Here is a 144,179-nt window from a genome sequence, read left to right as displayed (position 1 = left end):
ATAGTGACAGATGTAAGAGGATTTTATAGGTGTACAAAATAGATTTTTTCTGATATAGCGAGTTTTCGACAAAGGAGACTGCATCAGCTAAGGATACTAGTGAATCAGGAGGACTAGACTGGAAAGAGGGATGTACAAGGGTAGTGACTGCGTACAGGGACATGGTAATCCATATTGCTGCATAAGTAGATATGTCATCAACTGCCTACTGAAGCTGCAGATATTATTCATCTCTCTAATACAACATGGGAGGTTGTTTCAGAATCGGGTTCCTGCTACTGAGAAGGACTTTGGGAAAGTGGCTGAATAGTGGAGAGGGACAGAAAGGATTTTGCTCTGAAGGGCATTGGTATTTTTGCCATGTTGTTCAGAGAAGAGCGTTAAGGTCGATGACATATATGACTGACGGTGTTAATTAAGTATGGATATCTCTGCAGTTGTCTGCACGCAGCCAGGATAGCTGTGCATATGATGGTGAAATATGATCAAGGAGTCGAACATCACAGATATATCTGACGCAGGCAATCTTAACTAGTCCCAGTGCTGTGACCTTGGCCGAGAAAGGCCTTGCAGGATAATGTCTCTGTAATCAGCAACTGGAAGTACAAGTATTTGCACAAGTTTCTTTTTCAGATCAAGAGGGAAGAGCTCTTGATATTTTCATAGGGCACGGAGAAACACTGATTCCTTCTTCCACACCGCAATTAAATGCTATTATTACTCCTAGACTCTTCGCTAAAGGAGAGAAATTGATATTGGTCCTATTGAGGGTTAAAGACGGTAGAGATTCCCGATATTTCGGACTAATAAGCCGAGAATGTGCAACCAGTATCCCTTGAGTTTTTGATGGATTGAAATTTAACCCTATATCCTGCAGCCATTTTGACAGTACACACAATTCAGTACTGAAATTCTCTGTTGCTTTCTTCAGCTTTGTTGGTTTTGCACTTGGATACAACTGGAGGTCATCACCATACATGTGATATTCGCAGTAGGACAAAGCTAATAACACATCATTTACACAAAATGAAAAGAGTATAGGAGCTAATAGTGCCCCTGGAGGGGCACCTAATACTATATGCCTCCACTGCGACTTTATGGCGCATGGTGAGACATTAGATACAACATAGGCCAAGAGCTACACAGTATTTGGCTATCCCATATGTAACCACCTCATTGATTACAATTATCTAACCTTAATACTTACCAAGTTTTGATTGAAATTACATCTCATGACAACAAACAAAAAATTATGATGTCCTCACTTACATCAGTTATTATGAAATTATTAAGCACCTTAATCACTTACTTTTAAGCTGCCTGGTCTTCATCATACACGTAATGGATTTAATTTCCTGATTTTCTAGAACATGTATAAGACCTGTATATCCACAACTTCGTTTTCTAAATAAAATACGTATTTTCTCAGGTATCCTCAAATGTGTAGATTTTGTTCAAAATCAAAACAAAACATTGCAATGAATTCAGTTTCCTTAGCCCTCTAAGAAAACAAAGTGCTACAAGAAATTTTTGTCCACCTTGTGCCATCTTGATAGCAACTACCATTAGTTTGTTAAATTTAATATAGATATTTCCTTGAAATGTATCAAAATGATGTGTAACAAACCAGTCTATGGGGCTCTATATAAATAATTTTTTGTGAGGATAGCTACTTGCTGAGGATTTACAGCACAGTGGCAGTTTTTTATGACCGTTACCTGAGGGGTTGGAAGCGGTAAGTGGTCTTCTGTCGATAAGGACAGGGTTGCTTCTCCATACCCAGGTATTTCTGATTCGAAAGTATGTCATGGAGATAAGAGTCCATTCAGCAAGATGCAGCAGCTACAGCAAACTGTTTTATTAACATGATATTACATTCAAAACATGTCAGGGACAAATAAGTGTCTATGTTCTGCTAGTGCAGTTGGACGTCAAACCCTGTATCACGTGGAGCTTGGCAGTGGCAGCACACCAGATGCAATGAGAAGTGTGAGGGCTCAGCCCAGGTGGCAGCACTAGGCTTGCAGTCGCTCTGTCTGGCGCCACGTGAAAGCTGGCAGTCACAGCCATAGGTTATGGTAGTGTAACATTGCAGCCTGTGACCGAAGTGTTGAGGCACCGACTAGCTCCAAACACTATACCTTAAGATATGAGTGATAGTTTATACTGATGCCTTTTTTTAGTCTTTTGCTTCAACTTGTTTATCCTGGATTCTTCAGAGCTCTTGTGAAGAGACGCAATACAACAAGTTCTGCAGTGGTGTAGGACAATCAATGAAGTTACACAACAGTTAATAATTTAACTTTTGAAACTGTCGGTTTGTTGGCATTTATGGAAAGAAAAACACTCTCGTACTGTCATGAGGTCAGCAAACTTCGTGTAACATTTTGTGTGTGTAATGGGCCTTACTACGTCGCAAATCGTTCTAATGAATTAATTGAACTGCTTTACAGTGTTCCTAGGCAACATAATAAACAATTAAAACTAGACCTCGATATTTTGAATAAAGTTTCGGTTTGTCAAAATCAGCACTTGTCTCAAAATTAATTTCCAACTTCGTGCATTAAGTCCAAACGCATTTGCAACCATTATACGCGATTTACTGGACAGCTTGGTTACGCACTGGCGTGTAACGTATTTCAAATCGAGTGCACAGGTTTCAGTTTTCCCTAATGGGCTAAACGACTCTTTTGTAATAATGTGATGTGCCGGATTTACTCTCCCTTTGTGTTGTCGTTGTTGCTGTTTTTGTTGTGGTCTTCAGTCCATAGACTGGTTTGATGCAGCCCTCCATGGTCCTCTTTCCTGTGCAAGGTTCTTCATCTCCCAGTACCTACTGCAACCTACATCCTTCTGAATCTGTGTAGTGTATTCATTTCTTGGTCTCCCTCTGCGACTTTTACCCTCCACACTGCCCGCCAATACTAAATTGGTGATCCCTTGATGCTACAGAATATGCCCTACCAACCGATCCCTTCTTCTAGTCAAGTTGCGCCACAAATTTCTCTTCTCTCCAATTCTATTCAATCCCTCCTCATTATTATGTGATCTACCCATATAATCTTCAGCAATCTTCTGTAGCACCACATTTCGAAAACTTCTATTCTCTTCTTGTCTAGACTATTTATCGTCCATGTTTCACTTCCATACATAGCTACACTCAACACAAATACTTTCAGAAACGACTTCCTGACACTAAAATCTATACTCAATGTTAACAAATTTCTCTTCTTCAGAAATGCTTTCCTTGCCATTGCCAGTCGACATTTTATATCCTCTCTACTTCCACCATCATCAGTTATTTTGCTCCCCAAATAGCAAAACTCCTTTACTACTTCAAGTGTCTCATTTCCTAATCTAATTCGTTCAGCATCCTTTCAAGACACTGTCCATTCCGTTCAACTGCTCTTCCAAGTCCTTTGCTGTCTCTGACAGAATTACAATGTCATCAGCGAACCTCAAAGTTTTTATTTCTTCTCCATGGATTTTAATACCTACTCCGAATTTTTCTTTTGTTTCCTTTACTGCTTGCTCAATATACAGATTGAACAACATCGGGGAGAGGCTACAACCCTCTCTTACTCCCTTCCCAACCACTGCTTCCCTTTCATACCCCTCGACTCTTATAACTGCCATCTGGTTTCTGTACAAATTGTAAATAGCCTTTCGCTCCCTTTATTTTACCCCTGCCACCTTTAGAATTTGAAAGAGAGTATTCCAGTCAACATTGTCAAAAGCTTTCTCTAAGTCTACAAATGCTAGAAACGGAGGTTTGCCTTTCCTTAATCTTTCTTCTAAGATAAGTCGTAAGGTCAGTATTGCCTCACGTGTTCCAACATTTCTACAGAATCCAAACTGATCTTCCCCGAGGTCGGCTTCTACCAGTTTTCCATTCGTCTGTAAAGAATTCGTGTTAGTATTTTGCAGCTGTGGCTTATTAAACTGATAGTTCGGTAATTTTCACATCTGTCAACACCTGCTTTCTTTGGGATTGGAATTATTATATTTTTCTTGAAGTCTGTGGGCATTTCGCCGGTTTCATACATCTTACTCACCAGATGGTAGAGTTTTGTCAGGACTGGCTCTCCCAAGGCTGTCAGTTGTTCTAATGGAATGTTGCCTACTCTCGGGGCCTTGTTTCGACTTAGATCTTTCAGTGCTCTGTCAAACTCTTCAAGCAGTATCATATCTCCCATTTCATCTTCATCCTGTTCCATTTCCATAATATTGTCATCAAGAACATCGTCCTGTATAGACCCTCTATATACTCCTTCCACCTTTCTGCTTTCTCTTCTTTGCTTAGAACTGGGTTTCCATCTGAGCTCTTGATATTCATACAAGTGGTTCTCTTTTCTCCAAAGGTCTCTTTAATTTTCCTGTAGGCAGTATTTATCTTAACCCTATTGATATGCGCCTCTACATCCTTACATTTGTCCTCTAGTCATGCCTGCTTAGCCATTTTGCACTTCCTGTCGATCTCATTTTTGAGACGTTTTTATTCCTTTTTTCCTGCTTCATTTACTGCGTTTTTATATTCTCTCCTTTCATCAATTAAATTCAATATCTCTTCTGTTACCTAAGGATTTCTATTAGCTCTCGTGTTTTTACTTACATGACCCTCTGCTACCTTCACTATTTCGTCTTTCAAAGCTACCCATTCTTCTTCTACTGTATTTCTTTCCTCCATTCTTGTCAATCGTTCTCTAATGCTCTCCCTGACGCTCTCTACAACCTCTGGTTCTTTCAGTTTATCCAGGTCTCATTTCCTCAAATTCCCACCTTTTTGCAGTTTCTTCAGTTTAAGCTACAGTTCATAACCAATAGATTGTGGTCAGAGCCCACATCTGCCCCTGGAAAAGTCTTATAATTTAAAACCTGGTTCCTGAATCTCTGTCTTGCCATTATATAATGTATCTGATACCTTCAAGTATCTGCAGGCATCTTCCATATGTACAGCCTTCTTTCATGATTCTTGAACCAAGTGTTAGCTATGATTAAGTTAAGCTCTGTGCAAAATTCTACCAGGCGGCTTCCTCTTTCATTTCTTCCACCCAATCCATGTTCACCTACTACGTTTCCTTCTCTCTCTTTTACTGCTATCGATTTCCAGTCACCCATGACTATTAAATTTTCGTCTCCCTTCACTATCTGAATAATTTCTTTTATCTCGTCATACATTTCGTCAATCTCTTCGTCATCTGCAGAGCTAGTTGGCATATAAACTTGTACTATTGTGGTAGGCATGGGCTTCGTATCTATCTTGGCCACAATAATGCGTTCACTATGCTTTTTTTCAGTAGCTTACCCGCATTCCTATTTTCCTATTCATTATTAAACCTACTCCTGCATTACCCCTATTTGATTTTGTGTTTATAACCCTGTATTCACCTGACCAGATGTCTTGTTCCTCCTGCCACTGAACTTCACTAAGTCCCACTATATCTAACTTTAACCCATAAATTTCCCTTTTTAAATATTCTAACCTACCTGCCCGATTTAGAGATCTTACATTTCATGCTCTGATCCGTAGGACTCACAACATAGGTCAGCAAACTGTACACAAGCACTTTTTGCACTGTAAGTGATAACTCGTCTCAGAGTAAGAGCTAAACATAAATTCACACCTTTTTTATGCATACAAAATTCAAAACACCTTTATATTAAACAAATAAATGTGGCAATTTCCGATTCTGAATAAACTTAAAGAACTTGTACTTCATAATCAATAAAATTTTATCGCCTGAGAGAAATTATTAGTTGGCTAAAACGGATTCAGATTACAGTCAACTTGTGTCTGGATGGTAACATCACAAATCGACACTTGCTTGGAATGAACGAAATACCTATACTGAAAAATACTGTCTGTTGAGTAATTTACTGCCCCCCAATTTGTAATGTCGCGTTAAGATCGAAGACGTTACAGAATGAACAGGAGCTGTTATACCTTAGTTCAGCCATCCCAAGATTCATACCACAAGTTCTAACATACAGTTTACATCAAATTTTACATGAATAATTGTAAATGGGGGCCTAACGGAAATTACCCATTTAAATGAATCTCCAAAAGTTCGAATTTCACTTTCTGACACAATGCACTCCACACTCACTGCACAACACACACACAACACTTGACTGTTTGGTGAGAAGCCCTTTCAACTGACTTTCTGGATGCACCTCATACATGAGGACTGAGTCCAGACTTCTCACATTTCTTTAAATTACTAGCAAGTACTCAGCATGTTTTGCAATGCTTTGAAGAAAGAAATTGTTTGTGTTTCGATTCCTTTTATTGAAGGGATTTTTGTTACACAATATTTTTTGTTTTTCCATTTACTGTGCACACCAATAAATAAGAAGATTTTATGATTCATAAGTAGTCCACATATGGGTGTCCATATGAGAAGCATGGATTTGCCAATCTTAGTCCATACATTTTTCATTATTTTCCTTGTGCTTTACCGATGGTCATTGCAAATGTGAGGTGTACCAAAAACTCCAAACTTTTGAACTGGGATGTGTGGCAACAGTATATCTTCTCCTGTAAATAGACGAATTAAATTTTCATTTTCGATGATATTAAAAATCTTCTTCACTGTGTGCATGGTATCATTGCAAATTTGTGTGGGTTTATATTTCAGAGAAAAATAATAAGTACACTAATATTCAATTTTAAAAACGTGTGGGGCCTTGCCTGTTAAATCAAGTGAATTCAAGAATTCATTTGGATAACTGACAACTTCATCCTCACAATGTATTGATGGAACAATTATTGGCATTTCAAGACATGGATTTCAGAGTTCTTACAAATCATCAACCAATATGAACAATAATTCATGGCACTGATATTCTTATTAATTTGCTAATCTGTTTGATGATTTTTCAGTTTGATGTTGAAATCTGAGTCATCTTTTCTTTTCCAAACTAAATCGAATATTCCAGTCCATCATATAAGCTATGAGTTTCAGAGACACACTGAATGTCATCATTTCTGTGATGAAGAATTATAACTGGGCTAACTGTAACAACCCCGCTTCATCAGTTGTTGGTGCAATATACTGTCTTTCTTGTTCGCTGTCAGGCCTTTTGTTTGCTATAATTAAAACTCTGAAATCATCATCTGCCAATTATTCAAGGGCAGTTCTTGATAGTCAAATGAATTCGTTGTGATGATCGAATACAGTCTGTAAAGCAGCAACAATATCTCGTTTGGTGCCTGTATCGAATCGATAATGTTGGTCGGTTTCTTCATCATTGTTTCTCATTAAGTAAATTTGAAGAAATTTATGATCTGCGTTAGTAAGTTGTAGTAGTGAGCCTGCACAATGATAAATTTGCCCTTGTACTTAAAATGCTGTAATGTAATATTCGCACTCGATATTTGTTGCACCAAACGATGTCACTGAAACATGAATTGTACTTGTAAGTGTTTGCACTACATATTATATTAAAGACAGTGGAGTGTGTGGCCTGCGGCGCCCACACAGCATCAGAGGTGAACTTCTTCATGGCAGTCAACGTAGATCTGCAATTGAAATGTATTCTGGCACTGGTAGAGTAATGTCCCTACTAAAGTTTTTCTAGTTAGTTCCTTTCAAGTGCAAAGGAAGATGTTTACTTTTCTCTCAGTGTATTGTCATTTTCGCACAAATTTCATCATACTTTACACAAGCAGCACATCTATTTACTGATGGTGGAGCTTCTCGTTAAGCGTTTTTCGTATTACATATGTAAACAATGAGTATGAAGCAGGCAGGTTCTCAGTTTCAAAGTAAGATAAAACAGCGTTAGTTTCCAAAACTGTAATAAATTCGTCAGCTGAAGATATAATCTTCTTTTATTAGATTTATTTAATTATAAAATTTTAATTTGAGAAGTTTGTACCTGCAGCAGAAATGGGACGATAGACTGCCGAAGGTAAAACTAGATATTTCTGTCATCACACTCATGGCGTCAACAGAGACATGTATCAATGAATTTGAGAAAGCAAAAGGGTATCTTTCAAACGAGCGTAGTCCAGTGAGCGGAGCCACAATACCTTTCACAACGTAGGCCTATACAAAGGGTGCTTAGAAACAGCCTGAAAATCTTGTAAGGATGTTGCGGAGTAGGTTGTAAGTTGTGCTGAGAAATAAATGTTAAGTAAAAAATTCGGTACCTTGCGCTTTTCTGACTTAATTAACATTTGAAACGTCCCCTTTGAACAATTATACATGACTGTGCTTAAACTGACACACAATATTTTGTTAGCGCAACGCAATCTGACTTTCAAAATTCCCTACAAAAGAATGGCCCTGACTAACATTAAACTATACCTTTCACAAATCACTTACCTCACAAAAATCTTCGCTGCTCAAGCTACTGCAATACAGCGAGCGCCACTACTGCCAGCTAAATAAAAGATTCAAACTATGGAAGGCACTAACTACTGATAGGGATAGTTAGCAAATGAAAGATATTAATAGAGAACAAACAATGTATTTACCTTGATATCATCATATATAAATATAGCAGTTCATGACAAATTTCAAAACTCCGCCATCTCTCTCTCCACATCCACCACTGCTGGCGGCTCACCTCCAACTGCGCAACGCTACGCGCTGTTCACAGCCAGCTGCCTAACACTACAATGGCGAGTATTACAACAATGCAAAGCAGACACAGACTGCCCACAGCACAGCCAGTGATTTTCATACAGAGGTGGCGTTACCAATAAAAAAACCTAAACAGCCTACTTACACATTGAAGTTAGCCAGTTAGGCCATTGTGTGCTCAATTTCAAGTGGCTCTTCAGATACAATTAGAGTCAGTTGTTCTCATAGTCTGAATCACAGGTTTCCAAATGGTGGTACATGTACCACTGGTGGTACACAAGAACATTTCAGATGGGACACTTACAAGTGAACAAAACACATACTGATATACTCTCATGTCATGTAAGGGTCTACGGGTTGCATGCAGCTGTACGATACGTGACACGCGCTCGCCAGCCGACCTGTTTGGAATAATGACAATTTGCTTGGACAGTTCACGTGTGTCAGGCCGCAGTGCAACGCAGCAGTAAGCTACTGGCCGCCATCCGCAGTGCGCCGTATTTACTAGTGTAGCCTCGGGCGCGGATATGTCTCTTTTCTTAACTCAACATGGAGCCTTTCGTTACGACCGTAATTAGGATATCAGACACAGTGATGATGGGTGTTTTATAATCAGTCTTAGTTAATAAAACTGTTTAAACTTACTTCTCGGTGTTCGCGTATTGCAGTGCCACAAGGACCCACCGCTTACAAATCCTGACAATCATTTTGCGTAACTATCATCTGGAGCAAGAACTCAAACAACCCCGTTATAGAAGTGGTGTCAGAAGTGGGATAATTATGGAAAATCTACAGTCCTGAAAAGGTGCAGCAGAACGTGAACTTCGAGCAGCAGCAGCAGCATGAACATCTTCCGGCTATGCGGAGACATCCAATGCTGGAATTCAGGTTGGTCTACTCCAGTTTGGCTATAATACGAAAGGCAGTGATGGATTTTTATTTTACATTTGAGTGACTCATTGGCGTAAAATTAGACGAAATTTCGCAGTCCAGTCAGAGTAACGTTGTCGATCTACAAACCGTTATCAATGCACTGCAAGAAGAGATTCAGGAGTTAAAAGCAGATAGAAGCGAAAGTAGTAACATTCCGAAAGACTTGTCAAATGATAGTTCATGCAGTACAGGTACAACTACAATGAAGAATTTTTCATTATTGCCATCAGTACCTATGTTTAGCGGGAAACCCGAAGATGATATGAAAGTGTTTTTTCGTAAACTTGAAGGTGCCGCCCTGTTAGGATCCTGGACAGATTCCGATAAGGTAGTGGTCGCCAAATTAAGAATTCAGGGAGCAGCACAAGAGTTCATTAGCGCGGAGCCTACTTGCGTGAAAACAGAAGTTTACAATGAGTTTAGACCGATTGCTGTTCAGAGATTTAAACGTAAAAACGCGATCAGATTTTACAGAGAGCAGCTTTACATTTTGTGAACGCGACGAGACAAATCTATCGAGCAGTTTGCCAACAGAATTCGAAACGTCAACGCTCAAAAGTACGAGTTAGTAGAAGATGTTGTTCTAGACAGATCAGAGAGCCTTGGACATATTCATTCATGGGTTGCACGGAGAGGAAGTAAGCAAAGCTGTTAAATTGGAGCGATGTAAAACGTTTCAGGAAGCAGTAGAATCAGCTGTTGGTTTTGCTGAAGCACTAAGACGACCGAATAAGATACAGAAACAAGAACACAGAGTTTTCAACACAACAGTACAATGTTACAGATGCAATAATCTGGGTCACAAGCGTAAGGATTGTAAAGAGAATCGAATCTGCCATCATTGCGAGATGCAGGGTCATGTTTCGAGAGATTGTCACAACAAGAAGAAAGGTAATGCGAACAACAGACAATCTGCTAGATTTTTAAACAAGTACGGGGACGTACGTGCCACCACCCCATCCGCCCCTTGCCAGAGAGAATGATTCCTGTTAGTTCCAGTGAAAATCAGACCGAAAATGTCTCCATGATAGGTGCTGTATGTCGTGGGAGAAACATCTACTTATTGACACAGGAGCACAGGCCTCATTAATGTGGTGTTGCATAGATAAATGGGATAAATTGAAACAACCGTTATTAAAAGTGCGAGGGTTAAACGCAGGAAAGCTACGTAACAATGGAGAAGTTGACGTAGAATTAATTCTTGGCCAAGGCAAAGATGAAGGTGAAGATAAAGATAAATACACAGCAAGGGTTGAAGTGGTTTTAAATAACGAAACGCGTTATGATGGTGTACTTGGATTTGATTTCTTGTCTGATAACGAAGCATAGATATTTGTCGCAGAAAGAAAGATCAGACTAGGCCGCAGCAACTACAACCTAGGAAATCGATCTTCAAACCGTACTCAAAGGAGCAGCAATACTGACGTCGTGGGAATGGACCGCCCAAACGATGCATCAGTTCAAACCGTCCAAGTCGATGTTAAAATTGATCAGCTTCAGCCAATTCCCAAGGGAGCAGGAAGGACAATCTACGTTGAAGTTAAGTCACCCTGATGCAAGGAAGGAACTTTGTTATTAATTGAGCGATCCCAGAAAAGTGAGATACTGGATACAATGCTTTGTTCTGTTGCTAGAAGTGTAGGTGTCGCTACAATGGTGAGCCAGAATGTCGCAAAGTCCCGGTTACAATAACGAATATGAGCAATGAGGATGTTGTTTTGCCACGAGGAACGAAAGTTGCTGAAGTGTCGAACGTAGGTAAAAGTGACGTAATACAGATTCCAGATGAGGTAACAAATGCTGCAGTTATAAACACAGATTTTTGTAACAGTACCGCAAAATTACAACAAGGAGACGAAGTTAATAATGAACTGAAGCGCATGATTTGGAAGAAGATAGAACATTTAACAGCTCATGAACAGAAGATTTTAGCGCCTCTTTAGGTGGCGTATGCAGATTCATTCGGAGAACGTGAAAATTTTAGTTCAGCATCGTATTCATACAGGGAATGTAGCCCCAATCACACAGAAACCTTACCGAATACCATTTAGTCAAAGAGACATGGTTAAAGAACAATTAGAAGGCAGAATTAAAAAACTAAGAGGTCCTTCAGACTCACCGCGGTGTTTGCCTGTTGTAGTTGTAAAGGAGAAATCAATTTCTGAAGAACAACAGTTCTGTTTTTGTGTTAATTATCGATCTTTGAATGCTATGACCACACCTAACATTTACCCCTTACCAAATTTACTTGGGCAGATGTCGAATTTTTTCAGTATGTGATTTAACAAGTGGATATCACCAGTTAACAGCGCATCCAGATGATCAAGCAAAAACTTCATTTTTAACAGCAACAGGAGTATACAAATATCTTCGTATGCCGTTTGGACTTCTTAATGCTCAAGCTACATTTCAATACCTGATGGATTCAGTTTTACGAGGGCTCACTGCAACACAAGTGCTTGTTTACCTTGAGATGTAATAATTTTTGGTGAAAACATGAAGCAGCATACTGAGAGACTAGAGCTGTTTTTGAGCGTATAAGGAGCGCAAACCTGTCTTTATCAATTGATAAATGTCATTTTGCACAAAGTAAAATAACTATCTCGGTCATGTTATAACCAGTGAAGGTGTTCGACCTGATCCAAAATTAATTGAAGATGTAAAGAATTTTCCTGAACCACAGAATTTGAAAGAACTACAATCATTCTTGGGAATGTCAAATTTCTACTGACGATTTGTTGCTGGTTATGCGAATATAGCACATCCAGTGACATAGCTACTGAAGGAAGGAGCCACATTTAATTGGTCAACAGAATGCAAAAAGGCAATGGAAGAACTTAAAACTGCTCTAACCATAGCCCCAGTGTTAGTCTATCAGCATTTAAGTAAACCTTTTATTCTTTCAACACATGCATCAAATTTTGAAATGGGTGCAATCTTGTCTCAAGAAGTTGATGGTCATGAGCATCCAATCTCATTTGCTCGCAGACTATTAAATAAAGCAGAATGTACTTGTACTACTACTGAGAAGGAGCTTTGTGCTTTGGGTTTTGGTATAACACATAACAGATGTTTCTTAACAGGAAGGAAATTTACAGTTATTACAGATCATGCTGCACTTAAATGGTTATTGAGCTTAAAGGATCCAAGTTCCAGATTAACAAGATGGGCATTACGACTGAGTGAGTACCTATTTAAGGTTATTCACCGACCTGGTGAACAACATGTGAATGCTGATGCAATGAGTCGAAAAGTCAATGTTTGTGTTACAATAAGGCGAGAAGAAGAGTTAAAGGAAGCTCAAGAAGGAGATCCACAATGAAAATTATGGAAAAATGATCAACATTTTGGCAAAATAGATGGATTATTGTACAAAATCACTAGTAAAGGAAACCGCCTAGTTATTCCAGAAAGCATAAAAGAGCAAATCATGTGAGAACAACAAGATTCTTTATTATCAGGACATTGTGGTAAAAAAGAAACCAACATTAAAATAACTTAAATGTTTTGGTGGCCGAGCCACAGAATTGACATTTTCGAGTTTGCGTCACAATGTGATTCCTGTAACAGATGGAATAAAGTAGGAAAAAGTAGAGCACCATTGCCAGAACTGCCAGAAACAAGTGAACCATTTGAACGAGTAGGACTAGATGTTGTAGGACTGTTGCCTAGGAATAAAGATGGAAACAAATACGTATTGATAATGTTTAATCATTTCTCTAGATACCGTTTCAATTATACCAATACCTTGATCAGAGAACTGTGACTATAGCCTAAGTTTTTGTAAAAGAATTGATTCTTAAGTTTGGATCACCATTAAGTATAATTAGAGATCAAGGAACGAATTTTATGAGTGAATTACTTAAAGATACTTGTAAGCTGATGCAAATAACTCAGATTAGGACTACACCGCACACCCTGTAGGAAATGGAAGAGTCGAGCGAGTCCACAAAACAATTATTAAAATGGTTAGCCATTATGTGAGCAGCAAACACTACAATTGGGATTTGTGTTTACCGTACTTGGTAAGTTGTTACAATGCCAAAATGCACAGCTCAATTGGCCTAAGTCCAAATGAGATCGTCTATGGAAGAAGAATACATTCACCATTGGACTTTGCACGATCGACTGCCGGAATCAGCAATGAAACGTAAGGGATCTAGCACACAAGCTAAAGGAAGTATGGAGGGGAGACAAACAGGGAAATCATCGATCCTTTCTTCAGCAAGCAAGACAACACGACCACCAAGCGGCAGTGCCACAGTATCAAGTTGGAGATCTTGTGTATCTGAGCAAAGTGGTGTTAAAGAAGAGTCAAGTCAAAATGTTTAAGAAGTTTTGGAAAGGACCATATCTAATCTTGGAGGTATGTTTGCCACCCACTCTTAAGCTCCAACTGCCCTTTCGTTCGATTGTCGTTCATGTCAATCGTGTAAAGCCATTCCTGGGTAGATTTCCTGTAGTACTGCAAGACAACGAGGACCGACCGAGAGGCAGACCTGCTGTTCTCAAACCCAGGAACCGAGAATCGCGAGGTCGCAGTCCAGACTTCGAGGCCGAGGCATCGCCACATTCCGAGCAATCCTGTTCCAGACACCCCTAAGCAGTTCACACAATACGCAAAAAACTGGTGATTTCTCAAACTGGGGAACAATCAAGAATGGGGTGCTGCAAGGTTCGGTGTTGGGTCCTCTGCTGTTCTTAATATACACTCCTGGAAATGAAAAAAAGAACACATTGACACCGGTGTGTCAGACCCACCATACTTGCTCCGGACACTGCGAGAGGGCTGTACAAGCAATGATCACACGCACGGCACACCGGACACACCAGGAACCGCGGTGTTGGCCGTCGAATGGCGCTAGCTGCGCAGCATTTGTGCACCGCCGCCGCCAGTGTCAGCCAGTTTGCCGTGGCATACGGAGCTCCATCGCAGTCTTTAACAGTGGTAGCATGCCGCGACAGCGTGGACGTGAACCGTATGTGCAGTTGACGGACTTTGAGCGAGGGCGTATAGTGGGCATGTGGGAGGCCGGGTGGACGTACCGCCGAATTCCTCAACATGTGGGGCGTGAGGTCTCCACAGTACATCGATGTTGTCGCCAGTGGTCGGCGGAAGGTGCACGTGCCCGTCGACCTGGGACCGGACCGCAGCGACGCACGGATGCACGCCAAGACCGTAGGATCCTACGCAGTGCCGTAGGGGACCGCACCGCCACTTCCCAGCAAATTAGGGACACTGTTGCTCCTGGGGTATCGGCGAGGACCATTCGCAACCGTCTCCATGAAACTGGGCTATGGTCCCGCACACCGTTAGGCCGTCTTCCGCTCACGCCCCAACATCGTGCAGCCTGCCTCCAGTGGTGTCGCGACAGGCGTGAGTGGAGGGACGAATGGAGACGTGTCGTCTTCAGCGATGAGAGTCGCTTCTGCCTTGGTGCCAATGATGGTCGTATGCGTGTTTGGCGCCATGCAGGTGAGCGCCACAATCAGGACTGCATACGACCGAGCCACACAGGGCCAACACCCGGCATCATGGTGTGGGGAGCGATCTCCTACACTGGCCGTACACCACTGGTGATCGTCGAGGGGACACTGAATAGTGCACGGTACATCCAAACCGTCATCGAACCCATCGTTCTACCATTCCTAGACCTGCAAGGGAACTTGCTGTTCCAACAGGACAATGCACGTCCGCATGTATCCCGTGCCACTTAACGTGCTCTAGAAGGTGTAAGTCAACTACCCTGGCCAGCAAGATCTCCGGATCTGTCCCCCATTGAGCATGTTTGGGAGTGGATGAAGCGTCGTCTCACGCGGTCTGCACGTCCAGCACGAACGCTGGTCCAACTGAGGCGCCAGGTGGAAATGGCATGGCAAGCCGTTCCACAGGACTACATCCAGCATCTCTACGATCGTCTCCATGGGAGAATAGCAGCCTGCATTGCTGCGAAAGGTGGATATACACTGTACTAGTGCTGACGTTGTGCATGCTCTGTTGCCTGTGTCTATGTGCCTGTGGTTCTGTCAGTGTGATCATGTGATGTATCTGACCCCAGGAATGTGTCAATAAAGTTTCCCCTTTCCTGGGACAATGAATTCACGGTGTTCTTATTTCAATTTCCAGGAGTGTATATTAGTGACTTGCCATTCTATATCCATGAAGAGGCAAAGCTGGTACTCTTTGCCGATGATACAAGTATAGCTATCATACCCAACAGACAAGAATTAACTGGTGAAATTGTAAATGATGTTTTCCAGAAAATCATTAAGTGGCTCTCTGCAAATGGGCTCTCATTAACCTTTGACAAAACACAGTACATACAGTTCCACACAGTAAATGGAATGAGACCATTAATAATTATAGACTTCGATCAGAAATCGGTCGGTAACTAAGGTAGAATTTTCAAAATTTCAAGGTGTGTGCATTGATGAGTGGTTGTACTCGAAAAAACACACAGAAGATCTGCTGAAACGTTTGAGTTCTGATACTTATGCTATTTGGGTCATTGCAAATTTTAGCGATATACATCTCAGTAAATTATCTTACCACCACACCTATTTTCATTCTCTGCTTTCGTATGGCATCATATTCTGGGTAACTCATCATTGAGTAAAAGAGTGTTCATTACACAAAAGTGTGTAATCAGAATAATTGCTGGAGCTCATCCAAGATCATCCTGCAGACACTTATTTAAAGAGCTAGAATCTTTACTGTAGCCTCACAATATATATATTCACTTACAAAATTTGTTATTAACAATCTGAACGAATTCAAAAGTAATAGCAGTGTACATGGCTACATCACTAGGAGAAAGGATGATCTTCACTACTCAAGGTTAAATCTAACTTTGGCTCAGAAGGGGGTACATTATGCTACCACAAAAGTCTTTGGTCACTTACCTGGTAGCATCAAAAATCTGACAGATAGCCATATAGCATTGAAAAGGAAATTAAAAGAATTTCTTAATGGATATAGTGAATGGGTAATTTCCCCAACCCCCACAAAAAAACTAAGTGTCATGTAATATTTTGTGTTATGTAATATATTGTATAGACTCCTTTTATTAACCTGACACATTCCACATCATTACAAAGTGTCGTGTTCATGATCTATGGAACAAGTACTAATCTAATCTAATCTAACCTACAATCCATGTAAACGTGTGTAGTGTGAGTGCTATGTGCGTGTTTATTTCAGCCACATGCTTATGTGAATGTGTTGTGAAAATTTAGTATTGAAGCTATTGCATGAGTGAACAAGTGAAACTAAACCTTTTATTCCACAGGTTACCACAAGAAACTCATTTATTTTATGCTCATATACTCCAATTTCATTTTTGTTACGTTGATTATTAACTCTAGTATTTAGAACTAATTAACCATGTTCATTTTTATTCTAATGTTTGTTATGATAGCGTATTCTACTAATGCTGTAGTAATAGTACCACAGGTTACAGGTGTTTTGTTTGAACCACGATCAGACGTGGTAGTTTCAACAAGTAATGCAAAACTTGTCCTCAAGTACAATCAGAGTGAAATCCAACAACAGTTCAGTTATTTAAAGTAGCAAATTGATCTAATTCGTTTCCTTAAGGGTAACGTTACAACTTTGGAAATGGGTACATCTTGGCATAATAATTGGATCACAGCTAAAATGCAGGTAGAGTCTACATTTGCTAATTATGAACGATTTTACAACAAAATGGTTTAATGAGGTGTAAATGTGCCTGGTTTGATTTTGGAGGGAGTATCCTTCATACTGTATTTGGTACTTTAACTAATCGAGATCTACTGGAAGTTAAAGGCAAAATATTAGCTCTTTAACAACAGTCCAGTACAGATTCAACTAACCTCTCTAATGAAATTATCGTATTAAAGAATATGCAAACAACCATTACTAACCACACAGTTCTCATCGAACAGATTGTAAAGCAATTTATCTCACATTTCCTCGTAATTCGTAATGTAACGAACGCAAGTATCAAGAACTATTCCAAGGATTAAATGCTGTGAGTGCACACTTAGATTTAAACACTCTTTTGTTAAGGATTACTGATAGTTTATCAATTGCTAGAATTGATGCACTTAACTTAAGAAGAGCCTTAGAAAGTAGTTCAAATGATTGTTTGAGTAGTGTACTTCTACATCCAGAACAATTTTTACAGATTCTACTATCAATTGAAAGAAAGCTAAACGCAACCTTTACTATGATTTACCACGTTAACTCTTACAATTTATACTATTACTGTAAGTTAACCACCACACATTCTTTAATGCTTGAAGAGGAATTAACTGTTATTGTTTCTATGCCCATTACTGGATCAAGCATAATTTTGAAATGTATAAGATTCATACTTACCCTGTGAAATATAGACAGGCAGGTATTCATATAAAGTACATACTGAATGATTATCCACTTAATTTGTCTTTTGTCAACAGCATTTGTCATGTATGAAATCTACATCCTGAAGGATAGCTCCTCTGTACCCAACGTTACTGTGTCTGCAAATGATATACATGTTGCAATGCCTTCTGATGCCACAAATGGCTAAATACATTCACTACGCCCAGGAGGTCGTTTTGAGCCACCTATGGTTGCCCATTTTGTCTGGGGAGTGTGATGTAAGGGCCTAAGGGTTGCAAGCAGCCGTACAGTACGTAACACGCGCTCGCCAGCCGACCTGTCTGGAATGCTGACAATTTGTGTGGTCAGTACACGTGTGTCAGGCCGCAGTGCAATGCAGCAGTAAGCCACTGGCCACCGTCTGCAGCGCGCCGCGTATAACTAGTGTAGCCTCGGGCGCGAATATGTCTCTTTGGTTAGCTCACCATGGAGCCTTTCGATACGACCGTAATTAGGATATCAGACACAGTGATGATGGGTGCCCGTAGCGTGCATGTTTTATAATCAGCCTTAGTTAATAAAACTGTTTAAACTTACTTCTCGGTGTTCGTGTGTTGCCGTATCTCAAGGACTCACCGCTTACAAATCCTGACAAATATTTCGCCTAACTATCATCTGCGGCAACAACTCAAACAACTCCCTTATAATTACTTTGTATCTGTAGTAAAACAGTAGTGATAAAACTGATCCATAAACGTATTACACTATCATATGTTTAGTGGCCCCTCAAAGTTTTTTTGAAAAGTGTTTTCCCTAAGATTATACAAAATACACTACTTTCTTTTTGGATGGGAACAGAAACGGAACACTCTTCTTTTTTCAAAAAAATCCAATTTTTGGTGCCATTTGTTACTACTTACTTGCATGAAAGTGGTTACCCTGAGATGTTGTACATTAAAAGTAAAGGCAGAAACAGTGTTAAAGAAGACTTGAGAGTAAAGTTGAGCTCTGGCTGAAGATGATCATCAGAATCTAAATTTGGAAATTGACTTCTTACTAATTTTGAAATCTGATTTATCATCCATATTTGTTTTGATTCTGAATTCCTGTACCAACATACTCCTTCCCATTGATTGTTAACTTATCTCCATGAAATTTCACTTGTTTGTCAACGATATATTTAAAGGTACTGGCAGGTCTTAATACATTAACCGTGTCTTCACTATAGTTGTATGGTAGGATTTTTTCGCTTTTATTTATTTTTATAGCATCAGCCTCCTTTACTTTTGTGACAGAACCCTTAGCTTCCGCTATCTTTTTTCTGTTTTTTACCTCTTCTTCATATTTATTCAACACATTCTGCATTTCTGATTCACTTCACGTATAGTCTTGTTGAGGACTATCATATTGTTTAATTTGCAGTTTACTTCCAAATTCCTCTTGATGATGAAGGACATGATGGGCATAAGGAACAATTTTTTTCAACTTCTCTACTATCTTCAGTACCTTTCACTACATTATCGGCTAATGCTTCAGTTTCTCTTTTAACGTAGACTTAATGTAGGTAAAAAACATTATTAAATTTATTTTTAAACTTTTGTGTTTCTGTTATGACAATAAAAATTAATTAGATTTGTATTCTGCTTTTATACTAGAAAAAAACAGCAAATTACCTTTAGCTTTATTACTGGGCCATGAACAATTCGTTCAATTTTGACCATTTTTTCTAATTTTTGATACTGTACAGGATTTGGAAACTACTGTAACTAATGAAAATGATAATTTAATTGACTTCAATGGTGCTACTGTAACAGTTGTTTTAGAAATGTCTTAATAAACTTTTATCCTTAAAAAACAATGAACAACATCAAGAGCAATGAGTTTTACTCATTCCATGTGAATGAGAAAAGTAAAACTAATTTATACGTTACCAACTAAGATAGTGATATTAACATAAATTCAAGAGATGGATAGCTTCATCCTAAAATTGCTCCATATTTATAATTAAGGGGAAAGCCCTTTGATTTTATAGCCATAAATAAAGGAAATACTATTCTGTCTATAACTGGATATCCTTTTATTTCATCATCAGTTTTGCTACATATAACTTCATCTCTTACTGAGGAAGGAATTATGGAAGGACATATACTTAATAATGGTTAACTACAGAGTAGGAAAAATTATATGCTGCATCCACTTGGAATGCTTGGTGGATTTTTCAAAGATTATAAGGAAATTATGTGGGAGGGTGAGCTTACTGTAATTTTTAATAGGAGATTCTGCCCTTATGTTGGCTGATTACAATGATACAGAAATTGAAATGGAAGATACATTTCCAAATGAAGGCAAAATTGTAGTAGAATCTATATAAATTTGTGTGCCTATTGTTAAATATGAACCAACTTATGAGATTGGACATTGAGAATACGTACTAAAAAATCCTAAAGTTCCTATATCATTTTATGAACTTCAAACAGCTTTCTGGGCTAAGTGGGAAGAAAAATTTCGACGTAGATATCACAAAATAGAATAGTTCAGTAGAGTTTGATATACCATATTTCATATTTGTTGCATCTCAAACAAATTGTAAAAATAATTAGTTGCAGTTCCTGGACTCTTCATTATTCGATCGCATTAAGCTACAGAATATATAGCTTTAAAATGGAAGAAGCGAAGTTTTTCCTCAGGAGATGTGGAATATTAATCCACCAATTAATTTTCTGAAAGCATATGATGCATTTCTCGATTTGAAAAGAGTTACACTACTGAAAATGTATGTAGATATTAGTTCATAAAATTTCGAACATATTATCCAATTTATGTGACTAATATGACTCATAGAAAAAATATTGCTACAAGTTAGAGGAAAACAATGAAAAAATTCTAACTTTTAGTGAAAAAATTACTGCAGATACTCAAGGATATGTTGTTATCTACAGCAAAAAGAATTTAATGTATGATCCTCACCACAGAATATTAACCCAGAATTTTAATCTGAAAATTTTTTATATCCAGTTTTATTTATTGTTTTTTTTGGGTGCCTCTTCTTATACAAATTATGTTAGAACTTTGAATTTTTAAAATCGGTTAATATTTGGATGAAAATAGGTCTATCTCAGGAAATGAGATAAGGATAACTAGCAGTCATGAAATAATGTGCTGATGCTGCCAAGAGCCAATAGCTTAGCACATTGGGTGGATGGATACATATCATGAAAATATTGCTAGTGGCATTTCATGGTTTGAATCCTGCTTAATACTGAGTGATTTAAAAACTCCAGGCTAGTGTGGACCAGGATTTCCCCAAACAAGATGGGAGTTTTTAGTCTTAAATTTTCAACTAAAATTTAATTTAACAATTTTTATCTGTCATAGTAGAAGTTTGACATTTATTTTTTCCTTGACAAAGGTATTCAAGAATTTCATAAAGGTAAGTACTGAAAAGATGGATATCATAATATAGGTATCTTTATACCATATAAAACCAACAGTTCATAATAATCAAAGAATTATGGAAAGTGTAGAGCATATAAAAATATAATAAATGGAATCGATTTCCCTTATATTCTTAAACTCATTTTTTTTTAAAAGGGAACATAAGAAAAAAATAACACTGTCATTTCTCTTCTCTTAATTTTATGCATCTTTTATGATAAAAGTTGTATGTTTTTACAATTTTTTTAAGATTTGTATTTTGAATAATATTTATATGAAAAAGTGAGCTAGAAATTAATTGGATCGAGTTTACTTTTAAAAAAAATTAGTCCAAACCTACAATTTCCTTCTACTAACATGGACAGGGTGTTAAATGTTGAAATGAATCAAATATATTTTACCAATGCTATAAATCAGTTTTTGCTTTGCTATCCTGTTTGTGAATGTAGCGATTCCACTGGGAAGCGTGTTCAGTGCCCAATATATGTGGCTTCAGGAAATCGTTTAATTACTGGTAATTACACCAAAGTCAATTTCGACAGCTATTGTCCTGCAATACTGACAGGACTGCAGATTGATGCATGTTTCAGTGAAGTATGTGGTCAATGGAGCTGTGAGTTTCTAGAGAGATAGCCTGGACAGCAGATGATCTAAATTTCAGCACCAGAGTATCAACCATGTTGTGTGTGCAGTATCTCAATAGTGAAGTGCCATGATGAAAAAGTCAAAGTAAGAAGTTCTATCAAATGTGCCCAACAGCGCTAAAAGCTCTTGTAAAATACTAATTGACTCAAAAAATAATTTTTATTTAATTTTTTTGTCTACATTTGTATATTCTCTGTTTATCTGGTCTTTTGATTAATATTCCATAAGTTTTATAATTTATGTTGAATTTAGAAAATTTATGCTGGTAAAATACATTATGATGTATCCTAGGAGGTACATGCTGCACATACACTACCACAAAGACAGTTATAGCATTGTTCTGACATAGAACTAGTGTATTCTGTTTATTATGTTATGTAGTTACAGGGTGACAATTATTGAACGATATGAAATGAAATCGTCATAACTTCTGAACGGTTTGTGTTAGAGAATTCAAACTGAACGGTTGGCTGTGGGGCATTATGAGAATTAATATGCGCTGTATGGTTTGGTTTAGTGATTACGCCCGTTGTCATTTGGATGGATTTGTCAATAAGCAAAAGTGGCGCATTTGGGGGGGCTGAGAATCTGCGTTTCTCATTCGAGAATCCTCTTCACCCCAACAGGTGAACTGTGTGGTGTGCACAAAGTCCAGTCACGGAATTGTTGATGCAATATTCCTTGATGGTACGGTGAGTACCGAATGGTACATGAAGGATTTGGAACATGGTTTCTTTACCATTATCAATATTGACCATGATTTCGACAAGATGTGGTTCATGCTAGGCAGAGCTCGACTCCATCGGAGCAAGAGAGTGTTTGATGTCCTGGTAGAGCTTTTTGAGGACTGCATTCTGGCTGTAGGGACCCAGAGACCACTGGTATGAACCTCGATTAGGCGCCATATTCTCCAGATCTGAACACATGCAACTGAACACAAGCAACTCCATTTTGCAGAGCCATATTAAATCAAGGTGCACAGCAATAACCCCAAAACCATTGTTGAGCTGAGGAGGTCATCGACTGTATCAATGGTCTGACAAATCCCAATATCTGTAGTGATGTTAACATGTTGAATAATGTGTGTGCATTCCATAGTTTCTAACCATGTTTCTTTTTTAAAAAAAGTTCATTAGTTGTCACCCTGTAACTATTACCTTATTTAAAAGAAAACTAAACTCTGACTGGCCACCATATCATCCTCAACCCACAGGTGTCACTTGGTGCAGATTTGGAGGGGCATGTGGTCAGCACACCACTGTCAGCACACCACTCTCCTGGCCGTATGTCAGTTTACGAGCCCAGAGACACTACTTCTCAATCAAGCAGCTCCTCAGTTTGCCTCACAAGGGCTGAGTGCACCCCACTTGCCAACAGCACTCAGCAGACCAGATGGTCACCCATCCAAGTGCCATCCCAGCCTGACAGTGCTTAACTTTGGTGATCAGATGGATCTGTTATCACTGCGGCAAGGCAATCTACGTATGTCAAATTAATGTGGCAAGTTAGTAAGCTTATGTGGCAAATTAAGTGGAAGTGTAATGTTATGAGTACATAGGTGAGTTAATGGGCTGCCTAGAATTGGTAGGAGGTGATGTTGCCTGTGCTGCTGAAGATCAATTGGCAGGCCCACGACCAAGATCCGATGCGGTTCGTGTGGGTGATTCAGTGCAGTGAACAGCCACCAAAATACTTTTAAGTTTGGATGAGAATTTAACTGTCATAAGGTCTGAATGTGATCCACAGCTAAATTTGAGCTTTTTCCGACTGCATTGCGGGACTGAAAGCAGTACTTTTATCCCACAATTGTTAATTTGCAGAACTTCATACTGAGCTTCGAATTATTTTGAACTGGAGAACACTTCATGTACTGTGTTCACAAAATAGACTTCGTTTTTTGGGTGTCTTTAATGAGTGTTTAGTTTTGGGAGTTTGCTACCATTCTCGTGATACTCTCTACACAACTTTACTGCATTTAATAACATTATTTCTGTATGTGTTACAGGAGTTATTGAAGGACCACTTTCCATTTGTTTGAGGTTGTTTCTTGGACAAACATTACTGAACATAATTTTCTGGTATCGTCCACTCAATTTCGAACATAGAACACTTCATTATCATTTACATTTATTGTATGTATCTGTTTATTTTATCAGTTCGCAGTGCATAGACTGTTTGCAAGATCACATCTACAGGGTATTACCTGCAGTGAATTAGATGCAGGGCGTGAAAGTAGACATATGCGAGTCGAACCTATGACATTTGTGCACACCCAAACTGCATAAGGTACGAAAAACATCAGGTAAATTCGCAGTTGGTTTGCTCATATGTAATCCTGGTTAAAGAAGATTCTTCTCATCATAGTATCCATTAGGCAATATCGCAGCGTCCCGCTCTTGCGATCACTTGCTTTGTGGAGCGCTGTGCATTGTTTTGTGAACTGCTATTCAGTATGTGTTGTGGCAGAGTTGCGTCTACTGCAGCATCCATGAGTTTGTCATTCATTGATTGTTGTGGCTGATTGGTGACAGGCTGGATGTCGGCAGCTGAGTGTGAGGTGTTCATAGGAGATGGAGTTTCTGCATTGCATGTGTCAATGGGTGAGCCAAAAAATACGGGCTTCAGTCGATCCATGGAGACTGTAGTGGGAGTATCCGTAATATCGGCCTTGAATAACTTTTAATACCTGTCAAAGACTGTGTATCGTCAATCATGCACGGCTTGGAGTTGTTTCCGTGCCGTGTAGTGCTGAATAAAGATTCAGTCACACATTTCTAGGTGTTTGGACACAAAAAGACGACTACGTTGGCCCCCTATATGCAACAGGGCTGAATAGACGCATTTGTGCATATAGATTGGAGATGAAGTCCGACGCATCAGCATGGTCATTGGGTGTATTCTCGAGGAATGCGCCTAGTTATCGTACTGTTTGATCATATAGATCAGCTGCTGTGGCCTTGAGAAGTACGAAAGGAAACTCTTCCATCCAATAACACGAGTCGTGATATCTTAAGGCTGCCTTCAGTTGCCAGTTCAATCGTTCCACAACTCCATTAGCTGCAGGGCAGTAAGCTGTGGTGTGGATACGATTCGTGTCTAACAGAGTGGCAAGTGCTTCAAACAAATACGACTCAAATGGGTTGTCTTGATCTGTGGTGTATGAAGAGGCACGTCGAAAGCTGCAATCCGTCCTCCAAAAAACGTAGTTGCCACTGTTGACATTATGTTTAAATCGATGTACCTCAAATGATTGATTAAGTGGAATCATATGTCAAGTGGTAATTTGAAATGTCGAGTGAATTTATTCCTCTGGCAAGCAGTACGCTAAGCTACAAACAGATTGCAACCCTTGCACATACCTGGCCACACGAAAGCATGCTTCACAAGACTCACCTTGTCAAGGAGCCTCAAGATGTGCCAAGTCATATAGTGATGCCTTGGCTTGATGTCGTAACTGCAGAGGAACAAATGGTCGCGTATCTGCCTTTGAAACGTCATACTACACCTGTATGTTCACCAGTGTTAGTGCGAAAAGTTGGAGGCACAGACTGGTTGGTAATTCAATTCAATTTATTTCATCCATTTTATCATATATATGATATAGGAATTGTCATATAGAAAGAGAGAGAAAGAGAGAGAGCACATGATTTATATTTTTAACAATTAAGGGAAATAACATTTTCTTACTTACACTTCAACATTTTCTTGATTGCACTCTACGTATTTTGTCTTCTTTTTACATGCAAGTTGAAAAAGACGAAAGTTCATTACAGAAAAATCAAAAGATGGACACTGTCTATTTAGATAGCAAAGAAATTCATCAACATTATAGAAACTCTGACCTAATAGTAACCTCTTTAATTCTTTTTTAAATATATGTAAGTTTTGAATGTTTTTTATTTCTTTTGATATGGCTGTAAACATCATTTTGGGTAGATACATCACACTATTTTCGTACAGCGCTTTTGAATGTATCTTTCTATGGGAATCATGCCTGTTTCTGGTTTGATAGTTGTGTACTTCACTGTTTAGAGAAGAGAATTCTTGATTTGGCTCCAGAAAACATATTGATTCATAGATGAATAAAATAGGGATGGTCAAAATTTTCAACTCCTTAAAGAGTCCGTTACATGGATCTCTGTAGGCAACACCTTTCAGAATCCGAATAGCTCTCTTTTGGAGCATAAAAAACTTTTTGTGAAACCTGTGTTCCCTGAAAATATAATACCATATCATAAATTACTATGTATGTAAGAATAATAGGCACATAATAATGTTTCAAAAATGCAGTTTTAATTGCAGTTTTCTGTAAGTTTTCTGTAAGTTTGACAATGTTGACTGGAATACACTCTTTCAAATTCTAAAGGTGGCAGGGGTAAAATACAGGGAGCGAAGGGCTATTTACAATTTGTACAGAAACCAGATGGCAGTTATAAGAGTCGAGGGGCATGAAAGGCAAGCAGCAGTTGGGAAGGGAGTGAGACAGGGTTGTAGCCTCTCCCTGATGTTATTCAATCTGTATATTGAGCAAGCAGTAAAGGAAACAAAAGAAAAATTCGGAGTAGGTATTAAAATCCATGGAGAAGAAATAAAAACTTGGAGGTTCGCCGATGACATTGTAATTCTGTCAGAGACAGCAAAGGACTTAGAAGAGCAGTTGAGCGGAATGGACAGTGTCTTGAAAGGAGGATATAAGATGAACATCAACAAAAGCAAAACGAGGATAATGGAATGTAGTCGAATTAAGTCGGGAGATGCTGAGGGAATTAGATTAGGAAATGAGACATTTAAAGTAGTAAAAAGGTTTTACTATCTGGGGAGCAAAATAACTGATGATGGTCGAAGTAGAGAGGATATAAAATGTAGACTGGCAATGGCAAGGAAAGCGTTTCTGAAGAAGAGAAATTTGTTAACATCGAATATAGATTTAAGTGTCGTTTCTGAAAGTATTTGTATGGAGTGTAGCCATGTATGGAAGTGAAACAGGGACGATAACTAGCTTGGACAAGAAGAGAATAGAAGCTTTCGAAATGTGGTGCTACAGAAGAATGCTGAAGATTAGGTGGGTAGATCACATAACTAATGATGAAGTATTGAATAGAATTGGGGAGAAGAGGAGTATGTGGCACAACTTGACAAAAAGAAAGGACCGGTTAGTAGGACATGTTCTGAGGCATCAAGGGATCACAAATTTAGCATTAGAGGGCAGCGTGGAGGGTAAAAAACGTAGAGGGAGACCAAGAGATGAATACACTAAGCAGATTAAGAAGGATGTGGTTTGCTGTAAGTACTGGGAGATGAAGAAGCTTGCACAGAATAGCGTAGCATGGAGAGCTGCATCAAACCAGTCTCAGGACTGAAGACCACAACAGTTTTCTTAATATACAACAGTATTTACTACGTTTTCCATTCAATAGTTCAACACGTTTTCCCATCTTTAGTTATTGTCAGCTATACACATAAAAATTTTCTAAAAGAATTTTGTTCTAGTAGATTTTTCCCAATCTCTACTCTTATGTTACTTTTTACTTTGTTCCTAATATGACTAAAGTGGTTTTTTGTCATTTATAATTAAGTAATTGTCCTTGAACCATTCAGCTGCCCCATTCGTTGTTGAAGTTCTTTTTTCTTGTAGGTCAGCTTCACTACCTCCCTTGATAAAAAGGCTCATATCTGCAAAAAGTACTGATTCTGCTCTAGTTAGATGGTTAGGAAAATCGTTAATAAAAACTAAGAAGAGCAGAGGGCCTAGAACAGAACCCTGGGGTAAACCACAGTTAACTTTCTGATACACTGAGTAATATTTTGTGCCATTATGTATTATTTCAACACTTTGAAATCTGTTGCACAGATGTGATTGAAAGCAGCTAAATGCTTTTCCACGGACTCCATAGCAATACAGTTTCTCTAGCAAAATATCATGGCTGATGAGGTCAAATGCACATTCCACAGTTTAAGTCATCATTATCCATTCCAGTTAAAACCTGTTCCAAGGAGTGATATACAGCTCTTTCTGTAGCTCTGTTTTTCCTGAATCCATTCTGTGCATTGGTTAGAATTTTGCATTTACTTAGGAAACTGAACAGTCTCTCATGCATAATCCTCTGAATTACTTTAGCAAAATCTGACAATTAAGATGATGGTCTATAATTTTGTATGGTATGTGGACAGTCTTTTTTATAAAGAGGCTTTTTTAATGATTTTTAAGTGCAGAAGGGAATTTACCAGTTTTAAATCATGTATTACTATTATCAACTAATTCAATTATTATTTTGTTTGCACTATGTTTTATGACCTTATCAGGATTATCAATCCACAGGACATTTTATTTTTCAGCTTATTAATTGCATTTCTTACTTCTGAATGCATAACTGGGTACAAAAACATGGTCTTTTCATTTTTAGGAACTTTTGATTTGCTATTTTTTGAGTTCCGCAGGTTCTTGATAAGAGTTTGAGCAGTATCAATGTAATAGTCATTGAACATATTGGCAACACATACAGGGTCTTCAACAACTTCTCCTCCCTTTTTTATGATAAGATTATTGTTTCTCACTTTGGATTTACCATGGTCATTTTATGGTCTTCCAAACTGATTCGATTTTATTGCTGCCTTTTCTGATAGTTAAATCATTTTTCAGTTTTTTGCTGCATGTATAACTTTTCTGTAGGCTTTCCTGTAGCATCGGAGATACGTCTTTAATGCTGCATTATGCTTTGAATGCCAAGCCAGATTTCTAAGAGCATCTGCAGATTTCTTAATTCCGCAGTTAACCATGAATTAGAGTTAAGAGAGATTTTTACTTTTCTAAGGGGGAAAGTGACATCAAATCAGTATTTATTATCAGAGAAAAATCACTCACATTTTGAGTCTACAGCTTTGTTTGGGTCTCTGTCCCATTCAAAACTAAGCAACATTCCATGAAAACTCCAAAGGCTATTTTCATTCATGTATCTCGTTTCTGTGTAGTTTCCACTGCTATGTTTTTTCCTAACCATATTTTTTAGTAAGAACTTGACTGCCATGTGGTCAGAGAAACCAGTACCTGTTACTTCAACCTCATAACTACAGGTATCTTTTTTTACAAACACCTGGTCAGTTCTCTCACACCTATCTCCATACCTGGTGATATCGGTTACTGTGGCTTCTACATTATATGAGGTGAAGAGGTTTAGCAATTGATCCTTGTGTGCATAATCATTACTTCTAAAATTGACATTGAAATCACCCAGTAGAACTATTGATTTTGACGTAAGTCTCAATTCATCCATTAGATCCTCAACATTTTTTAAAAATAAGGGAATATTCCAAGAAGATGACCCATATATACAGACAATCACCAAACCAGTCAGTCAGTCGTTCTCTGACACAGTATTCAGATCCTTTTTCTATGCATATTACATTGCTTAACTTTACTTCTTTAGAATTAAGATTGTCTCTAACACCAATAAAGACATACACCTCCACTTCTGTACTTTGCTCTGCAAAAACTGCTTATGATTTTAAATTTGGGAATGACTGTTGTACACATTTGAGAGTTTTGTAACCAGTGTTCACTGACACATACAACAGATATTTGGTTAAAACTGCCACTTAACACGATTCCAAGTTCACCCGACTTATTACATAAACCTTGTACATTTTGATATAGGACTGAAAACCGATTGTGAGATGCAAAGTTAAATAAATTATTATCTATCTTAACGCTGCTTTCTTCAGACTCTTTGACACTAAAAAATCCTTGAGGTGATTTGGCTGCCTCACACTTCTTCTAATTGTTAGCCCAGAAATTATTGCTGCTGTTGGTTCTGATAAAGTGGTTTCTGAAGATGGTTGTGGTGTGGATGGGCTTCTGGTGTTGTTGCTAAGACTGCTATATCAGTTCCTGGAGTACTCATTGCTGATAGCATTGGTGGTGCTGCAGATGAAGCTGATTGTGATGTTTGTTGGGCTTCTGCTGTTGTTTCTGCTGTTACTGAACTAACTGGTAACTCAGAAATTATTGCTGCTGCTGTTGTTGGTTCTGATGAAGTGGTTACTGAAACTGGTTGAGGTGTTAGTTTGGCTTCTGCTGTTGTTGCTAAGACTGTTGTGGTGGTTCCCGAATAACTCATTGCTGACACTGCTGGTGATACTGTAGATAAAACTGGTTGTAGTCTTGGTTGGGAGTTTGCTGTTTGTGCTGTTACTGGACTGGTTACTGCTGCTGATGTTGGAGTACCCACTGTAGCAATGGTCTCTTTGTTCTTTTATTATCTAGCAATTGTACAATTTTGTATCCAAAGAGTGACTTTGCACTTGCATGAAAGTGCAAACCATGTTTAGTATAGTTTTCTATCTGCAATAAATTAACAGATAAGAAATGTGTGTTGTGGAATGCTTTACATATTTTTTTGTTACTGTCTGTTTGCCTTACCAATAACTTTCTATCAGGTCATGTATGTGTGGAATTCCAACGACAACTACTGATCCATTCTTGTTGCAACTCAGGATATCTTACAAGTTATTTGTGGCTTTAATTAATTCATCTTTATATACATCATTGGTACCCCCTGTTATTACAGTATATTGATTAGAATTATACGTTTTTGCATCTTTTATGTTTCTTGTTAATTCAGTCATTGGTGCACCTGGTTTTCCAGAAGCAGCATTTATTCCATGTTCAATACGTAAAATTTCCGCTAGGCCATGTCCATGACTGTCTGAATGTATATTCACTTTGAGTTTGGTACTTTGCGATTTTAGGCCTGTTGGTTTGTCTTTCTGCATATATATTGTTTACACTCATTTCTGTACGTATTTCATCGTAAGGTACACTGAATCGTTTATATGGCTTTGTAAGGACTAATGTTTTTTCACATTGTTTATGGTGCACAACCTTCTTTGGCTGCTTAAACTCATGACTGATTTCGTCAACAATCGTGTTTCAAATACCTGTGACGCTTCTCATGGCCTTTTTTTTAAGTACATGTAAATACCGCGCCAATCACGTTGAATAGACGTCACCGCACTTTCATTCATTTCAGCAGCGTACATTTCTACTGCAGATCGATGACCGTTACAAGTGCGTACTCCATATTCACAAAACGAGTTACGAAAGTTTGTAACACCGAAGCACTCTATGTGATACCATTTTTTGAAATATGGAACATATCCTTACTCCATTTTCAACTATTTCGCAACATAATACACACTTAACCGGCGCTACAAAACTAATTGTCACTGAGCGATTCATTAGCATTTCTGTACTGGAAGCCATCTTGAAAAATGCAAAATGCACGTAGCTATGGAATCTAGATCAAGATGTAACCATGCAAGGGCTTTTAGTCTGTCGTGGTTGTGAGAATTTCAGTGTGAGAGAATGTGTCCATTGGAGCATTCAATTCAATTCAATTCAATTTATTAGCGTCCTTGTGGTACATCATCAAAATGACATAGGACTTGTCAACAATTACATTACAATTTAAAATACAAGTACGTGAAAATTTATAATTGAATTACTTGTCACTTAGACATTGCAATTTTAATAGAACTAGAAGAACATTAACATAAAAATATACAAGTAGGATAACAATGTACAAAAAAAAAGCTCGTGATTCTCACAACAAAGATTATTTCCATTCTTGCATTAACACTGTTTTACACTTTCATAGAGACAGCAAGTATTTAAATGTGAGCAATTACTGATATTTATTATGTCAGGGAAATATTAACTGCACTTTTATTGTTAATGATTCATAAACTCTTCAGTACTATAAAAACTGTTGCTCAATAACATGTTTTTTAATCCTCTTTTAAATATGTGCAGTTTTGGTATTATTTTTAGTTCTTTGGGGAGAGCACTGTAGATGATTTTGGGTTCGTATAGTACACTTTTGTGATACATAGCTGTTTTATGAATTTCTCTGTGGAAATCATTCCTATTCCTTGTTTTGTAGTTGTGAAATTCTCTGCTTAATGTAGAAAATTCCTCGTGTTCTTTTAAAAAACATATGCTTTCATATATGTATAAGGATGATAGTGTCATGATTTTTAATTCTTTGAAAGCATGCCTACAAGAGTCTCTATATCCTATACCTTTTATTATTCTGACTGCCTTCTTTTGTAGTCTAAATGAATGTTTTGTTAGACTCTTGTTCCCCCAAAACTGTACACCATATCTTAATAAACTGTGCATGAATGAGTAATAAACACATAACACTGTCTTAGTACTACATGAGCTTTTAAGCATTCTAAGTACATAACATGTTTGACTTAATTTTTTGTTCAATGATATTACATGCTTTTCCAACCTTAAGTGTTCATCAAACCATATTCCCAAGAATTTAGTGTATGACGCTTGTTCAATCTTACACTTACCCAGTTCTACTGTAACGTTAGTTTTTATTTTACTTGTAATATGTCTGAAGTTGATCCACATTGTTTTTTTGGCATTCACAATGAGTCTGTTTTCATTAAACCATCTGTCTGCTTCATCTGTTGCTAATGTGACTTTTTCCTGTAAGTCAGCTTTACTATTTGCTTTAACAAACAAAATTGTATCGTCAGCAAACAGTACTTCCTCTGCTTCCGATAGTTGACTTGGTAGGTCATTGATAAATATTAAAAACAGTAATGGCCCTAATACAGATCCCTGGGGTACTCTGTACAAAACTCTCTCGAATCTTGATGAATATGTCCTATCTGCATGGCTTATCTCCACCTTCTGATACCTGTCCGACAGATATGATTCAAACCATTTGTGGGCAACTCCACGTATCCCATAGGCATATAACTTCCTAAGCAGTAACTTATGGTCAATGACATCAAAGGCCTTTGATAAGTCTAAAAACAATCCACAATTTAATTCCTTTCTATTTATGGAATTTAGAACAAGTTGCAAAAAATTGAAGATAGCTGTTTCAGTTGATTTATTTTTATGGAAACCATTTTGCACATTAACCTATATACTATTCTTCATAAGAAATTTGTATAGACTATGATACATTATCCTTTCTATTATTTTTGAGAAACCTGACAACATTGATAAAGGCCTGAAGTTACTAACATCATATTTATCACCGTTCTTGTAAAGTGGCTTTATAGTTGACATTTTAAGTTTTGATGGAAACACCCCTGTCTTAAAAGATTCATTTATAATTTCAGTGAGATGTGAGGCTATGTTTCTTGCACTTTGCTTAATGACTTTGTCAGGAATCCCATCACGCCCACATGACATTTTATTTTTTAGCTTGTTTATATCATTTAGTACCTCTGATTCAGTTACTGGATAAAGGAACATTGTCATGTCATTCATGGGGATTTTTACCTTGCTATTGGAACTGCATATAGTTTTAATTAAATTTATGGCTATATTTGTGAAATGTTTGTTAAATATGTTGGCAAAACTGAAGTGGGTCCTTAACATTTTTACCACCACTTTTAATGACAAAGCTGTTATCTTTTCTTTTGTGTCAACCTATATTTTTATTTATTACTTCCCAAGTTGACTTCATTTTGTTGTTACCTTTCTCAATATATGAATCATTATCAAGCTTCTTAACTGCAATTATTACTTTCTTGTACAGGCTTCTATAACATTTCACATGTGCTTTCAGTGCTGCATTCTTCCTGGCTGATTTATTTAACTTTCTGAGAGTATCTGATGACTTTCTAATCCCCTGTGTAACCCATGGTTTGGTTTTATGTTTAGTTTCAAGTCTTTTTATAGGAAAGGCAACATCGAAGCAGTGTTTGTAGCTTTCAAGGAAAGAGTCAAACTTTGTGTTGACATCACCACTTGATTCACTACCCCAGTTGTTATTTTCCAGAATGTAATTAAAAATTCTTATGCTGTCATCATTTATAAATCTCCTATCTCTGTAATTGTTATTGATAACAGGGTCCTTGTAAGATGTGATATTTAAACACAATTTGATACCCTTGTGATCCGAGAAACCAGTGTCAATTACTTCAGTGTTATATTCACACTTGTCCTTGTTTATAAATGCTTGATCTACACTCCTGGAAATGGAAAAAAGAACACATTGACACCGGTGTGTCAGACCCACCATACTTGCTCCGGACACTGCGAGAGGGCTGTACAAGCAATGATCACACGCACGGCACAGCGGACACACCAGGAACCGCGGTGTTGGCCGTCGAATGGCGCTAGCTGCGCAGCATTTGTGCACCGCCGCCGTCAGTGTCAGCCAGTTTGCCGTGGCATACAGAGCTCCATCGCAGTCTTTAACACTGGTAGCATGCCGCGACAGCGTGGACGTGAACCGTATGTGCAGTTGACGGACTTTGAGCGAGGGCTTATAGTGGGCATGCGGGAGGCCGGGTGGACGTACCGCCGAATTGCTCAACACGTGGGGCGTGAGGTCTCCACAGTACATCGATGTTGTCGCCAGTGGTCGGCGGAAGGTGCACGTGCCCGTCGACCTGGGACCGGACCGCAGCGACGCACGGATGCACGCCAAGACCGTAGGATCCTACGCAGTGCCGTAGGGGACCGCACCGCCACTTCCCAGCAAATTAGGGACACTGTTGTTCCTGGGGTATCGGCGAGGACCATTCGCAACCGTCTCCATGAAGCTGGGCTACGGTCCCGCACACCGTTAGGCCGTCTTCCGCTCACGCCCCAACATCGTGCAGCCCGCCTCCAGTGGTGTCGCGACAGGCGTGAATGGAGGGACGAATGGAGACGTGTCGTCTTCAGCGATGAGAGTCGCTTCTGCCTTGGTGCCAATGATGGTCGTATGCGTGTTTGGCGCCATGCAGGTGAGCGCCACAATCAGGACTGCATACGACCGAGCCACACAGGGCCAACACCCGGCATCATGGTGTGGGGAGCGATCTCCTACACTGGCCGTACACCACTGGTGATCGTCGAGGGGACACTGAATAGTGCACGGTACATCCAAACCGTCATCGAACCCATCGTTCTACCATTCCTAGACCGGCAAGGGAACTTGCTGTTCCAACAGGACAATGCACGTCCGCATGTATCCCGTGCTACCCAACGTGCTCTAGAAGGTGTAAGCCAACTACCCTGGCCAGCAAGATCTCCAGATCTGTCCCCCATTGAGCATGTTTGGGACTGGATGAAGCGTCGTCTCACGCGGTCTGCACGTCCAGCACGAACACTGGTCCAAGTGAGAAGCTAGGTGGAAATGGCATGGCAAGCCGTTCCACAGGACTACATCCAGCATCTCTACGATCGTCTCCATGGGAGAATAGCAGCCTGCATTGCTGCGAAAGGTGGATATACACTGTACTAGTGCCGACATTGTGCATGCTCTGTTGCCTGTGTCTATGTGCCTATGGTTCTGTCAGTGTGATTATGTGATGTATCTGACCCCAGGAATGTGTCAATAAAGTTTCCCCTTCCTGGGACAATGAATTCACGGTGTTCTTATTTCAATTTCCAGGAGTGTATTATAGTTTCAGACATATTTCCGGATCTGGTAACTTTATTTACAGTTGCCATCATATTATGACACAAAAACAGATTGCACAGGTGCTGTTGTTTACTACAATCATTCTTAAAAATTAACATTAAAATCACCAAGAACAATTACATTATGTTTAAGTTCATTCAATAGTTCCTCACGCTTTTCCATAAAAATGGCAAAGTTGCCCAATGGTGATCGGTACAAACACACAATAGTAATTTTTAATTTGGTTAGCTCACATATACTGTATTCAAAATCTTTTTCTATGCATTTTAGTTTACATTTAATTTCTTTTGATTCTACCCCTGTCCTAACATAAATACATGTCCCACCCCCTTTATGGTTGATTCTACAAAATTTGCTAATCATTTCAAAATTTGGAATAATTATGCTAGACGCTTGCATTTCTTTTACCCAGTGCTCACTTATGCATAGTACATTAATGTCTTTTAGATAGTCAGTTAGTAGAATTCTATTTCAGCTAATTTACTTTCTAGTCCCTGCACATTTTGGTATACAACTGTTAAAGTTTCATGTAGTGGATTTGCTGCACTGTTTACCTTTGTACTTTCTTGCTGCTGACACTGTAAATATTCTGCCTTTTCTTCTTCTTCGAATTGCGAAGATCCCATAAAAAACAGTCACTACACACAGCAGCTCTTCTTATCCTGAGGCTCTTCCTTTGAGATGTCTGCAGAGCAGCTGATGAGTTTCTGGATCTAGTAGAATGGTTCTTGGCTGTTGGTGTGGTTGCAGTCCTAGTTACAAGTGAGCATGAGGCATTAAGTGTGTCGAATGTGCTGACAGCTTCATCCTTGGAGGTTTCAGGTGCACATGAGTTTACACAAGGTTTGTAGGCTTTCTCATCTGAAGAAATTGTTTCCTCTTCAACTCTGCTGGATGTTCCTGACATTTCTGTTGGTACCCCATATTCTACCACTCCTTCAGATACTGGTACCAATATGTTAGGTATCTCTCCCATCTTAGACGTTTCCTGGCAAATTTCCATTTGCTCGGTTACTGCTATGGTTAGGATATCAAGCAATTTGTATTGATCATTGAGATTATTTATTGTTTTCATAATTTGAGCACAGACATACAGTTGTCCTGCTCTATTTAGATCTCCACTGTTTATGAAATGTTGTTTTCTGAAATCTAGCTGGACAAATGTTGAATTTGGGTAGCACTTTGTTATTTTGTGAAGCAGTCTGTTAGTTTTTTTGATTTCTTCGTTAACACGAGATTTCTTTAAAAAAAATCGTATGGAATGCTGGTTACCATCGCACGTGCATTTTTGAGCTTTTCGAGCGTCTCTCTTAGCGCTCGTCTTGCTGATAATACATCATTGCAGCGGACGTCTACTCCGCCCCCTAGGATTAGAACAATCATTTTTCTTTATCTTGATACTCAGATTTTCGCAGTTATTGACGATCTCTTTCAGTGGAGCATCAGGCTTTATTACGCTAGTAACACTGCATCCTGAGTTATATAGGGTTTCTGCCAGTCTTTTTCCGACACTGTCGGCAAGTATATATACAGTAAAAGCATTATTTGTTGTGCTCAACTCTTCCGAAGTTTTGCAGTCTATTATAAGATCTTCCTTCTTTTCACAGTCTCTCTGTATTATATTATTAACAGATTTTAGCGTTTTGAGCACATTATGGGCTGAGTTGTTAAGTTTTCGCTCGAGGTTTTTGTTAACAGTTGCTTGTATGTTAGGTGTAACGAACTTTCCGGAGGCTTGTTTACTTTCAGTTCTCACGACACTTACTTCTTCCACTCTCTCGCCACAAGATTTTATTTCGTCACATATTTCCAGAGCATTGTATCTGTCTTGTACAGCGATCTTTTTAGCTGCTTTTAATTCGTATTTTTTAAAATTTACACTCGTTTTAGGAAGAATAGATGTGCTGTAGATTTCGGAGTTTGTGTTAAGTGATGATACTCCATTCAATTCACATTCACGAAGCTTTGCTTTTAGGACTTTTATTGTTTTTGTTTAGCACTTTGCAATTCATACAACACGCTTTGTAACACATTAATTTCACGTCCGGTAGCGTAAGCGACTAACATAGCGTTAAATCCGTTACAACTTCCCTGATCACATTCACATGAAAACACAGTTTTTCAACTACATCCCACGTAAAGCTCACGATTGTATGTCGACCAGCCTTGTGCTGGTGAAAGGTTTTGGCTGAAAACAAATCTGCTCTATTTGTTGCAGTAGTACAGCATCTGATGCTGTAACCAAAATGTCTACCATCACAGCGAGGCAGCCCTGAGAGACTGTGTTAACAGCACAGTTTCACCAACGGCAGTTGTCACTTTTGCGAAAGCTGCTTCACTCTCGATGGTTCACAAGGTTTTATCCTTCGGTTTCGGAACACCTCTCAATAAGTCGTTTAATGGCACTGTCAACTGTGCGTGGTTATATACAAAATCGTGGTAGAAATTTATAATACCAACAAATTATCACGATTCCCAGACTGTGACTGTCCATCAGTATTTGGGTATTGCTTCCACCTCCTCTTGCTTTGGCTGGAATCATTGAGCATCAATGGTGTATCCAAGGAATTGCCCTTCAGTTACAATATGCACGTAGAAGGGTAATTAATCAGTCCCTGCAAACGAAGGAAGCTGAAAATTTGGCCCAAATGTATCACATGCTCTGATTTCGAAACCGAAATCGCCAAGATGATGGTTCAAAAAATGGCTCTGAGCACTATGGGACTTAACATCTGTGGTCATCAGTCCCCTAGAAATTAGAACTCCTTAAACGTAACTAACCTAAGGACATCACACACATCCATGCCCGAGGCAGGATTCGAACCTGCGACTGTAGCGGTCACGCGGTTCCAGACTGAAGCGCCTAGAACCGCACGGCCACACCGGCCGGCCGCCAAGATGATATCAGTATAAACATGACAGAAATCAAATTCACGCACAACTTCGTCCACGAAACGTCGGAACGTTTGTGTGGCATTGCATCTTATTCTCACGAACTTGAAGAGGCCAAATGCAGTAGTAACAGCAGTTTCGTCTGTGTCTTTGGGTGCGACAGGTTTCTGATCTCTCTCTCTCTCTCTCTCTCTCTCTCTCTCTCTCTCTCTCACACACACACACACACATACACACACACACACGTGCGCATCCCAGCTATTGCTTGATGGTCGACAAATTCCTTGTGCCGTCTTTCTTCACTACCCTTAACTCGTAAGGTGTTGTGTGGCAAGGCCGCTCGTGGAACAGAGGTCCTGGGGTAGTGAGTATATAGTGCAATGTGGTATGTTGTACAGGCATTAGCATAGGCTTATGACAGGTAAGTGCTCGAAACTACCTTAGAAGCTTTATGTATGATGATTCACTTCTGGTATTATGTACAGTAGTACCTGTGACACATCATAATGTTTCATGGTTGGTTTGTAGTAGTAGTAGTAGTAGTCGTAGTAAGGAGACAGTGATGCTAGAGGTCTGGTAAAAGACTAAAACGACAAGAAATTAGCCCTAAGAATGGGGTGCACGACGTCTGCCACTATGAACTGCCACTTGAACTTCGGTTGTAGACCTAGATTGAGAAACAAGGTCACCAAATAGTACGTTTGAATGGAAGATCCGTTAGCGGCTGCAAGATGGGAGACATGTTGCTGGATATACCGAGACCTCCACTCCCGCGTCAACGGAAAACTGCCGCTTCGTGTATTGTTCTACGATGAAGTAAACGATGAGTGCTGATGCGAGAGCCAGTCGCCATCATCACTGACTCCACACCATGTCTACCATCCCACACAGAGGACTGCATTTTCATGCTTCTGAACTAAACTTCTTATGGTGAAACAGATTTTTGTTGCTGATGGTAATCAAATGTCTCCCCTCGCCAAGTGATGGCACTGTGTATGTGTCGACAAGGGCAGCATGTTTGCAAAGTAGTTATTTGTGCCACAAGCTTGACAATTTGCACTTGCATAGATACGATGGTCGCTACAAGAATGTTGTCCATCTGTGGGCCAACAGCTCCGACACTGAAGTATGGTCTGCAATTTGAGAGTGTGCACCATTAATATTTTCTGCACACCAAGTGTTGGGGAATGAAGACTCCTACGCCATCTCTTGGTGTTCTGTTAAGTCTGTACATTGTGCTGCCTTCTGCAGCGGATATTTTTCAACTGTAACTGTAAACAGACGTGTGAAAATAAAGGTGTGTGTGTGAGCAGAAGTTTTACTGTGTCCTTGATTTCATTAGTGTGTAGCAACATTTTAGTTCCGAAACCCGGGAGGCCATGAAGAGATAGAGTGCTACTACACATTAAAGAGGACTCGACGCCGGCGGAGAAGGTTTTGAGCGACTTCAATCTCAAAATTAGGTCACGTCACGCCACGTTCATCTCACACAGATAAGTTGCGGCATTGCTCTGAAACTGTAGCAAAGGACACTGCGGGTCGATTGATTTGTATGTGATGGAAAATGGAAATGAGCGTTTGGCGTCAGTGGCCGGGAGGCCCCTCGCGGGGCAGGTCCGGCCGCCATATCGCAGGTCTTATTACATTCGGCGCCACATTGGGCGACCTGCACGCCGGATGGGGATGAAATGATGATGAACACAACACAACACCCAGTCCCTGAGCGGAGAAAATCTCCGACCCAGCCGGGAATCGAACCCGGGCCCAGAGGACGGCAATCCGTCACGCTGACCACTCAGCTACTGGGGCGGACTTGTATGTGATGTTACTTGGTGCATGTTTGTTGGTGGCAGAGCAATAGAGAGCAGTTGGCGTATTATTTGCAAAGCACAAAGGGGACTTGCTAATCTATTGGTAGACTGCAGCGCCATCTGTTAGCAACAGCGACCACTACTAAAGGTCGCGGAAGTTGAAAACTGCACGGCCGAGCCATCTGTTGATAACTACAAACATCACTAGGGGCCTGCTAGCGGTTCACACTACAGGACAGCGCCATCCCTTAGCGATAGCCTTGAACGCACTCTCACGACAGAAAGCAAAACCACTAACTCACCATGACAGAAGTAGTAGCTACGAACTTGGGGAGGCTGCGCTGGAAGCGGACGACTTTGCGATCGAATGCGACGCGTTTCGTCAGCCAAATAAACGCCTTCGATGGTTCTACAGCTGCAGAAGAAGTCGAACACTTCCAGGAACGCCTACAGGAAACATTAGAAGAGTTGACCCGACTCAACGATACAATACAGGACTTGCTGGATGACTCTGAATACGAAGCCGACACGGAAGCTTGTGAGGAATATGCTGATAAACGCAAACGCGCCCTCCGAAAGGCCTTCTAGGAGGAGCGCGCTCAGGAGACAGAAATGCGACGTCAGCGGCTCAACAACACGCCTGTATGGACATAAAATTGCCTACTATCAAACTGCACCCATTCCCAGGGGACATAGAAGCTTGGCCTCGATTTTGGGAGCAGATCACAGCTTCCATAGACGAGAATCCGATCGTGTCAACAATGAACAAGCATGTATTCCTCCGTGGTTACCTTGATGGGGAACCCAAGGACTTGGTCAATGGCATTGCTGTTACAGCTGATACATATGAGCAGACTAAGCAAATTTTGAAATCCAAATATGAAGATAAGAATAGAATTATCCAGAGTCACCTAGATTTCTTGGAGAATCTTAACACTTCGACTTCAGGCAGTCCAGAGGCTCTCAATTCCACCTACATTGAGTGCCATAAGCGCATCCAAGCACTACGAGCACTAGGAGAAAATGTGTACTCTTATGGGAGAGTGCTTGCATCCAAACTTCTTCGAGCCTTTCCTGAAGAAATTTGCAAAAGTTGGCTTGTGCATGCCCGAAGGCAAAAGATTGAAGAAGGGAACTTCACCCGCCTTATGGAGTTCTTAAATGAAGAGGTGGAAGGAGCTATCAACACATGCAAAATTCGTGGAGATATCGTTCCACACGAAAATTATGTACCAACAGCATCTGCCTTCCATGTAATGGTTAAAACGAAGAGGGACAAGAAGAAACAACAGAATTCAGAGCCCTTCTGTGTGTATTGCGGTGAAAGAGGGCACTGGGTCCAAGACTGCCAAAAGATTGCAAGCCTGCAGGCATGAATAGACGCCCTCAAGACAATGAACCGTTGCTTCCTATGCCCGAGACTTGGCCACAACAGAAACCAGTGTTTCAAACGGGGAAAAGCGTCCTGTGCGAAAAGTAAGGGGGAGTATCACATTTCCATCTGTAGTAGCCATACCACAACAGTAAATAAAATTGTAACTATGACTTCTAACTTCACATACCTGCAAACTGCTCGTGTGAGTATCACAGGACCAACTGGTAAGAGCAAACAGACACCTGCCATCCTGGACACAGGGAGTCAATCGAGTTTCATTCACCATTCACTGATCGAATCTTTCCAACTAAGTGTCATTGGAAGCACTACTCTGGAGATTACTACTTTCGAATCCACTTACAGTTGATCACTCTCAAGGAAGAATGTGCAGTTTAATATGATGGGGTGCTCCACTAGTTCCCACATATCAGTGACAGCCTTTGAAAGCACAAATAATTTTTCACAGCAACCAACAGTGCCACAAGATGTAGGAGATATGGCCTTGAGGGGTGGTACACCACTCGCAGATCCTAAAGGAGACACTGAAGATCTACCTATTGAGATCCTGATTGGAGCTCATTATTACTGGAGAATCGTACCTTGGGACAACCAATCAAGGTATCACCATCATTGGTTCTTCTCCCAACAATCTTCGGATATGTTCTCAGTGGAAACAGATCTAGCACCACCGTGAACAGAGCAACTGTCAACTTTATTCAGGGCAGCTGCAATGATATGTCTGATGAGTCAGTGCGCCGATTTTGGGACCTGGCGACAATCGGGATAGTAGAACATCAAGAGCGAGCATTAAAACCCATGGACCACCCTATTTATCAGGAATTCCGAGAGTCATACTGTGTGGAATATGGCCGCAGAGTTGTATCTCTGCCTCGAAAGAAGGATATGCCTCTCTCCTGCAACCGCACAACTGCTGAAGCCCACCTTCGCTCCTTACAAACCAAGCTCCGAGGGAATGAAGAGCTGAAGGTCATTTACCATGAGACCATGTCGAAATATGTTGAGAAGAACCAGGTAGAGGTAGCACCTGAGGACTGTACTGCTGGAAACACATTCTACCTGATAGTCACTCTTGATATCTGGTGGGGTGGTCCACCTTGGCTTTCAGAAGACAAGCAGTTCTGGCCGCTGGATATCTCAGCCCCACTTCCAACAATGCCAGAAGCCAAAACGAGAGCAAATATCACTGTGATCACCATCACTGAACCACTACTGGACATTGCAAAGTTTAGTTCATATTGGCGAGTACTGCATATAACTGCCTTTGTATTTCGATTTATCAGCACAACAAGGAACAAAAATAGAATCTCCGGCAGTTTTAGTGCTTTGGAATTACGAAACGCCCACACCTACTGGATCAGAAGAGTTCAAGAGGAACGATTCACTGGTGAACTGTCTGCACTGCATAAGGGAGAACAATTTCCCAAGGAATCAAAGACTGCTCGATACAATCCCTTTATATCGGATGGCATACTTTGTCTTGGTAGTAGGCTGCAATGTCACACTCAGAGAAGCATCCAATTATATTGGATGGTCGTCACAATTTCACTGAGCTTCTCATCAGACACACTCATGTAAGATTGCATCATCTCGGCGTGTGGATTGTGTTAGGGGAACTGTGAAAAGAATTTTGGATTCTGCGAGGACAACAAGCTGTTTGGTGAGTTCTTCACTCTTGCCTACCATGCAAGATAATACACAGTCGCTGGTATGAAGAGATGGAGGCCCCACTACCACTGGACAGAGTTCAGCCTTCAAGACAATTTGCCGTAACACGCATCGATTTTGCCGGACCATTATATGTCAAATCTGGACATCAAACGAAAAAGTCCTACATGGTCCTATTCACATGTGCAACAACACGGACATTTCATGTTCAACTTGCAACTGATATGTCCACTGATAGATTTTTATGGTCGTGCAATGGTTTGCAGGACGTTGGAGCCTACCAGTCACTGTCTACTCAGACAATGTTACAACATTCCATGCAGCCAACTCAGAACTGTCAGAGCTTTCCAAAACCATGCAGCATAATGACGTACAGCTCTACTGTGCCCACCATGGAATCACTTGGAAATTCATACCACCACATGCAGCTTGGTGGGGAGGCTGGTGGGAACGAATGGTAGGCTCAGTCAAGCGGTGCCTGAGGAAAGTTCTTGGTCGCTCCCAGGTGGGTGGAAAGAGCTTAAACAAGCAAAGAAACCGCAGTAAACTCACGACCCATCACTCAAGGAGAGAGCGACACTGCATTGACGCCAGCCCACTTTCTAAATGGTGGGAAATTAGTAACAATTCCATGTGGGCCAGAGCTAGCAACTAGAAGGGACATTGCTATGGAGTTCCGACTTAGACAAAAGGTCAATGACGACATCTGGCGCAGGTGGAAGACAGAATACCTCCTGCTGCTAAGACAATACCATGAGGTGAACGGATACCCTTCACAAAGGAAACCGAGAATTGGAGAGGTTGCTCTGCTCCAAGAAGACAGCAAACCACAGCACTTCTGGAAGAGGGGGATGTGGTAGAAGAAGTGTGGCATGGCAGAGACAGTAAAATACGGTGCATCATCCTTCGCCAGCCGGATGGTATGAAGATCTGTTGACCGGTCCAGCTGGTCATCCCCCTCAAGATGAGTTACAGAACACAGCATGTTGTTATCAATGGAGAGACGTCTACAGACGTTAAAGTAACCTCTGGCGTGCCACAGGGGAGTGTTATGGGACCATTGCTTTTCACAATATATGTAAATGACCTAGTAGATAGTGTCGGAAGTCCCATGCGGCTTTTCGCGGATGATGCTGTAGTATACAGAGAAGTTGCAGCATTAGAAAATTGTAGCGAAATGCAGGAAGATCTGCAGCGGATAGGCACTTGGTGCAGGGAGTGGCAACTGACCCTTAACATAGACAAATGTAATGTATTGCGAATACATAGAAAGAAGGATCCTTTATTGTATGATTATATGATAGGGGAACAAACACAGGTAGCAGTTACTTCTGTAAAATATCTGGGAGTATGCGTGCAGAACGATTTGAAGTGGAATGATCATATAAAATTAATTGTTGGTAAGGCGGGTACCAGGTTGAGATTCATTGGGAGAGTCCTTAGAAAATGTAGTCCATCAACAAAGGAGGTGGCTTACAAAACACTCGTTCGACCTATACTTGAGTATTGCTCATCAGTGTGGGATCCGTACCAGATCGGGTTGACGGAGGAGATAGAGAAGATCCAAAGAAGAGCGGCGCGTTTCGTCACAGGGTTATTTGGTAACCGTGATAGCGTTACGGAGATGTTTAACAAACTCAAGTGGCAGACTCTGCAAGAGAGGCGCTCTGCATCGCGGTGTAGCTTGCTCGCCAGGTTTCGAGAGGGTGCGTTTCTGGACGAGGTATCGAATATATTGCTTCCCCCTACTTATACCTCCCGAGGAGATCACGAACGTAAAATTAGAGAGATTCGAGCGCGCATGGAGGCTTTCAGACAGTCGTTCTTCCCGCGAACCATATGCGACTGGAACAGGAAAGGGAGGTAATGACAGTGGTACATAAAGTGCCCTCCGCCACACACCGTTGGGTGGCTTGCGGAGTATAAATGTAGATGTAGATGGACCAGGGTGGGGAAGATGTTGGGGAATGAAGACTCCTCCGCCATCTGTTGGTGTTCTGTTAAGTCTGTACATTGTGCTGCCCTCTGCAGCGGATATTTTTCAACTGTAACTGTAAACAGACGTGTGAAAATAAAGGTGTGTGTGAGCAGAAGTTTTACTGTGTCCTTGATTTCACTAGTGTGTAGCAACACCAAGTGGTAGGCATGACAGCAAGATGTTCCACAGTATATGATTGTTGATGGCATTGCTTGCGAGTGCCCACAAGTGATGAAGCAACTGCAAGGGAGAGTGATCTTGTAATACTCTGTACACAAAAATTTCTCAAGATTTGTCACCTCAGACTGCAACAGGCGGCTGGTTAGAGCATTCTTGATTGTTGTAAAAAATCATACGCTGTTGTGTTGGAAGTCAGATCTGGAAGCTGGAGAGATCTGTAGAGACTGAGTAAGAGTCCGTAACTGCTCTTTCCACCAACCTGTCGTCTTCTAAAGTTGTGTCCCCAGTGCTGAAGACAGCTCACTGGTCGTGGGACCTTCTTCGGTGGAGGCCGCTATTCTCTTATCTTATAGTTAAACCTGTGACTGTGCTTTTTTATGGGATGCCACTTGCCCAGTTTAGTCTGTATATGCAGAGGGCATGATCTTGAATTTAATTTAATTTTATTTGATCCTGTACGATTACATTGTGTACAGTAAATGTACGTGTAATTTTGGACAGCTCAAAGTAGTAACATTCATTATCACTTATTTTTCTGCCCCTTTAGCTTACATTTTTACATCATTGATAATGAATAACAATACATACAAATTTAATGGCATAAGTATTCTGCAACACTGTAAAACTCTTTTTCAATGAGACAGCCTTTAAGTTTCTTTGGAAAGTCATTGTCAAGTACACTATCTTGCAGGTTTTTAGGCAGACTTCTTAGTAGTCTGATACCAGAGTACTGGGGTCCTTTTTCTAGCATTGCTAGTCAGTGGGGAATGCTCCGTACTTCATTCTTCCTTCTTGTATTGTGGGTGTGTACACTAGCATTTATAATATAGTCCTCACTACCTTTTGTGATGAACATTATTTTTTGTATATACACAACGATGAAAAAGTTAAGATACCTAACTTCTTGAAACAGTTCTGCACATTTCAGAGGTTTTTTTCTTAAAATGATCCTAATTGCTTTTGTGAACACTCGTTTTGTCTCTTGTTTGTTTGAGTTTCCCCACACAGTCACTCTATACCGTAAGTATGGCTCGAAAAGACCTTGATACACTATACACAGAAGGTTCTTGTCTGAATACTGTGAAGCTGCATCATTAAGAATATGACAGAGCTCAGTTTCTTGCAGACATTAATAATATGTTTTTTTCCAGTTCAGTTCATTATCCACAAGAATACCTCAGATTCTGCATCTTCCAGCCTTGTTCCATCAACCTCTAAATCCATGTCTATAGCCTTCTCCTTGTTTTCAAACACTGCATACATAGTCTTTTTCAGATTTATAACCAGTTCATTTTCCAAGTTCCATATTTTTGTCACTATTCAGTACTGTCATGTCATCAGCATACAATATTTTCTTTTCTTCCTCTTCAACAGCTATATCATGAACAAACACATTAAATAACAATGGCCCCATTAAGGAACCCTGCGGCACTCCATTTTTGATGGGTTTGGTTTCTGATTGGTATGAGTTTCCTAATGATACATACTGCTTGCGGTTGCACAAGTATGATTTTATTCATTCACCTGGTTGCCCCCGAATGCCATAGTTGCCTAATTTTTGTATCAGCATTTCATGGCCAATGCTGTCAAATGCTTTTGAAAGATCCAGAAACATTGCAGTGTCACCATTTTTTCATCTAAGGACTGTAAAATGTATTCTGTTAGACTGGCAATTGTTGATTCTGTTGATTTACCCTTTCTGAAACCATGTTGTGAGGGTATGAGAATGTTATGTTTGCCCACATAATTAACCAGTCTGGTATACATAAGCATTTGTAAGATTTTCGAGAAACCTGATATGGTCTGTAGTAATTTGGGTCGTCCTTATCCCGTTTCTTGTACACTGGCACCACCTTCGTTATCTTCAGTTTTTCTGGAAAAATTCCATCTCTGAAAGAACAGTTTGCTATGTTCAGCAGTGGTGTTAGTATCTGCTCACTTACCAGCTTTATTACATGATTTGATATTTCATCATCACCAGCTGATTTCTTGGACTTCAGTTTCTGTACAGTTTTCCATAGTTCATCTTCTGTGACTGGTCTTAAGAACATGTAGTCATGATCTTTTTGGTACCTTAATGCTCTTCCATTTTTGACTATTTCTTTCCAATTTTAAGTTTTCTACTACACTGATATAGTTATTATTCAGTATGTTTGCTATTTCCATACCATCTGTGACCACTATGTTGTCTATTTTAATTGACCTAATACCTTCTTCTTTGTTTAACCCATCTTTTTCCATTCTTTCAGCATTAATGGCATTCCAAGCTGCCTTTGCCTTGTTTTTTGAGTTCGTTATGGTAGTGTCAATTGCTCTTGCTTCTCTTATTGCTTTTCTATACTTCTTTTTTCAACATTTTATAGTTTTCAGCTTGGCCCATCCACCTCATATCCTGCAGCTTCCTTCGCCGTTCTAGTATTTCACTGGTAATCCACTGGTTTGATCTTGCAGCCTTTCTAGTCTCTTTACTTTGGGAAATGCTATATTAAAATGGTATTTAATTGTTGAAATAAATGCATCATATTTTTCATTTACACTCTGGGCCTGTAGGGTTTCATTCCAGGTTTCCTTACTTAACATTGTTCTAAAAATGTTGATATTTTGTTCACTGATGATCCTAATTTCTTTGGTTGTTCATTTTGGTTCTGATACTATGTCATTACTTCTGCAAAGGCTGATTAGTTGTTCATGATGATCAGATATTTCTGTCTGAACTACATGTGACTCATAGTTACACATATTAGTAATTATGTTGTCAATAACTGTCTCACTTTGTGAAGTCACTCTTTTGGTGCAGTTATTGTTACTTACATGTTATGCTTTATTAACAATTCTTCAAAATCCTGTCTTATTTTTGTGTTTTTTCCCGTCAATATTGAAGTCTCCACATATAATAAGGTTTCTCTTCATATTCATTCTCAATAAGCTGGCAATTTTCTTCAGAAAGATGCTAATATTGCCACATGGTGATCGTACACACAAAACACTCTGTCACTACACCAGTAACTTCGAAGTCTTTTTCTCTAGCTATGGGCAATGTAGCAGCTTCACTGTTTACATTTTTTAGGAGAGTACCTGTTTTAATATATATACAAACGCCACCAACCTTATATTTAGATCTGTAGAAGTAACTAGCTAGTTTGTAGTCCTTTATTGCAACATTATCTATTTTACTTTCAGTTAGTCCATGTTCACTGATGTATAATATGTCTGGTTCTAATTTTTTGTTACCAAAGTATTGACTATTTTGATGAAGTACTTTTATGTAATTTTTCTTTTGTTGGTTTACATGTTGTGAGCTGTATTCTGAGGAAAATTCTTTAGCGTCGTCTTTTTTTGTATGGTGCTTATATTTTTCTTTTTCAGCTAGAGTGTATGATTTTTTCACCCCCTTCACGCCATATTAGTTTCCCTTGCGTCTAAAGATTTTGTAGACATCTGCAAACATTCTGCTGAATGTTACAGAGCCCAGTCTATTTAAATGCAAGCCATCCTTCACTAGTGAGTTTTCACATAGGAATTTGTTTCGGTGTATAAAAATTGACCCAAGACGATCACATTGTTCTTTGAGAGCAGTTTATTTTGGCGATATATTTTTCACTCACTGACCTTCTGTTTATAATTCCGCTAAGTATCAGCCCAGATCCTGCATACATATTTCTTGCAGAAAGAATCATGTTTCTTGTTTCGTTTGCCATTTCTTCCTCACTGCTGCTCCTTAACGAAATCGTTCCAACACGTATAAACACCACTTTATGTCTGGTTTCAGAATCCGGTTCTGTAGTAGCTTGTCTTGCATTTACTATATTTTTAAAATGTTTACTGAGGTGTTGGGTTCTAATTCCAGGTCGTACGTCGATCTTGCAATTGGAGACAGCGAAATTCTTCAGCAGCGAATAGCCAATAAGTGGTGGGCAGGAAATCGCGTATCTGTTAGAAATCGCAGTGACTGAGAAGTCACAGATATCACAGTAGCAACTTTACAGAATCTAACTGCGATTTCAGTCACAGTTAGCAGTCGCAAGTAGTATTTCACATTCAAAGACGTGAGCCATCTATTGGTCGAATTTAGCACTGCTTTCTGCGATTTCAGTGACAAGTCGCAACTAAGAGTCGCAAGTAGCAACTAAAAAGCGCGGTTAACAGTGGCATCTGTTGGCCGAAGTTCGTACTACGTCCATCTCTGCAGTACGCTATGGAGTCTAACTGCGATTTCCGTGACAAGTCGCAACTAAGAGTCGCAAGTAGCAACTAAAAAGCGCGGTTAACAGTGGCATCTGTTGGGCGAAGTTCGTACTACGTCCATATCTGCGGTACGCTATGGAGTCTAACTGCGATTTCCGTGACAAGTCGCAACTAAGAGTCGCAAGTAGCAACTAAAAAGCGCAGTTAGCACTGCCATCTGTTGAGCAAAGTTCATACTACGCTATTCGCTACCGAGTCAAACTGCGATTTCTGTGACAAATCGCAACTAAGAGTCGCAAGTAGCAACTAAAAAGCGCAGTTAACATACTTTTCCTAGTGTCATCTGTTGACCGACGTACGTACTTCGTTATGAGAGCCTTGTGCCTCACGAGATCGATGTGCTGTGTGTGCATATGAAGGGCTTATTTCAATAGTGGTACAAGTCCATTTTTGTTAATTTTGAGATATAGAGTCGTAAAGTTAAATGAGTGCTGAAAAATCTGCAGTTGAGATACCAGAAATATTCAAGCATATGGCTTCTTGCTAGAGATGAACCTTTATTTATGTTTGTTTGGATCACTAATTTCAGAAGCATTATAGACAGAAAAGTGTAGGTAATGGACTTGTACCACTATTGAAATAAGCCCTTCATATTATATGACGACATGCACATTCAGCATCAGTTATGGTTGGTCAAATACTGCTGTGACTCTGAATGTATTATATTAATAAGAAGCAACATTGCCTTTTTCTCCTGAAAATATCAAGTAACGTAACAAATGTGTTTGATTCTGCTTCCAATATGACAGTTTTGGTTAATACTCCACATGCCTACAGGACTTTGCAATGTTAACACAGCAGAACTCAGACATCTGTATAAGTGTAGAGAAATGAAAACAGTCATATGAATGCCTCACTTTTGTTCCGACACAGTTCAAGACTCGGGAGAAAAGTTTTACACCTGGTGTTCTATGTGGCAACTTCACACACAAGAACTTTTTGCCAACACTACTACCACCTACATAAGTAAGCTTTTCCTGTGTCACTTTCAAGTAATGCACTTAAGCTATTCCTGATTTAACTGGAAGATCTGTACTTCCCACTTTCATATCAACAGCCTCAAAATGCATATTGTAGACTTCGGGATATGTTACAGGTCAGTGTCACACCAAGATTGTGGAGAAAGGGGGGGGGGGCGGCACGTCGGTATCCAACAAGTGTTTACCAATAAATAAGTGGCGGAAAATTACGGGTATAGGACGGCTTAACATGTGGAAAATGAGATTTTTATTATTCACTCAATGTATTTAACATTTATTATTCCTTTAAAATCGCACAACTACTTCAATAAAACACTTTAATCAGTCACACACTTATTTCATAATTATTTCACTTTTAAACTGCAAATCCTCTAAGAGCTGTCTTGAATCTTCACGAGTCTCTCTCAACAGCCTTGATGTGGATAGATATGTACAGCAACCAGTAATCAGTCAGAACTGCGTCTGCAAAAACACAAGGATTATTAAACAATTTTTGCTGTCACTAATTACTAGCAATATAATTGACAGAGTAGATTGCTAATATTTGCTATATCACATTTGCTAATATTTGCTATATCACATTCGCAAGAACGATCTCACTGAGTAATTAAGTCCATCAAAACGCTTAGAAACTAACCTCTCGTCTGACGAAAACGGTCTAAAGACTGGCAATTTCTTCAGATCTGTTGACAATGATATTTTGAATTATCACTTTACTGAGTGACTGAAATGTAGTTCAGGTACCTATGAACATAACAATATGTTAGAATTCATTTTCTAAACGCGAACTATTACGGTACTGTGCGGCTACTTACATATTAATTACACTATTAATATTTTCACAGTTGTTTCTTTAATACAAAATTAAAGCCAACGGAAGAATAAACGTAAAACATACTTACCAATGACAGGTTTGTTGAGATGCAATTTTCTGTGTGGACAGATGTAACTTTTTCATACGGTGGTACGTCGCAGAAATCGCAGGAGTCACAGAAATCGCAGAAGTAGCAGAAGTCACAGAAATCGCAGAAGTAGCAGAAATCGCAGAAGTAGCAGAAGTCGCAGAAATCGCGGAAGTAGCAGAAGTAGCAGTGGCGGAGGGATACACGACCTATGTTCCTTAACTGCGACTCTTAACTGCGACAAATCACAGTTAAGAATAACAGATACTGAAAAGTAGCATTCACAGAAATCACTGATATCGGAAAATCGCAGTTTAGCCCATCACTCTGCCAATTATTAAAAACTCATTTTCCTTTTGTTGCATATCTGTCGCCTTGTTTTTCCTTCTGCTGTAAGTCATCGCCTTCCATTTATATTTATCTTCCGGTTTTTGGCTTCCTGAGTTTCCCGAGACATCAACGGGAACACTTGAAATGTTGTTTTTAAACTCCGATCGTTCACTCGTATTTTCGCGATCTTCATGCTTTTCCGTTTGATGGTTTTCACACACACACACACACACACACACACACACACACACAGGACCTCTTTTCTTGTATCAATGTATCGTTTTCTTTCTTGATGGTCAAAAGCTCGGTTTTTAATGCCTCAATGTCACTTTGTAGTAACTTTATAATTTCGTTTTTTGCATTAACTGCACTTACAAGATAGGCCGTTTCGTCTCGTAAACAATTGTGACATGTCCACGGAAAATCATCGCTGACGAATTTTAGATTTACTTTCGCGCACTTTTCGTGTTACCAGTAATTGCATTTGATACACAGAATAACCTTCATCACACGCTTTTCACATTCTCTACACGACGAACTGTTCGTTTTTTGACTTTTCAACGAGAGAGAAGCGTCACTACACTTTCCTATCGGCGCCATCTTAGTTATCTGTAATACTGACAATAATGGTAGGCGACACCTCTCATCAATGTATCCTGTTTGTCTATATTTTGAATAATCACTTTCTACATTGTCTTTCACAACACTTGACATAGTTTTCTTAATAGTACAATAACTTTTCTAACAACTTCTGATGTAGAGTACGACGAGTCCGTCCGAAACAGAGATGCATGTCCAACTGTGAAGAACGCCCGGAGCAGAGTTGCGTGACCAGACCTTACAGAATAACCGAAACAGTCTTACACATCTAATTCTGAAGAATGCCCGAAACAGTCTGACTAGCACAGCCAAAGTACTTTATCTCCGAGGCATGCCAAAGCGGCCTAAAGGTATCCAAAGTACTTTGGTTGTAATATCATTACTCTTATGTTTCTCAAAACTAGTGAAATTTAATAAACAAAAACGGTAGACTCGTAGGGTAACCATGAGAGATTGTCCAACTGAAAACTGGGTTAAATACAATGAAAAGTGTATAAATAATTAATAAGAGAAGTTAGGCATTTGGTGCCTAACACCCGAATGTGCCGACCAATCACAAGCAAGTGCAGTACAATTGGCGGAGTCTCCCAGGGGAATAGTACACACTGTACCATCTGTTGCTTGTACCTCACTCCACTTTTGTACCATATGCAATTCACCGATCAGTGATCAGCACCACAACTAGAATGTCTTGCACCTCCATAGCCATGTCCTCGTTCAGTACTACGACGCCTTCGCTATACTTAGTCTGGTTCACTGTCACCTTAGTCAGCACAAACTGAGTTTCTAACTGCACCAACCGTGAAATAGGGTTTTGCTGCCAGAATGGTGGGGGCTTAATCCAGACATTATTGATTACTATGCCTATAGGTTGCTCGATCGTAGGTGGTGTGTCCATCATTTTTCAGGGTTGCTTACAAAGAGTATAAAATACATTTATAGATCTTTGTTGTTTTCAGTTGCAATTATAAATATCTACTAACATTTACATAATGCTAGGTATAGTAGAGCCATTTACAATATGTTTCCAACATGTTCAAGAAAATACTGTGATTTAATTTTAACCCTAATGTTACCAAGCTGTATCACACCTCTATTTTACCAAGCAGGTTATTTGACTACCCCAAAAGAGTTTCGTGTTTTATTATAATATTTGTTCTCAGATTTCATTATTTCCATTGAATGGGTTTATTTAGTATTGAAAAACAGCTTTTCAGGTTATTAGAAGTATTTAATCAGATCACAGACACAAAGTACAAAAAATTTTTTGTCTTTCACTAAATTAATGATCTATGTACCTCAACAGTCACTGCAGTAAAATAACACAAGACTTTTTCCAACTTTTCAGTCAAGTACATTTTTGCACTGCATGCACTTCACAGTAACAGTTTCTTCTCTGTGTATATTACAAACAGGTTTCTTGCACGTTACACAACAGAATCTTGTTTTCCGATCTTCGTTTCTCTTGCAATCTTGACATCATTGTGGTGTTGGTAACTTGGAATACTGGGTCTGGATCACTGCTGTAGGAATTACAATACCACAAGCTTTCAGTGCATCTTGTACATCTTTATGAAGACCTTTGATATTTTTGGCTCTTCTTCCATGTTGCCTTTGCTAAGTCCAAATGCCAGTTCAGTTGTGAAGAGTTTACGTCAGCTTCGGTTATTCTTCTGCCATTCAGGAAATCTTTGAGTGTACAGAATATATGCATTCAGTGCTGCAATATCTATCATTTCCATGAAGATTCTTAGTGACCACCGCCTCGTTCCTCTAACACAACTGTATTCTCTTGTCATTTTGTCCCCATTATCTTCAGCACCTTTGGTTTTGTTGTAGTGAAGTATGATTCCTGGTTTGTGTTCACTTTCTTCACCGCTCACTTGTCTCTCATTATGCTGAGTAGAGAGTAGTATTACTGCTTTTCCCTTCTTTGGAACATAGGAAACTAGGGTCAAGTCATTTGTGGAACCAAACATTGAAACTAAACATTATTGTAACACAAGGTACCAACCAACGTCGTGTTTTGTCTTAGTAGTTCAGCAGCCTATGAAAAACTGGTGAAAAAATTATCAGTTGTTATACCATGACCGTTATTCAGAAATGGTTCCATCAGATCCAAAACAACTCTCTGTCCTTGATTCACTTCCCGAGTACTGTCTACCATACCTGTGTAAATTTGGATCCGTAATAAGTAAGATGTCTTCACATCGGCACAAACCCAAATTTTAATGCCATACTTGCCACGCTTGCTCTTCATATAAACCCTAAAAGGGCAGTTTCCTCGGTATGTTGCTAATCGTTCATCACTGGTCATGTATTCATAAGGATAGAAGTTCTTGCACAAGTTAGACTGAAATATGTCGAACACTACCCTGATGGCTTGTAGCTTGTCCTTGGTTTCTTCAATTCTCTGTGCTCTTTTGTCAAATTGCAAGAATTTCAGTATAGACAAAAATCAGTTTCTTGATATGGCAGCAGAAAAATTCTGCCGAAAGGCAACATTACCTCCCCCACAGATAGGAAGCACTTGTGCGATGTCCATGAGTTCGACCAGCTCCTATTAGAACTGCTAATACAGCGTACACTTCAGTTGCATTTATATCTCTCCATGTCGTTTTGTTCGAATAATGAGCTGCATTCCACAAAGAAATTACTCGTTTGGCTTCCCTGTTCGTTTCTTCTACAATGATGCTCACGATTTCGGGTGAGATAAATAATGAAAATGACTGTCATTGTTTTACGCTTTTTTATTCCAGTCTATGATCACAAATGATTCTTTAGACGATGACTGGTTTCAGTCTGTAATGACCATCCTCAGTTCTTTTTTACACTATGTCCTAAAGTGATACGGCCATAATGGCATCGTCAAAACATGGACTTTAGGACACGGTGTAAAAAAAGATCTGGGGATGGTCATTATGGACTGAAATCGGTCATCGTCTAAAGAATTCATTTGTGATCATAGACTGGAATAAAAAAGCATTTTACAGTATTGGATCACTGATGTACACGTGATTATGTCGCAGTTGGTGTTATTGTTTTGATTGGTTTCCCATAATTCACTGGGCCAGGTGTTACATTCAAATCATCATCATCATCATCCGCTTCTTTTACTTGTCCAAGTGACTACTACTCTTTGCTAGAAAGTCCTTTGGTCATCCTTACTTGCAGATGAAATACTGACTCGTGTAACGTCAGCTCAAGAGTGGACGTCAAATTCAACTCAACACTAGTAACCAGCAACAATAACAAACATGGCAAAACTCAACAAAGATGAATGACAGATATATTTCCCAAAATCTTCTTTTTCTACAAATAAGAAAATAAGACGTTACATACCAAGTGAGGTAGTCTCACAATCCCACCAATAAATGACTTGAATAACAATGATAAAGCCAAAAAAATTAGACAGTCATGAGTGTGAATTCAATGTCAATCATTTTAGTACAAAGTCATGAAACCACGTGCATATGGCCCTTCAGATAACATTATTATAGGGAAAAAAAATCAACCTGGGGTAGTCAGAATACCCCGCTTGGTAATGTGAGGGTTAATTGTGTAACAACCAAAGGAAATTGAGGTGCAGTTGTCTTGTACTGCTTCCTTTCTGTTTTTTGTAATTCAGACTTAAGCATTTTTACACGACAACATTAAATACAACATAAATTTTAATCATTCTGGGTTTTTATTTAGTTTTCCAGTCTAATATTTCTTATCACTCATTTCTAGCAGATTTTTAAGTGTATTATTTTTTTTTTGCAACATTACAAAATAACTGGGTAAAATGGCGAATTTATAAAAAAACAATTGACGGATAGAAATTTTGTTTCAGTGTTACATATTTCAGTTTAGGAAGCAGGATGTACAGGACAATCTCTCATAACATAATTAGTATTTTCTGTCAAAGCTTAGGATCCCTATGTAGTGAAACAAGTGCTGTATCATTTGAGAGAGACAGAGGCGAGCGAGTGTGCCGGGACATATCCCAGTTCACTGCCAAAAAACGCCACATCGTTATACCGCACCTGTATGTAGCATACAAAGTATTGTGCCAGAATCCAAGAATTAAATTAAAAATTAAAGTAAATTTTCCAAAGTTTGTCAACATATGCTTCAGTATATTAATATTTAAACTGTTAAAGCTTCGAGTGATCAGATGAACCGGTTTCCCTAAATAAGTTGTCGTAAATAACAAATAAGTGACACTAAATAATAAAGCTAGAAAGCCAAAAACTGTACAGAATGTCCAAATGTATGTCAAAATCAACTGTTGCAAGTCTCAACTTGATTGGAGCAATAACTTGGTCAAAATTGGTGTTTTTACAAAAAAATTGATGAGGCTAAATATGAGGCGTGTTTTTTAAGTAAGGTCTGTTTGAACATAAGTACACAACGAAAGGTTATTTCAAAAAAGTAAATTTATTTTCAGAATGTACATACTTCACTCTATTTTTCGACATAGTTGGCAAGTTCATTGAAACACGTATCATACCTCTCAACCAATTTTAAAATATCCTCTTCATAAAAACTTACCACCGGCTCTGATAACCAAGAGTTCACTGCCGTTTTCACATCGTCATCATTGTAACGGTTGACACCGAGGTGTTGTTTGAGGTGGAGGAACAGTTGGTAATTGCTCGGTGCAAGATCAGGACTGTAGAGTGGGTGGTCTAAAACTTCGCAGCCAAAACTGTCCAATAAATCGCGGGTCTGACCTGCAGCGTGAGGTCTTGCATTGTCATGGAGAATGACAATTCCCTTTGTCAGCATGCCACATCTTTTGTTTTGAATCGCTCTGTGTAGCTTTCTCAGGGTTTGGCAGTATGCTTCCACATTGATAGTGGTTCCTCGTTGCATAAAGTCGACCAACAAAACACCATGCCTACCCCAAAACACCAACGCCATGATTTTGCGCTGGGATAGAGTCTGTTTGGCCTCCACCTTTACAGGTGAGTGTGTGCCTCTCCATTCCATGCTCTGTTGCTTCGATTCGGGTATGATATGCAAAACCCATGTTTCGTCTCCAGTTACGATCTGACTCGAGAAGCCATCACCCTCTTCATGATAACAAGTAAAGAACTTCATCGCACACTCAAATCTTTGGTTTTTGTGGTCCTCTGTTAGGAGTTTTGGGACCCAACGGGAGCACAGTTTCCTAAACTTTAGGTCTTCAGAAACAATGTTGTAAAGCACTGATCTCAACACGTCAGGAAATTCATTATTGTGAAGCGCCTTTTCTCACGAATCCTTGCTTCAACTGAAGACACCAAATCAAAGAAGGGCGACCAGAGCGGTCACGGCCATCTTTGAATTCTCGTACCAACTTATGCACTTTGCTTTCATTCATAAGAGTATCACCGTACACTTCACAAATCTGTCAATGAATTTCTGCAGCAGACAGGTTCCTTGCTGACAAACACCATATCACTGAGTGAACCTCACACATGGGGGAGAGTTGACAGTCTTAAATATTTTTAAAGCACAGAACAGAACTGTACAGGTTAGCTACAGAGCTGAAACTGAACACAGTAGCTCCCGAGGCATGCCAGTAAACGACGCACACGCTCATTGCGGTATGCGCGCAAACTACTAGTGTCTACAACAAAACGGACCTTACTTAAAACACACATCTCGTATTAGACTTAGAAAGATGAAAATTGGTATGAAGCATCAGTTTGATATAAAAACCTTAACGATGTGACCTCCAATAGTTTTCGAGTAATTTACTTAAAACTAAATTTGGAACAAAAACGTCCTCATTTGTAGTAGACTAAGTATCATTAATATTAATGATAGAAATTTCTGATTATGGTACCTGATGAAACCCATTAAATAATAAAGCTATAACACGTTTCAAGACTTTGATGTACATTATACAAGGCCTCTTAAAGTTGTAGTTCTGCGATCATGTTCTACTGTCAGTTATGTTCTAAAAATTCTAGCCAGCAAAGTTTAAATACATTCGAGCTGTTTCTGTAATTAAAGGTAACTTTACTCCATTCATATAAAAATTATGAAGACTGTAAATTGATATACAACAGTGTTATAAAAATATGCGTGTCCGAGAAAGCGGCCATTTAGATGCTGCTACTTGGGCATACAGCAGAAGATGGCAGATGTTTCCTTCGGCTGTTCGCTATGCGCATATATAAATACGACCTGACAGACAGCCAACCATACCTTCTGTGTCAAAGTCGATACAGCGAAGTCGTCCACACACGGCATATGAGCTGGCGTCCCTCAGGGATTCGTGTTAGGCCAGTACTGTACACCATTTCCTGGAACATGTTTCTGTTTTGTTTAGGATGTTCTGTAGTCAGTGGGTGAGTATTCGTCTGGCAAAGAATGCTGTGTCATCGGCATACTGAGCTGTACGTGTCTGTGGGGCAGTCAGTGTGTGGGTGGTGTACAGAGTACAGAGTAACATACTTCCTTTGTAACCTGTATGGGAGGAAGTTCAAGTAGACTAACGGGATGGGAATTAAAACTCAGTGAATCTGAGTAGGAAATAATCCACAAACCAGAGAAGGAACAGGAAAATGCGGATGGGCTATGTAAGAGAATAGCAGTAGTAAGTGGTATATCAAGACCTTGTGGAATGGCGAACACCACAGAGCACCAACGCGGAGCGCAAACAGTCTGGCGAGCAACAACGGTCTGGCGAGCTACAACGGCTTAGCAGACATGACGGGTTATTGTTTAGAGAAATGAAATTAGGACCACGGATGGTTGTGCAGCAGATTGAAGCAATAAGTACTCCATGAAATGTATGATCACATCTTGTCAGGATATGAGGGATGCTGACAAATCGGAGAGTGGCAGAGAAGTACTGGTGGATGAAAAGAAGAATGATATCAATCAGTATGTCACAAATTGTGTGCAATGTGCACAGTATGAAGATTTGAACTGGAATAGGTACTATTGCACAAGTTTCCAGAAGCAAAAGAACCATTTAGTGTGTGTCGGCCATGGGAAACTGGGAGGGGACGTGTAATGCCCGTCACAGTGCCCTGTTTTGTGTTTTTTGCAGCCGCGCAATGTGTATCTTAGCTGCGTATCCCCACACAGGACAGACATATTCGAATATTGGTCCCACTAGTGTACAGTAGAACCTTATTCCTGTTGTAGCTGCAAGGCTGCTACTGCTATTTACCTGGGGGTATTACTCATTTAACCTGGTGCTGGCTTTTTTTTTTTTTTTCTTCGATGTGTGCTCTCCAGACCAGTCGTTGGTCAAGTGTTACACCGAGGTATTTAGCTGTCCCACTCCAGGGAATTTCGCGTTCGTGTAGTCTAAGAGGGATGTTTTCCCTCCGACGATGTTCTGTGGAACGTTTTCCTTTCCTCTGTGTAACCATCAGCACTTGGGTCTTGTCACAGTTGACAGTGATTCGCCATTTCCTGGAACATGTTTCTGTTTTGTTTAGGATGTTCTGTAGTCAGTGGGTGAGTATTCGTCTGGCAAAGAATGCTGTGTCATCGGCATACTGAGCTGTATGTGTCTGTGGAGCAGTCAGTGTGTGGGTGGTGTACAGAGTACAGAGTAACATACTTCCTTTGTAACCTGTATGGGAGGAAGTTCAAGTAGACTAACATAGAACATAGTAACATAGAATAATTCTTTTCCACTCCATGCAGCTGTCTTGGTGCAAAGGCAATAGGTTGTTCCTGACCCCCAGCCTCTTGGCTAAAAATGCACCCAAGAGCGTAGTTCAACACATCACATGACAATGTATACTCCTTCAGAAAGTCTGAAAACACCAGTGCTGGGATCTACGCTAAACCTTCTTTAACTTGACAAACACTTCCTGACAATCCTTAAACCACATAAACGTAACACCCTTCATCAACAACCGCCTAAGCAGTCGTCCAGTTTCCTCATATCCCTTCACAAACTTTCTATAACAATTTGTGAGACCCATGAAAGATTTAACTGCTTGGTTGCTCTTTGTTGTAGAAAATTTTAGATAAATCTAGGATCAGTTCTTAGACCATTCTTACTAATCACATGGCCTAGATAGTTGACTACTTCTAGCGCAAAGTGACCTTTCTTGGTACTTAGTGTCATATGAGTGGCCCACAATCTCTTGAATACTTCTCTCAGTCATTGCCTCTGCTTCTGCATATCTCTTGAAAAGATGATTATGTCATAAAGATGCACCAGGCACTAACAATGTCTCAGTTGTTTTGGTACTCTGTCCAGTAATTGCTGGAATATTTCCACTTCAGTTTCACTCTGTCCTCCGTAGCAACTTCTAACTGATGATATCCACTCTCGAAGCCCAGTGTACCAGCATTGCTCAGATTACATAGACTTCTTCAGTACATTTACAATTCCTGGCCCCCAGGGTGTACTCTTTCTCCTCTTATACCATCACCCAGTTGTAAATTAATAAATTCTTCCATAATTGGTTGCAGTGATCACAGTATTTTGTATATCTCAGATATACCAATGCTTCATCTACATCTACACAGATACTCTGCAAATCACATTTAAGGGCCTGGCAGAGGGTTCATCAAACCACCTTCACAATTCTCTATTATTCCAACCTCGTACAGTGCACGGATATAATGAACACCTGCATCTTTTGTATGAGCCTCGATTTCCCATAATATTTTCGTATTTGGAGGAGGAAGTTGGTGATTGGAATTTTGTGAGAAGATTCCTCTGCAATGAAAAACGCCTCCTCTCTCTCTCTCTCTCTCTCTCTCTCTCTCTCTCTCTCTCTCTCCCCCCCCCCTTTTTTAAGTGATGTCCATCTCAAATCACTGTATCATTTCAGTGACACACTCTCCCCTGGATCGCGACAATACAAAATGTGCTGCCCCTCTTTGAACTTTTTCGATGTACTCTGTCAACCATATCTGCTATGGACCCCACACTGCATAGCAGTATTCTAAAAGAGGATGGACAAGCATAGTGTATGCGGTCTCCTTAGTAGATGTGTTACATTTCCTAAGTGTCCTGTCAATAAAATGCAGTCTTAGGTGAGCCTTCTCCACAACATTTTCTATGTGTTCCTTCCATTCCCTGTTGGAATCCCTTGTTGTGTTACAGATGTAGCAGGCAAGGGCCCCTGCAGGAAAAGCAGATCTTGAAATTCTACCAACAGGTCCTCCATCTGCGTTTGTTCTAGTTCCCAAAAGCTTTAGTCTTTCATGGAGTGCAGTCCTAGTAGTATCCTGTGGCCTCCTACATCTCCTGTGCAGCAATCTTCCTCATCTGGAATGTCCAATGTGGCCAGTAGTATTCCTTTTAACAACTTAACCTGATTGGAGCCAAAGTTATCCACAGTGATGATTATGGTCTTGTCTCCATCACTCTCTTTTACACTTACAATACTATGTCTCGCCAAACATCATACTGCATCCAATACATCCAATTCCTCACTATCCTCCAGCAGTTCCAGTATACACAACATATCATGTGGTAAGTCAGACTCTACATTCACCCATAATGACTTTCTGGTGCCACTCAACACAGTCGTGTGAATTAAACGTTAAGTTTTAATGTCATTGCTTGCGATCTAACTGGATTATCATGTATACTAAATGATCCTTGAACCACATTAACACTGACAACAGCTTCCCCTAGCCAGAATGTCCTCCAACTAAGCTCCACTATACGTGGTTAAAGGTCAATTATGGCATGATGATGATGTGGAAACATGTTAATGCCATGTGTGTATCTTCCACATATGGAAAGTAGAGATACAAACACAATTTCATTCTGTTACAGATAAAATTTCTATATAGCCTACTTAAACTGAGTCTGTTTCTGTGGTCTGTGCAGTGACCTGCAGTAAGTTTTATACTTTGCAGCAATTGTGTATTGTGTTAAATGTTCAGTGCAGGCCATTTGCTGCCACCCAGGATTCAACGTGGAAGAACTGTGTAAACAGTAGAATGACATATATGTGTAATAGTATGGTATTTGCTCAGTGATATGTTTACTGTTGCACTAACTATTGAAATGTGGTGGGTAAAATAGAGGGAGGTGCAACTTCACAGGGAATTTTCGATGATGTGACAGACACCATCTATACTGAAGAAGTCAAGAGGCCGTAATTTACTATTTGGCATTTAGGATTAATGATAATCAGTAAGTGACAGTAAAGCATTGACTGTGCATGTTGGTTCTGATCACACTACATCAACAATTAACTTGATCTGCACATACAAGAACATACTGACCATAATTTCCAGTCTGCAAGTACACAGTCTTCTTGTGTCCATTGAAAGAAATGTTTGTACACTCTGTTTATTCAGCGGGACCATGAACTATGATTACAAATAAAAGTTATGTGTTTTAACTGATTCAATTGTATTCAGAAAAAGTTCAAATGCAAAACATAATAATATTCCTGAAATAACCATTTTCCTGTCATAAACAACACTAGAGCAGTTCAGAGGCGAACTGTACGGTAAGTTCCCTTTACATGGTCTTTCGCCCCAACTTTTAATAATCAGAATTAATTGCTTGCCACAAAGGCGGAAAATAATCTCACCACTTGCCACGTGGCTTTGTTAACATTATGTGTGGCACACAAACAGTTACTTCCATGAAATCTAGGCGATCTAGGTCGGTGTACAGTGCTCGCGAGTCCACTTCCTATTTGCACCGAAAACATGCGTTTAGTTGCAGCATGGCTGTGACGTCATCTGAGGCAACATTAAGTCGGTGTTTGTCTGACGCACACAGACTGACAGCTCGATGTGAAGTGTCACCCCCCCCCTCCCCTGCTCACTCTCTCTCTCTGCATGTTTAATTTTCTCACATTGACGAGATGTTTGCGGTGAAGCCTATTGTTGCTTGACATTTTCTTCTAAGTGATATAAATATTATTTCTCATGCTTGGCATGCTCCTGACTTTTTGCATGGGGACTAACTTTTAATGCAGATTTTTTTGCAGTACCTTAACATGACTCTGATTTCACTACATGATGTTTAAGTATGATGGTTTTCTGGGCAATATGCAACACCACTTTAGATGTTTAATGTTGCTAGGCAACCAGAGAGAAGGTACATTATTGAAATACGAATGTTTTAGGAGTTTAACTGGAGAACTGGAGGGAGATTTGATAAGACCAAAGGTAAGAAAAGAGAGAGATTTGAGCTCAACAGGAAGTGTACATACGCAGTTGTTCTTGCATGCTACTCACACAAACAGAAAAGGAGGCATGTGATAATGATACATCACACACCGGAAGGCGGCTTGCGAAGTACTTGCGTAGAAGTAGCAGTAGAAGAGTTCGGGATAATTCTTCTGTTACTGATAAACACACACACTGATTTGCAAGAATAGTGAAGTCAAAAACAAACAAGAATACAAATAACATTTCAAATGCACCAACTATTCACTACAAAATTCATTATTTGAATACTCCAAAGAGTTGACATCTCTTCTGACAGAAAATTAAGTACATAAAATTCATTAGTTGAAACCTAGAACCTTGTAAGTACTCTTCGCAAAATCTAAATGAAGTCAACACAGTCACTATAATAGTTTTGTATAGCTCAAACGCCTGCTGCAAGTCTTTCAATTGGACTTCAGTGACTTGCTTGTAACAATGAACCTCTATGCACCTATTTGACACAGTCATACTTATATTTCTCCGTTAAAAGAAAAACAAACACTTGATTCTGCTTTAATAATAAAATTATTACTTACAAGAGATCAAAAAATAACTATTTATTAGCTTAAAAATACATGAGTATTCACAAAATCACAGCATGTTTCAGTCATATAAATTACTCAAAAACCACTGATAAATATAATATAATCACTCAAACTGTGACCTTTTCCTGCTGCCACTTGCCCCAACTGAAGTTAGCACTTGTGCGCTGCTAGTACGGAGTGCCCATTAGAATTTTCGTCTGTTTGTGAGAAAGTACAATTATTTAAACAAGAAGTGCATAATGACATTTTCAGTATCACTACACAGCACAATTTAAACAATACATCATTATACGCTTCTTTAAAATGAGTACATCAGTTTATATCACCTGGTCAAAAGCATCAAAATGAAATCATTCATTCACTCACTCTCTCTCTCTCTCTCTCTCTCTCTCTCTCTCTCTCTCTCTCTCTCTCAGCCCTAACCATTGTGCCTCCTTGGTCAGTCTTTGTCAAATTCTGTTCACCAAATGAAGAGGTGATACTCCATTTCAGTTATATAGTGAGGGACTAGCAATATCCTTATGTGGGTTGTTATGACACTTCAAACAGGATCCAAAAACGTTTGTTACCCAATCTTATCAAAAAACAATACTTTCCTCCGTATTTCAAAAGTACGACAATAGTGTACAGATTCGTAGAGTCAAGCTCATGAATGTTATGCCTGTGAAGCGAGCACAGAGAACCATATCAAAATGTTCAGGGTCTTTGGAATATCAACAGTTGCACTACTTGTAACAATGGAGTTGTGGCCTTCACATACAGGGCTTGGACAAAAATATGGTGACACTGTAGGACAGGCATGCTTGCACAAAAAAAATGCAAGTCAAGCTTGCAGGTTGTGCTGTTGTATTTGACCATGAATGGCACCTGTTCAATTTCTTCAATACGTTTCAAGTGTCAGTCATGGTCTGAACATTGTTCTGTGTAGTTGAGTGCATTATGTCTCAGCTGAGCAAATTCAACGTGAGCAAATTATTGGTGATCCTATGGTAGGTGCTTCCATAACCAAGGTAGCTGAAGTATTTGGTGCTTCAAGAGGCACCACATCGAAGATTTATACCGCACAAAGGTAAGGCGGAAAATAATAATCTGCTAAGTCACAACGTGAATGAAACTGCAAACTGTTGTGTCAGACAGTCACTGAAACAGATTGGAGAGAAAAATAAAGAAGACAACAGGGCGAAGGTCACTGCAGAACTGAAGGTCCCACTCACAAACTCTGTCAAGCACTAAAACAACATGAGGGGAGCTACAGAAGCACGGAACTACAGAGAGAGCTGGAATTCCAAATCCACTCATCAGTGATCCACTGGAATACGTAATAATGGAAAGTTATGTGGTCAGAGGTATTTGGGCAGCCATACCAAGATATTCCATGGGCCCCATGGTCACTCTCATAGGTCGTATTACTGCTGTGTATTATATGACCATTCTGACTGATAAGGTCCATCCCATGCTACAATGTTCCCAATGGTGATGGTGTGTTCCGTGATGACACACCCACTGCTTCATCTGGGAATACTTTTGTGAGCACAAGGATGAATTGTCACATCTGACCCGGCCACCACAGTCACAAGATCTCAATGTTATTGAGCCTTTTGATCTATTTTGGAGAGAAGAGTGTGAGACCACTGTCCATCTCCATCACTGTTATCTGAAATTGCCATTGCTTTGCAGTAAAAACATAAGACTCCCTGAAAACCATACAGGATCTATATTTATCCATTCCAAGATGACTGGAAGCTGGTCTGATTGCCAACTGACTTCCTACACCGTACTGAGCCTCTGGTTCCATATTTTTGTCCAGTACCTGTACAACAACCAACCAATTACTGTTTAAAGAAATAAGATATTTTGAAGAAGTGAAATGTGAGAACATTGGAAGTGTTTCCTGATGTCCAAGATGAACTAAATATGTTGTGCTTTCAGCCAACATACAGACAGACAAAGGATGTGAAAGGTATACAACATGCAAATGTAAGACAAAGAAAGAACAACATTTTGTTGCTAAAGTGGGTACTAGAAAGAACTCCTGCATGGCCTCAGAGTTCTTAATGTACACACAATTTGCCTCAATACACATCAGATATAGATACCTGACACTGGTTGAGATAAAAGTATGTGGGAATGCTGAACTACTTAACTGTAAGGACTTCTGCAGGAAAAAAAAAAAAAAAAAAACTAATTTTGTTGTAAAAATACATTTCCGCCATGTGTAAGCATAAGACTTCAACTAGAAAAAAAGATGGCGATAAAAGCCCTACACTGCATACTTGGGCAGCACTGCAAAAGCATGGCTAGAAATAAGAGATTAGACCACAGATGTAACAAAACAGCCCTTTAAGTTTTAGAACACAGATTCTTCCACAAAGTTGGTCCCTTTGCACTGTACAAGAACTGTTGTGTTGTTGTGGTCTTCAAATCAAAGACTGGTTTGATGCAGCTCTCCACACTAGTCTATCCTGTAAGTTTCTTGGTCTCTGTGGAACTGCCACCTACTCTCCATTTGAATCTGCTGTCTATATTCATCTCTTGATCTCCTTTGACAATTTTTACCCTCCCACATTTTCCTCAGTTACCACATTGACAATGCCACAATGTCTCCGGATGTGTCTTAGCAACTGATCACCTTTCTGTCAAGTCACGGCATAAATTCCCCCCCCCCCCCCCCCCCCACTTGTTTCAGTACCCTATCATTAGTTATTTGCTCTACCATCTAATCTTCACCATAAAATTTCAAAAGGTTCTATTCTCTTCTTGTTTGAAATGTTTACTGTCCACGTTTCACTTCCGCATGAGACCACACTCCACAAGAAGATTATTGAAATACATTCAGAGGTAACCAAATTCTCTTATTCAAAAATGTTTTTCTTACAATTACCAATATGCATTTTGTATCCTCTCTATTTTGGCCATCAACTCTACTACTTTGTGTCCAATTTCATAACCTAATTCCCTCAGCATCACCTTATCTACATTCCATTAAGCTTGGTTTTGTTTTATTGGTGTTCAACTTATAACCTCTTTGCAAGTCCTTTGCGTCCCCATCAGAATTACAAACTCATCAACAAAACTTTGAAGTTTTTATTTCTTTTCCTGAACTTTCCCTTTCCAAATTTCTCATTGGCTTCCTTCACATTTTGCTCAATGTACATGCAATGAATAACATCATGGACAGGCTCCAACCCTGTCTCACTCCTTTTTTCAACTACTGCTTCCCTTTCATGTCCTTCGACTCATGGCTACAATCTGGTTTCCGTACAAGTCGTAGATAACCTTTCACTCTCTGTATTTTATGCCTGCCATCTTCAAACTTTCTAAGAATTTAGTCAACATTATCAAAAACTTTCTCCAAATCTCTCAATAATATAAACATAGGTTGTCTTTCTTTGATCTATCTTCTGAGATGATTCGTAGAGTCAGTATTTGCTAACGTGTTCCTACATTTCTTTGGAACTCAAACTGATCTTCTCCAAAGCCGGCCTCTGCCAGTTTTACCATACTTCTGTAAATATTACACGTCCGTATTTTGCAACCATGACTTATTACACCAATACTTTGGTAACAGTCACACCTGTCAGCATCTGCCTTCTTCAGAATTACTATATTCTCCTTTATGTCTGATGGTATTTCACTTGTCTCCCACATCCTGCACACCAAGTGGAATAATTATATCACAGCTGGCTCTCCCAAGGGTCTTAATAATTTAAGGGAATGCTGTTTACTCCAGGAGTGTTTTTTCAGTTACATTTTTCACTGCTCTGTCAAATTTATCTTCTTGTATCATAAGTATCTCCCCCATTCCCCAACCCCACCACCACAGGTATCTCCTCTTTCCTTTACGGGGTATCACCTTCCCCCTAATTAAACACACTCCTTCAGCCTTGTATTTCTTCTTCAGATATCCCTGTTTTGTCATTTTGCACATTATGTCAATCTTATTTTGTGTGTGTTTCCTTTTGTCTGCTTCATCATCTGCATTTTTAATTTTCTCATTTCATCAATTACATTTAGTTCTCGTGTCATATTGAAGGATGTCTACTGGGCCTTATCTTTTTTGCTTGCTTGATCTTCTGCTGCCTTCACTATTTTATCTTTCAAAGCTACCCCACTTCTATTGTATTCCCTTCTCCTGTTCCTGTCAATCATAGGACAACACTCCCTCTGAACCTCTCAACAACTGCTGGTTCTTTCCATTTATCTAGGTTTATAGAAGAATAACAGTAGGGTAGAAGATTATAAAGAAAAAAATCAAACTTGATAAGGGTCACCAATTCCACACAAAAGGTCATATCCATATAGCCTGTCCACTAAAAGATGATATATCTGCAGTGGCAATCACTTGTGCAGTACATTGGTATTACTACTGTATTACTCATGCAAACCTAGTCCGCAAACAGATCTCCCAAGTCATATCCACACATGCCCCTAATCCTGACCAACTCAGGATCCAGCTGCAAAGGGGCAATTAACCCCCCCCCCCCCCCAAAAAAAAAGTACCATCCTAAACCAGAAAAACTGAAGCGTATCCTTCCCTAGTATTACTTCTTTATCACAGAGCCTATACATGAGGAGTGTCCTACATACAATCCCTCCCATCCCTTTCAATGTGGTACCCCACCACCATCCAATCTATCCATTTTTAGTCCATCCTTATGCCATGCTTATTTACAATCGGTTACCCCATGGGTCACACTTTCGTGGAAGCTCTATTGCACTTGTCCAATACACTCCTCCAATACCCCTTCCTGTCCTTATCAAAAGTGGGTCACCTGTGAGGGCAGTCTTGTCACATGAGCTCTGTGGTAATTTCAAGCACAGCATTTTACATATGCATGAGCACCAACAGCTCTCCAGCCAAATGAACGGTCACTGCCAAACCGTGGCTGATAGCAGATAGTAGTAACTGTGAAAACTTCTTTTTGTGAAAAAGTGTACAGACAACCAACAATACTGAAATTCAAGAGAAACTGCTTCAAAGCCAACTTTTATGCATCATTGTTAATCATAAATTTCTGATTAGTACAAGTGATGTGTATGTCATTTAGCCAGTTTGACTTTTATCCAATCAAAAAGATTTTCGTTTGGTCACATGATGAGGCTACCAGGAGCAGCAGGTAGACTTTTCAATCTGACTTTGCTGTGGCCCACGGTTTACTGTTTTCCAACCTGGTACCTTTGTGAGACACTACGAAGCTTCCTATGGGGAAGTCATTAAAGAAGCTAATGTGAAAAGGATTAGTGAGCTATGTAAGTCCTTTGGTTAGTCTCTAGAGCATACCACTTAAAAATAAATGGCAACAGTAGAGCTGTGTTAGCTGCTCTAAATGAATTCCTTTTTGCTCTTATTTCAACCTATCTGCATGTTCAAGCCCTTATGCTATTGCTGACAAGATTCTATCATATCTGAACCCATACATTGATACAGTTTTCCAACAGTGTTTGTATTGGCACTACTACTTACAGGCTACACAGATAACATGTAACTTAATACTGTTTCGGATAGAGAAACTGTAAAACACAAAATAAAACTTCAACAATGGCAAAGTAATGGAATTCAAATGTGGTTCTGAAGTTACAAGGGTTCTCAATTAAATTTAAAGACTTAAAACATGACAGATTGAGATGTACTACCTTTTTCACATTATCATTGTTATTGCAGACTAACTTGAAAACTAGATTGAAGCTACTTGGCACTACTTTTGTTGACAGTTCTGATGACCCAGTTTCTTGAATATTTAATGGCATGTACAAACTGTGTTAGTGACAACTAACACATCAGTACTACAAATTACAGAACTATTGACAGGTACTTACATTCAGGAGGTGTGTTGTACTACCGATAGGCCCACAAAAAGTAAAAGTCACTACACTATTCTATTATCGAGTTGGCCTAAGAAGACCCCTGGCAGCTGCAGTGGGCTGGTTGCAACAGGTAACACAATTACATGGACTAATCTCGAAACACGATTTTGTAAACATCTCTATATCAATTTCTCATTGTTGTCATAGCTCTACAGTCGTCTACTGTTTTCGCCTGCAGCCTTTTGCACATCGCAGTTGAAAGCTGTCAACAGCACTGCTAGCTTTCAGGGATGTTTTGATAATTCAACTATAGCTTTCTGAATAGTTAGTTCCATCCTCGAGGACAAGGAGAAAAGATGGAAAAGGTATCAAATGAAGCGCAGGTCACTCAGACTCCAGGATGACAGGGATCAACCTGTAGTGCATATGAAGGTAGCCAAAGATCAAGGGGGTTAATGTCAGAGAGAGAGAGAGAGAGAGAGAGAGAGAGAGAGAGAGAGAGAGAGGGGGGGGGGGGTCAGAGATCATGCCTCCAATGAGTAAATGATTGTGATGATTACAGCTACAAAGAGACTATAACATCTAGGTTATCAGTCACTCGCTGCACTGGAAATTCATGTAAAATGATGTGGAACGAGAAAAGGAGAACTGACAGCTCCTGAATATGTGGTCTTGTCCGCATCATTGAAAAGTCACATTACTGTAGCAAGTCAGCTGGTTTAAAGTGAGATCAAAACCCAGGCAGCTATAAACTGAAGTGTACTCTAAGAAGGGTCATCACAGACCATACTACTAAAATGAGTGAGTAAAAGAAGACTGTACAGACTAGAGAGAAATAAAATACATACACAAAAAATTTAGCAAGGCATGATAGTGCAGAGGTAGAAAGTAGCGGGAGGCCACTCGGGCACTCACCACGGGGACAGTTGCCAATCACTCACCTCCGTGGCAGACAAGGTCTAACGAGCTCAGTACTGATCGTGCTGCCAATCCAAAGGCAACACATCCATCGTCAATGTGGGATAAAATCAAAGCTTTGTAGAATAGCAAAAGAACCATTCATTCCGCACCCCAGAAGGTGCTGCTGAGAAATATAAGGATATTAAAATTCCTCATGAAATTTGTCTTGAGCTGGCAGTCATGTGATAACCACGTTAAATCAAAGGCCTACAAATTTGAAAGTTCCAACAACTTCAAGCAGCTGGTTACCGAAGTAAAGTTAGGGGAGCACATTCAAATTCCTCAGCCTACAGAAGTGCACAAAGCAAGTTTGTAGGGAGAAACCTGATAGCCACGATTCAAGGCCTAGTCATGTACTTTCTGATGGCCCTCGAAGATGGTGTTCAGTGTCGCAAGATGATGTTGCGTTGTCATACACACAACACTCGTCCACATACAGTGATGACGAAACTGTGCATCCAACTGCAATCACAATACCATCGACTGCAATGGTGAAGAGGGTTAGGCTCAGAACCAATACGGAGGGGTGGACAGGGTGGGGGTCCCCAGTTTGCTGTTCATATATTGGTTGCTGAGGGTTGACCTACCCAGACTCTGAAGAGTTAGGAATAGGAAATTATGGACAAAACCAGTTTCGCAACCCTAGAAGCCCCACTCATGCAGAGCCGACAGGATGCGATGGCACCAGATGACATTGCATGCTAGTCAATAGGAGCACTGCACAATTATTGCATTGGTCACCAAATAAGAACCCACCACCTTAAAACCATCCAGATCTTAAGACTGGGTACAAACTACGAGGTGACTTTATGTCGCAATTACAAGGTATTTTAAGTCTCCTGCAGGTCGAAGAACACAACAACTAGATGTTGGCAATGTGTAAAAGCACTGTGCACAGCAGATTTCAGCTGAGAACACAGAGCCACTTTGATGAAATTGTAATGTGTTCTCTGGCTTCCCGGCACCAAATACAGTTGTCAATTGACCATTCTTTCGAATGATTTATACATCCAGTTCATTGGGAGACAGGTCGATAATTATGATATTGCAGTGCCTGTGCTATTCCGAATACGATGCAAAGTTCCTTTGGACATCCACAGGCACTACGGGGACTATGGCTGTTATGAAATAATTAAATGTATTAGCAATTGCAAATATGGAAAACCACCATCAGTTCGTTCTACATCTGATGTATTTTCAATTGTGAATATATTTAATGTAGGTCAATAATTAGTCAAAAATTTGAAGGGTTTTTCCAGATTCATGACAGGAATAATACCACCTCATCCACTGAGATGGGGAACTCACCTGCTTGCCAAATGCGATAGAAGAACCTGACCAAGTGTCTTACGCTGTCATTGCTAAGCTGTTTACGCATTTAACTGTTGATTTTACCGGGTCCTGGGGCTGTGTCGACACTGCGGAACTCCCGTTCACTACCCACAATACAACATTGTATAATTCAAGGTCTTGTGCATGGAAGAATAAGCAGTTGTGCTCCGCCAGGATGTTTCTGGGTCACAAAATAGTAGGATGGTGAAGTGTGCTGTGAAACATTTACCAAAAGTTGTGTAATCAGTACAGATGTCACCACAGAGAGAGATGCTGGGAAATACTGGTTGGTTTGAGGGAGGGGATCAAACAGCGAGATCATCAGTCCCATCAGATTAGGAAGGAAGTCAGGTGTGCCCTTTCAAAGAAACCATCCCAGAATTTGCCTTAAGCGATTTAGAGGAATCATGAAAAACCTAAATCAGGATGGCAGGACAAAGGTTTGAACTGTCATCCTCCCGAATGCGAGGCCAATGTGCTAATTACTGTGCCACCAGGCTCGGTGGGAACTACAGTTGATGGTGGGTGGCCTCAACAGGGATGGTGGTTAACGCTGAAACAACTGTTACTTGGTTTAACCGATTCTTTTTGTCTCCAGCTTTACTCAACTGTTTATGAAAAAACCGATTTTCAATTTTTATTATCATTACTTCTAGTAACTAATACAGACTGAAGAATTCTAATGAAGTTGGAGTAATAGATCGAAACCAATGTGGGGTTGAAGCTGTGGCAGAAATTAGTTTCATTGTCTCCAGCAGGGATTACTAAAGTGAAGGACATGGGCACAGCGGCAGCTAGCAAAAGTTGATGACTTCCCTGCAATGTCAAGTTTGGATGCATGTTTTTCATACTGAAGCAATCACAAAATTAAGGGTTCAGTTATTACCCCAAGTTTATACCATGTCAGTAAAATTATATCGATCAAATTTGTCTATTCCAAGAAACATTGTGGACATTTTCTCCTTATATGATTTCCCAAGGTTGTTGTGGCTCTTCCATCTTTTAAAGTAAATGGAGCATTGTACTTCACTGCTACTGCAACTTGTAAAATACTTCCAAACTAGGGATGATACCATTCTGTAATACAGCTGGTGCTCGAGGACAACTAGGGAGACACTACTGTATTCATCATGTGGAGGCAACTCTTGCACACTGAAGGTACATGTGTACTATCTAGTAGCCCACATCACTAGGGTTTCCAAGAGTCCAGCCTTAGCCAGACATGTCCATCTTTTTACAGTCACGTCTGATCAAATACAAGTGGCTTTCGTCGGGCTTTTCAGCGACAAACTTGAGAATGCACAACTAAGACCCATTCCCAGTACATGATGTAAGCACAAGTAACGAATGTGAGGAGAAACATGGAGATATACCATAAGGATAAATGAATATATTAGTTGACCAACACATTATTGCAGCTGACAGTGAGGCCACTTCCATCAATATGTACAACTGTACTGAAACAATTCACAGTGTGATGCACTTCCCTTTGTCATGTCTGTATTGTTTATTGTAATGTCACCATGTGTTTCTGATGGCCAGGGGGTCAAGTGCAATAATATCATGGTCAGGTGATACAACCGGTGCTATTCTTGCGCCTATGTCTTATGTATTTCTTCACAGGCCAAACAAGGCTAAGGGTCATTGCAAGTGAAGTGATCCAATAAAAATTAAATTGGTTGCTTGACCATTTTTAAATATTTTTTCCTTTTTATTTGCGATTATGCTGTAACTGAGAAGTTACAAACACTTTTTAAAAAAATTTTACCTTGTGCTGTTACTGAATGATGGCCATTTTTATCTGTAAGCACTTGGCAGTTTTCACTTTGGAGACATTAGCGTTAATTTGAATATCTTTGCACTGGGTCAAGCAACAACATTGTAACTGACATGACTGTTTTTACGAGGGTAATCCCAAAAGTAAGGTCTCCTATTTTTTTTATAAGTAGAGAACTCTGTGTGGCAGTTGGTCACACTGTTATTAAGAGCGCTTCACGTGCTGTGTGTAAACATGCGCACGCCGCACTGAGGTGCTCAGTTTTGGCTTGGCAGCCGTTGAGAATGGAGCTCCCATTGGATGTTACCGCCAAGTGTGAATTGCGCGCAGTTATTCGGTTTTTGAACGCAAAGGGCACTGCGCAGATTGAAATCAATCGCCAATTGACAGAAGTGAATGGTGAGTCATGCACGGATGTCAAAAATGTTCGTAAGTGGGATAGAGAGTTTGCAGCTGGTCGGACCGAAATTCACAATGAACAAAGGAATGGGAGAGCATCAATTTCTGAGGAGACAATGTTGAAGGTTGAGCAAAGCATGCGTGAAGATGGGCGGATCACCCTATATGATCTCTGCACATTGGTTTCTGAGGTTTCCCAAAGCACCGCTCACAGAATTTTAACGGAAACATTGAAGCACCGGAAGGTGTGCGCAAGATGGGTGCCACGCGTGCTGACTGAGGACCACATGCGGCAACGAGTTGATGCTTCCTGCGCATTTCTTCACTGCCTTGCAGCCGAACAGGACAGGTTTCTGGACTCAATTGTCATGGGTGACGAAACCTGGGCATACCACTTTACACCTGAGACCAAGCAACAATCATGCCAGTGGTGGCATCCTTCTTTGCCAAACCCACGGAAATTCAAACAAACACAGTCTGCAGGTAAAGTCACGACAACCATTATTTGGGACCGGAAAGGGGTATTGTTGGTCGACTTAATGCCCACTGGGACAACAATTAAAACTGACAGGTACTGTGAGACTCTGAAAAAACTCAAACGGGCAATTCAGAACCGGTGAAGAGGAATGTTGAGCATGGGCGTACACATTATCCATGACGACACTTGCCCACACATCACTCGGCAAACCGTTGCTCTCCTGCAACAGTTTCACTGGAACATAATAACCCACCCACCATATGGTCCTGACCTGGCGCCCAGTGGCTATCACCTGTTCTCTAGGTTAAAAGAACATTTGGCCGAAAAGCGATTCAGCTCCGACCACAAGGTGAAAGAAGAGGTTCATAGGTTTCTGAACAGCATGGCGGCGAGCTGGTATGATATGGACATACAAAAACTGCCACAGCGTCTACAAAAATGCATCGACAGATATGGTGATTATGTCCAAAATAGCAAAATGTTCAAGCTGTAAACTGATGTAAACCATTGTAGAAATAAACAGGTCTATGTACTTATAAAAAGGAGACCTTACTTTTGGGATTACCCTCATAGAAAAGCCTCTTCTACAACACTGTTTATTACTCAAAATATCCTAAATTGAAAAATAAGCAGTCAAAATGTACTCTAAAGTTTGGTATTGAAAATTTAGAAAATCCAAAAGTAACAACCAAGGAGTGATTTATCAAAATGTATTTTTTTTCCCTATTTAGACATCAAACTGCTAATATTAAACAGAGCAAGAACACTGACAAATGTTTCCTTAATTTTTTATAAGTTTTTGAAAACTTTCTTATGGTTTTGATTTTTCCTCCTTGTCCGTGTGAGTTTATAGTTACTGTGACAATTTTGTCTCGACTTCTGGGACAGGAGAGAACTGCTCATCGCTATGACCCACAGCCTGTGACTCAATCAGCCATTGGTTGGTGGTAGATTACGGGTCTGTTTTGTCCAGAGAAGGAAGGCGCACACGACCTCTTCCCTGACCACGCTGGAGGACACTGGGGCATCTCCAGCTCCACCGGTGGGATTTTTATCACCGGTGCTGTGGGTGTGAGGGCTGAAAAAGCTGCTGTCCCCTGCCCCTATTGAAAAACGGGCATTGACATGTGGTTCAAGGATTGCTGTCTGAGAACTTATCAGACTAGGTGCGGATTTTGACACAATGTTTGCGAAGTTGGACATAGTATTGACTGTGTCGAGTTGTTCAGACTTTTTATTAGCATCTTGAAATGACACACAGTCTAGTGTTCTATATTTCTAGACATATTGCTCCCTCTTGAAAACTGTATGTCGATGGACGAAGGGGGCGCTATTCTAGGCACCTTACGCATGTAGGGGGTTCCTCATAAGGGCTGCCATCACACTTTGTCCTTCCACACTAACCAGAAGTAGCCTCATTAGCATGACGGGAGGACGTGTCCAAACCTCTGGCATCTACAATATCTCATAAGAGGAGAAAAATATGGCTCGACATCGTACTTACAAACCATGACTTTTAATTTGAGAAAGTTAACATTTCCATTAAAGGCTAGGAAGGAAGTTCCAGTGTGCAACTTACTATCCCTAGGTCCTCTCTGGATGTGACGAACACAACAGACTCCACACTGTTCGAGGTTAAAAGGCGATTCATCTGACTATAGTGTTAGGTCCCCAATGGACAATGACACCTAGAATCCTGCTGTGTCTATTATGAGGAGAGATGGTAACTGGTATAAATCTCTGAGCTTGTCACACGCCTGCAATTTGTTGGCATTCAAAGTTTTGATCAACAAAGGTCCATTTCTCATTTTCTGTGCTGCAGCAACTTCTCTGAACCTATCCTCAGTATTTTCACACATTCCCATCAGCTATAAAACATACAAAGAAATAGGCAAAATATCTATCTCAATTTCTCCTTGCCCGATTCTCAACCCACGGTGTGGCCAAAGATGGACACGCCATGGGATTCGAAAGCCTCTGCATTAAAACTTTGCTTTCTATCTGCTGGGACAACTGTGTTGACATGGCCACAGGTACAGATGAGTTTGATCATTTCACTGTAGATCTGCCGCCCCGATGCCACTCTGGAGGCTCTGCCCACAGGTGCCATCCTGACACAAAAAGGCAACGTGGCACTGAAGCCATTAGCCAGGCTGGACAGGAAATTAGTCCTCAGCACACACGGGGTCAGCACAGTGCGATGCCTGCATTGTCAGGGGGCTGCAACTGTGAGGGCACATGTCGATCCTCTTGATGACAGATTGGCTCAAGTGACCTTCCCTTCCCTTTTAAACATTCTCCAACCTACTCCTCTCTCCTCCATGATGGAAGTTAGGAAAGTGGTATCACTGTTACTTTTAGTGTGTATTTAGCCAGTGCTAGGCTACGTACTTCACATCCTGAAGTTTTGTACTGACCAGATTTCCAAATACTCCAATGGAGCTTTGGATATGCCTCCTGTTTTCCATGTTGACTACCAACGTGCCTTCAACAGATGAAAGAGTAAAATGGAAAGAGCATATAGGTCCAACTGAAAATATCTACAACAAGAAATCCATCTCTAGAAATACAAAACTAAACCCCTTTACTACAGAGGTATGATCCAAATGTTTATATGCATGTGAAACCTCAATAATGAACCATGAGCCAGACAGAACAGAGATACTTGAACAATGGATTGTTAGAAAAATAATGATATTAAAAAAGAAACACTTCCTAATGTTTTGTAAAATTATGTTTATTTGGTCAGAAAATGGCTTTCAGCTTTTTAGGGCACAGTCAGGTTTAATATTGTTATCACATACTGATGGAAAATTCAGGTAATGGTGAGAAAAATAATTGGTGCAGTACACACTACTGATGGTTGGAAAATTACTAAAGAGGAGATCTACCAAACGATATCAGTCTGGTGTAAAGAGTGGCAACTAATTTTTATGTTGCGAAATGCAAAGTTCTGCACTCCATGAAAAGTAAAAGTAAGGTATCCCTCAACCACAGAATTAACGAGTTACAGCTAGGTCAGTCACGTTATAAAAGTATTTAGGAGTGTAAATGTGTAGAGATATGAAGTGTTGTAGATAAACCAAATATAATTCACTGATACTGGGAAACTGCGGTTTGTCTGCATTAAAGATCATACACAAAACATTTTTGTGGCCTACATCTGAATATTGCTTGATCGCATCGACCCCATATCAGGTCACACAGCATTTTCCTATCTTCTGAGGAGTTTGAAAAGTAGAAGAGAAGTAAAACTGCGAGTTCGAGGCCCAATCTAGCATATGGTTTTTATCTGCCACAAACTTTCAAAGCCACACACTCCACTGCAGAACAAGAAAAGCCTAATGCTTCCACACATTGTCCTTACTATTGATTACTAGTGTTCATCCTGTTCAAACTGCTTAATAATTTACCCCCAGAAATTTAAATGGTATGACAGTCTTCATAAATTCATTACTGATATTGTAACATGACATCTACATTTAACAACAACTATTACGGGCATTTTTCCACATTCAAAGTACTCTGCAATTCAATGGAACAAACCAAAATACTATCCACATACATCTACATATCCTTACTTGACCTAGTAATGATAGTTCCCTATGGACAACAGCATCATCAGAAATCAGACTGCTGTTGACCATATCTGATAAACAACATATGAACAACAGACCACTAGTGGTCCTATTACACTTCCTTTGTTGGATACTTTGTGACAATCACTCCCTAACATATACTTTCTTTCCGAGTAAAGCTTCCTTTCTTCCATGAAAGGAAAAGTTAACAATTAGCCATGTTCTACATCCTACAGAAAGCGGACATTAGAGATATTAGTCTAATTTTCTTCAGTCATAATTTTGCTCCTATGATCAGCAGTATCTGGAGGAGGAGCAGATTAGTACTGAACGTTCCATCAACAACTAGGTCATCAGAGACAGAGCACAAGCTCTGATTAGGGAAGGAAATCAGCTGTGCCTTTCAAAGGAACCACATGGCATTTCCCTGGTGTAATTTAGCGAAATCATGGAAAACCAAAATCAAGATGGCCAGATATGGGTATGACCTGTCGTCCTCCCGAAATCGAGTCCAGCGTTTGATGATGATAGGGTTGTAGGGTGCTCAACTGCGTCATCATCAGGGCCTGTACGAATTCCCAATCTGTAAACAGCCCCATCTAGCCACTTTCACAAATGATGATGGAATGAGGAGGACAACACATACACCCAGTCCCTTGGCGGGTCCAATGTGCTAACCACTCCACCACCTCACTTGGTGTGACTCTTCGTTGTCCACAAGACAGGCAATAAACATGACTAGTCAGGAAGTGAGCTAATTCAAAATCAAATTCAACAAATTCTGCCATGTCCTGGTACCTTGTTTAGTTTGAATAATCTTTTTCAATGAATAATGTTTTTCAATACGGGGGGAGGAGCTAATTCCAACCTCTGCATCCTACACTATCCCTATGCCACTTCCAACCCCAGCCCCTTGCTACGGGGATCATATCCCTATGGAAGACCCATGTGCAAGACCACCCAGCACTTCTTACTCCAGTCCCATCACTGGCTTATCCTACCCCACCAGAGGCCAGGCCACCTGTGAAAGCAGCTATGTTATATACCAGCTCTGCTGAAATCATTGCACATATTTTTATATTGGTATGGTTATTAAACAGCAGTCCTTGGCCAAGAGTAGAGTGGACCAGACTGTGGCACAAGATGCAGCTGTGCATAACAAACTTCATTTCAATGGCTGCTTCACAAACACAGACATCTGGATCCTCCCCTTCACAACAAGCTTTTCTGAACGGCGCAACAGAGTTGCCATTACAACATATTCTCCATTCTCAAAATCATCCTAGCTTCAACCTACAGTAATCTTCTGTCCCCACACACTTCACTTCACTTCACTGAACTGTTTCTGCCCCTCTGTCTTGTCACATTCTCACAATTTGCCTGCCCTCACCTTCATCTGCTTTCCACACCCTGTTTTTTCCTCCTCCTCTCCCTCCCCCACAGCCTCCTGACACTGCAACTGTCAGTACTTCCCTGCCACCTGGCAGCACCAATTCTTCCCCCACCCACAAACTGCTATCCCTCTCCCTTCCCCGCCTGCTCCAGATTGTTGCTCCTGTTCATCGCGTTTCTGTTGCAGTCTGGCAGGAGGTAACAGTAGTGTGTGTGAGGTGTACTTGCTTGAGTGAACGTGTATGCGTTTCTCTTTTCTGAAGAAGGCTTTGGCCAAAGGCTCATATTTAACAGTCTCTTCATCATGGCTTTCTGCAACTCAACATGTCATCTTTATAGTATGTAGTGATCTATCCTTTCCACAATTTTACTGACATCTTATGTTTTTGTGTGGTTTTGTAAAATCTCTGTAGCTGGTTGTTAAGTTTGGACTTCTCGCACCTTTAGCACTTAATCATTGTTGTTTGTTTTCTGAATGTCCTAACACAGAGAGGTTGGGGTTTAGATGTGAACACGACAAGGGCAACCAGAAATGAATTTTTTTCACAAAGTTGGCATAATTTTTGCTATTTGTGGTGGGAAATTGTGTTTTAGCAAGTGGTAAACAACAAATAAATTGACATGAAATAAAAAATTTCAGCTTGGTTATTCAATGTGATGAGTGCAGAGCAAATACGGAACGTTGGAATAATATTTGAAGGGGAATAGGTCAACAGGCAAGTTAACATTGGATGTCACAACCAGAACGAAGCTGTTTAGTGTAGTAAACTACGATGTTTAAACATGAGAAACATGGCCCAGATACACAAATAGTGACATGTGAACGGGGATGCAAATGTGTGACATCACAAGTATGGCACAACGCGCTAACAGCCAACAGTAGTCAAAAGTTCCTAGTGTCAATGTGTGTTGGACAGAGCAAAGTAACCAATCTTGGTGCAGTTCCACCATCTCTGAATTCTTCCCAGCAGCCCTAGCGAACCTACTGTGCCCTCACAGGGACAGCAGCAGCAGAGTTGCAGCTGTCCGACGCACGAGGCGGTGTATTAGCACAAAATAAACCAAACGAGAGAGAAGCTGCAGCGTAATTGTGTGTAATTGCACCTTGGATGGAAAATTGGTCACTACGGATGTGAAAGCAATGTTTGTTGGCATGAAACAGACCAAGGACAGGAGGTTACTGAACAAGAATCAATAAAAGAAAATAATTACAACAATGATAGTTTTGTGTGACACACATATGGTAGTGTTGCAAGGTGTGTGCAGGTATCTAATGGGAGACAAGAAGACATAATGAGGCAAGATTACAATCTTAGTGCTGGGGAAGTGTATGTGGTTCTTAACTGGGATATGTAGCTACAAATGCTTAATATGAGGCTGGTTTGAAAAGTTCTCCAATATCACCACGAGAGGTCAGCACTAGCGCAACAAGTTTTTCACGTGATATTCATTGGACTGTAGCCTATAATCATGTGTCACATCAGTGCTCTTGGAAGAGAGCTATGGCAGTGACGTGGCTCTGTTGTTGTTCCCGCACACTGCAACAAAAGATGCGTGGAAAAAGGCCAGGTTTAACAAGGAAGAAAGTCATCTTCCATCAAGACAATGCGTACCAGCACACACGTGCTGTCGCCATGGCAAAATTACACGAACTAAGGTATGAATTGTTGCCACACCCACCTTATTCACCTGATATGGCTCCATCAGACTTCCATATCTTCCCAAAACAGAAAATTTTTCTTGGTGGACAAGGATTCACTTCAAACTAAGAACTGATGGCCGGAGTTGACAACTCTTTCGCAGGCCTGGAGGAAACTCATTTTCAAGATGGAATCAAGGAACTGGAACATTGTTAGACCAAGTGCATTAATCTACAAGGAGACTACATTGAAAAAAAAAAAAAAAACTTCAGTGATGTAAGTATTTTTTTTCTATCCATTCCGAGAACTTTTCAAACCACCCACGTAATATTTGGAAGCATTTAGGCTCATTTAAACCTGAAGCAAGTCCAGTTAAATCTGAAATGAAAACATCACGTATGGATTTATTCAGTTCTGAGGTCAATATGTTACATTTGAGTCTAACTGTGTTAGAGACACAACTCAAGAAAGATACTGACACTATCAGAACCAGAACCATGGCGTGGTTACACCAGAAGCACGCAAACTGTCCCAGGAGGTAGAGAATATTTGCATAAATACTGAAGAGTGTGTTAGAGAGTTACGTAATACAGAAATTAGTAGTAGTGCATGTGTGCATACAGACAGCTTGCTTATCAATTGTATAAAGTTTTTTAGGTACGATCCTGTGAGAAATGATTATCTTTTAGAGCTTTCGAAAGATTTTCTTAATGCGTTAACCAGAATGATTTTTGGTCTAAGAATAAGGAGCAATCCATATTGAGGGACTTCTGGGGAGGAGAGATATACAACCCACAGATGGGTAGCTTAAAGGCCTTTTGTGACAGTGGGTTAAAGAAATAAAGTATCTCCACAACAAACTGGTGCTGCAAAGATTATACTGGATCTTGAGGATAAATTCCCACAGCAGGTGAGGCAAACGGTAGTGGAGCACCTAGAGATAATGTTGAGGAATTTATTAATTTCCAGGAAAGAACTGCAAGAATTTATCCCAATAATGGGCCAATGAGCTATGACAGATTTAATGGGCTGGGTGACAGAGGGCAATACGGAGTAAACAGAATGGAAGGGAATAACAGAAATGGGCAGAAGACTTCAAATTGGTGGGATAAAAATCATTGCAGAGGCAGTCACCAAATATGGACACGAATGTTGGACCCCTAGATAGAAATGAAGGGCAACCTCACCTTGGGAGAAAGGGTCCGAAGGGGGGTGGGGGGTGAAGATTTGGAATTTGGGTTGTTCGAGAGATGGGTGGATGAAACGCTGAACGTGGCATGGAGAGGGTCTACTAACATGAGTTTCAACATAGTCATGTGAAGCATAACTACCAGTGCAAAGACATTGGTTGATTGATAGTACAGTCCAATGTGGATGGAGTGGAAGAATATTTGAGATTAAAGTACGAGACAGATGAGGGCAGGTTGTCTGAAGGGGAAGGAGGAATGGAATGTAAGGTCGAGAGAAAATGCGAAGATTTTATAGACGAATTTCTTTTTGATTTCCTGATAATACAAAACGAAACATCCTTGTTTGAAATTTTTCAATTTTTTTCCATCAGGTCCATCTGATGCGCACATCCTACAGCACACAGCAATGCTCCAGAAGAGAGCAGACAAGTGTAGTGCACACAGTCTCTTTAACAGATTTGTTGCATTTCCTAGGTGTTCTGCCAATAAATAAAAGTCTTTGGTTTAATGACAATATTAAGAAAAAGACAGACTGCTACTCACCATGTACAAATATTGAGTTGCACACAGGTACAACGAAAAGACTGCTAAACATGCAAGTTTGGCGTTCCAGAGGTGGACAAGCAACAGTACAGTGTGTGGGTGAAGTTGGAGCTGCAAGGAAATTACACACCTGATGGACCATGAAGTCAGATTTTAAGTGGCGGTCCCCTGTCCCAGCACAGAGGCTGGGCATGGGACTGGTCCAATAAGCACCAGTGGCCATCTGAATCCCCTCATAATGGACAGTGTCAATGATTGATAAGTAAGAGGGCCTCGCTGAGCGAAACACCGTGCAATCATAGCCCTGCCGTGAATGCACAAAAGCTTGATAAAACTGAAGGAGACACACCCTGTTCACTCCCCAAGACCTGTGGCTAAGGCACTTGATGGTCAGTGCCTTCAGGGTTCTGGCTTTCAGGTCTCACAGGTGTGGTAACCACAACTATTAGGAGTCAAAAATGAAGCCCAGAAACGGCACTGTGTCTCTAAAATGTAGGATGGCATCCCCCATATTCAAGGAAGGCAAATTAAAAAGAGAATGAGAAACGAGAACAATTAAACACACACACACACACACACACACACACACACACACACACACACACACACACACACACACACACACACAAAAAAAAAAAAAAAAAAAAAAAAAAAAACTGGAAACCCATCTTTGCAAACCACTGCTTCTTTAAGTCGCAACTGATGGCTCGTTGCAACAGTGGAGGAGGAAAATAAAATGGCAAAATCGTCTACAAATTAGGAGCAATGTACAAGACTCCTTACTGTAGATGTGATACTGCTGATGGCTATGGCAAAGAGGGTAACACTTTTAACACTGCCCTGAGGAACACCATCCTCCTGGTCAAATCAATTAGGGAGCATGTCACCAACTCCGATCCTAAAAAACCGCTGAGGCAGGAAAGACCATATGAAGATGGGGAGGTGGCCATGAAAGCACCATCAATGCAGTTGTGCAAGAACAGTGGTATCATATGCCTTACTTATACTGAAGAATATGCTGATACAGTGATGCTTATGGAGGAAAGCCTGCTGCATAGTCATCTCTAGGAGGGTCAGATTGTCGACACAGAGTGGCTAAGGAGTTATCTGGTCTCTAACAGCCAGATTAGATGATGGTTAACCATTTGTGCACTCCCTTCCTTATTTGAGAAGAGAGATCAGAACTGCCTCCCTCCACGAGTTGTCGAAGTTGCCTGTAGACCAAATTTGAACACAACATTCAAGGAGAATTTCTTTGATGTCACTGGCAAATGTCGAAGCATGTAGTACTGGATTTGGTCGTGACCGGGTGCAGTTTCACGCATCTGTCAGTGCCGATTCGAGCTCCCACATGGAGAAAGGGGAGTTGTAGGCTTCAGAACTGTTGGACCAGAAGTCCAACTTTTCCCTCTCTACAGTCGCATGATGCCGACAAAACGCCAGATCCTGGCTTGCATGGGCAGTAGTTTGTGTAAAATGTTAGGCCAGCATCTGAGCAATGTCTCTGGGTGTTGTTTGGAGGCACCCCTATTTCAGCACTGCTGCTATCGGTAAATGGCTGCGTTTATGGGAAATCTTCCGGATGGCTTCCCATACTTTTATAAGTGGAATGATTGATGGAGTCCAGGAACACTTGCCATGACCTATTCTTACTCTCCCTAAAAAAAAAAAAAAAACACCCACGCGTCGAGCCTTTGCCCTCGCAACTCAAAAGGCCTTAAGGCTGTCTGCCGCAGGTCAGCATTTAAAATGTCGAAGAGCCGCATGCCTTTCCCACATCACATAACAGCACTCATCTGTCCACCGAAGTACTGATCGCTTCCTAAGATGACCTGAGGATTGCAGTATGGAGAGGTCAGTGGCACGATGGACTACTCATGTGATGTGGTCCAACCATCCTTGGATGCTGTCAGTGTTCTAACACAGCCAGCTGGCTGAAACACATCCAGTTACCCATGCTGACCATCCATTTTGGGGGGCTTAACTTCAGGTGATGAGCCATTTAGTAGGTGAAGGTGGATTGGAAACTGGTCACTGGAATGTAGGCTGTCAATGACCTCCCAATGAAGAGTCAGTGAAGGTAGGAGAACAGAGAGGTTGATGGCTGAGAATGACCCAGCAGCAGCAGAGAAATGTGTGTGAGTATCCCTGTTGAGGATGAACAGCTTGTGAGATGTCATGATGCCCTTCAAAACCCAACCCCAAAGGCAAGTATTGGCCGAGCCCCACAGGACATGATGGGCATTGGAGTTCCCAGGAGGAGGAATGGTCGTGGGTGTTGCACAGTAAGATCCACAAGAGCCTCGAGTCTAGTGCAGCTTGCAGAGGTAAATACAGTGACCAAACAGCGATTCTTTGAAATACATGAATTTGAACTGCAACTGCTTGCAGGTCAGTAGCCAAGGGGAGAACAGAGGAGTGGTGTACATTAGTGACAAACACTGCGACACCTCCCTTGGCCTTTTCCCCCCAGATAGGTCATCCTTGTGGTATAGCATATATCCCTGTAGCACAGGGACATCTTTATCCTTAAAATGGGTTTCTTGTCAACACAAGCACAAGGGACGTGCCTGTGCTTGGAGTTTCACTTTCTCTACCTGAGTCCTGAACCCATTCATGTTCCACTGTAGTATGGAAGCCATGTCATCGGTGTGGTTTTAATTTACCCCTATCTTTGCACCTGGGAGGTGAAGCACTTGAAGAGCGAGGGGGAGTGGATCCAAGGCATCTAACTCCATGATATCCTCCTCATCAGTCAGACGGGAAAGAATGACATCTGACAGTGCTCAGGACAGCTTTTGACTCGTAACGCTGTGAGCCTTCGATGATGAGGGGTGGGGAGGGGGGATTGAGATGCACTCTGTCTTTCTTGTACTTTCTGGATGCTCACTGCTGAACTGTTGTTGGTCTTTGCTGGTGCAGCTGCCTGGATTGCTTTGACCTTAAGTCTTTTTCCCTTGACATGTCCACGTGCAAGTACAGGTGCTTGTGGTGGATAAAGGCACATTAGGTGTCGTCTGTGTCTAAGCGTCCGCCTTGAGAATAGGTTTCAGCACCATGGAAGAATATGAGGTGACAAAGACAAGGGGTTTAGTCGCCCTATATTCTTTTTTGGCTTTGGCATAGGGGATCTGCTTGGTCACTTTTATATCTTGTATTTTGCGTTCTTCGGCAAAAACAGGGCAGTCTTGGCTCCAGACTGGGTGGTTCCCAGAGCAGTTGATGCAGATCACTGGAGGCGGGCAGTCAGTCCCAGCATCATGAGCGGCTTTTCCGCAGTTCCCGCAGACTACTTCACCTCCACAACTCGTGGTTGTATGGCTGAAACACTAGCATTCATAGCACTGCATTAAGGTTTGGAATGTAAGGCCGAACATTAAGTTGAAGGAACCCCGTCATAAGATGTTCTGGCAGTGTTGGAGAACTGTATGTGACAGTCTTTTCAGTTGCTCCATTATTGCTGTGCGTTCGTTGCTCCACATCAACTATTCCCTGGGATGCCCATTCTTGCTTCAGTTCTGCTATGTCCATGCCCATGATATCTTTGCATGTGACAATGCCCTTACTGGAGTCGAGAGAGGTGTGCATCTCAACAATGATGCCACAGTCACCCAGTTTCTGCAATTGCTTAAGAAGGTCTACTTGCTTTAACTGTTAGTTTCGACCAACAGTGAGCTATTACACAATCCATTTTATAGATCTTAATGTTCCAGCAAGGCCTTCAAAACCCTTATGGATATAAAAGGGGGCAACTCTTTCAAATGTCTCCTCCTTCCTCTTTATCACTAGGAACACATTGTTATTCATGACTCCATGAGCCCTTTACTGCAGTCTAAAGTATTCTTATTATCAGGACGACTAGCCTCTCATCTTTTTGGATGAATGGGTGTGAACACTCCCAAGCGGTACACCCTTCCTGCTGGTAGGAGAAGATGATTTCGAGGGTTCCAGCTTGGTCCCACGAGCAGCTAGAGAAATAAGAGTCCACTCAGACACAGCACTGCGTGCCTGAGGTAGCCTTATACAACAGAGGTGTGGCAGGTCACCCACAGGTTGCCCACTAATGACTGTTCCACCTCAACAACAGCCACACATCCCAACAGCGTGCAGCACAACTTGAGATTGAGGTTTTTTTTTTTAAGCCCATCCTTGCGATCCGGGCGGTCAAGCCAAGATACCCGTTCCCTGAGACACACAACATTCCACCGCCATGCAGTGGTCGCTGAATCATGCCCAGAGCTTATGGTGACATGGGACTGGCGGCGCTTACCAGTCCCTAGGTCAGGAATCCAGGGGTCGCCAAGTCCATACCCAGCAAATCAATGCTGAGCCCCTGAGGGCTTCTGAATCCATGTTTGTTGTTTTCTCGATAAATAATTTTCTTTGAGATAATTCATAATATTCAAATGAACTATATGTTACAAAATTCTACTGCAAATTGGCATTATTGATAAGGGTCTAATTCAGCGAATTACACCTCTTTCCATTCTTGAGTATGTTTGGCCCGTGTAACTTTCTAGTCTTCAGATATGCATATTTCAACATGCGAGCAGCTGTAAGTGATTGGTAAGCATGGGGCTATTTTATCGGCATACTCTGAAACAAAACTGACTGGTATACAATCTGGAACAGTGGAATTGCCTTTATTAAGTGATTTAAGCTGTTTCACTATACGATATCTACTTCTTAGTTAATCACGTCGGCAGTTGATCTCGATTCGATTTCTGGAATATTTACTTCATCTTCTTTGGTGAAGGAATTTAGGAAAACTATGTTTAATAACTCTACTTTGGTGGCACTGTCATCAACAACATCACCATTGTTACTGTGCAGTGAAGGTACTGATTGCATCTCACCACTGGTGTACTTCAAGTAGGACCAGAGTCTCTCTGGCTTTTCCATCAGATTTCAAGTTTCTGTAAATCTTTGCCAATCTTGGGGGTTTTGCGTTTTTAAATTTGGCATGCTTTTTCGTTTCTTCTGCAACAGTGTTCTGATCCATTCTGTGTAACATTCGGGAGGACGACGGTTCAATCCCGCGTCCGGCCATCCTGATTTAGGTTTTCCGTGATTTCCCTAAATCACTCCAGGCTAATGCCGGGATGGTTCCTCTGAAATGTCACGGCCAACTTCCTTCCCTAATCCGATGAGACCGATTACCTCGCTGTCTGGTCTCCTTCCCCAAAACAACCCAACCCATTCTGTGTAACATGGGCATTCAGGTATAATATTTCATTAATTTATTTGGTATATATCTCTCAACTGTCATCCATAATATTTGTTTGAATTTAAACCACATCTGGTCTACACTTAACAGTCAGGTTGGAAGGAACTGAGATTCTCTCTTAGGAATGAGTCAAGTGAATTTTTTTCTGCTTTTTGGTCAGATGTATTTTGTGTTTATTTCTGGTGAGTTTGGATGTTTTGGCATTCAGTCTTGTTGCAAAAACGTTGTGGTCACTAATCCCTGTGCCTGTCATGATGCTCCCTACTTGCTCAGGATTATTTGCTGCTAAGAGGTCAAATATATTTTCACAATCATTTATACTTCGGGTTGGCTCCTGAATTACCTGTTCAAAATGAGTTTCTGAGAATGCATTCAATAAGATTTTGGATGATGTTTCATGCCACTCACCATCTTTAAATGTGTATTGTCACCAACATATAAAGGGTAGATTGAAGTTGCCACCAATTGCAACTGTGAATGGGTTACCTATTTGAAATGAGAAGTTTTCTTTGAACTGTTCAGCATCTGCATCATATGAGGGCTCAGTAAAAGGAACCAATTATTAATTCATTTCCAGCTGCCACACAAGCTCACAGGAACTACCTACTTAATTTCACTACATGCTAAACAACTTCTGACAGCAATAAACACTCCACCACCGACTGTATTGAACCCTTTTTGAAAAGGGTTACATCCTTTGTAAAAGATCTCGGCTCAACTTATTCTCGGCTTCCGAATGCTTTCCGTACCCATAATGATTTGAGCTTCAGTGCTTTCTATTATTGCTTCAAGCTCTGGTTGTTTTCCAACCACAGGTAAGACGGTTTACAACTACAATACCAATTGCTGCTAGGTCTACCTTCCTGTGTTGGCCCTGCACCCTTTTAAAATAATGCCCTTACTGTAGTGGACCCCTGATCGGTTAAGAGCAACTCACCACAGTCAGAGACAGCACCTGAAACCCGTTTGTCAGAAGAACCAGAGGACTCCAACTGGCCCCATGAAAAGGCTTTCACTGCCTTCCACATCTCGGAACCATCTTCCACTCAAACACTGGTGAGGCTCATCATCAGTGGGTGCAGTACCCAGAGTGGTCACACTAGTGGACCAATTGGGGGACACATGGGCAATGCTGGAGGTCCCTCGGATCTCCACGTCTGGTCTCCCAGTGATGCATACTGGCAGCAGCCTCAAGCTGTGTAATCAAAGCCAACATTGCCTGGAGCTCAGCTCACTTCTAAACACAGAAATTAGTAGCTACCCATACCAAAGATGGCCAAACTCAAACTACACAGTTACTAGAATGCTAGACTGTAAGCACGCAAACATGCAAGAAATTAGAAAACAGTGAACTCGCCTTATCTGCAGAAGAAATGCAAGGTGCTGCCTGACAGTCTAACCATTCATTCATATGGAAAGGCAGCACAAAAGATCAGGAAGGAATATAGCCCAGAATAACAGGGATATCGGGCAACTAGAAACAAATGATCATGGAGAAAGTGAGTTGTCTACAAGAATTGACAGACGAGCAACAGGAAGACTTAAGGCAGATTCTGTGTAGAATAAAACGGCATTTTTTGATAGACCAAGACTAGTGAATGGAGGAGAGGAGGAGACTAGTGTTTAACGTCCCGTCAACAACGAGGTCATTAGACACGGAGTGCAAGCTCGGGTGAGGGAAGGATGGGGAAGGAAATCGGCCGTGCCTTTTCAAAGGAACCATCCCGGCATTTGCCCGAAGCGATTTAGGGAAATCACGGAAAACCTAAATCAGGATGGCCGGAGACGGGATTGAACCGTTGTCCTCCCGAATGCGAGTCCAGTGTGCTGACCACTGCGCCACCCCGCTCGGTACCAGTGAATGGGTTTGAATGTAAATTAATAGGTGAAGGAGCATATTCTAGCTTTTGGAAAGCTCTATTTCATACCAGTTTCAAGATGGCAGGAAGTACCTAATGAAATCTTAAGAAAAAGGGGTTGTGGAGCACTGCCAAAGTGTGGTATAACAACTCCTTCGTACAGTAGGACCTGGATAATCTGGCATGCTCAGGGATCTATCAGTGCTGGGTTATCAAATATGCCGGATTATTAATGTTACTTCTAAAAACTTACTAGGGAGATAAGCAAACCTATAGTTCCAGTGTACAAAAACAATTGTCATTTATTAAACACTGCAGGAGGGATTACAGTATAAAAAATTAAGTTTTGCTGAAATTTTCTTCTCAGCTGTCTAGAACATCGCAGAAATGCTAACTTATTTCTTGCATTGAACTTTTTTGCCAAAAATTATTTTGTGTTAAGTGCCAATTCGTAACTTCAGAAGTGTTGTATTGTTGGCTTCATTCAACAAATTGCACAAGAATATTTAAGGCTACTGAAACCTCAGTCCACAAGACGTGAGCATTAAGCGTTTCTTCTTTTGTGCCTGCTGTGGTTTGAAAATACTTCGTAATATTACATTCTCAGTAGCTCCTTTTTGACAACTAAGTATCTGTCAATGTAGGTCCATTCATTCATGAACTTCTGCTGAAGACACACTCAGTTCATTAGTGGATGCAGAATTTATCACTTACAATTTCACAGCAATCAGATGTTAACTCATCATTTATACCACATTCCATCTCAGCTTCATTGTACTTAGGCCAATGTAACTGGTTTATTGTGGAAAAACCGTAACTGCTCAGTGAGACAGACAACTGTTACTGACAAGGAGCCATGCTGAATGGTTGCAATGTTTCTGTATTTCCAACTGTGCCAAGATAAAAATATGGGAAAACTTCGGATGCATGCCTCACTGTTAGGTCTGTTGGATTATTGTGCGGAAGAAAAACAGAACTGTTCAAATAGTCATTAAAGCATGTTTGAATGAAACTGTGGTACAGTAGAATGATGGGTCAGGCAATATGGAGAAAATGTTACAAAAGGTTCAAGGGACCAAGTAGACATTACTAGTGGATACTGGTTGGTTAGTCGATTTGCGAAAAGGGACCAAACAGCAACTTCATCAGTCCCATCGGAATATGGAAGGATGGGGAAGGCAGCTGGCTGAGCCCTTTCAACGAAACCATTCCAGCATTTGCCAGAAGCGATTTAGGACAATCACCCAAAACCTAAATATCAGGATGACCGGATAGGGGATTGAACCGCCGTCCTCCGGAATGAGAGTCCAGTGTGCTCGGTAGTGGATAATGGAATATAAAACTTGTAGAGGAGTCAAGATATTACACTGCCTTCCTTCAAAAAAAAAAAAAAAAAAAAAAAAAAAAAGGGGGGGGGGTAGTCCCCTTAGGGTTAAATGTAGAGGTATGTTTTTCTTCTCTTTTTTTTCCTTTCTCTCCAAGCAATGGATCAAGTGTTATGAAGGACTTTGTTGGCTAGGATTACTGTTTGTGCAGATGGTATTTTGTTTTTATGCCCAAGATGAGAAGTGCATTGTACGAGGGTCATTCAATAATTAGAAAGACAAATTGATCTGTGGAAAAAACTGTTTGCTGGCCAAGTTTGGTACTTCTATGGCCTTCAGTTAGCATCACTGGAATGAGCCCTGATCAGCTGATGTATCAACGTTGTTTTGTTTGTAGCCTCCAAAACACGTTCCAAGATGGTTACTCTGCTTGAAATGTCCACATAAGTTTAACAACGTTTTGTTATTTGTTTTTATTTGCTGAAGGCAAGAAACCAGTGATTATATACTATAGAATGTCTAAAGTTTATGGTGAAGGTTGTATGAATCAGGCAAATTTTTACAAGTGGGTAGAGCAGTTCAGAAATGGTGGCTAACTAACACCATTCTGGCTGACCAGTTGCAGTTTCAACTCCCTTACTTGAAAGTTGAACTGATGACATTATTCGTGCCAACTGCCATGTGACTGTAGAAATAATAGATGATAAAGTTTAAGTTAATACTGGTATAGTTCATAACAGTATCTGTAGCAAGCTTAAGTACCGCAAAACGTGCAAGATGGGTCCCAAAGGAGTTGACGTGCCAACACAATGAAACAAAGTTGAGAGTGTACACAGAGCTAAAGGAACGTTATGAAAGAGAAGGTGAGTACTTCCTAAACAAAATTTTAACTAGTGATGAAACTTGGGTTCAATATTATGAGCTAGAATCAAAAAGACAAAGCACTGAGTGGAAGCACACCAACTCACCTTTCAAGAAAAAATTCAAAACCCAAGCATCAGGAAGAAGCCATGTTGATGGTGTTTTGGGATGTTGAAGGTCCAGTTTTTTTGTGATAGGCAGCGTACAATGAACAGCCAATAATACTCTGATTTGCTTTTAAACAAGGTGAAACCAGCCATGAGAGAGAAAGACTTTGTGGATCTCAGAGGAGAGGTGTGATTCTCCAGCAAGACAATGCATGTTCTCATATTGCTCAACCAAACTGTGAAATCATCGACCACTATTTTTTATGTCTGATTTGGAAAGAGCAAACAAAGGTTTGAACTCTAAAGTGTTTATTGGCGAAAATAAATACAAAACAGTGTATAACCGATATTGTGGCATTTGCGAGATAACTAATGTACATAAAATCTAGATCACTGTTTTACAAGTTGTCAAATGAGTCCCCTCGCCTCTCATTCCTCGGGACACCCCTTCCATTTTGTATTTAGCATTGTATTTTGCTACACCCCTCTGTTCCAAGTTAATGCCTAGAACTACTAAAGACACATGTTCTTATCTGCTCATCACTGAATTAGTCATGACTTTGAATAATATATCCTTTTAACATAAAATTTGCTGCTCTCTTCAAGTCTTAAACCAAACATTAGTGTTCCCATTTTTAAAAAAAATCACTAACCTCCAAATCACCTTGAGATTCATGTTGAAGGTCAAGACCATTAGTAGCAATGCGTGACCATCTTTGGTACGTACAACTTTTATCTAAAACATTTTGCTCTATCTGACCCCCATCTTGAGTTATTCCCTATTATGGATTAAAATGAGCCACCCTGTATAAGAGGTGATGGGAACATCATAGTGGACATCGATGTTGAATGGAGGTGATCAGGAGGCAACGCAGGACAAGAGTAAGATAAAAATACTATTCTATGAGAAGGTGAAAGACGAGACAATTAGGGAGGTGTGTCTGAGTTTTATATGTGAGCAAAATGCAGATGAAAATTTGAGGTTGGTCAAGCCATATTTTAACTCTGATGGTTATAAATAGCACTCGGATATTCTTTTTTGGAAGAAGAACGATAAAGTGGAATGATGAAAGCTCTGATTTCTGGAAGATCATGTGAAGTCATGCACTAGGTCAGTTGATTAAAGTTACAGAGGTTTTGGGCCACACAAGTGTATTGCCAACCTTCAAGAAAGCGTCATATTTAGCAACTTATGGAGGAGGTTTAGAAAGAGGCTAGCTCCGCCCACTACGTGTCAGACTGTGAGGGCAACTATCATGCCAATTCGAGGTTTGAGATTAAGTGTAGTGACTATTAGACCAAAAGAATCAATAGCAGATGATTCGTTTGACCCTTTGCCAGTGTCAAGGAGATGGTGTAGTTAAAATTTTTGTGGTGCTAGAAATATTTTTGAAGTTTGTCAAATTCTATGCAATCAAGGTCACAAATGATACAACTCTTGTTGATAAACTGGAAAAGAGATATATACCCCAATTGGGTAAACAAGATTCTTGCTGACTAACAATGGACTCCAGCTCCAGTTTGTGTCTAAGTGGTTCAAGCAATGCATAGAGAGAGAAATGGTGTAATGTTCATTAAAATTTCACCTATTTCCCACAAGAGAACATATGAGAGAGAGAGAGAGAGAGAGAGAGAGAGAGAGAGAGTGACAGTTACATGATAGCCAAATACGTCCTGTCATAAACATACTTCATGGGCCAACTATGTACCTGCATTTGAGGCAATTTTAGATAATGCATGACATGAGGCCATTGGGTTAACTCCACATGAGCTAAAGATGGGATTGAAAGCCAGTAATTTGATAAAGGAAGAGAAAGTTTCCAGTCATTCACGAGCTAACTGTTTAATGGAAGTAGAAGACAGAAGGATCGAATGAGGAAAAAGACAAGAGAAAGAAAATAGACAAAGCAATAGTGGGTTGAAACCTATTGTATTTGAGATCAGTGATTTAGCTTTGTTAATACCAAGGATCAGTCAAAGAAAAGAGACTTAGAAATATAAGAACTTAGGCATGTGCACCATGAGCCATTTGAAGTATTTCAGACACCTAATGAAAATGTATATTTGCTAGTGTAACCGAGGCCGAAGAAGTAATTAGTTTTGAGAACATCGTAGATCTGAAGCCGCATATACAGTAAGTATCTGACACATTGTTAGAGGTAATCTTTCCATGTGCACACTCTATACAGTAATATAAATGTACTAATAAGATAAATAAACTTAAACATACTGGGTAAAAGTGTACTGATGTGGGAGTCAAATGAGATTTTATAGAGTATTTCAGTTACTTAATTTGATAACAGTTATTGGAACTAGGTGGTGGTGTTTTATCACCTAAAAGAGGTGATGACAATTTCAGTAGACATTGTTGAACAAACTTAAGAGCTAGGCTACGGTGTTTTATCAGTTAGCAAGTTACTGGAGATTCGAGTTTTTATAAGAATCCAAGTCGTAAAATTTTAGTGAGGACTGGTTTACTGTAGCAGAAAGGATTTCCTACTAACTGATGAAATGAATTTTTTATTTTTGTATGTTTCATGACTTCTAGTAGAATAAATATGGGTAGTATTTGCCTAACTGAGTCAATGATGTCTTCAAATAAATTTTAAGGTATTTTGTGACTAACGTTGTAATAATCGTTAGCAGTCACACATTTTATTTTGTTAGCTTTTACAAATTGGGAAAGACTGAAGTACTATATGGGTAATTTTGGAGGTATAGATGGTTTTACTAGCAGGCTTTGTTATCACTTTGAAGGTGTGTAAACTCTGCATGTCTTGTTAAGGGGGATCCAACTCATTAAGTGTTTAATGAGTAATATAAAATGTGTACATAGCATCAGTAGTGTTGTTTACAAAAGGGTTTCTATTCACCTGTATTAGGGATAGATGTGTGTGTCAGATACTAATGTCATTGTTTGTCTTTGCTGGTTGTATTCCATTTTCTTAGAGCTCTGGAAGGCATATGAGACTAGAGTTCAGTGACGGACAAACAACTACCACAGTGACAATAACACAGAGCAGGCAACCAAACTCTTGTGCATGCCAGGCAGGCCATATCAAGGTGCTGAGGAAGACTTAGTCCAGAACCAATGAATGTGGTGAATTAATTTTGTAATGTTTTGTTCAACTTCCAATTATCCCAAAACAAAAATAAATGGTTATTGAAAGGATGGATTTTTTAAAACACTTTTGGTATGTATAACTGTTAATTAGATGAAACCCAAGGACAGGACTTAAATATGCAGAAATTTCAAATACTGACAGGAGAGTTTATGATATCATTTGTTTTCTTCTTTGGCGTTACGTGTTTTTTTTTTTTTTTTTTTTTTTTTTTTTTTTTTTTTTTTTTTTTTTTTTTTTTTCATCATTGGTGTGACTCGAGCTATTGTATGACATGATGTGTGGACTTACTATACTATGTTGTGTGGTTTTGTAAAGCCTCTGTAGCTAGTTGATAAGTATTTGACTTCCCATACCTTCTGTGCTTAAGCACTGTTGTTGCTGCCAGTGATCTAAGTGTCCTACCAAGGGGGGGCAGTGGGGGGAAGGGGGCAGGGGGGGGGGAGGGGGAGGCAGGGCGGCAGGCAGGTAGGTAGAGGGTGAGAGTGTTTAGATATGTAAATGGCAAGGACAATGGGAAACGAATTTTGCCCCCCCCCCCCCCCATGTTTTCTTGTCAACTCATTATCAGAAAAACATAACCTCTTTCCACAGTTGCCTATTAATGCAATTAACACTGTCTTATATATCAGGAGGTCAGTTATCTGTTTACAAACCTGAAGTGCAAAATTCTGAATATGCAAAATGTCTACACTTCCTGCAATATCATGTAGTCTGTCTGAACATACACCTGCTGTGTTGCATGAACCTGGGTGGCTCGCCTGAGTACTTCATCCCTTAGATCAGACCACCACCACCACCACCACCACCACCACCACCACATTTCCATGTAATACTGGCAATCCATCTCTTAATATGCAGCAGAGCTGCTCTTGAACATACTAATTTTGTTTGTTCTTTGTCTGTTTTACTGGTTCCCTTGCTCAATAACCTCACCCTCATCACATACATCAACTCGGTGGATCTAATTTCTCGAAATTAGACTGTTGATCAACAATTCATCATACAATTTCCGCAACTCTTGTCCTATGTTTTCACTGCACTTACAGAATAACTCTTCTGTAACACACTAGCATGATGAAACAGGAATTAAAAAATTGTGTAAAATGTGATTTACGTTATGCAGTATGGCAACATTTTTATTTCACACAATGAGAAATGAATGTTAAGAACAGATAGGACAAATAAGATGGGGGAAAAAAAGATGGATGAGGGTAAACACTGTAAGATAGAAGTATACTGGAAAAGTAACTTCTTACTTCACCAGAATTTGTTCATGTTCTAGATAATTTTTTCCAAGCACCATGTTCTCAATCTTCTATCTGCTTCCCAAAATTAATAGCCATCAGTTAATTTCATTTACTTTCTTTGTTTTCTGCTGTTTCCCCGTCTTATTACATTACATTCTTAGGCACACAACAGGTTCTCAATAAAAGTTCAAGGTACCAAGTGACAGCTTAGTAATTAGTACATATGGATTGTTGACAGTCTATATACCTGACTGCAATGACTTTCCATCCATGTAATATTAAACACTTTTAACCCCATGTTACAGCAATTTATAGTATCTACTGCTGGTTTTTAGATTGAATACAAGTTCCATCACATGCGTTTTCAGCGTTTCCTGAGCAGACTGAAGTTGTTCTTGTTACCTACTTAAATCCCACCGTGTATTTTCAGAATTGTGTCTCAGACACATCAAAATACCAAAAGTAAGTATGAACTAAAAAATGATAGTTATAACAATTGTATTTTTACATAACTTAAAGATTATATCTGGAAAGGAAAGATGTTTAGTGACACCTCCAGAACAGCAAAATTTTATATTTATATAGCAAAAATGGCAGAAGAAATCTCTGGGAGCCCATAAAAGAATATAAACTAGAACTACAACTTAATGAGCCATTACACACATGCGACTTATCAACAAGCACACACAGCAGCTATTACACTGGTTTTAAAATCACAGATTTCACAAAGAGCTAAAATCTTAAAACTCACAATACAGCATAACAGTGCATCATAACCTTCAAGTAATCCCTAAAAACAAATACAGCATATCATATCTTCTGTTTTCTGAGAGTTTACTAGATGCCACAAAACCATATTTGATTTGTAGCGTCTACTTTACACAGTGCTTTATTGTCCGGCTTCATAACTAAGTTTTATGTACAAGTTCACAAAAAAACAAGATCAAAATTGTCAACAAATCTTTTCCTTTGAGTGTTCTATAAATATTCAACAAACTATAACACATTCTTACGCTGGATTGAATTCACGGCGAAAATCTTGCAATTTATCCCTAGAACTCCACAAGCAATAAGCTGCTGCAAGGGTGAATCCAACTCCTCCTCCAATTGCACACTTTCTCAATCCAGCTAAAACAGAAAACCAGAATCTAAATATTACAGAAAAAAGTAACAAAACAAATGCAAATGAAGCCATGTCAAAAAAACTTGTATCAACACAAGCAAAGCATACCTTACAATATTGGATAATTCAGGGTATAACACACAATACAGTGGAGGCACAGCGCAGCTAAAAGGCACATAAACAGGAAACAGCTTACGGAGCTATATCCTTCAGAGCAAAAGCGCACACTAAACTGTGCTGTCCTGTCCTGATAACGAGTATGTGCAGCAAGATGTGTATGGCAAACAACAAAAAGAAAAGAAGGGGAAGTGTTTAAAGGAAAAGGGTATCAACAGGAGACACTGTGTATAGGAAGAAGAGGAAATTATAATGTGGTGCACCAACCAATAAAGTCATTTTTGTGTTAGTACACGCATGGTGGCAGCTATTTTCTCATTCCGGCATTCATTCTTAGTGACTAGGGAAACATCAAAATCTTAATCACCAGCTGGCAAATGCCATTTCTGTAATCATCCATGGATTACATTCTACAGATGTACTTATACATATTGCTCCTTCATGGTTTTCAATGTGACCTATCTGTTTTCATTAGGTTTCCTCAGCTTTTGGAGACCAGCAGAGAATTTCCTTCATACAGCTAACATTCATTTGCCTGACAGCATCTCCCACCCATCTCCACTTCATTTTCATTACATATTCCTCTACAGTTTGTCCTTTGATCATATGACTGTGTATTGTCTGTCCTGCTACGTTCCAGCACACCTCTCTCCACTCAGCACCCTCTACTTTTGAACTGCTTATGTATTAGAAGTCCAATGTCTGCTTGTGTCTGTGTATGTGCGGATGGATATGTGTGTGTGCGCGCGCGCGAGTGTATACCCGTCCTTTCTTCCCCCCTAAGGTAAGTCTTTCTGCTCCCGGTATTGGAATGACTCCTTACCCTCTCCCTAAAAACCCACATTCTTTTGTCTTTCCCTCTCCTTCCCTCTTTCCTGACGAAGCAACCATTGGTTGCGAAAGCTAGAATTTTGTGTGTATGTTTGTGTTTGTTTGTGTGTCTATCGACCTGCCAGCGCTTTTGTTTGGTAAGTCTCATCATATTTTTAGATATATTTTTCCCACGTGGAATGTTTCTCTCTATTATAAACTATTTACTTGATATCAATATAATGGAAGGAAACATTCCACGTGGGAAAAATTATATATAAAAACAAAGATGAGGTGACTTACCGAACAAAAGCGCTGGCAGGTCGATAGACACACAAACAAACACAAACATACACACAAAATTCAAGCTTTCGCAACAAACTGTTGCCTCATCAGGAAAGAGGGAAAGAGAGGGGAAGACGAAAGGAAGTGGGTTTTAAAGGAGAGGGTAAGGAGTCATTCCAATCCCGGGAGCGGAAAGACTTACCTGGATATGTGCGTGTGTGCGAGTGTATACCTGTCCTTTTTTCCCCCTAAGGTAAGTCTTTCCGCTTCCGGGATTGGAATGACTCCTTACCCTCTCCTTTAAAACCCACTTCCTTTCGTCTTCCCCTCTCTTTCCCTCTTTCCTGATGAGGCAACAGTTTGTTGCGAAAGCTTGAATTTTGTGTGTATGTTTGTGTGTCTATCGACCTGCCAGCGCTTTTGTTCGGTAAGTCACCTCATCTTTGTTTTTATATAAAACTATTTACTTGGTTTACCATAAGCACATCAGCCAACTTCTCTCTTCTTTTACTTCTTTACCATTCAATCCAGTCTTTTTTCTGTTTTCCTGACTACATGAATCTCATCACTGGATTCTATGCTTCTTTGTTGATATGTACAGTTTTATTTTCCACATGTTCATAATACTTTATTTTAGTCTTAGCATCTAATTTCCAAATCTAATTCCAAATCTGCCCTCTTAACTTCTGTCATTTCTTTAAATGTATCTGCACTAGATATGAACAACAAAATTTTGCCAGCAAAACAAAAGCAGCTCAGTACATTTCATATATGTGTAGTCCTTTTTTCCACACTTCAAGGTCAAAAACTTCCTAAAGACTGTTGAGAATATTTTGGATAAGAAATCTCCTTGCCTGCTCCTTTAATTCTAAATTGCCCAATTTTTGATAATTAATGGAAGCTGTAGCATTGATACACATTCTTCATCACATTAACATAAACTAAATCGAAGTTTAATGTTTCAAGGTCTGTTGGACCAGCTTCTGTTGAAACCAGGTCAAAATCTCTCTAAATCTATGTACCCTAGTCAAACTTTTCATTCATACTCACTGATCTGCTCTTATAGCCTTGTTATCTACAAATTGCCCATTGCAATAAGTTTATAGGTAGCTTACTCCTTCCTTATTGTTTCTGTCTGTGTGGTGAAAGATAATCTTAGGAACTACCTCTACGTGGTGGATAGGAAGCTGATACACTATTTTCTGTCCTGTCTGTACCTTTTCCTGCAAAACAGAACTACAGAATTTTTACACTTTTGGTGAATTATGTTCATTAACAATGAATCTGGAAATGAGTTTTTAAGTTCTTTTTACAGTATTTTTCATCTAGCTTTAATCATTTTGACTGAAATACAAACATCTCATTGTACACTTCTTCCTTTCTTCATAAGTTAAATTGCTTTTTACTCATCATATGGCGTAACTTACAGAATATATCATCATTATTAACTGTATTAGGTTGGCGCATAAGTTCATAGCATTTTTGTTTTGCATGTTGGTATTTTAATTGCTATGGGTTTGTCTATTAATCATCACTTTTTGTTTTTAGTTCAACATTGCTATCTGATTTTACATAATGTTATTCTGGTATTTGGAGACAGTGTGTGGAGCTGTGGGTGCTAGGAGCAGAAAGATAATGGCTTTCTCCACATTAGTATCTCTCTGCATTCACAAGGACCTTCAGCACTGGATGAAGACCATATGTGTGTGTGTTAATTCACAATGACCCACGTCTGTGTACTCACAAACTGGCAAATGTTATTAACAGTTTCATTTCACCATTGAGCGACATTTCAAGGGGAAGGTAAAAAAAATTTGGGTGTACAGGTACCGCATGCTCAAAGTCAAAATCATAAACATCAGTGGATGGCCATATGTGCATCTCTGCTTGCTCTTCATGAATTGGCTCGTGAACAGCTCTGACCATTCCTATCCTGTATTGGACTTGTGTGCATCCACAGAAGTGTGTTATGCATCTGGTGGAACAGTGATGGATTGATGTACTATGAATTGCTTCCCTGAGGTGTAACCATCACTGCTGAATATTTATTGTCATCAAATGAGAAGTCTTGCAGATACAAGACAAGAACAACGACCATCAAAACTGCGTAAAGTGATGCTCCTCCATGATAAAGCTCACCCGCATTCTTCTACACTGACAAAAAACACTATACAGAAATTGGGTTGGGAAGTAATTCCACAACTGAATTATTCATCTGATCTTGCACCCTCACATGTCCACCTTTTCCACACACTATCAAACAACCACCAAGGTCCCTTTCCAGATGAAAATGCGCTTCAAACATAGCTCGATGTGTTCTTCACCTCAAAACCACATGATTTCTACAATAGCAAGATCAAAAATTTACTCCAGCACTGCCAGACTGTTGTAAAACAATGGAAAATCCAGGATGGAATGTAACAATAATATGAAAAGGATAGTTGCTACTCTCGATGTAGCTGATATGCTAAGTCGCAGATAAGCACAACAAAAGATAGTTACAAAATGAGCTTTGTTGAAAGCGCGCACACACACACACACACACACACATACACACACACACACACACACACACACACACACACACACACACACACACACACACACACACACACACACACACACACACGCACGACAGTGTGTGTCAACTGAAGCCAGACTACGAGCAGCAGCGCATGATGGGAGAGACAACTGGGTGGGGGTAGGCTGGAGCGGGAAGGGGGAGTAATAACAGGGTACGGGTGGGGGACGCTAAAGTGCTGCTAGTGGGAGCATGCAGGGACGAGGTGAAGAGAGGGAAGGGCAGCTAGGTGCAGTTGGGAGGTTAGACGGCGGGCAGAGGAGAGTACTGGAAAAGTAGAGAATTACGAGTGGGTGCATTGGCGGAATACTATCTTTTCCAACACCCGACAGATACCAAGCCAACAACCTCCTTCCTAGTCACAAGATGCTCACCCACTATTACTTCTCCTGTAAAGGCATTACCTACAAACAAATCCGGGGTGCAGCTACGTACACTGCATGGCGTCATCCAATGCTAACCTATTGTGGGCCATCCACAGGAATCCTTCCTAAACACCCAGAATCCCAAACCCCTCACCTGGCCCAGGTTCACTGATGACACCTTCGTGATCTCGATCAAGGGTGGACACCCAATCCACATTCCTAAAAGATAGCTACATAAGTACCTCTGTCCTTATCAAACCCACCAACCACCAGCAATACCTCAACTTCGATAGCTGCCCTCCATTCTACACAAACAAGCCCAATCCCCACAGCCTAGCCACCCATGGCCGTCATATCTGCAGTAACGAGCAGTGCCTCTGAAAATGTAACAAGGGTCTCCCTGAGGCCTTTACGCACAGTAATTACCCTTATAAACTTGTACAAAAACAGATCTTTCGTGCCTTAACTTTCCCGTCACCCAACACCTCCCAAAGTCCCACCGTCCAGCCACAGAGAAGCATTGCCTTCGTGACTCAGTACCAACCAGGACTGGAGCAACTGAATTACATTCTGCACCAGGGTTTTGACTACCTCTCGTCATGCCCCAAAATGAGGAATGTCCTACCCACTAACCTTCACAACCCTTGCATAGTGGTATTCTGCCACCCACCGAACTTTCACAATATCCTCGTCCATCCCTGAACAACTGGTGCTACCAATCCCTTGCCTCACTGCTCATATCCTTGTAATATACCTACATGCATGACCTGTCTGATACATCCTCCCACTAACACCTAGTCCAGTGCAGGCACAAACATCACTTACCCCATCAAAGGCAGAGCTACCTGTGAAACCAGACGTGTTCTACAAGCTCTGCAGCAATCACAGTGCTGCATTTTACATGGGCATGACAACCAACAAACCGTCTGTCCGCATGTATGGCTACTGACAAACTGGGGCCAACAAACTACTGAACCACCCCATTGCTGAGCGCATCACCCAACACAATGTTCTTCATTTCAATGACTGCTTCACAGTCTGTGCCATCTGGATTCTTCCCACTAACACTGGCTTTTCTGAATTGCACAGGTGGGAACTCTTCCTGCATAATATCCTATGTTCCCATAACCCTCCTGGACTCAACCTTCGTTAGTCATTGACCTTACCCATCTAGCCCCTACCATTTTCCCATTCTAGCTTTACACAGTCCTCTATTCCTTCAATGCACCCAGTTGTTTTTCTCCTTTCCTACTACTCCTGCACTCTCCCTGACATCTGTCTGCACCTAGTTGCCCCACCCTCTCTCCATCTCTTCTATGCATGCTCCCACTAGCAGTACTTTACCATCCCCCACCCCTACCCTGCTGTAACTGCCCCTCCCTGCCCGACGCCCCTCCTCACAGCCACCCAGTAGCATCTCTTATGTGCTGCTGCTCATAATCTGGCTTCAGCTGCCAGAGACACACTCTCTCTCTCTCTCTCTCTCTCTCTCTCTCTCTCTCTCTCTCTCTCTCTCTGTGTGTGTGTGTGTGTGTGTGTGTGTGTGTGTGTACTTTCGACAAAGGCCTTGTTGGCCGAAAGCGCATTTTGTGACAGTCTTGTTGTGCCTATCTGGACACAGCATCTCTGCAACATGGAAGGAGATCATATTATTTATGACCAAAGTCTTTGTTATGTGTATCTGTTGTGTTTAATAAACTTATGGAAAATAATAAACTTATGGAAAAATGCTAGAAACTTATGCACCAATCCAATACATTTACGATTCATCTCCTTAATTATATAAAAACTTTTAGGAGTTTTGGAATGCTTATACAATTTTCTTCGTTTTTAATTACTGTGCTATCTGCCATCATACCTTACAAAATTCGATGTTTACTCAACAGCCCTACCACAAAATATCTACCAGTAATTATCCAAAGCGACCTCAAGTGGAGTGACCACATAAAACAGCAGGAAAAATAGATATCATCTGATTTAGAAGGAAGAATCTTATGGAGATTTAACTCAGTGATGAAGAAACTTGTCCGACTGAATCCTGAGTACTGTTTAACAAACAGGGATCCCTGCCACGTAAGAATGATGGGCAAGGAAGGGGGGGGATCCAACAAAGAGCAGTGCATTTCGTCTCTACTTTGTTTAGTCACCTCAAGAGAACTACAAATATGATCAACGAACTCCAGGGGCAGACATTAGAAGAGAGGCACTGTGTATCATGGAGAGGTTTACTGTGACCACAATAACTTCACACTTTCATTAGTGCTGCCAGAAGTGGGTGGGGGGTGGGGGGGTGGGGTGGGGGAGATAGAAAGATCTGCACTACTTGAAAGATATTCTTTTTTGTCTCTGAGTGCGGAGTGTAACAAAAAGCTTTTTTCCATTGGCAAGTAACTTCTGTAAGCACTTGTTGAGGCAGTTACATTAGAACAAATACTTACCCAAATTGACTTCAAGTCAATTGGCCGAGTTTATTTCACAAACTTGTTACAAGCACTTGTTGCAGAAAAAGAGTGTACAAAATGTTACCATGAGACACTACTCCTTTAGCTAAAATCAGAGGACTCCACTTAGATTAAATTCTTCAGGTATGTCGCATGCAATATTTGTGTATAAGGAAGTGGCATCAAATTCCGCACGTCCAGGGCCTCGCTGCAATGGAGCATTTCCTTTCACGCCGATCACCTGCCACCCTACCTAAAACTTCTTTCCTCATTACCTTAGCCAGCTTCATCCTGACCCACAACTTCTTCACTTTTGAAGGCCAGACATACCAACAATTAAAGGGAACAGCCATGGGTACCAGGATGGCCCCCTCGTACGCCAACCTATTCATGGGTCGCTTAGAGGAAGCCTTCTTGGTTACCCAGGTCTGCCAACCCAAAGTTTGGTACAGATTTATTGATGACATCTTAATGATCTGGACTCACAGTGAAGAAGAACTCCAGAATTTCCTCTCCAACCTCAACTCCTTTGGTTCCATCAGATTCACCTGGTCCTACTCCAAATCCCATGCCACTTTCCTTGACGTTGACCTCCACCTGTCCAATGGCCAACTTCACACATCCGTCCACATCAAACCCACCAACAAGCAACAGTACCTCCATTATGACAGCTGCCACCCATTCCACATCAAACGGTCCCTTCCCTACAGCCTAGGTCTTCGTGGCAAATGAATCTGCTCCAGTCCGGAATCCCTGAAGCATTACACCAACAACCTGACAACAGCTTTCGCATCCCGCAACTACCCTCCCGACCTGGTACAGAAGCAAATAACCAGAGCCACTTCCTCATCCTCTCAAACACAGAACCTCCCACAGAAGAACCAGAAAAGTGCCCCACTTGTGACAGGATACTTTCCGGGACTGGATCAGATTCTGAATGTGGCTCTCCAGCACGGATACGACTTCCTCAAATCCTGCCCTGAAATGAGATCCATCCTTCAAGAAATCCTCCCCACTCCACCAAGAGTGTCTTTCCGCCGTCCACCTAACCTTCGTAACCTCTTAGTTCATCCCTATGAAATCCCCAACCACCTTCCCTACCCTCTGGCTCCTACCCTTGTAACCGCCCCCGGTGTAAAACCTGTCCCATGCACCCTCCCACCACCACCTACTCCAGTCCTGTAACCCGGAAGGTGTACACGATCAAAGGCAGAGCCACGTGTGAAAGCACCCACGTGATCTACCAACTGACCTGCCTACACTGTGACACATTCTATGTGGGACTGACCAGCAACAAACTGTCCATTCGCATGAATGGACACAGGCAGACAGTGTTTGTTGGTAATGAGGATCACCCTGTGGCTAAACATGCCTTGATGCACGGCCAGCACATCTTGGCACAGTGTTACACCGTCCGGGTTATCTGGATACTTCCCACTAACACCAACCTATCCGAACTCCGGAGATGGGAACTTGCTCTTCAATATATCCTCTCTTCCCGTTATCCACCAGGCCTCAATCTCCGCTAATTTCAAGTTGCCGCCACTCATACCTCACCTGTCATTCAGTAACACCTTTGCCTCTGCACTTCTGCCTCGACTGACATCTCTGCTCAAACTCTTTGTCTTTAAATATGTCTGCTTGTGCCTGTATATGTGTGGATGGATATGTGTGTGTGTGTGTGTGCGCGCGCGCGAGTGTATACCCGTCCTTTTTCCCCCGAAGGTAAGTCTTTCCTCTCCCGGGATTGGAATGACTCCTTACCCTCTCCCTTAAAACCCACATCCTTTCGTCTTTCCCTCTCCTTCCCTCTTTCCTGATGAGGCAACAGTTTGTTGCGAAAGCTTGAATTTTGTGTGTATGTTTGTGTGTCTATCTACCTGCCAGCGCTTTCGTTCGGTAAGTCACCTCATCTTTTTTTTTATATATATAATCTTTTTTTTTATATATAATTTTTCCCGCGTGGAATGTTTCCCTCTATTGTGTGTGTGTGTGTGTGTGTGTGTGTGTGTGTGTGTGTGTGTGTGTGTGTGTGTGTGTGTCTATATAAAAACAATGCCAGCGCTTTTGTTCGGTAAGTCACCTCATCTTTGTTTTTATATATAATTTTTCCCACGTGGAATGTTTCCTTCCATTATATATATATATATATATATATATATATATATATATATATATATATATATATATATATATATATATATATAGTATTTACTAAAGGAGATTTCAGACAATAAACTGTTTGCACTACCTTGCAAACTTACTGAAGTGCACAAAAGTAGCGGATATCAATGGGAAGGGGAGGGGGGTGTTCCTAATATTCCATCCAATTCTGTGACTCTGTGGATGATGCATCATACCACAGCAGGAAGATCGACAGTATGCCCAATAAATATGATTTCAGGATTACAATGGTTGCATAACAGGCAAATAAACTGCAACAACTCAATGAGAAAGACGGAACTGTTATCTAAATTAAAAGAAAACAAACCAGCTGTGAAAGTGTATGTCTTTGATAAAATCGCTGACAGCAGAGGCCACAAAGCAGTCCATTTAGCGCCCTCCAAAGGTGATCTAAATCCGATAGAATTGGCTTGGCACACAATAAAACACAATTTCAGGGAGAGCAATGTCACTTGTGACACGTCGAAGGAAACATTGTCGGAACTTGTTAATGCTGCTTTTGCTTCAGTCACTGCATAAAGTGCATCAGCTACAGAAAGAGTATTGGAAACAAGCTAGGATAGTGGAAAGGGCCATTGATGAAGTTATCACCAATACCACACCCTCAAGTGGTGATTATGATCTTGAATCAAACACAAATGACAGTGATCTGTAGTGATCATAATATTGACAGTTAAGTACATTTTGTAAACATTACTGCTGTGCTGTATTTGATAAATGCAATATGCAAACAGATTACAGAAATCAATTTTTGACTTTTGATTCATAGTATCATTAGCTGTACATTCATCTACTTTATTTTTCATTACTTTTGATACACAAATAATATGTAAATTCTAGGTAAAACACTCTAGCATGAATATGTCAACAAGAACAAACGATTGCTGACCCGACGGAGGTGTTTCTTTCGCAGATAATATTTCCGCAAGTGCCGCCTCAGATTTCATGTTAAGCACAAAACAAAACTACAAGCAGCTGATGCTGCCTTCACCAACTGCTCCTCACCCCTTGGCAGCCACAGTGCTGAGGCACGGCTGTTCCCAACAGCCACTGCGCCAATCTTCAACTTATTGAGGATGAACAATATTGGTGAAATTTCGAGTGAGCACTTTTACGAAGAGTCGGACATGTTACTTCCTCCAACATACACTTCATGAAATGACCACGAAGACAAAATCATGATATTAAGCTAAAATAGAGACATACTGGCAGTCATTCTTACCATGCAATATTCGTGAGTGTAACAGAGAAAAACTGATCAGTTAGTGGTACCACAAGCACCCTCTGTCACACAGCATTACGTGGCTCGAGGAATATGATGTATATATAGACGAAAGTCTTTTCCATTTTCAGTTGTTATTCTTGTCCAGTTGTAGTGGGTCTTCTTAAAGACAGTTCAGAATTGTCTTGTTTAAATCAGCAGATTTGATCACGCACCTATTAACAGGTCACCAAATTCTCACTTCTCTGTAATAGTTGTCTTGTTCCATTTGATATTTACTTTCTTGGTACCCACATCATCTGTTGTTTGCATAACTAACAGTGGGGAGTGGGAGAGGGAGTGGGAGAGGAAGCGGGGTGGGGTGGGGTGGGAGAGGAAGCGGGGTGGGGTGGGGTGGGAGAGGAAGCGGGGTGGGGTGGGGTGGGAGAGGAAGCGGGGTGGGGTGGGGTGGGAGAGGAAGCGGGGTGGGGTGGGGTGGGAGAGGAAGCGGGGTGGGGTGGGGTGGGAGAGGAAGCGGGGTGGGGTGGGGTGGGAGAGGAAGCGGGGTGGGGTGGGGTGGGGTGGGAGAGGAAGCGGGGTGGGGTGGGGTGGGAGAGGAAGCGGGGTGGGGTGGGGTGGGGTGGGAGAGGAAGCGGGGTGGGGTGGGGTGGGGTGGGAGAGGAAGCGGGGTGGGGTGGGGTGGGAGAGGAAGCGGGGTGGGGTGGGGTGGGGTGGGAGAGGAAGCGGGGTGGGGTGGGAGAGGAAGCGGGGTGGGGTGGGAGAGGAAGCGGGGTGGGGTGGGGTGGGGTGGGAGAGGAAGCGGGGTGGGTTGGGGTGGGGTGGGAGAGGAAGCGGGGTGGGGTGGGGTGGGAGAGGAAGCGGGGTGGGGTGGGGTGGGGTGGGGTGGGAGAGGAAGCGGGGTGGGGTGGGGTGGGAGAGGAAGCGGGGTGGGGTGGGGTGGGGTGGGAGAGGAAGCGGGGTGGGGTGGGGTGGGAGAGGAAGCGGGGTGGGGTGGGGTGGGAGAGGAAGCGGGGTGGGGTGGGGTGGGAGAGGAAGCGGGGTGGGGTGGGGTGGGAGAGGAAGCGGGGTGGGGTGGGGTGGGAGAGGAAGCGGGGTGGGGTGGGGTGGGGTGGGAGAGGAAGCGGGGTGGGGTGGGGTGGGGTGGGGTGGGAGAGGAAGCGGGGTGGGGTGGGGTGGGGTGGGGTGGGAGAGGAAGCGGGGTGGGGTGGGGTGGGAGAGGAAGCGGGGTGGGGTGGGGTGGGAGAGGAAGCGGGGTGGGGAGGGGTGGGAGAGGAAGCGGGGTGGGGTGGGGTGGGAGAGGAAGCGGGGTGGGAGAGGAAGCGGGGTGGGAGAGGAAGCGGGGTGGGAGAGGAAGCGGGGTGGGGTGGGGTGGGAGAGGAAGCGGGGTGGAGTGGGGTGGGAGAGGAAGCGGGGTGGAGTGGGGTGGGAGAGGAAGCGGGGTGGAGTGGGGTGGGAGAGGAAGCGGGGTGGAGTGGGGTGGGAGAGGAAGCGGGGTGGAGTGGGGTGGGAGAGGAAGCGGGGTGGAGTGGGGTGGGAGAGGAAGCGGGGTGGAGTGGGGTGGGAGAGGAAGTGGGGTGGGAGAGGAAGTGGGGTGGGGTGGGGTGGGAGAGGAAGTGGGGTGGGGTGGGGTGGGAGAGGAAGTGGGGTGGGGTGGGGTGGGGTGGGAGAGGAAGTGGGAGAGGGACTCACCTGAGATAAATGCTATAAGGTTCCATTTCATCTAATGAATCTCTGAAGTTTAACATTATTAGCACTTATTTTAATTGTAAATAACTAGAAATAGAGGAGACCACTCACTGAATAGTAGAGGCATTTTAACACCCCAAGAAGCGCAAATAAGAATGTCATGATAATTTAAAGTAGGGAACAGTGTTATCCTGACAGGTGCGACACTTTGACAATAATATAACACCTTAAAGTCTTGATGAACTCCAACTTCAATATTTATTGAGTATGTCATGATAGATAGGTAGGAAGAAGGGTTATTTTTAATTAGCTATCAAACATCTCAGTAATAACTGAGAATCAGTACGACGAAAGTTGAGTCCAAAGTAAAGTGTCAGTCAGAGATAATATTTATTTTAAGGAGTAGTGAGTGCGGTGAAAAGGAAATTCAATGCGTCTACAATGTTCGATCATGGGAATGTTAGTAGCTTGCTTGCTATCAAGTTGAGAGAAAGCTCCGTTTGTTACCTTACTACAAAAGGAATGCTACGAGATTGTTTCTATTAAAAAAAAGTAATATTGTGTGACAGAGATGTGCGGACTTTGTTCTCTGTTATTCTGACTTGAGAACTTGAACTGAAGTGATATTCTGATAGTGTACAACGAGTTAATGAAGTTTAATGATTGGAGATATTATTGTTGGACTCAACCTTTATCAAAGTGAACAGTTACAACGAAGAATGGACATAGTATCGAAGACTGCAATACCTGATTAGCCTGGAGTAGGAAACATTAATTCGACCACACGAAGATAATACAAATGCGTCAATTGTAAAAGTTGTCGTAATTGTTACAATCAACGAATTGAAAAGAATCTTAATTGATCCGATCCATCATCACAAAACCATAACTGACAATTAAAAATCAGCAGTTCGCATTGCTGAGAAGACTATGCGAACTCACAAATGGACTTTCATACATTATGCGAGGAACAATTTTTTTTTAGAGATTTTCAGGTGTTGTTCCAAGTTACCCGACGGGGACAACCATCACTGCGCGTCGTATCTCCATTCCAACGACCAAGCTGTAGCTGTAGCAGCTCAACATCAACAGTGACAACAAAAGGGGAGAGGGGACGTCACAGCATTGAGTTGTTGACAGGCTCACAGGAAAGAGTGGAAACTTGCCAGCTTTTGGAGAGTTGGAGAACAAACACGTGAAAGCCAGCTACAGGACAACACTGAAGATTATATTGGTAGATTGCATTAATTAATGAGGACAGGATTGAACAGAATTGGCAAGAAAAGAAACCTGCAGCAAATTGGACTAAATGAAAGGACTGGTCAATAGAATACATTCAGAGATATCAAGTAATTGTCAATTTAGTACTGGAGGGAAGTGTCGGGAGTAAAATTTGCGAGTGAGGCCAAGAGCAGAGTACAGTAGGCAGGTTCAAATAGATGTATACTGCAGTAGATATTTCGAGATGAAGAGGTTTGCATAGGAATCAACAGCATGGAGAGCTGCATCAAACCAGTTTTTGGATTAACGAACAACAAAACAACAGCAAAACTTTTTTTTTCCCAATATCTTATCAAAATTTATGTGAAAATAAATTTAATGCGTGTCTCTATGTCATTTAACCCTTGTCTTTGAATTATTTTTTTTCTGAATTTCCAGATTAACTTTACTTTCAATAATAGAGATGAAGTATGATCCTACCTAGTCCAGATACAATAAGTTCCACAGTATTCAATTAAATTTGCATTTTACTTGTATACCTTGTCCAAGTCTGGAGAGTACTAAGAAACCCAGAGATAATTCTGTTGTTATGTTTGGAATCTGTTGTCACGGACACTAAATTTGCGCGACGATTAACTTTACCTGCAACCACTTTTTGGATATGTCATTGCTCATAAATATGGACAGGTAAATGTAGCATTATTTATGGCAAAATTTGCAATTATTTTCGTTGTTTGTAAATGACTAGATGCATAAATTTGCAAGTCTGTCATGCTACATTAGTGAAGACAATTAAATTATTAGTTATTTGAAATTGACTGTGTAAAAAAGTGCTGACTGGGAGCTTTCTGACCGGAATGTTTGCTTTTGCAAAAACTTAACACCTTTTTGTTCCGAAATGGCCTTTCATTTCTTCATTTGGCTGTAATTAAGATTTAAAGAAATGACTGTTCTGTTGAAAAGCAGCAGCATTTTCTTACTATTTAAGTGAATGTGTCTCTGGCAAAGTGTTTCTGGACATTATTAATCATGTTTCAAATGGCTCTGAGCACTATGGGACTCAACTGCTGAGGTCATTAGTCCCCTAGAACTTAGAACTAGTTAAACCTAACTAACCTAAGGACATCACAAACATCCATGCCCGAGGCAGGATTCGAACCTGCGACCGTAGCGGTCTCGCGGTTCCAGACTGCAGCGCCTTTAACCGCACGGCCACTTCGGCCGGCCCATTATTAATCATTTTCTGCCTAATTTGAAGATTAAAAAATCTACGGAGCACTAACTTCGACCTTCCGTGGGCATTCATAGCCTTACGACCTGCGCTTAACAATGTTACAGATAGAACTGACAAGGCACTTTGCACAGAAGTAGAACTGTAGGTACAGCTATTCAATTTTAACATTAGGAGACGAATTTTGGCAAGGTCGAAAAGGTTACAGATTTTTTTTCCTATCACTATCATGCAGAGGATGGGCGCTGTTGGCTACAGTCGTGGATGATCACGAGCATAAACAGACTAGAATTCTGACTGCCACAGGGCAGGGAAACAAATGTCACCTTCATTTAGCTGGACAGCAGCTTACAGCAGAACTGACACTTTGTCACAGGGATCACCAACCTCTTCAGGTGTTGCAAGGATCTTAACCCAAATCCGCGATAGACAGGACTAGTCGCTTCACTTATTTCAAAATAAGAAAACAATGAATATAATAGAGGGAAACATTCCATGTGGGAAAAATATATCTAAAAACAAAGATGATGTAACTTACCAAACAAAAGTGTTGGCACGTTGATAGAGACACTAACAAACACACAAAATTCAAGCTTTCGCAACCCACGGTTGCTTCATCAGGAAAGAGGGAAGGAGAGGGAAAGACAAAAGGATGTGAGTTTTAAGGGAGAGGGTAAGGAGTCGTTCAAATCCCGGGAGCGGAAAGACTTACCTTAGGGGGAAAAAGGGACAGGTATACGCACGCGCACACGCACCTATGCATCCGCACATATACAGACACAAACAGACATATGTAAAGGCCTTTACATCTGTCTGCTTGTGTCTGTATATTTGTGTGTGTGTGTGTGTGTGTGTGTGTGTGTGTGTGTGTGTGTACACCTGTCCCTTTCTCCCCCTAAGGTAAGTCTTTCCGCTCCTGGGATTGGAACCTGTCCCTTTCTCCCCCTAAGGTAAGTCTTTCCGCTCCCGGGATTGGAATGACTCCTTACCCTCTCCCTTAAAACCCATATCCTTTCGTCTTTCCCTCTTTCCTGATGAAGCAACCGTGGGTTGCGAAAGCTTGATTGTGTGTTTGTTTGTGTTTGTGTCTCTATCAACATACCAACACTTTCGTTTGGTAAGTTACGTCATCTTTGTTTTTAGATATATAAGAAAACAATGAGTTACACACCAGACGAAGTATTCAAGGATGGCTACCGTGCAACTGCTTACACTGAAGTTAGCAGCAGGGCTAGACAAATGATACTTGCGTTCAAAGAGGAGGGAGGAGGGGATTAGAATTTAATGTCTCGTCCACAATGAGGTCATTCGAGACAAAGCACAAACTCTGATTAGGGAAGGATGGGGAAGGAAACTGCCTGCGCCCTTTCAAAGGAACCACGCCGGCATTTGTCTGAAGCAATTGCACTGAAACGGGGTTGAGGTTACTCAATAAGCTGCTTTGTTCGATACACTATTGGACTTGTTCAAACAATCACACAACAGTTGAATCGCACAGCAATGACAATTTCATAAAACAGTGGTGGAAATAGCATTAAATCCTACCACTACACAATATCCTATTGTTTCCGGACAAATTTACAATACGATTTCTCATATAGCACACGTACATATGGACACCAAAACATTGATGCTGATTTTTAAGTACTGGTAACAGACAAAAAGAAAATGTTGTTCTCCAAAAAATATTACTTTACTCAACCCAGTATAACATTTTATTTGTTTATAAGAGAGAGAGAGAGAGAGAGAGAGAGCTGCAAATGAGCAATTCAATCCCTGTTTACATATTAGTCCAACAGATTTTAATCAGTTTGAAAACAAAATGGCAACATTCAGACGAAATAATCATGAAAATTACTCAAGAATTAAAATTAGGACAAAAAAATACATTGTAATAATGTGAATGTAATTTTCATTAAGAGAATCCATTGTAACAAGACCAGCCTTGGAGATAGTAACATCAGGCGCCACTAGATCGCGGGGCGAGTGAAAGCTTGAGAATTGGATAGAATCTCGAAAGCAACCATTTGTTAATTCATTAGTCGCCATTGTTACACACGAACTGCCCCTAGCATATATTTCAGTCCGTGTTTCACAGTTATTTCTATTAACAAAGTGCATAGTCCATTAAAAAGGCTATGACAGGTTGTCTAGTACCAACACAACACACTAGATCGCAGGCCGATCAACAAATCGAACAAAACCTGAGATTTCCAAAACTGTGACAAACTGTTTGAGTTGTTTTCAAACACAGCCCTAGTTAACAGAATATTGTTAACGATGTAGTTGAGGCCCAACCTCCAGCAGTATTCGATGCAACTACAGTTCAAAATGTCCGCCACGTAATTTGCCACATTAAAACTGTCTGCATTATATTATCTTTTAAGCTTTAGCTAACAAACAAATGCACGTATTTCTTTCTCATAAAAAGCTAGGTCCCATGACTGAGTACTATGCTCCATTACTTGACACGTATCTTAAACAGACGATTCAACCATCCACAATTGGCATGGCACCAGATCATTGAGCGCATCGATAAATCATTGCATTCATAGACTATTTTAAAATAGGTTCTTGTGCACATTATCTTTCCAAATCGGGGTTCACCAGATGATGTACTGCTATGAAACAACATCAAGTAATTTTGCAGTTTTGTGTTTTGAGGAAAAATTTGCATCTATTTTGCATTTATTGCAAAAATGCGAATTTTACAGTCCCTACTCACAAGTGAACACAAGGCTCCGTTGTGACTAAGCAAGAACTTAGAAACATATTTCAAATTACTAAGTATACCAAGACTTAAGAGATGCTGCAAGTATTCCAGTTTCCTCCATCTGTATTTGTTTCATTATTTTTCTATCAGTGGTCAACTATATTATGTCTCCAAGATATCCATAAGTTTTTAGAACTGTTTACATGAGACACGCACAAAAAATTTTGAACAGAAGTTACCGGAGAAATTCATCACAGAGGTCTCCATCATGGGTAAAATGAGGACCTTTCCACAAGTTTCCATAACTAGTAATGCAAATATGAATGTTCATTATTTCCCATATTGATGTGAATATACAGAACCTCTATCTCTGAGGGCACTGTCACTGGCCAATCAAGTGATTTGTTTGCATTTTATTGGCTGCCAGCAATAGCGAGTGCTGCATTCAACAGCAGCTTGAACAAGTTCCTAACAGACTGCTGTGGATGGGAGAGACTACCCACATTTTGCAAAAGTGGAAACTGTTCCATGTATATAAACAGTGAATATTATTCAGGAGTGAGATACAGGTATTCTTGGTACACCACTCTGATGTTTATTGAATACACACTAACTAGTCTAAAATAATCTGCAATTAAATATATTGTGCTTAAGAGTCACATACCTGATGACTTGTACAACAAGCCTGTTGCAGTTGCAGCCGAGATTGTATTGAGTTCGTCATCACATCCTCTCATCCATGACAATATTGTGCCAAAGCCACTGTACATAACGGCTATGACGCCAAGGGTGTTGGCAGTTGCTGCTCCTTGTTTCATAACATAATTTAGGAGCCTGTAATAAAAACATGCACTTGTAATATGCAGTAAGCAAATCTTGAGAATACTGCACATCTGTCTAGGTGAATACCGGGCTGGTACTCACATCCCACCTCAGTTGCACAATTTGCGAAAGTTCACACACTTTGACAAGAATAATATTTGATAAAACAAATGGGATACCAATTTCCATCTGGGCCTGATGGTAGGGGGTGGGGGATGCCTCTACGTGAGAAAGGCATCCAGCCACCCTACACAACTAACAATTCCAAATCCAGGTTAATACGCTGACTCAATGAAGATATGGGGTAAAGACGAAGAAAACAAAAACTAGAGACTCAATTACATTTCTATAAAATATCTACAAAAATAAATAATATCTACAGTAAATAAATAATATCTACAATAAATAAATAATATCTACAATAAATAAATAATATCTACAATAAATAAATAATATCTACAATAAATAAATAATATCTACAATAAATAAATAATATCTACAAAAATAAATAATCTCTCTCTCATTAGCAGCCTAACCTGGTTAGGCTGTAGATATGGCGTCCACATGCAGCCAGGCTGCATGGGAGCAATTTCTTGGTGTGGAAAAGGTGACAGCTGTCAAAATGCAGGTACTGTTGGCAGTTAGTAACTTTAATACAAACAAAGCATGGAGGAGCCATTGGAAAGGTGTAGGTCAAAGTCCAGAAAGGTTGGGTTGAGGAGAAGCATGCGAAGCAGATGGGAAAAGTGCTGAGGTAGTGGAGGATTGAGGATAAGGTCTTGGTCCTCAGTCCAGATCATAAAGATATCATTAATGAATGTGAACCAGACACGGGATTTAGGAGAGTTGCAAAGTTCCCTTAAGATTGCCCATAAACAAGTTGGCAACAGTGAGAGCCATATGGATTGCCCTTCGCTGTGCAATCGACTTGTTTAGAGTGGGGTGATCGCAAGACAGTGAAGGAAGTTGTTAGCATCTTTGATTTGATAGAATGGGCTTCAGGCAATTGATTGGAAGTGTTGGCAAGTAAGAGGGAAAATACATTCAGTGGAAGCACAGTAACTGTCTACAATTGAGGATTTATGGATTTTGGAAGGCATGCATAAGCTGTGTGTGTGTGTGTGGGGGGGGGGGGGGGGGGGGGGTGTGATTCGAGAGAGATGGACTTTGTAGATGTTCTGGGATGGGCCAAAGGGATTCAATAGGGACTGGAGGTTATGTGACACACAAAGTTAACCATTAGCATTCCTGTTCAATTCTTGGTCTTACACTGTCCCAGGTGATGCCCAAGGAACCACGGTATTTAAACAGCCATAAGATAAACTTTAAAGTTTATTATTATGAAAAGCACATTTAAAAAACATTTCAACAGAAAAGTACACAAAATGAATACAATACTACATAACAAAGTTAACACTATGGATTCTCGAATACCCTGCACTCCAAATTTTGCTTTGCTACGGCATAATACGTATCACTTCAGGCAGGGGATTACCTTCATAGTCTCGGATGTTATTGAATTTAGCACATGTTAAAATTCAAGAGTAAGTAAGAACACACTTTTTTTTCTCAATATATATATATATATATAAAATGGAAGGAAACATTCCACGTGGGAAAAATTATATATAAAAACAAAGATGAGGTGACTTACCGAACAAAAGCGCTGGCAGGTCGATAGACACACAAACAAACACAAACACACACACAAAATTCAAGCTTTCGCAACAAACTGTTGCCTCATCAGGAAAGAGGGAAGGAGAGGGGAAGACGAAAGGAAGTGGGTTTTAAGGGAGAGGGTAAGGAGTCATTCCAATCCCGGGAGCGGAAAGACTTACCTTAGGGGGAAAAAAGGACAGGTATACACTCGCACACACGCACATATCCATCCACACATACAGACACAAGCAGACATATTTAAAGACAAAGAGTTTGGGCAGAGATGTCAGTCGAGGCAGAAGTGTAGAGGCAAAGAAGTTGTTGAAAGACAGGTGAGGTATGAGTGGCGGCAACTTGAAATTAGCGGAGATTGAGGCCTGGCGGATGACGAGAAGAGAGGATATACTGAAGGGCAAGTTCCCATCTCCGGAGTTCGGATAGGTTGGTGTTGGTGGGAAGTATCCAGATAACCCGGACGGTGTAACACTGTGCCAAGATGTGCTGGCCGTGCACCAAGGCATGTTTAGCCACAGGGTGATCCTCATTACCAACAAACACTGTCTGCCTGTGTCCATTCATGCGAATGGACAGTTTGTTGCTGGTCATTCCCACATAGAATGCGTCACAGTGTAGGCAGGTCAGTTGGTAGATCACGTGGGTGCTTTCACACGTGGCTCTGCCTTTGATCGTGTACACCTTCCGGGTTACAGGACTGGAGTAGGTGGTGGTGGGAGGGTGCATGGGACAGGTTTTACACCGGGGGCGGTTACAAGGGTAGGAGCCAGAGGGTAGGGAAGGTGGTTTGGGGATTTCATAGGGATGAACTAAGAGGTTACGAAGGTTAGGTGGACGGCGGAAAGACACTCTTGGTGGAGTGGGGAGGATTTCATGAAGGATGGATCTCATTTCTGGGCAGGATTTTAGGAAGTCGTATCCCTGCTGGAGAGCCACATTCAAAATCTGATCCAGTCCCGGAAAGTATCCTGTCACAAGTGGGGCACTTTTGTGGTTCTTCTGTGGGAGGTTCTGGGTTTGAGAGGATGAGGAAGTTGCTCTGGTTATTTGCTTCTGTACCAGGTCGGGAGGGTAGTTGCGGGATGCGAAAGCTGTTGTCAGGTTGTTGGTGTAATGCTTCAGGGATTCCGGACTGGAGCAGATTCGTTTGCCACGAAGACCTAGGCTGTAGGGAAGGGACCGTTTGATGTGGAATGGGTGGCAGCTGTCGTAATGGAGGTACTGTTGCTTGTTGGTGGGTTTGATGTGGACGGACGTGTGAAGCTGGCCATTGGACAGGTGGAGGTCAACATCAAGGAAAGTGGCATGGGATTTGGAGTAGGACCAGGTGAATCTGATGGAACCAAAGGAGTTGAGGTTGGAGAGGAAATTCTGGAGTTCTTCTTCACTGTGAGTCCAGATCATGAAGATGTCATCAATAAATCTGTACCAAACTTTGGGTTGGCAGGCCTGGGTAACCAAGAAGGCTTCCTCTAAGCGACCCATGAATAGGTTGGCGTACGAAGGGGCCATCCTGGTACCCATGGCTGTTCCCTTTAATTGCTGGTATGTCTGGCCTTCAAAAGTGAAGAAGTTGTGGGTCAGGATGAAGCTGGCTAAGGTAATGAGGAAAGAGGTTTTGGGTAGGGTGGCAGGTGATCGGCGTGAAAGGAAGTGCTCCATTGCAGCGAGGCCCTGGACGTGCGGGATATTTGTGTATAAGGAAGTGGCATCAATGGTTACAAGGATGGTTTCTGGGGGTAACGGATTGGGTAAGGATTCCAGGCGTTCGAGAAAGTGGTTGGTGTCTTTGATGAAGGATGGGAGACTGCACGTAATGGGTTGAAGGTGTTGATCTACGTAGGCAGAGATACGTTCTGTGGGGGCTTGGTAACCAGCTACAATGGGACGGCCAGGATGATTGGGTTTGTGAATTTTAGGAAGAAGGTAGAACGTAGGGGTGCGGGGTGTTGGTGGGGTCAGGAGGTTGATGGAGTCAGGTGAAAGGTTTTGTAGGGGGCCTAAGGTTCTGAGGATTCCCTGAAGCTCCGCCTGGACATCAGGAATGGGATTACCTTGGCAAACTTTGTATGTGGTGTTGTCTGAAAGCTGACGCAGTCCCTCAGCCACATACTCCCGACGATCAAGTACCACGGTCGTGGAACCCTTGTCCGCCGGAAGAATGATGATGGACCGGTCAGCCTTCAGATCACGGATAGCCTGGGCTTCAGCAGTGGTGATGTTGGGAGTAGGATTAAGGTTTTTTATAATCCTACTCCCAACATCACCACTGCTGAAGCCCAGGCTATCCGTGATCTGAAGGCTGACCGGTCCATCATCATTCTTCCGGCGGACAAGGGTTCCACGACCGTGGTACTTGATCGTCGGGAGTATGTGGCTGAGGGACTGCGTCAGCTTTCAGACAACACCACATACAAAGTTTGCCAAGGTAATCCCATTCCTGATGTCCAGGCGGAGCTTCAGGGAATCCTCAGAACCTTAGGCCCCCTACAAAACCTTTCACCTGACTCCATCAACCTCCTGACCCCACCAACACCCCGCACCCCTACCTTCTTCCTAAAATTCACAAACCCAATCATCCTGGCCGTCCCATTGTAGCTGGTTACCAAGCCCCCACAGAACGTATCTCTGCCTACGTAGATCAACACCTTCAACCCATTACGTGCAGTCTCCCATCCTTCATCAAAGACACCAACCACTTTCTCGAACGCCTGGAATCCTTACCCAATCCGTTACCCCCAGAAACCATCCTTGTAACCATTGATGCCACTTCCTTATACACAAATATCCCGCACGTCCAGGGCCTCGCTGCAATGGAGCACTTCCTTTCACGCCGATCACCTGCCACCCTACCCAAAACCTCTTTCCTCATTACCTTAGCCAGCTTCATCCTGACCCACAACTTCTTCACTTTTGAAGGCCAGACATACCAGCAATTAAAGGGAACAGCCATGGGTACCAGGATGGCCCCTTCGTACGCCAACCTATTCATGGGTCGCTTAGAGGAAGCCTTCTTGGTTACCCAGGCCTGCCAACCCAAAGTTTCGTACAGATTTATTGATGACATCTTCATGATCTGGACTCACAGTGAAGAAGAACTCCAGAATTTCCTCTCCAACCTCAACTCCTTTGGTTCCATCAGATTCACCTGGTCCTACTCCAAATCCCATGCCACTTTCCTTGATGTTGACCTCCACCTGTCCAATGGCCAGCTTCACACGTCCGTCCACATCAAACCCACCAACAAGCAACAGTACCTCCATTACGACAGCTGCCACCCATTCCACATCAAACGGTCCCTTCCCTACAGCCTAGGTCTTCGTGGCAAACGAATCTGCTCCAGTCCGGAATCCCTGAAGCATTACACCAACAACCTGACAACAGCTTTCGCATCCCGCAACTACCCTCCCGACCTGGTACAGAAGCAAATAACCAGAGCAACTTCCTCATCCTCTCAAACCCAGAACCTCCCACAGAAGAACCACAAAAGTGCCCCACTTGTGACAGGATACTTTCCGGGACTGGATCAGATTTTGAATGTGGCTCTCCAGCAGGGATACGACTTCCTAAAATCCTGCCCAGAAATGAGATCCATCCTTCATGAAATCCTCCCCACTCCACCAAGAGTGTCTTTCCGCCGTCCACCTAACCTTCGTAACCTCTTAGTTCATCCCTATGAAATCCCCAAACCACCTTCCCTACCCTCTGGCTCCTACCCTTGTAACCGCCCCCGGTGTAAAACCTGTCCCATGCACCCTCCCACCACCACCTACTCCAGTCCTGTAACCCGGAAGGTGTACACGATCAAAGGCAGAGCCACGTGTGAAAGCACCCACGTGATCTACCAACTGACCTGCCTACACTGTGACGCATTCTATGTGGGAATGACCAGCAACAAACTGTCCATTCGCATGAATGGACACAGGCAGACAGTGTTTGTTGGTAATGAGGATCACCCTGTGGCTAAACATGCCTTGGTGCACGGCCAGCACATCTTGGCACAGTGTTACACCGTCCGGGTTATCTGGATACTTCCCACCAACACCAACCTATCCGAACTCCGGAGATGGGAACTTGCCCTTCAGTATATCCTCTCTTCTCGTCATCCGCCAGGCCTCAATCTCCGCTAATTTCAAGTTGCCGCCACTCATACCTCACCTGTCTTTCAACAACTTCTTTGCCTCTACACTTCTGCCTCGACTGACATCTCTGCCCAAACTCTTTGTCTTTAAATATGTCTGCTTGTGTCTGTATGTGTGGATGGATATGTGCGTGTGTGCGAGTGTATACCTGTCCTTTTTTCCCCCTAAGGTAAGTCTTTCCGCTCCCAGGATTGGAATGACTCCTTACCCTCTCCTTTAAAACCCACTTCCTTTCGTCTTCCCCTCTCCTTCCCTCTTTCCTGATGAGGCAACAGTTTGTTGCGAAAGCTTGAATTTTGTGTGTATGTTTGTGTGTCTGTCGACCTGCCAGCACTTTCATTTGGTAAGTCACATCATCTTTGTTTTTAGATATATATTTCCTACGTGGAATGTTTCCCTCTATTATAACTATATATATATATATATATATATATATATACTGTCCTGAGATACAGGCCTCCAAAGATGACACTGCAAACACCATTTTGAAGATGCGAATTTCAGAAAAAATTTTAAACTGCTGTATCTCTGTAACAGTTCTAAATATTTTGTTAAGAGTTTTTTTTTTTTTTTTTTAATTTGAAAAGTAACCACTTTATGATTACAATGGTATCCTCCGTTTGAACATATCCGTCAAAGTCATTTTACTGTCATCTTCTGTAATTTTTTTTTATAATTTACAGAAAAAATTTTATTTTCAAAAATGAAAATCGAGAAAAATTAGATTTTCCTCCTGTCGATTAGTACCATGTAGTACTATATTCTCTGTAAAGGAGAGATTCCACTTTTAAGTTTGACAGGTTTTCTTTTAAAAAAATCATTTTTTACTTTCAAGGGTAATTTATGTCTTCACTGAAGTTTTTTCTTACTAATTTCTTTGTAACAATGTTTATTTCTATTGTCTTTGTCACAGTTATTTCTTTTCACTTTCATTGTTGCAGGTATTTCTTACACTTTGTTGTAGTTTCTTGTCAGTTTCTTTGTCGTGGTTGTTACTTTTGTTCAGTGCTAATTTGTTTACTGAAGAGGCTTCTAAGGAATCTGAGACAATCCAATGAGTTCTGTGTTTTCGTGAGGAATTTGCCAGTTGACACAGTTGCAGTATGTTTTGCAAAAAGGACTGTTAAAAATGTCTTCTGACTGGGGCCACAGCACAGCAGGGTTAAGTGTGCTGACTATTTGAATATCCATAAAAGAGTGATACATGGACAAACAGAAAAACAGACTTTGTTCAGGTTGGGAATAAGTATTCTCATTTGAAGACTATTTCAAAGAGAAGACGTTTCCAGTGACAACTTTTTGTGTTCTAAATGTTTTGACAGAACAACAACAATGATAGTATGAACAAGATGAAGCATCCATCAATAGATGGAGTATTAAATACCCTGAATAAGTCAACTACAGACATAGGTCTCAGTCCTGTTAAGAAACAGATGGTCAGCGAAGTCAAGTCATAAGCTCTATGTGTCAAGAAAGCGCAAAGAAATTACTGAAGCTATGGATGAATACACTACAGCAAAACTGCCCACACTCTTCAAAGTACAAATTACATCTTCAGAAGAAAATGAACCAAAGCACTCTAGCACCTCTTGCCAGGAATTTTTCACAAATGTCAATTCAGCTATTGAATATTGTGCATCCTACAGTGAAAAGGTCCAAGTTTTAACTATTATTCCGGAGACATTTCCAAAGAAAAATTTTGAACCACATTCCATCAGTATCGAAGTACATGGTAGACAAATCAAGAAATGTTAGGTCCGTAAAAGGAGTCTTTGGAAGACAAGATCCTAATTATGGTCATCCAGTATAAGCAGCTCAAGTTCAAATAGCGCAGTCATTTTATCTGGAAGATAAATGGGACTGTTCTCGCCAGAGTGCCAACAAAAAAGATGCTATAACTGCAATGGTTGAAGGTCAAAACGCTGTGAAAGTGATAAGGTACATGAATTGCAGTATTAAAGAAACTTTTGCAGTTTATAAGAGCAAAAATACAACTTCACATACCCGAAGAATTTTATGCACTTCAACCTAAGTGGGTAGTTCCACACTCACCTAGAGATGTCTGTTTACCTGAGTACTGCGCGAATTTTGAACTTTGTGTGGTAACTTTGAAGAACTTACTGGAGCATGTGACGTATGACACCTTGGTTGGGCCTGTGACGTAAAGTGAGATACTTTTTTGTTTTAAGAACGTGGTGACTGCCCTGGAAAGAAAGGACTGTCTTTACAGACACTTGGCCTGGAAGAAGTAGCAGATAACTCTGCAGAAATTACATATGCAACATGGCAGGAAAATAAACTAATTAAGAAAACTGTTGCCTTTGAAAGTTTCATTGATGAACCTGGTAAATGGTGAGTGAAAGCAGTAACACACCAGTATCTGAAGAAATAGCAACAACACACTGCAGAAGTAAAAGGGTGTGTACAGGTTTCAATTTTTACAGGAGTGACATTTTCAAAACAAGACCACAAGTGTTGCAGTTATAAGTGATGACGCAGGACATGACTCAGCACATACTTTGACAGCAATACGCAAAATTCTTCAGCTGCAAACAGGGGCGGAGAAGATCATTATTTCTGATGGTGCTCCTAATCATTTTAAAAATCGTTACCAGCCGTTTGAATTGAGTATGTTGCTTGTGTCAATTAACTGAGTATGCAGTACTACGCCACGGGAAGGGGTCTTGTGATGGTGTAGGAGGCCTGCTGAAGCACCATGCTACAAAACATAACTTTTCCACACCAAATATAGCTGTGATTCAGAATGCTGAGGATTTTATGAGAGTCTTAGATCATACACAACCACAGCCCTGATTCTTTTGTCCAAAGAGGAAATTGAAGAATTCCGTGGAAAAAAAAAAATAGTCAAAACAAACTACTCCTGAGAATGGAATTCAGAAGACACATTTTAGGACTCAAAGTGATGGACGAACTCATATTGCATGCACTTTAAAGAACAAGAAAGAAGAAATTTCATTCATTTGGCCAACGCCTCAGAAACAGCAGGATAATATTCAGATTCACACCCTGAGAAGGAGGAAGTTTGTGCGTGTGTGTATGACTGTGACTGGTGGATTGCAGAGATTATGGACACCAGTTATGAGATACGCAAAATTATAGTGAACTTGGGGTAACAGAAATGTCCAATTCCATCCGTTCTGCTTTGACCAATGACGTCACCAATATGGCGGAAACAACCATTCACAACTACTCCCAAATTGCGACTATGACTTCATTTACGCTACCACATGGACCAGCTACTGGATAAAGGTATCCAGGTGAAGAACAGCAACAACGCCATCAGTGCTCACTTCCTATTCACAATGTTTTGAAGATTGTTAAGTGCTCCAGTTCCTACTGGTTCAACAGAAAGACATCACTCTGTATCAAAGGAAGCTACTGAAGCCATGGAACACATTTTTAGATCATTGACTGGCTAATTTGTGCACAAAACAGTGCACACAAGTTATATAAATTATAAATTGAAACCTTTTAAGTCCTTAGACCCTTCACATACATTTTGGAACCTTAAAAATGCTTGAAAAATGAGTCTTACTAATCTTTCAAAACTAAAATTATGTCAAATAAGGCTATGTTTTGATTTTTATGAGCCTATTATGTGATAATGTGGTAATAAAAAAAATAAAAATAAAAAAAATATATGGGCTGGCAGTTTGAGAAAAAATTTACATACATTATAAAAAATGTTGAGAACACTATAGTAACAGAACTTTGACAGATACGTCCAAATGGAGGATTTCTTTGTAATCATAAAGCGACTATCTTTCAAATAAAAAACAATGAAATATCTACAAATGTTCCAAAGATACACCCTATTTAATTTTTTTCCAAATGGTGTCATCTTTGGAGGGCTGTATCTCTGAACAGAAATTCTTTTGGAGAAAACAAAAAATATGTATTCCTTACTTAGTCCTTCATTTTAACATATGCTAAATTCGATAACATCTGAGACTATGAAGATAAGATTCTCCGTAGCCTGCCTGAATTGATATGGACTATGTCTATATTTTTATTGTTTATTACACATGTAATAATACAAACAAACTGCTACAAAACATTCCAAAAAATGAAAATTACACTAGTACTTTTTAGGTGTTTAGTTTCCTTCTTTCAGAGATTTTCTTTGCACTTGCTGGAAATTTTTGTACAAATTTCAAGTCAGATTGGGTTGCAACAATGCTAATGTGTATCTCTTTTTTTTTTGGGAGCATGTTTTGCATTTTTCCAATCATTCTACAACAACTTCTCTTGGTTCTGCTGTATTCAAAACACGGTGAAGGATGCACGAAATTCATGGGCTATGTGATACTTGTCAACTCGTTTTTGTATCTGTGGCATCACCAATGAGTTTACACAGGAATTGTGAAGAAAAAATGTATTCAGCCGCCTTATGTGTAACATGCAGAGAAATAATGCCACTGGTCATCATTAGCACAGGCTTCGAGAAGCAGCGACATGTTTCGACCTGCTGCATATCAGCAGAGCAAAAGATTAAGTCTCCACACTTCTGCGTTCACCACTTCTTTCACCCAAGGAATTCACAAGCAGCAAAATAAATTAATCTTCACAATTGCACTGTTCGTATACTGTATTATGTTCACTTTCAATTTCGTTGACACTGTTGATCCATCACTTCCTAACCCGTCCCCAAGCTATTTTAAGACAGTATCCTCGAAGTCTGAGTCCATAACATGAACAGTGGCCGTAGACCTGGTTACTGAATCCATAACACAAAGTCCCAGGTGCGGTCTCATAGACCGATAGCACTGACATAGTAGTAATAGTATAGGTCCAAGCCACATTCAAGTTATTGATACTTCAGGAAAGAACAACTGGAAAACACTAATCTCCTACCCCATCACTATGCATTAGCAACAGAGTAACAACAAATGCTAGCAGTCTGTGAGACCGCAACAGGGATGTTAAGGATTAAATATGCATGGAGGCAACAAATGTGCAAAACAAAGAAAATGGCAAAAAGCAGCAATGATATGAGAAACTTACTTACAAATGACAAGGGCTTGTACAGGTACACAGCCGAACTCTTGATCTTTCTCAGTGTTGCGATAAAACATGTTGAATGCAATTTCTTACACAGAAACTTTAATGTAACCACATGTATAGGGGTATTACATTGGTTTTCTCAAAATTAAATTTAACACACAAATTCTTTTTAATACTCCCAGTGAAAGACTTCAATAAAAATGCACAAATTCCTTATCTTGAGGAAAATTTGCCAAATATAACCCACGAATGTGCACAGATCAATGTTTTTAGAAAATAACTTTCTGTGAGTACAACATTTCTTCACCCGTATTTTTTTTGCGGTTACATTACAGAACAAACCTCCAAAAAATATATATATATATAAATTTACTTACTGTGTTCTTCTCAGCTTCCCAGTATGTCCTGCAAGGGTTGTACTTTTCAGCCCATTGTAAAAACCGTTAATGCCTCCTATTGTTGCTCCAGCCATGCATGAAACGCCTATCTGTGAAAACGCTAGCTCATATCGCCCTCTCTGTCTCGAAGCACCTTCAGGGAATATGAATTCCGGCTGGCTTTGTGGTAGGTACACAGGGTTGAAGTTCAGGTAAGGAGAGAGTGGGGCAAGGTTTTTCGTTGAGCCTGCAACAAATTAAAATTACGCACTCTTCTAAATAAATATACTTCATTACAACAACAACTGCATTCGAGGACTCACATCTCTAAATCATTTACAATAAAACATAAGTTTCGAAATGTACTATTTTGTTAAAATAACTGATGCCAAAAAAATACCATGACGTTTCAATGCATTACACTAAGTGCTATCAAATCATTGTTCTACCTCTTCAGAACACATGAACATTTCTATAATTTCACAACATAGACGTTAAGCCTATGTTATCAAAAAAAAAAAAAAAAAAAAATTAGGAAACTGTTCAGTGACTAATCCCAGTAATCACACATAGCTCTGCACAACATTACGAACAAATCAGCGAAACAGTTCTGTAATCGTTGGTGACAATGTCATTGGAATGAAAATTTATATTTTTAGTTTTGAACTGTCTTCAGTCGATGTTACCTATTGTGCAACATATATTTTACAGAGTTTTCTTACCTGTAACGTTCAAGTCGGAATCCTTATTCGAAAAATCGGAATACATGCTACCGGAATACGTCGTTCGATCTCCCATATCAGTTTACTTTACAATAGTTCTCACGCATGGGTAACACCAACAACTTAACCTATTACGAAACGTTTATCGAAGGACTTTCTCAGAGATGTTACAACTTACGCAGTTGCTGCCATGGATGTATACCTCCATGGCTGCAGCACCCAAAGCTTCTGATTAATTTTGCAATGTACGTACAAAATTTTTGACAGAACGTACAACAAAGACCAACGACCTTACGAGATTTCATAATGCAATAACGTATATACAACGACCATATGTGATGTATTCACGGCCAACAATTATCCTAATTTTACAGAATACATTAGTGACCGGAGCACTATATACATTCAATAGAAGAACCTTCTGTTTTAATAGAAAACGTGCACGTAAAAATAACATGACTGGTGTCGCCATCACTAGGTGAGGACAAAATATGTAGCAATAGTAAATGCGTCAGGAAAAAGTCGTGGTCTGAACATAATTGATGACGGAGATGTCTTCCATAAGGGGGTCGTAGGAAAAAACAATGACTGAAAAGGAGCTGTTGGTTGAAAATCAGTATAGTGACGCCCTTTAATTGAGATAGACTGATATTCCACAATTTGTTCCAAATTGCTGAATTTGCACAAGCCATCAACAGAATAGAACGGTATTGAATGGATCGGGGCGTCAAAGTTCCTCTGGAAGAAAAATTTGACTTCGAGTTAGTGGGAAGAAAGGTGTTGTCTTTTGCCAATATTCGAAATTGATTGCATCGATCTCCGAGATCGACGTCGACCACCAATCCGATAATATAAATAGTGAACGTGTGTTAATCTTTATAGAAATTGTTGTTCTTATCTTTCTGTTTCCTGTGTAGTGTGTTGTGGCATGCATTCCTGTAATGTGCTCTGTGATTATTCTCTGTGTAAACACAGTAATAAAGTGTGTAATTCGTAGAACATTAACAACACAACATGCCATTTACGCTCCACTAACGAATTCCAACATTTGTGACCCATGTACATGGCGAACACACAGCACTGCAGCCGATTCAATGGATATCACAAACTAGCAGTGGTTATTATGACGTTGCACTTGTTTTGACTGTGTTTCCCAAGGGTCGTATTGTGCAACCAACTATACAAACAAAATTAAGTCCTAAAATGCTAAGGAGAGTGATTGCCAACATCCTTCCACATGTGCAACTGGCCCTCCACCTTCCACGTGACGACATTCACAATATTGGCTAGACAGTCAGTGACAGAGCACCTGCTGTAGATAAAGAAGAGTACACAGTTCGTTTGCTTCAGAGCGACGTATTTTCAGTTATCTGTGTGGATACTAATTTAATTTAATTTCTGGCGTATTTGTGTGCTTACGAGGCACAGTCTTTCGTTTTAATAGCAGTGTTGTGTACAGAACCCCCGCTTGCATCGACCCTAAAATCGTACGGGTTTTTGTTCATTTATTTTGGTTAGATCAGGTCAGTGTCGGCTAGACTGTCAGTGAGAGAGGAACTGCGTTTCTACTGCAGATAAAGGCGAGTACAACGTTCATTTGCAAATTATGTTCACGAACTTCAAACAGGAGCGAATTATTTTGAGTTATATGTGTGGATACTAATTTAGTTTAAATTAATTTCTGGCGTATTTGTCTGTTTACGAGGCACAGTCTATCGTTTTAATAGCAGTTTGATGTAAAGTACTCCCCCTTCCCCGCCCCCCACCGCCCAGCATGCCAGCATGTATCGACGCTTGTATCGACCCCCGTGTCTTACAGTTTTTTGTTTATTTGTTTTGGTTACATTAGGTCAGTGTCAGTTAGACTGTCTGTGAGTGAGGACCTGTGTTCCTGCTGCAGATAAAGGCGACTGCATCATTCGTTTGAAAATTATATTTACGAGTACTGTGAACTGACACAGCTTCTCAAAAGAAGTGACGTACTTTACATTTCATCGGTGTTTTTTAGCTTGACCTCTTATATTTCATACATGTCTGTGTATTTATCAGGCCATCAGTACTGCAATGTTCAGATGCAAGACAACTTGGTGACCCATCGCTCACAGCACCAGGTGGCATTGGTTTCAATCACCAACTTGAGGCTGTCGCTAATGGATGTCACTGTTGGGAGGCCAGATGAGACTATGTGAGGAATGTCCAGCATGACCCATGTGTCCCCCCATCAGTCCACTACTATAGCCATTCTGGGTACTGCCCACACTGATCCCTCATCCATGGTGAGTGGGAGGTCGTTCTAAGGTGTGGCTGGCATCGAAAGACTTTCCAATGGCTAATGGCAGGGCCTTCCAGGTTCGTCTGATGAACAGTTTTCAGGCACTATCTGTGTTCAACAAAGTCCCTGAGCCAGATGAAGTTGCTCACCCTTTTTCAGAGGAATCCTCTCGGCCTACAAGTCTGAGTATTCACAGAGAGTAGGATACTGGTAGTTGGGAACTTCAATGTTAGGTGCATAATGGTGTCCCGTAGGGACACAGCTTCACAGGAGGGAAAGTATTCCTATTTGTATTCTGTATACATACCAAGAGTAGTCATTAGACATGTGGAAGGGTGCTTCTTGATGCCATTGAGAGCACAGTGTGCAGATAACTGCAGGTGGTGGCTCATGTTGGTGCTATCGATGTGTGTAGCTTTGGACTGGAAGAGATTCTGTGTGGTTTCGAGTGGTTAGCTGAAGTAGGAAAGACTGCCAGTTTTCCTTGAGAGATGAAAGCAGAGCCCACCATCTGCAACATTATGTACAGAACCGACTGTGGTCCTTTGGTACAGTGCTGAGGGGGGTATGAATAAGAGACCCAGAGGGTTCTGCGGCCATGTAAGTTGAAGATTCCTCAACTTACACCTTGGGGTGATGGATTCCCAGGTATTACTAAAAAAGGTCAGGAAGTCCACTACACAGAGGAAGCAGCTACAGGGGTTGCACATTCCTCAATTTACACCTTAGGATGGTGGGTTCCCAGGTAATGCTAAACAGGTCAGGAGTTCACTACATGAAGGAAGCAGTTACATCAGCAGTGGGGCTGTATGGAGGGGACTGAGCAGTTTTTTGTTAGAGGGACTTGGGAACTTGCAGTAAAGGCTTCAATATGAAAGGATGCAGGACGAAAACAGGAAGAAGGTAGACATAGAAAGAATAAATACCATAGCTGTAAACTATTGTAGCTGTGTTGGAAAAAGAACCAGAGTTCCAAGCACTAACAGAAACCACTGAATCTCAAATCTGTATAGGTACAGAAAGCTGGCTAAAGCCAGAAATAATTGTAGACAAAATTTTTGGTGGTGACTTCTATCTACTCTTTATATGTTGGCGAAAATACATGTTTGAAGACGATGGTGGGCATAAAACGTCGTACGAAATCCTCAGAAAATTGTTTTGATCATCTAGTTCAGGAGCCCAGTCGAAGTGTAAATCGTTGCGAAAGCATACTTGATCTCTTAGCAACAAATACTCATGGTCCAATAAGGATATTCAAGCCATAAAGACCGAGCGAGGTGGCGCAGTGGTTAGCACACTGGACTCGCATTCGGGAGGACGACGGTTCAATCCCGTCTCCGGCCATCCAGATTTAGGTTTTCTGTGATTTCCCTAAATCGTTTCAGGCAAATGCCGGGATGGTTCCTTTGAGAGGGCACGGCCGATTTCCTTCCCCATCCTTCCCTCATCCGAGCTGGCGCTCCGTCTCTAATGACCTCATTGTCGACGGGACGTTAAACACTAATATCCTCCTCCTCCTCAAGCCATAAAGGGATTAACGACTACAAGGTTGTTGTAGCTAGATAGAATACTACAATATCCAAATCCGCCAAAAATGAACCCAAAATACATCTATTTCAGAAATCAGATAAAAATCCATTTGACACCTTGCTAATAGAGAGTCTTAACTCCTTCCAGTCTGACTATGTAAGCATAGACAAGATGTGGTTTAAATTCAAAGATATTGTGCTGATGGAAATTGAGAGATACATACAAAATAAATTAGTACACAGAATGAATCAGAACACTGTTGCAGAAGCAGTGAGAAAAGCAAGCCAAATTTGAAAGAATGCAAATTCCTCAATATTGACAAATTTTTGCAGAAGCTCACTTCAATATGAGATGCATTTAATAGTTTCCACAATGAAATTCTGTCTCGAAGTCTGGCAGAAAACCCAATGAAATCCTGGTGATATATAAACTACACCCGTGGCAAGACACAACCATTACTTCCACTGTATGATAACATTGGTGATGTTTCTGATGACAGAGCCACTTAAGCAGAGTTACTAAACACGGTTTTCGGAAATTCCTTTTCAAAAGAAGACAGAAAAAAATATTTCAGAATTCGAATCAAGAACAACTGCCAACACAATAATTTAGAAGTAGATATCCTTCATATAGAAAAGCAAGTTAAAAACAATCAAGAAAGGCAAGGCTTCTGGTCCATATTGTATACCTGCCAGGTTCGTTTCAGAGTATGCCGATATAACTGTAAGTAGCCTGTTTGTATGTTGGCAGCGCTATAGACTTTGTTAATATCAGTGACAGTGCTCTGTGCCCTCGACAAGAGGCTCTTTGGTTGGATGGACTAGCAGTTAGCGAATGGGTAGGGAAGTGTATGGACATGATGTTCTTAGTGGAGACTCTGTGTTGATAAGAAGTGCATTGTAATGGAAGATGAAATGATGTGTTTATAAGAAAATACGCAAGGAAATGTATGAGGATGAATGTATGGTTGATAATGTTTGGGTAGTGGAATTATTGACAACTGTATAATTTTTGGAACTGGATGTCACATGCATCAGGTAAAAGTTTGCTCATCAACAAAATCTTTCTTTTGCTAACCATATGCCTCCTAGTAGTTAAGAGCCTATAGTAGTTAGAAGCTTTTTATTTAACCGGCTGTTGTTCCTACTTGCTGTAGTTCGTTCTAAGAAGATTTTCTGTGAGGTAAGTGACTTATCAAAAAGAATGGGGTTTCCACTATCAGGATACGTGATTGAAATTAGTTTAGGCAATTAACAGAGTTGGGGGTAGTTCCATATTTATTTAATTTCATTTTTTTTTTTTTTTTGCATTTGTATTATTGTTAGGATTTCTTGCAATTCAGGGCCATTCCTTTGTGTTAATTATTTGAACCCATGTTATCAATGTAAAGCAGTCAGATTGTGTTGGGCTTGTATATTGTGGGTAGTAAATGAATAGGTTAAGTTTGAGTTGTCTTTGTCAGGGAAAATTCTGTAGGTAAGTGTTTTATAAAAGAAAACAATTAAAGAGCTACTTTCACAATAGCTCTATGCTTCAGCAGTCATATAAAACCACTCGCTCATAGAAAGTTCCCTACACAGGGACTGAAAAATACATTTATGGTAATGTACAAACTTTTTCATTAAATAGCTTTTCCCGTACAAGCATCAGTAATGAAAACTGTGCAATATTGAAACTAATGTTGTTGTTGTTGTGGTCTTCAGTCCTGAAACTGGTTTGATGCAGCTCTCCATACTACTCTATCCTGTGTAAGCTTTTTCATATCCCAGTACTTACTGCAACCTGCGGCAGCGGCGGCGTCTGATTACGCCTGGCGGTGTGTATCTCGTATCGCTGTTTTGCCCAGTTGACTGGAGATGCGCATCGCGAGGCGGCCCGTTTAATTATTGAGAACGAAGTCGTGAATCGGATGGTGATACCTTGGATGTGGCGTCCCAGTGTTTCTCTTTTTTAAGCGGCCGCGTGTGTCAGTGTTGTGCGTCGGCCAGCGGAGCGGCGCGGCGGGGGAAGGCCAGTGTCCCGGACTCGAACAACAGACTCCAGCTTGCCAGTCTTCGGCTGTCAGATCTTCATCACCAGCTCACAGGTGACTGCTGATGTGAGGCCATCTCCTTCCCGTCCTCACGAGTCACCTGGGTACGTAACATTCAGTCTTCAAATACCTTCTAACTTCTGTCTCCTGGCGGCGAGGCTGCTGCTTGCTATACCATTACAGCGGCGGACTTGGTGCCTCTGCATACGATGTAGTCTCTTCCTGCATGACGGTCTTCAGCACCGAAACTGTACTGAAAACTACTCTGTCAGGCCCACTGCGTCTCGCGTATTTATTTACTTCGGTTCAATGGAGGGGATCGACTTCATGGTCATTGCCTCTTTTGTCACGTTGAAAAGGTTCTCGAAGAATCTTCTTAACGTCGGTCATTGGCTCTTGGAATGTAGGCGAGGGCCTTTGATCACATTTGACAACTGAGAAACACGTGAGCCGGTTGGGCGATGTCCTGACGGCTGAATCGACAGTGTCCGCTTATGTGGGGAGGGCGATGGCTTCTCCTGAACGTGCTGACTTCATGGTCATTGCCTCTTCTGCTCTGCCCGCTGTATGCCAGTGTGTAACTCTTCTAAACTAAACTAAGTTTTCATTTATTTTCTAATTTCTACTTCACTTCACATTGATTTCACTAATTTATTTACCTATCTTAAGTAACACTCAACAGTATGATCCACATTTGTTTTTCAGGAAATTTGAAAAGAAAAAAAATAGCAGAAGGCAGGAGCATTGATGGCAGTAAGGGGGATAAAGATGTGGGGAATAGAAAAAACCTTGTTTTCAATACAGGGGATTCTCAGTTTCGAAAACTAACGAAAAAATTTGATGCTTACTCTATATTAATCGGTAATGGTAAAAACAACACATGTCCACTTTTTGGCAAAAATTAGATATATGCACAGAAGTCTTCAGGATACTTAGATGCAGCATCTATGCAAAAATCACATTTGTCCTACATATATTAATGCTTTTACAGGCATACAGTTTTTCGTGTTCTTTGCAGTAACAACATGAGTCCAGGCAGGACTTATGTTATTATTGCAAGAAATGCCAGATGGCAGCACATTTGATGCCTGTGATCTTGTTAACTGTATGCATTGTTGTAGCAGATGCGTATACATTGCCGTTTAGTTTTGTTTATAGAACGCGTTTCTTTGGATTATCTATGCACAATGTCGAAGAAGAGAGGTGCGCAACCGGAACTATATAAAAGAAATGTCATAAAATCTGCCAGAAAGAAGGGAATTGGTTACGTGAATCACAGTGGAAGAGAAATTAATGCTGTAAAAATACTACCTGACTGTGGGTAAGTTCAAAGCCAATGTGAATTAATCTCTTGTCTGTGTATTTTTTACTTCTTAGAGGTTCCCATCTGTTCTATGTTTGATGGTAAGTAAATATGATATGGACAATTTACTCTATCAATAAAAAATTTTACATAAATAATTTTTTCAACTCTTTTACAGTTCTGACATTGGTATTCATGTATTAATATGTTTCAGGTGTAAGAAACTGTGTTTCAAGAGGATCTCTGAACATGAACAGATAGATATATTCACTAAATTTCACGATTTTGAGCGTAAGAACACACAAGAAGACGTGGTACGCAGAAGACCCCGGAAAAGTGATGGCCAGCCTAAGCCAAGAGCACTAAATTATCGTGGTACCTGGAGATGCTGGGCGGGTCGAAGTGTGCAAAAAGGCATTTTGTAGCCTTTTTGGCATTACAAATGAATGTGTGCGACGAATTTGTAACTGTGTGAAAAATAATGTTCGCCCATGTGACAATAGAGGATGTACTGCTTCAACCAATGCAACACTACAGAAAGTCCTATCGATAACTGAGTAGCATATTGAAACATTCCCTACGAAAATCTCATATTATTCAAGCAAAGAAATGCATTACTTAAATCCTGAATTATCTGTAAAAAGTATGTACGAACTGTTCATGAAGTTATATCCTCCTACCAGAGTGTCATATGGAATTTATTTAAGGGTTTTCAATGAGCGTTTTAACTTGCGCCTTGTGCGGCCGCAAATCGATACTTGCTGCTCTTGGGAGTCATTTTCAGTGAAGATTAAGACTCCATCATTGAACGATACTGCAAAGCGTGTAGCTGTAGCGGAACTCATGGTACATAAAAGAGGAAGCAAAAAATTCTATTTAAAGATGGATGCTGTTAAGGAGAAGTGTGCAGAAAATGAGCATGTGGTAGCATTGTGTTTCGATTATATGCAAAATCTGCAGTTGCCTAAGCACCCAGTACAGGAAGCTTTTTATTTACAGCAAATTAACGTTAATGCATTCTGTATTACAGACCTAAAGAGCAACAAATCCAAGGTATATCTGTACCACAGAGGTACTGCCCACAAAGGACCTAACGAAGTATGCTCGTTTTTGGTTGATTACATCAACACAGAGATACCTGATAGTGTTACTGAATTACATCTGTTCTCGGATGGGTGCCCTGCGCAAAATAAGAACGACACAGTTGTAAGTTCTGGCAGATTCAAAGATGTATTCCAGCATTTTCCTGTGCATGGCAATTCATTTGTACCATGTGATCGTACATTTGCTTCCATAAATCGGGTGATAAGAAGAAAAGACAGAATATATTCTTTGTATGAGTATGTTCAATGTATGTTGACATCATCAAAAAAAATTAATGTAAAGCTTCTTACCATGGAAGAGATTTTGGTTTTCAAAAAATGGTCGCCCAAATTTTATAAGCGATCCTGTTTGTCTGACGACAGTTATGAAACGAATGTGGACAAAAGCAGTAAAGTGAAATTCACAGTGTCCTCATTTATGAGCTTCATCACAGTGAAATGTTTCCAGGTAACGTTGACTGTTGCTATCATATTGATGGTCTCGTAAAACACCGCTTTTCATTGCAACATGCAGCATTCATTACAGACAGAGCCAAAGTTGCCTGCAGAAATTGCATATAATAACAAAGTTGCAAGCAATGTCAAAAAATTGAAAGATGTGGGACAATTAATGCAATATATTCCTGATGAGCACAAAGCCTTTTATCTGGAATTGACTGAGTGGCCTTCTGCGGACATTCCTGAAGATGATTCATAATACATTTTTGGTGTAAAATAACATGTATAGTGTAGTGTTAATCCTTCATTGTCCTGTTAGGTGAAATAAGAAATTTAATTCCTAATGTCACGATTTACATCTTCATATCTTTAGTATTTCCATACAGTGTGTGCATACGTTAACAATATTTTTCAGTTGCTCTGTAAAACAATATTAGACAATGTACAAGTAATATTGTATATCAAATTTATACAATAAAGTAATTTTTGATAACATAAACAAATGTTAATGTAAGATGTCAGTCCAAAATGTTCATCCTGCAATAACAACATAAGTCCGTACAATTAAAAATAATTGCTCATGCAAAGTTATTACATTAAAAGTACTTTGTTTTATTCTAAAAGCTTACCTAACATACACAGTCAATATAAAAGTTAATGGATTTATCCTGCTGTCCATTATTTAGCCTGTATATAGTTTTTTGCTTCTCCTGAAAAAATTACTTTTTTGGACTAATGTTGTTTTTACAATTAGTGATTTGTATATTCTTATTATTATGTGGCAGACTTGTCAAAACCTAGTACTTCAGAAAGTGTGTTTGGGGGAAAACATTGGCAAATCACTGACTCAATTTACTCTAAATGTGATAGCGACTTACTGTTCAATAGCATATCTAAACTTCTTGACAGAGTTAGCCTTCAATACTTTTCCTGTTCTGTCCCAATGCCATACATAATATCGATTGTTTACTTTTACAGATTTAGAAATGGACCCAAATACGGATTCTACACTGGACGACCGCTCTATAAGTTGATCGAGCGTCAGTTTTATCGACCGAATGGAAGAAAGAGTTGCTAGAAAGCTATTGGACACCCCCTGTGTCTATAACTTTTTGAAAGACGCCACACATTTAAAGTGAAAATTTAATTATTTCTGATTCGAAACGTATTTATCACAGTTGGCATATTCTCAGTGCAAATGAAATGAAATGAGCGTATGGCATCGTTGGCCGGGAGGCCCTAGTTGGTGAAGTTCGGCCGCCAAGTGCAAGTCTTATTTCATTCAGCGACACATTGGGCGACTTGCGCGCCATAGATGAGGATTAAATGACGACGACAACACAACACCCAGTTCTCAAGCGCAGAAAATCACCAACCCAGCTGGGAATCGAACCCGGGCCCACTTGCATGGGAGGTGAGCACATTACCACCGAGCAAAGCAGATGGAGTTGCAGTAGAAAAATGTAGCTTTTTGTAAATACTGAACGTTGTTTCCGACAAATTTGAAGTGTGTTATGGGCATATTGAGATTTTTTATCGTAAGGGCAGCCTGTAAGTTCGAAGATGTTCACGAGCAATGCAAGAAGCACACACAAACCCATTCCATAGAGCACCACTGGAACCTGCTAGAGCATTTTTGCAAGTGTTCCAGTGAATGCACACATTTATAAATACAGTACTCTAAGAAAAAATTATAAGAAAACAGATAAATTATTAAATCCATTCTTTATTGAATTACGTTTTGCAGGACTTGCGACCTGTCCGAGAGAGGTAAACCATTATGGTGAAGGAATTATGAAAGGGTTATACATGGAACGAATTGAAGCAGGAAACATGGCTCTCAAGAAGCATAATCAGCATGGGAAAATGAATGCAAGCTATCGATCAGTCCATTCGCAAAGTGACATAATCAGGATTTGTGGTAATGTGGTTAAGGCAAGTGCAAAAGGCAAAATCGTATAGTGTATTAGAGATGAAACATCTGATATTCTATAACTGAACGATTATCAATTGGGCTTCTATTGTTGATGATGAATTCAACAAAGTCGAAGAAATGTTTGTTGGATTTATTGAACTGAAATCTCACGTGCACTTATTTCCTCGCCCTCGAATTCATTCCATTCCGAAGACAAATCTCTAAGTACAGTCAACAAATTGAAATGGAGTTACCATCCACCAATGAAAACACTCGGCGCAATGGATTGGAAATTAATTTCTGACGTTTATGAAATATTCGTGTGTCTGTAAATGGTTGAGGAAGAAAAAAATATTCATTGTGAAACGACTGGGAGTTGCGAAATCCAAAATTCCTGTCATTTCGTCATACCTTGAAGCTCATGTGCTGCCTCCTTTTATCCCCACAAAACCACGAGTCTACAAAACTTTTAATGTTTTGCGTTTGTTAGTGTTGTAATCTGGAATCCATTAAATCTCCTACTGAAACTTCGGATTTGGTGTCCTCTTTGTGGCTTTGGTGAATATTCTAGGAAACTAACGATAAAAAAAGGAGTAGAGTGATGCTTCGTTAACTGGATATTACTGATACTAACTTGACATTAGTAATGCAACAAAATGCCATTTATTTAGGTAAGTAATTTCATTTTATTACTTATCACAATTAAAATCGTAAGGACAAGATACAGACTGGAGGAATTATAGAGAAGGAATTATGGAACGTTTACACAAGGAAGGAATGAAGGAGAAGACGTGGCTCTGAAGAAGCATATTGTGCATGGGAAAAAGAATGCAAGCTATCGATCGGCCCATGTCAAAAGTGACAATATCAGGGTTTTTGGGGATGTGCCCAAGGCAGATATTACAAAGAAAGTGAAAAAGGCGGAATCGTATAGTGTATTAGTAGATGAAACATCTGATCTTTCTGGAACTGAATAATGACCAGTAAGGGCAGTGGAAGAAATGTTCGTTTGAATTAACGAGCTGAAAGCTCTAGATGCTAGACCGACTGCACAGACCATCAATGACTTTTTGGCAAAAGAAAATCTTGCTCCTGTGAAATGTGTTGGTTTGGGATTTCATAGTTGTTCAGCTATGAGCAGAAAAGACACTGATGTTTCAGCAATCTTGTGTAAAAAGTGCACCAAGGCTTTATTCTTCCACTGCTCTTCGCACAAACTGAATTTAGTCATCGATAGTCTTAACAGTCTTCCTGGGATTTGGAACACTATGGGAACTGTCAAAGATAATGGAAGCGGTTCGGCTGGAAAAATACTTTTTAACTCCATGCAGCTGCTTCTGCTTTCCATTTATTCTGAGTTTAATTTCATAATCCAAATATTCAGCTCTGATGGAACCAATTGTAAATATACTGCAGTCCACTGCTTTGGATGGAGCCAAGGCCTCACAGCACATTACATTAATTTTGCGACTATTGAAAACTCATTGCGATAAATCATCTTGAAACAGTCACAGACAAAATTACGACAGATGCTGTCAGATCTGAAAAATTTGTGTTGGACAATATAAAAACCGTCCTGTACATAGTTGGGAGACAGCAACATAGAGGCAACCCCTCAGCAGTCAGTACATCAAAGTTCTAGAGAAGAGCTTTAATAATGCCCTATTTAAACTGCTATTAACCCCTCTGAAATAAGTTTTGCTGACGAAAGCACCCCAGCATTTGCGTTATCCCAATTACATTCTGCACGCATGATGACCATGTCGAAAGATCATTTAATGGAAGCTTGTAAAACCAACGCCATATATTCTAATTTATCGAATGTAAAAAGTGAAATTGAACTTTGGTGAAAATTCTGGCAGAACACACAGAAACCAGGGGAACTAAATGTTCTTGATATCCCGAAAGAAGCAGAAAACTTCTTTCCCAAAACACGAAAAGCACTGAAAATTGTTTTCTATCCCTTGTGGAATGATTTTCCAGCAGTTTAAGAAGAATCAAAACCTAGTTGAGAAACACAATGTCAAAAGCTACCTCATTGGTTTAGCAACGATGAGTATGCACAGAAAACGTCTTCTTGCCAAAAAGAAGTTTTTTTTAGTAAAGTGTTAGGAGAATTTACAAAAAATCTGAGGCGATTGTATATTATCTAAAGTTCCTTAAATTTTACTAATTTGTAAAATTCATTGTAATTGTTTATGATTTTGTTTGGCACTAAACAATTTTTCTGCCTTAATCATTGTACCACCATTTCTTGCTTCTCATTCTACCATCCCTCCTCCGTCCCCCCTGCGCCTATTGGTTGGCGACACTCTTGATTACACCACTGTTTCACTCACTTCACAACTACTGACAGCCCTACTGCTTCACTTCATGTCCTTCTCCTCATGTAACTTCAGTCTGATTTCTGTGCAAGTTGTAGACAACATTTCACTCCCTGTGTATTATTCTTGCTGCCTTCAGAATTTCAGTCAAGTTAACATTGCCAATAACTTCCTCCAAATCTACAAATTCATTAAACACAGGCTATCTTTCTGCAACTTAGGTTCAAAGATAACTCATAGTGTCAGTACAGCCTCACATGTTGTTACATTTATCGAGAACCGAAACTAATATACAAGTACCAAATATTATCAACGAAGTTGTATTTATCATAGAACCATTAACAAACATTTTCAACTCACCATAAATAAGTGGTATATTCTCAATAAATACGAAAATAGCAAAATTAACTATGCTCTACAAGAAACAAGACAAATTTGAGGCGGTAAACTACAGACCTGAATCAGTATTGTCAAGCTTTGGTAAATTCTTGAGAAACTGTTTCGTAGGAGACTAACACCCTTTCTAAATAAATATATGATTTTAAGTGATTATCAGCATGTATTCAGAAGTGGCATATCATTACACTTTACATTACATAGCATTAATAACTGTTATGAAGAACACGAATACAACATTTTACAATGATAGGGAACATGTCAATTTAAGGTTTGTATTACAACTACTAATTCATATCTAAAAATTCATTTAATGAGTAGAAGGAGTTGTCATTCAGAAATTCTTTTAATTTATTTTTAAATGCTGGTTTGCTATCTGCCAAACATTTAATGCTATTTGATTAATGATCAAAGATTTTTGTGACAGTATGATTCACTTCTTTCTGAGACAAAGACAGATTTAATCCAGAATAGTGAACACCATCTCTTCTTCTAATGTTATAGCTATACACTTTGCTATTATTTTTCAACTGGGGTTGGTCTGAGCTTCTTATTAAGCTCGATTTCATTCAATTTTGAATGATTGGACACTGATCTTAGCCTAAAAAACAGATAGTACCATGCGTTTCAGTGCCCCCCAAAATTTTGTTATCATCCCCACTAATTTGCCCTCCCCTTTCCTACTGCAATGCAGGCCATGCCTTGTGAAGTGTCATCTACAAATAATATTAACAAGAACCAAACCCATGGGTGACAAAGTAGCTGCCAGAAGCAGCTGGTCTAACTCCACATTGACCCTCCCGATAGAGGTTTTAATTGGGGCCGATCATATTGCATGAAAGCAGAAACCAAGCCAACATTTGCGTGCTTCGTTGCAGCTACTATTTTTACCAGATAATATGCAGTATTGTAGCCCTGATTCCTATCAGTACTGTTTCCTGCTCTACCCACTGTCACAACATGATCTTGCTTTGTAAAATCCTTGCACGATGATCCTACATCGTCTGTCAGTTGGCTAAGACATGCACTAGGCTCGAAAAAACTTGTGATCTTGTGCCTCTCACCTAATTTTTCCTACAAGAACTTGCCTACACCTCTTCCATGGCTACTAGCTAACAATGGAGCTTTCCTCCAACTTGCTTTTTTTTAACACTTGGTTTCATGGTGAAAGTCTGAGGAGTATTAACTATCCTTACTTCCACTTGAACCTCTTCCTTAGTTGGCTGATATAGCAAGATAAATCTGTTGTTTGTGTCAATGATGAAACTGTCAGATACTGTTCTCTTACTGTGGCCCCTGTTCCTTGTTACCATTTGCCACCTGTCTTCACCCTTCTCCCTCCTTAAACTCATCAGTTCCCCAGTATCACTATCCAGTTCAGCCTCAAGGACTCTAATCTTCCCTTCTTTTTCAGCTGTCCCCTGAACATACTTTCCAGTACCACAGAAGAGACCCATTTATTTCCCCAGTTCACTTGTCACTAAATTCCCTCCAATGTAACGTTCTGTCACAACAGCTGCATAGAAACCTGGAACTAACTTCTCTACAGCAGCTTAAACATTTCTCGCTCGTGGTTGTCTACAATAATTTTACAAAATTTATCTAGACAATGACAGTAATAATCTATTAACTACAGAGCATAAGAGGAACACAAACATATGTATATACTATCAATATAATAACATAATGCACTTAGAATAACGTTAAAACTGAAAACCTGTACAATATGGATTTTAAGCCTTTTGAAAAGAAGTAAAAGTTAACCTTAAAACCTTTGACTCCACAAGTTGGTATGGCATTACTAAGTATACAGAGGCGTCCTTAAATGTAGACACTCATTGATAGGCAATATTAATGAAACATAATAATGCAGCATTACAATTCTTGCATGAGGTGGAGGTTGTTTTATATGTTCAAAGAGGCTCCTGTTAGCAGCCAAACAAACTCGATGACACTCAACTGTTGACTGAAATACAGCTGTTAATATTCCTGGTGTGATAGCCACAAAAGATGCCTCGATGGTTTTTCATAGCTCGTTCAGTGCAGCTGGCTTCTGTTCATAAGTCAAGTTGTGTAGTGTCTGGAGACTGGTGGGTACTCAGCAGCTCCTTTCGACCTATCCATCATCCAGGTAGATTTCCATCCAAATGGGGTATGACATCTCTGTAATAGTGATGCGGAGCGCCATCTTGCTGTAGGTAAAATCTTTATTTCCAAACACTTCTCGGATGGCAGGGAAAATCGATGTTTGCAGTGTATGAAGAGACATCTCACAAGTTACAGTACCATCAAAGAAGAATGACCAATCAAAACGAGCAATGACAGACCACACCACATTTTTAAACCCAGTAGATTAATATTTTTTTCCACATGAATGTAAGGATTTTCAGGAGCCCAGTACATGCAGTCATTCCGGTTTAGAGAACTGTTCAGTTTAAATTGCGTCTCGTTAGGACGCCCTGCAAACTGTTCATCCTCTCGAAGCATGCCTTAAAAACTCTTGCAGTACACCATCCTTTGATCCTTGTTCAAAATGTGCAGCGATCTTCAATGTAGACTCTTCACTTAGAAGCCTTCAGAATTCGTCGTATGGTTGGTTGGTTTACTCTACTTTCATGTGCACCCTTCTTCACAGATTTTTGAGGTGACTTAGTAAAATTTTACAACACAACAGTACTTGAAGCTGGATTTGTTGATGTTTTTGATTGGCCAGGCCCTTCCTTATGCACATACGGAATAGTACTGTTTGCTTGAAAGTCATCATGAATACCATAAACTGTTGTACATTTTGGTTGCCGTGTTTCGTACGCATTATGCTATTGCCCTTGTACATCTGTCATGTTTTCACACTTCAAGGACAATTTAATATGACCTCGTGTTCCCCTAATGTCAATCTCACTTCATTCTTTGCTGTACGGTTATCTAATGGAAAAAGCATGCCAAAATCTGTTGAGAAAACAATGGACTATGCTACTGCACAAAATTACAAGAGACATTAACTATCAAGGAGTATCTACATTTTTCTAGACTTCTCTGTATGTGTAACGTGAACAACCTAAACACTTCACTTAATACTTACCCAAACGTCTAAAATTTGTATGAAAACCTATGTCTGAAGTACACAAATCCAGCCCTTGGGATACGAATTTTGTTTGAAATACGTTGAAACAGGTGAAACCTCCAATGGATAAGATGAAATATGCTCTAATTAGCTTCCTTAG

General features: G+C 40.6%; 1 protein-coding gene across 1 annotated transcript; it reads right to left on the bottom strand.

Moving 5' to 3' along the window:
• Positions 1-64,046: 64,046 nt before the first annotated feature.
• LOC124620121 (mitochondrial import inner membrane translocase subunit Tim23) lies at positions 64,047-127,826 on the bottom strand. Its single transcript, XM_047146795.1, has 5 exons — positions 127,646-127,826; positions 126,924-127,170; positions 115,548-115,717; positions 97,918-98,032; positions 64,047-64,256 (listed from the first exon to the last, which is right to left on the bottom strand). The coding sequence occupies exons 1-5, from the start codon at positions 127,719-127,721 to the stop codon at positions 64,244-64,246; spliced, it is 621 nt and encodes a 206-aa protein (XP_047002751.1). The 5' UTR covers positions 127,722-127,826; the 3' UTR covers positions 64,047-64,243.
• Between the last annotated feature and the right edge of the window lie 16,353 nt (positions 127,827-144,179).

The sequence above is a fragment of the Schistocerca americana genome, chromosome 1 (assembly GCF_021461395.2).
Source record: "Schistocerca americana isolate TAMUIC-IGC-003095 chromosome 1, iqSchAmer2.1, whole genome shotgun sequence".
NCBI classification, from domain to species: domain Eukaryota; kingdom Metazoa; phylum Arthropoda; class Insecta; order Orthoptera; family Acrididae; genus Schistocerca; species Schistocerca americana.
Note: the sequence above shows the minus strand (reverse complement) of the source record. Positions and strands in the feature narration are given on the sequence as shown.

Bases quoted from the DNA above. Each gene is read 5' to 3' on its own strand.
- LOC124620121 (XM_047146795.1), bottom strand. From the start codon at position 127,721: ATGGGAGATCGAACGACGTATTCCGGTAGCATGTATTCCGATTTTTCG. The intron at 115,718-126,923 runs GTAAGTAAATTT...TTTTTATTACAG, and splicing joins GGGAAGCTGAGAAGAACACA to GCTCCTAAATTATGTTATGA. The intron at 98,033-115,547 runs GTATGTGACTCT...TTTCTGTTTTAG, and splicing joins CTTGTTGTACAAGTCATCAG to CTGGATTGAGAAAGTGTGCA.